Here is a 144179-nt window from a genome sequence, read left to right on the forward strand (position 1 = left end):
GAGTTCCACATGTGGATCTTGCAGAGAAGAGCATTGTGGGTAGAAGGCAAACAACAGGGGCATGAGAACTTTGTCATGTTGAGTTGACTTGACAGATGAAGACACATTATGCTGTTGAACATGTGGGCCTGGTACTTAAGACATACATTTAGGTTAGAGAGATTTGAGAATCATCAAAATATTGGTGTTAGTTAGAATCATGGCAGTGAATTCGATCTGATAGGAAAAGTGTGTAGCGTGACAATAGGGTGGGTGGAGGAGAGGACGATGGAATCTTTCACGAATCTGCTTTAAAGATGGTCAGAGGAAAAGATGCCAGCAAAGGAATCTGAGAAAGAACAGTCACAAATCAGGTTTGGGATTTAGGAGAGAGTAGAATCCTGGAATTAAAAGAGGAAAGAGTTTACGAAATAAGAGAGTGTCCCAAAGTATCAAGAACCTCAGGGAAATCAATATTGGAAACTGTCCATTAGAGTTGGTAACAATGAAATGTATGATGGCCTTTGCTTGGACACTTTCATGTAAGTGGTGAGGGCAGAAACCACATTACATAAAGTTAAGGGTATGTGCAAGGAGGATAAAAGGGGGAAAGACTGTTAATGACTCATTTAAGAAACCTGACTATAAAGAAAATGTGAAAGTAGAAGAGGAATGCAGTTTTAGAGAAGGAATTTTTAAAATGTAGGAGATAACGTGCACATTTGTAACCCATAGGGAAGGATCCATAAAAAAGGAGATGGTAAAATTAGAGAAAGGAGGAAATTATAATGAATGGGTCACATCCCACTCTTGGAGGAAGGGAGGGGATAGGTTGCAAAGCATAATAAAAGAAATTAGACTTAGATTAGAGAAACGATACCTTTTCTCTGAGACTGGAAACAACCACGGGGACAGATAAGTAAATTTATATCTGTGGAGCAAGAAAGTTGAAAATTTTCACATCTGGTGGCCTCTATTCTCTCTATAAAACAGAAATCAAGTTTTCTTTTGAGAGTGAAAGTAATGGGCCATAGGAAGTATTCTAGCCAGATTACCCAGAAAACAGAACCTAGGGCAAAAGCTTATTTTCTAACACTTTATGGTAGCAGTGTGTGGCACAATTCCAAGGAAGTAAGAGGGAGGGAAAAGGGAAATGAGACAGAGACAGAGGAAGAACAAGTCTGAGAAGGGACATTACTGAGACGACTCCTGCTTGCTATCGAGGGCAACTGATTATGCAACACCAGAGCTCCATCTGCAGAAGGCCATGTGAAATATTGTAGGACAGTCCAGGGAGGGGATGAGAATAAAGAGAGAAGAATTTTTCCAGTAGCGCCTATCTCCACTGGTCAAAGTTTTGCCCCAGAGAGTGTCAACTCCTCTGCACCAGTAGTTTAATACTTGAATTCCTGGCAGGTTTCCAGGGAAGCCCCAGGGTGGGAGATGAGTTACTGTGCCCATGTGAAGATGGTGGGTGAAACACTACTTGGAAAGAGTAAAAATAGAGCAGATCTTTGCGGTGGCATCTGTGACAAAACTAATAGCGGAAGGCCCATGAGAAAGGTAAGGCCAAGAGGTTCTGGCATTATGCCTAAGAGGCGTCTAAACCAAGAAATTAACTTGAAAATAACAGTAAGATTTCAAAAGTCAATTGCTTCCTAAGAATAAGAAGAAATTTTGAGTAGCACTGAAGGTACATTGGATACCAATCAATCATTTTGGCAATAATTTGCAAGGCTATGTTATTTTCTCCAACAACATTCAATGGCCCCAATGTAAGAGGGATGTAATTACATTGCAGAGTTTTGCTGAAGATTTCTGGGATAGGATTAGTGGAAGGTGAAAGGAGGTGAGGTTGTAGGTGAGGAATGAATTCAAGAGACCAATTATAAAACTTGTACATGGTAAAGAAGGAATCATATTCAAAGGTGGGCCAAAAAAGTCAGAGAAAGGGACTGGAAGTCCTAACATATTTAAAATCTGGTTTAGTGGGAATGAAAGAATAAAATTGGAAGGATACGAAATTGAAATCATAGAACAGTATATTTTGGAAGGGAAAGATTTTGGTGAAATGAAGAAACATTCTTGAGTCATGGGAGGGAATTCAGAAGCAGAATCAGGATGAAAATTCCATTTGAGTTCATGTCAAGGATGTGGAATGTATCGAACACGTGGAAGTCTCTCAGGATGATAGGAAGAGATCAGGAAGTGAAGTGAGGAAGAGATGCAATAAGCCAAAGTTATCAATGTCAGAAAGTGAACTGGAGGTTAGTAGACCCAGTGACAAGAAGGAATAGGAGGTGGCATTCTTAATTCTATTGTCTAGCAGTACTGAGTATCAACTGCTTGCCAGGCACTGCACTAGGTGCTGGGAACACAAAGATGAGCAAGATAGTCCCACAATCTAATAGGGAGACAAACAGGAAAACCAATATTATAACACAATAAGGTGTGTGTTTTAATGAAGTTTATACACCATGCTCAAGAAGCCATGCTGATCTTAAGTCTTGAAAATTGATTTAGAGTTTTGCAGGTGAAAAGACAAGGAAAGGAATTCTAAGCAGAAGGAAAAACATAGTCATAGCCACTCACTAAGAAAGAGATTCAGCAGAAAGACTAAGAACTATGAATGAACTTGATTAGTTTGAAGACTTTTAAAATAGATTTGGTATGTGTTATGTGTTGTTTAGAAATTCTTCCAAGCTTTTGTTTTTGTTGTAATGTACAAATTTACATATGAATATGTAATTTAATTATAAAAATAATTCACACCTTGTTCATTTTCTTGGCATTCAAATTCTTTAGCTCCCAGGAGCTCTGAAGAAGGACTACGGAACTAAGTCATTACAGCATCATACATCTTGCTTCAAACATGTGGGTGTGATAAGAGATCATAGGTCTCTTTAAGACAAGGACTGAGCACTCTGGTCCAGGATCAATAAATTACAAATGTCCATATTAGAGTGCTGAAGACTAGAAAACAAAGTCATAAATGAAAATCAAGAGTATTATCTTTAGAATTGTCTGCTTACTGTAAAGGATATATTCTGGTTGCTGCCCTCCTTCTTTTACTACTTTTTTTTTTTTTTAATAATTTTATTTATTTATTTTTTCCCCCAAAGCCCCAGTAGATAGTTGTATGTCATAGCTGCACATCCTTCCATTTGCTGTATGTGGGACGCGGCCCCAACATGGCCGGAGAAGCAGCGCGTCGGTGCGCGCCGGGGATCCGAACCCGGGCCGCCAGCAGCAGAGCGCGCGCACTTAACCGCCAAGCCATGGGACCGGCCCCTACTTTTGAAGGAAGATTAACTCATTTTATTTTTATGGCATTGGTTGAGCTTCCAATATTTAGAGAAGCAACAAAAAAGGGAAATAGCCTTGTAAACTATCATTAGCCTTTTAAGATCGTCCTGTGGATAAATGATCAAACGGTAAGGGCCTTGAAGACTTTTCCTCTGCCTATAAATGGTCACTAGCTGATGTGCTACCCAACATCATTCTCTTATATTTAATTTTAGAGCGAATAGTGGAGACAGCATGGGATGGGTGATAGAGGACAACAGACCTGGGTTAAACTCATGAGCTTCTTACCAGCTGTATGACTAAGCTACATGACTAAGCTAGGTACTGGCTACTGGCAGATTTTTGTCTTCCGAGAAATTTGGTTTCTTTTTCTATAAAGTTAGGCCTGGGAATAGTTCTGATGGGGTAGATCTGTACTCCCCAAGCTCAAAGGACTCAGTCAGCAAGGGCATCCTTACAGAGCTTTGACACTCTTAGAGTGCCCTCTGGAGCTGTAACCAGTCCTGCAAGGACCTTCCCAGCCTGTTCTCTGACTATGGTTTGCCTGATCCTGGATCCTTTGCTTTGCCATATCACCTGTCTTTGCGTCCCTCCATCCCCTTCCCCCAAGAGGCTCCATAGCTTTCATAAGATTCTCAAAGGGGCCTGTGATCCAGAAAAACGTGAGGGGAAAAAACATGTTGTGCTAGCTCTTCAAGATCAACGCAACCAGTTTCCAACCTAGAAGCATGGAAACGGGCAGGTGAGAAATAGGTCTGTTTAATCAGTCAGACACAGTTCCTTTGGAGGAACTCGAGGAGGCTTGAGGTCAAGTTAGAAACTAAGCATTCTCAATTATGAGAAGTTAAGACTCTTGTCCATTGCATTTCATCATGTACAAAAGCCCATGTATGAAAGAATGTTGAAGAGGTGTTTTGTTACTAAATCATAATCTGTCTCTCATTAAATATTTCTTAATTTAAGGAAAGACCTGACAATAATTTCCTGTAATCCAGAAGAAAATCCAAAGGATATTCATGCATTGGATCTCATGTCATTGGTCAAGTGAATTCAAAATAAGGAGAGTATTTTAACACATAATGTTAATGTGCCTCCTCAGGGACCCCACCTTTCATCACAAGAAGGTAGAGGAAAATTTAATGATTGATGAAAGCCTCTCCAAGGACGTAAGTTCCAATGACTTCTCGGTAATATTTCACTTCAGACAAGGCACTTACATTTACACCTCAGTTTCCTCATCTATGAAACAAGAAGTTTGGGCCAGATTAGTGCTTCTCAAAGTATGGTCATGAAACTCCCTGCACAGAACCATCTAGAGTTTCTACTTAAATTGCAAATTTCCCAGATGAATCTTAAAAACATTATATCTCTCTAAGGGAGAAAAGGCAAACACAAAAGGCTACACGATGCATGATTACACTTATATGAAATTCCAGAAATGCAAAATTACAGGAAAGGAAGCAGACTGGTAGTTGCCTGGGGGCTATAGGTGAGGGAGAGGAAAGGAGATGGATTGCAAAGGAGCACAAAAATATTTTGTGGGGTGATGCAACTGTTTTATATTGTGATTGCAGTGGAGGCTGCAAGACCGTATACAATTACCAAAATTCATCAAATTTTACATGGCGAGTGAGTGAATTTCACTGCATGTAAGTTATACCTCCTCCCAAAATTTTCAAATTCCTGGGCCTTAACAGAATCTGAATTTTTAACAAGCTCCCTCGGTGGATGTTTTATTCACTAAAATTTGGGAACTACTGAGTTTAATAATTTATTTGTCCCTTACGAATTTAGGATTCTATAAAGCTCTAATTTGGGTGACAGTGGCAAAGTGTTCCTTAATGTCAAAGATAGATGGCAAAGGATATTTTTAGCTGTTATGCAGACTATGAAAAATATGGAAGACTAAGAACTCTAGAAGTTAAAAAAATTATTTTTAAGCTTGGCAAACCTCTATCTAGGGAACAGATTTAGAAGGAGTTAGCATATGGGTTAGAAGGACTTCTAGGGCTGTTTGTTAACACCTGGCCCATGCCTGGGCAGACAGTTCCTTTGCCTCTGGCTACAACTGCTCACTTTTGCAATTCAGAAGAATGCAGATTTTGAGAGCAAGATGAGCCAAAACAGAAACTAGTATAATTTTGCTACACCTACCAGCATCGTTCTCATTCCTGTTAGTCTGAGTTTTAAGTAATTTTAATAAGCAAGTGAATTCTTTTCCAAATCTCCAAAGCCTATTTTATTGTTAGAGAAAAAACACAATGGCTTGCTGAAGGCCTTGGAACACTGCTAATCACCCTCAGAAGAGCTGAGCAAGGAAAGGGCTGGAATTCTAGCTCTTCTGCTGCTCATCTGGATTGTGACATCATTCAAGTTAATTGATGGCATTCCTATCTACCTTACCATTTGGGACCATGCATTATTCAGAATATTTTCTTGTTAATCCATAACAAAAAGTGCTCACCCTCTGGAGCAGTGCCCTGGTGTGTGAGATCACGTTATTGATGGCTAACTGCTGTCAACTACTGGGGAGGGACCACAAGCTGCCAGCTGTTGCCTGGAAACGGCCTCAAAGTGGGCAGAGGAGGCCATGAGAAGATCCAAAAACCAAAGAGGATTTCAACACTTGAAGTATAATAAATGAATGGTTCCTCAATAAACAAATAATATAAAAAGAAAGAATGCAGGAAGGCCAAAATGGGAAGCAATGAACTAGGCATGACCAGGCTCAAACGTATAAACATATCACAGGCCTCTTTGGTCAGCAGGGGAAAAATGGACCATGGAGTCATTCTATCCTGTCTCCTTTGCTGCCTCACTGCCTGCTTCTCTCCTCTTTCCCTCTCCGTTTGTTCCTCTCTCCCTGCCTCCCTCCCTCTCTTCTCTGATTCAACATTTAAATGAGCATCTTTTACACAGATCCAAAAGGGCATTGGAGAAATACAATGAGTACAAAAGACACAGTTCCTTTGGAGGAGCTTGTAATCTAGTGGGAGAGCCTGATAGCTAAACAATCACAATTAAGCATAAAAAGTGCTTTAATAAAACTAAGTGCCACAGGAGCCCAGACGAGCAAGTGTCCTGCTCTCCCTAGAGAAGTTGTCTAACCTTATACCAGTGTTCTCACCTAGAGGAGATTTGCCTCCCAGTGGACATTTGGCAATATCTGGAGACATGCATGGTGAAAGGACAGGACAGCAGTAGTAGAAAGAGAGCCTTCAGATGGTGATTTGGGTCTCACAACTGTGAAAGGAGAGAGGGAAGGAAGGCAGATCGAGTAGGCTGAGCCTCAGACTGCAGTGCCGCTCTGTAAAAGTCGTGGTCAGGCTGACGAGGAATCCCTGAGCACATATTGTCCACCAGAGGAGTCCTGTATCAGGCAGGAATGGTCCTTCTCTAGTATCCCCACCATGCTCACTGGCTGAGAGCTGTCTGAGAAGACGATAGCCTTGGCACAAACGCCACAGAGAATCCAGAGGTGTGGCAGCAGAAGCTGTCAGCTAACACTGCTCCTCTCAGGAGGTTCTCCCTAGAAGGGACTGAGTGATGAACCTCCCTGGCCACCACAAGTAGACGAAAGCAAGATTTATTAAAGGTCTCCGTCTTCCTTCCAAAAAGCTAGGCTGCACATCTGCACTGAATGAAGAGAAGGTACAACTACAAATTTTATTCCTAAAGACTTTTAGCTTATAAAGCTGCTGGCTTGATCTTTTGTTATGCGTGTCTATACAATACTAGAAGAGAGACTTGTCCTTTTGTGTCACAAATTAAGTGAAAAAAAGTTGTGATTATGTGCCACATAACTTCTGCCTCTGAAATGTTAATAACAGGGATAAGAACACACACACACATTCTTCTATAACAATTAACTATTATCTCCACAGGACATTGGCTATATGTTGCTGAAACTACCTTTCTGTGTACAGCCCATCACCAAAGGAGCAACTTCAACTCCAGGATCCAGGATCTTTCAGATGCTTGAAGAATATTCTCTTGGCAAATAATGGAAAGCAATATAGCACAATGATACTTTGTGTCATTTTATTTGGAAGAATACAATGAGGCAGTGAAACTCCTTGACTAGTTTCAGTCTCTCTTGGCATCTTGATTTGGCGGGTCTAAGACAACATCACAAGGGGAGCCATCTGCCTTGTGTGCTTGCCCCTTAAGAAGAAAACATGGTCTCCTATTATGTTATTGATTGTACAGGAGCCTTGTGGGTTCCTTAGGAAATGATGTGAACATACTCAAAACTGCAATCTGTGGTTCCCACACCCAGTCAAGCGTATGCTGTCCCTGGGATTAATGCAATCTGCACTCTCAGTCGCAAAGAAGATCCCTATTGTCAACAGCTGGTGTTTGGACCCGCTCACTGTTGGACCGTAAGGACCCATTCCAGTGTTGTAGATTTAAGAGTAAGATATGGAATATGATGCAGTTCTGGGTGGAATTTCTTAAAACCCCACTGCCAAGAGTAACTCCTCTGAAATGGAAGGGAGAAGGTAAAAGGAAGAAAGAGAGAGACACTGTGTTTATGTCAGCGGTTTGCTCACTTCTTTTCTTTTTTGTGACATTTTGAGGAAAGTAATTCTAGCATTAAACCTCACAGTGAGAGTGCTCTAGTTCACACCCAGCTTCAGGAAATGGGAGAAGAACAGAACACAGTTTTGCCAGCAAGCTCACAGCATTTATAAAATTCCATCACATTAATTCATGAAATCCCCACAGGGAAACGACCCCGTATCAGATGCTTTCCTTTGGGGAACATCACACATGGGGTAGTTTATAGGAAAAATCCTAAGTTTCCAGCTCTCACCATACCAGAAATAGCTAGAGAGCTGAGGAAGTGGGAGCTTCTTATATTATTATTTTTCCAGAGGATTTGGCACATTTATTTTGTCTGCAAATGATTTCAGAGAAAAGACAAGCTACCACACTATGCCTCATCAATGTCAGAGGACTTATCATACACAAACACTCAATAATGACTTTAAAAAGTGATTATGAATTAGTTCATTTCTCAATGCAGCGCACACTACAGTAATAATCCAAATTGCCTGTGACTTATGAGTATATTTGGCAACAACCACTAGTTCCCACTGTAGTGTGAAATTAACACCACAGACTGTAGCTGTGGCATTTATGGAGCACAAGGGAGCTGATTATAGCCTCATAAATTCAAAGGCAACCTCTGCTATTACTTAATTAGAATCAGTATTTACACATAAATTACAGTAGCAATAACTAGTAGTGTTATAGTTAAAGATTTGTCAGCTTCCTTATTATCCAACAATCCCTTATTTTTCCATGTAAACCTGTAATTTAGGAAGGTTGTAAATTGTCTGTAAAAATGGTTCAAAGGGGATAATTGGCACATGGTATCCTGGAGGCCACTAGTGTTTTGTTTCTAAGTAAATTTTAAAAATATTAATCTTGTGCTGTTTCTTTTTTTTTTTTTTAAAGAATAAAACCACTAGATCCCTAATCCATCCCTAGTAATAAATTGTTTTGGTGACATATGCATGTTTTTATACACAAAACTTTATTTTAAAACAAGTTCTGTCTTGGTACTTTTCCTTCTAGAATGCTTTTTATTGTTTTAATTATTATAAACCAAACTTTATACACACACACACATACTCTTAATGGACATTAGATTATTACCCTCCAAATCCATTTTTATTTTTTGCTAACATGTACAACACTTTTACATAGTTGTAATCAATGTGCACATTTTCTTTTGGGTCCAGCTTTTTAAATTTTTGGCTTAACATTTTTTGTTATGTACATGAGCCTCATGGATATAGTCCACATACGGCTCAGTAATCTATCAGATTAATCTTCTAGAATACTTCAGAAAGATAAAATCATCAGAGTCAAATAATATCTTTGTATCATGCAAGTATATATTCCAGTCTAAAAGATAATTTTTAGCCATAAGAAGAGCCAATTGTGATAAATCATCAGGGAAATAGTTGATCAAGACTGTGGAACAGGTCCATGAAATAAAATGAATCCATTAATTTTTTGGCACTATACTGTGTTTTTAAATATTATTTGGCTAAATTAACAATTTTTCAACTGGGTGTTTTTCTACTCTGTAGATGCTACCTATTTAATTTACAAAGTTAGAGCCACATCATTTATAACATAAGAAAATGCATATAAAGAGGCAGGGTAGCTTTCTTTCTGCCTTCAATTACAGTCAATAATCTTTTTATTCTCCAGATGGACATAGTCTAGCCTTTAGCAGTACAATATTTTTAAAAATCACATTTTCAAATTTGTGTACAATTGTTTTAAAATACATCAGGCTGATAATTTGAAATATGGGATATATTATTGCTAATATTAAATTATAATCACTATTGTTGCTATTATTATTGTTGTTGGTATCCATTCCAACAAATGCTTTTCCAGCTTGCTTTTCCTTGGTTGTTGTTGGGGTGTGGGTGTCTTAATGTTAGGAACATGAAGTAAGCAAACATTTTTTTCTCCACACCCAGAAATAATCATTATTTATTCTGGGCAAATGAAAAGGTAAACAGCTATTTTCAAGCCTGCACTTGACTGTCACCAGACATAGATTGTACAAAACTTTAAAAAAAATAAATTTCAGGGGCAGATTTAGCAAAGGAATTCAACTATTAATACCACAGTTCATCTGCTTTGTGATATAGGGTGTGTACCTGACTCTGAAACTTAAAATCAGGCTGACACACCCACACACCATACAGATGACAGCCAGCAAGAATGGGCTTCTGAACATTATATCACTATATATTGACGCCTGGTCTCATGAATTTGGCTGCTTAAATGACAGAATTGGGTTGGCTCTGTTTAATCCCATCAAATACTTATAAGCTGTTATGATGATGAGTGGGGGAAAATATTGCTGGACGATGGCAGCTGTAATAAGTGTGTGGGTATGGAAATACAGAGAAATTACTGTTGACAAGCTCAATTTATCCAGAGGGAGGGCAGAATATGAAATTCTGCCTGCATGGAATAATTTCTGGGCTTCTGGTATGACCTTGTTAGCTAAAAAGAAGGAAAAGAGCTTTCTTATTTTATATTTTATGTTAGAAGTCATTACTTAGATGTTGAAGCAAACGTGCTGAGGGGGGTATATTTTAAGAAATTTAGACCATCTTAGTTTTGGAAGAAAAATTAGAAGAAAGCTAAATTTAATCCAATTTCTCAGTCAATAAAATAATTACAAGTGTTTCACTTGTAGTAGTGTTTGGTGTATGTGGTAAAGGGTGAGAGAATAAGTCAATATAAACCTGCATCCACAGTGTCTCCTCCTTTTACCTCCTCCTTCCTTCAGATCTGCTGGGATATGTGTGAGGATGCAAATGGCAGCAGCCTGGAAAAGGTAAGATCATTAAACATAATGGGCCGTGGGAGTGGAGGGAGGAGTTTGGGGAGAAGTTGAAAGAAAAGAAAGCAAGATTAGGAAGAAACTCCTAACAGAGTAAGACTTTAAAGAGAGACAGGGAAAGAAGACATCTAAGATTTACAGTGTGATGTGCTATGTAACCTCAAGGGACTACGAGGAAAGATTTTCCTCCCTTAAAGGCTGGTTTTGAGTCAGATTTATGTTTCTACTGGGCACAGCAGCAAGCTAAGATGGGCCATAAGGGTTGCATACAGGTTTATATCGTAGAATGAATGAGTTTGGGATCCTTTGCCTTGTGCATATTTTAGCAAGAAGACACATTAAAAAAGAATATGAGGGCACACAGTTTTGGAAAGAAGAGTCAGGTTAATGCCCTTTAGGGTAGGGGTTCCCAGATTTAGCAAATAAAAATACAGGATATCCGGTTAAATTTGAATTTCAGATAAACAAAAAAATTTTAGTATAAGTATGTCCCGTGCAATATTTAGGACATACTTATGCCAAAAATTATTTATTTATCTTAAATTCAAATTTAATTGGACATCTTATATTTTTATTTGGTAAATCTGGTGATCCTACCACAGGCTGGAGTCAAAGATAGGCAAGAGGGGGGCCGGCCCCGTGGCTTAGCGGTTAAGTGCGCGCGCTCCACTGCTGGCGGCCTAGGTTCGGACCCCGGGGCCCATACGGACGCACCGCTTCTCCGGCCGTGCTGGGGCTGTGTCTCACATACAGCAACTAGAAGGATGTGCAACTGTGACATACAACTATCTACTGGGGCTTTGGGAGAAAAATAAATAAATAAAATTTAAAAAAAAAAGAATTAAAAGAAAAAAGACAGGCAAGAGGGGTATCTAATGAGCAATCTCTATCTTCTCTACTTCTCTCTAATTCTGGCAGTGTTACCAGCTCCCTCCGGTTTGAAAAAATTAGATTTTTTTTTAGTAGGAATATGAATGTTACTAAGTACTAGACGTCTGCTAAGAAGAATAGCATGTTAATATGAAATGATGAAGGCCCGAATGCATACAATTTAGAATAAAAATCTATTTCTTCAAAAGCTAATTTAATACAGTTTATCATCAAGAGCCATAAAAGCTCCAAATGACTTGCTCATTTATATAAAGTAAAAATTCTATGAGGTGCCTTTGTGAATTTGCCTAAGTGTACATCTGCATTTACTGAATTTCCAAACCCACAATATACTAGGAGGATTGGTTGTCATGTCAACTTTCATGTGCTATACTGAGAGACTATTTTATTTTTTATTATTTTTTAATAAAACCAGTTATATAGTAAAGCTAAATAAATATTGGTGCAGAAGATAGAGAAATAAAGATACTTTGTATGTCTTCTAACGTACATGGATGAATACTAACCAACCACAGCCAGAAATATCCCTTTTGGCATCTTATTACCAAAGATGTGACATATAGAAAATGAACTATTAAAAGATATTGCCTTTGCTCCCATGGTCAAGAATCATATTGAATTCATATTCATTAAGTAGCCACCAATTGCACCAGGCTGTGTTATATGGGATGTGAGAGAGTCTTTCAGATGAGGACACTGTTTCTAGGAGCACTTGGTCCCTGAAATTTCTGCATATCTAAAACGTTTTTTTCATGAAGTTTCAACGCCAACTAACACTAATATTTTTCAATGGATGATAACACTCAACATAAGTTAGAAATGATGGCTTTTTCCTCTTAAGAAGGAAATACCACCTATATATGCCTTTGCCAGAGATGGCAGGTCAATTTTTACTGTCAAAAGGGCCAAATGTCACTACTTTTCACCAAGCCTATCTCCCTTTGCTTTCAAGTGTCCCATGTCCTGAAAATCAGACTGACAGCCAATCACTGTTAAGTGTACTAGTCCTGCAAGAGTAACAACAGTGATGATGGTGGTGATTAATAATAATAATAATATGAGGATGAAGGTGATGATGATGATATCAATAGCAGATACTTAACTGTTTTTGGTCTACTCACGCATCCCTTCCCACCACTGTTTTGGTAATTGTACCCCCTTTCCTTTGGGAACTTCTGTCTCCCTCTCCATATGGTTTTAGTGAATGTGTCAATTACACTGTGCAACACACTCACACACACGTATATACACACACGTATCAAAGATTGGCTCAGCAATGATCAAGTGACTCAAGCCAGACCAACCTGAGTTTTAGGAACTTACGCTTTTGTGAATTTGTCTTCAAAGACACTGCAAGACTCTTCATAGACACTGAGAGAAAAAGATGTTGTCTGTTTCCTCTGGAGTTACTAAACCGGGATTATGAAGACCTAAAGTTGTCTCTGGTCATGTCCCTGTCCCCATTTAATAACTCATTTGCAGTAGGGATCATAAAGCCAATGGACATTAGGGAAGCAGAGATGATATTCTCAGACTTCCTGGAGTCTCTAAGGCCAGTTGTTCACCTCAATATCCCACCTTAGCCCCAGGACACATAAAATTATAAATTCCATTTTTTCTAATTTAAGGATGAACTAATATAGCTACCATTTATCAAGAACTAATTTAGTGCTCTAAATCATGTATAGATATGAAATATATATGTAGAGTTGGGGCTTTATATGCATACCAAAACTCTAGGTTACAAGTGACTCAAGTAACTTGGTAGTAAAGAAAAGTTACATTTGCTCAAGTATCTTGGGTACTAAAGAGAAGTTGGATTTCAAACCCACGTCTATCTGATCGAAGCACCCTCTCTCTTCACCCATGATACTGTCTGGGAGGGCAATGGCAGGAGGTGCTGGGCTTCACTGGTATCTGATTGCCTCTGGTGGCTGCAGCAGAGAGGTTGGCACATGACTGCATGGGAGTGTGGAATGAACATTCAGGAGGAATCTTCTCATTAGATTTGGAACCAACCAGTTCCTGTCCAGGAAAGTGACTGAGGTCCCAACATGAAGAGAAAGAGTTTAAAGTGGTGCCTCATGCTCCATGGAGGGACAGAGGGTCAGAAAAATTAGGTCATCAGATAGATAGTCAAATACCAAATTAGTGAAGCAAAAGGAATAGGATGAATCTGGGCAGCCCCTAAGGAATTTAACTCAGGGGCAAGTTACAAGCATAATGCTTCCTAAGATGATCTGAAAGATTATTTTCTTGCCTATTGGTTCCGAAAGAGGTTCTAAGCACTCAGTTCCTACCAGAATCAAGAGTGATCACCCAGGAATGATTTCCACAATATTTAACCAGGAACTGAGCCCAGGATCCACAAATCAAATCTTAAACTCTTAGTTGCTGGAGGCATGAGAAGAACCTGTGAAGGCAGTTGGGCCACCAAAGAGGAGGAGTGTGTGGGAAGGTGGGGCAACGGCTGTTTACCAATTAGTGGGGTAGTATTCCCATATTTCAACAACCAATAAGACCATCTTGGGTGTTTGCCTCCTGACTAGAAGCTTTGGTTTCACCCCTTTCCTCATGAGAGCCAAGAGCCAGCAGCTACTTTTCACTATAACCCCCTATTTCCTGCCGCTGGGCCTCTTGGGAGTCTGATGTACCTCAGGTAGACCAGAAAGAAAGAGGCTGGAATCCAGACACACAATTGTTTAAATGTGGCCAAAGCACGTTCTTAATGTTTTCTAGATATGAAGGCATTTCTCTGATGTTTGTTTTCATTAATCTTCCATTTTTCTCTTATGTTCAGAATATCTGTCTCAATATTTCACTAGGGGTTGAAGTTGAACAAAAGGCTCACACCAGATGCTCATGCATATCTCTGCACGTGTACTTGAAAGGAAACTCTTTCAAAGGAATCAGTTCCTACCTGGCCAAGCTGTGGGAGGAGAAAATGAAACCTGAAAGGTTGAAATGAAGGACAGAGGTATAGACAAGTACCAGGAGAAAGAGGACAAGCATTGGGAGAGAGTTGAGATGCAGGTATCAGTTAAAGCTGGTCACAAAATCAACAGGTCATGCCCAAATGGATTAGAAAAATCAATAATATAAAGAATCTGGGAATTACAGAGGAAGCACAATCCAGGATGCAAAAAAGTGTCTAGAAACCAGATTTCTAGGTCCTCAGTGGAAACAAATAGGTAAAGATATTGCACCAGAGTCAAGATATTTATGAGCTGACTTGTAGGCAACGTGGTATATCAGCCCCTAAGGCACGTAAATTCTTTATGTTCATATACGTCTCTCTCAATGAAAAGTGGATGAGGCCCAATTGGATTAGATTAGATTAGATTGGATTGGATTGGAATGGATTGGACTAGACTGGATTGAACTGAATTGAGTTGACCTCCAGTGGTGAAGAGACAGGCAGTTCCCAATAACCACAACCAGAGAGTCAGGGAAGAAAAATCATATAACTTTCCACACTCCGAGAACAGGTTGGAAGGGGAAAAAGAAAACATTTGATTTCTTAATCACAAGATTTGGCCCCAAGCATCGTGTGTTTAATGTTTGAAAAGACTATCTGGTCTGCCAACTTTCTGTTTTGCATGACTGCCCAAATGGGTTACAGCTGTTCAGTTTAAAAGTTCCTGATTCTGAACCAACTACATATCTTGTTCTTATGATTTGAATACCATACGAACCTTTATGTTCCTTTTTGGAGGAATTTCATATCTTACCTTCCAGAAGTTGATTCTTCTTCAGTGAGCCAGAGTTGCACATCTCACCAAATTCAGCCTATGATTACAGGAGTAAGTCATCGGAGAATCCTTTAAGGCTTCCACTTCCAGTGCCTGGAGAGACATTTTCCCCAGGATCTCAGAGTATGTCTACATAAGGACAATCCAACAACATGTCCAAGAATAAGGTGAGGTTCACCAGAAACATAACGAAAATCTTTTCTGGTTTAGTAAAAGTTATTTTTGCATTTCTTCTTTTACTTTTTGCTTCTTTGTCTCTATACACAGAAGCCTTCTGAGATTTCCTTACAAGTCTTATGAACCTGAGATGATTATACATCGACTATCTACCATATGAATAATGTTAGAGCTCAGCTAGGCATGAGACATGAAGTTTTGTGGGTCAAATACAACCAAATATGGCTAGAAAGAAAGTAAGACTAGAGCAGGGACTTTATAAAAAAGTCCAGTTCCAGAGCCAGGGACTGAAGAGTTTTTGCTGTAGGGGTCATCTGCAATAGAATATAGGAGGAATTCTATTCTAGAAGTTATTTTAACGGCTCTAAGTCCATTCCAGTAGCATGGTGGAAAAACAAAATCAAAAAGACATATGAAGCTCAGATATATTGAAAAGCCAGTACCAGCAGAATCCGTTGGGTAGCATCATCATCCAGTTCTGCGTATGGATTCAGAACTCCAGCCACCTTTTTGAGGGAGAAATGGCATAAGCAAGGAAGGCCAACTGCCCCCATAGCCACCCTTTTGGATTCAGAGTAGGGTTCTAATTAGAATTACCAATAGAAACCAAAAGAGAAAACTATGAGAGGGAGAAGGCAGGAGCAAGGTCTTAGTATTAATATTGATGCCTAATCCAAAGAATAAATAAATAGGATTAGCATACCAAAATTTGTCAGGATATGGTTGTTAGCAAAGGACACTGGATTCTACGTAGTATCCTAACAACATTCAGATCTCACTTGCACAGGGTCAGGGCTATTCATAATTAGGATCAAGCCAAGATTTGGCCCCACAGGTCTTAGGCATCAGGGCACCAACTCCGAGCAATTAAAGAAGTCAGTGAAACAAGACAGGTGCTGCCCCTTGGCTCATTCCAAGTACTGTGATGTTGATCAACAGTGAATAAGAAATAGTTAAATATTAAAGAAGCAGTAGACATCAGAATTTAATAGTGTGCGTCTTTTAAATCAGTGATTCTCAAAATTTAATATGTACAAGAATCATCTCAGGATCTTGTTAAATTGCAGATTCTGATTGAGTGGGGTCTAGGGAAGGGCTTGGGATTCTGTATTTCTAAGAAGTTCCCAGGGGATACTGTTGCTGCTGGTCCACAAACCACTCTGTGAGTACGAAGGGTCTAGAGCAACGGTTCTCAACTTTGGCTTTAAACAATGCTGATGCCTGGGTCCCATTCCTGGAAACTCTGATTTAATTGGTCAGGATGAAGCTTTGTTTTCTAGTGGTCTAAAAGCTCCTCCAGGTAATTCCATTTAGGACCACTTCAATTGGCTCTCCACTGGATTTTAGGACAATGTTTTTCTTTCTTTATTTTATTTTATTTATTTATTTATTTATTTTGTGAGGAGATCAGCCCTGTGCTAACATCTGCCAATCCTCCTCTTTTTTTGCTGAGGAAGACTGGCCCTGGGCTAACATCCGTGCCCATCTTCCTCCACTTTATATGGGACGCCGCCACAGCATGGCTTGACAAGCAGTGTGTCGGTGCGCGCCTGGGATCGGACCCGTTGAACCCCGGGCCGCCTCAGCGGAGCGCGTGCACTTAACCGCTTGCGCCACCAGGCCGGCCCCTATTTCTTTTATTTTTAATCCCGCCAATAAGTTCTCTATTGATAGTTCTGGGTGTTGTAAGTGTTCAGAGTGCTAGGCACTCTGGATATTTTTTTCAATCATGAAACATTTCAGGGTAATAAATCTTGTTTAATTTTTTGTTTTGTAATTTGATTTGGAAGTGATAACGTTGTGTAACTCAGAAATTTTTTGTTTCATTTGCCTTTAATTTTTTTTTTACCTATTGTAAGAAGAATCACTCAAAATATTCCTTAGAGTAATAGGTAGATTGGAAATTTATATTTTTCCTTTCTTTTAAAACCCATTTCTTGTCTTCAGCGGTCTTCCCACAGCCCCCTTCTATTGTGTTCATTTACTCGGGTTGCTTGGATCGCGCCCTAATGATGTGTTTGTTCGCTCATCACCCTTGTAGGCTGGAGCCAACTCCAATAGCACATTCTTAGGAAGTTGATGCCTTTGTTTAATTCGCATATTTCTCCTCCTAGAGAGAGAGGGCAAATGAGGACGGCTATCAGTTACAAGACGTGTGGAACACATAGATAATATAGCCCTCGATTGGGAAGATCATTTGTGTGAAGAAGATCCAGTAACTTTCCGCTTACATCATCCATCCTCTTAAATCTGCTCCTTCCCAACCTCCCTGCCTCCTCCACCCCCATTCCAACCCTACTTTCTATCATCCCAGAACAGAAGGTTTACATCAATTAAAAGGTTGGCTTATGAGGCCTTTGATCCTCTATTAGGCTGATTTGTTTCCTATTTACTGTCGTTCTGTAGCATTCTAGAGGCTATTTCATTTTAGGCAGTACACCTACAATTGGGGTGGGCTGCCACCAAAGGAATCTTGGTTTTGTCCTTGGGGTGTGAACAGCTTGGTTTCAGCTAAACAGGGGTGAGTTAAACGTAGGTATGCTTTTCTTTGCAAGATTTTTTAAAATAAATATTTAATACAAAGTTATAAGTTTGTTTCTCAGCGGATCTTTTGGCAATATTTTTCAGACTACAGATCATTACTCATTAGTGGGTTGTGAAACAAATTTGGTGATTCTTGACCAGCATTGTTTTTAATAGATGAGAATGGAGGAGAGAAGACAAAATATCAGAGAATATCTCACAGTGTCAGGGTAAGTATAATCTTTTTTTTTTTGACAGAACTCCCATTTCAGTTATATAGATGTAAATTGTATTTTAACTGTGAGTTGTGTTTAAAAAGATTGAAAGCCACTGTCCCAAACCAATCATCTGTCAGCCTACCTTTACTTAGAATCTTCCAAAAACTATTATAATTCAACGGTAATTTATGATTTTAAGATCTTCAGATAAGACATCAGCTGGCTGTTTTGGCCCAAAAAGATAATCTGCATTTACATATATTTCATGACCCCTCTCAGAGATTAAAACTCTAAGTTTCCATTTTTCATCCGATCAGAACATTGGATTTTATTTGGTTCACTTTTCTGCAGTCTCCTCATTGCCTACTGGGCTTCCTGACCACAGATCTTTTTTTCCTCCACAGTTTACATTTATTTTTTCCCCAATCACTTTGAAACCCTCTTTAAAGTTTTTTGAAACTGTTGTTTCCTTTTTAGGAGAAAAGAAACGTCAATGGTTCTTAAAATCAAAGGCTTGAAAGGAACTGAAATCCTATAGTTCCATAGTGTTCTGGAATGCTGCTACCTCTGGGAGTTCGCAAAGGCTTCCCAAGGGATAGAATGGTTTGAAGGGAATCAAACTGGATCCTCATCTTTCAGATATTTTCTTTCCTAAAATTGATTGGACTGGGAACATATTACAGTCAAGCAATCCTTTTCACAATTGCCCTCTTCCACTTTTCAAAAGAGTGCTATATGTTCCGCTGCATCTTAAGATGGTGCACTGCTCCAAGGCGTAAAAACCCATAAGACACCAAATGAATTCAAAACATTGGTGGAGGTTTGAAGAAATTAATGACCTTAATGACGGAGTAACAAATCTGTGTGTACGTCAGGTAGTTTCTAAGTCATGCTTTCAAAAAACTGAAAGAACAAACTTGTGTCGTCAAATTCTAGATCATTAAATATAATTTTTCAAAATATATGTTTTTGACAAACAGCTCAAAAGGAGTTTCAAAAAATGAGTGACATTATTGTAACAAAACTCTGTGCATTTTCATCTACTTACTAGGTAAGCCCTCATCGATGACATCTATAAAAGTAAAAAATTAGAATAGAAAAGTTGCTGAGCAATTCCTCTTTCTGAACACAAGTAATACTTATTCATAGTAATGTGCATTAATCAGGAAAAATGGCTATATTGGGCTGGCCTGGTAGTGTAGTGGTTAAAGTTTCATGCTCTGCCTCAGCGGCCCGGGCTCGCAGGTTCAGATCCTGGGTGCAGACCTACAGCCCTTGTCAGCCATGCTGGCAGCGACCCACGTACAAAACAGAAGATTTGCACGGATGTTAGCTCAGAGCTAATCTTCCTCAAGAAAAAAAAAGAGAAGAAGGGCTGGCCTGGTGGCATAGTGGTTAAGTTCACACACTCCGCTTCAGCAGCCCGGGGTTTGTGGGTTCTGATCTCGGGCACAGACCTATGCACTGCTTATCGAGCCATGAGTGGCAGGTGTCCCACATATAAAACAGGGGAAGATGGGCACAGATGTTAGCTCAAGGCCAATCTTCCTCACAAAACAGAGGAGAATTGGCAACAGATGTTAGCTGAGGGCTAATCTTCCTCACCAAAAATAAATAAATAAAAAAGAGAGAAAGATTGGCAACAGATGTTAGCTCAGGGCCAGTCTTCTACAGCCAAAAAAAAAAAGCTATTTTTATCTCATTAAAAGATTCATTTTCAATAGAATTTCACATTTTGTATGTAATACTTTTCAAAATTTATGATACATGTATAATGTTTTGAATAATTGGCAGCTACTAATGTTGTAATGATAAATCAATTTAAATAATTTAACCCTTAGAATCTTATAGTTACAGGAAATATATTGATATTTCCATTTCAACTTACTTTCATACATTTTTTTACATAGAATTAACCAATAAAGGCAATTAATTAAAGACTTTCCAGCCTAAATACATATAATATTAGGATAAAATTCAGAAGGGGAAATGCAACAAAACTGCACTACTAAAAATAGCTTGCTCATGTATTTTTTTAATGGATAATGATAGATATAACTTCATATGATATTTAGATTCCACTGGATAAAGTTTAAAAATGTGTTGTAATAGTTTAATTTTACATATCAATATTTCTGTCTTTTGCACAATTTAATCTTGACAAATAAAATTACAGACTTAAAATATAAAAGGGATATTTATTGAAAATAAGTTCTCAAAATTTTTTAGGAGGTACACAAACATCTAGCCCTCTCATACCCTATCATTGTCAGAAATCTGCAAAGCCATCCCATTATAAGAATATTTATTTCTTCTGCAAAGTCTTTTTATGAATTTTCTCTATAATTTTCTGAGGAGTAAGTGCAGCCTCTCATCACCCAGACTAGTCTTAGTTGGAATGCTTTATACTAGTTGGAGTACTAACTAGCAACATTGACCAGAATAAGCAGCACAGAATGAGCTCTACCTCAATTTCATAATTCAGGACGCAGTTCACAGATGGAGATTATTAACAGTATGGGACATGTGGTGTTATAATACTTTAATTAATAATTCTTGGTAATTAGGCAGTCTTTTGGGGGGAATATATGCACCATCAACTGGTTAATGAAATGAAAAATATTTCAGAAAAACTAAAAATCAGAATTTGTCCACTGTTCAGGATCTTGCACTAAACACATGTATTTATTGTCCTCTCTTAGAGATCCCTTAAAATGATGGCAAAGAAATACAGAAAGGTATTTTTCCTAATAACAAAGGAAATGGATGTGAGAACACCAGTGGATGAGATTTTTCAAAACTTTCTAAGAAACAAAAACCAATGGAAACAAATAGAGGAATTTATATTTTCAGAGGGTAAGTCAGCCAAAGAGGGAGCCAGGCTAAACCCTAAAGAGGTTATGGATTCAAAAGCAAAATATGGGGCAAAAAAGGGGGCCTACATTGAAAATCTATGCAAAGAACTGCTAACTTATTACCTTTCTCCAGGTAAAACGATATTGATAAATGATAGTTCTTTACGAAAGAAATTGATTAAACTTTCTAGTTTTTATTTTTGTTCTCTTTTGATCTTGGAATTATCTCTTTCTATTGAAGCCCAATTTTCTGATGGTTTACCCTAGTTAAACTTTATTTAGCTTATTTACATTTCATGTTGCAAGCTTTCTACAAATGCCTAATGATTGTTGGTTATCCGTTCTCATTTAAGAATGAGGCAACAGAAGGGCTGAATAGAAGCTCTGTGTATGTGAATGGGGTTTGCCAACTGGAAGATTTTTCTTTAGGCTGAACAGATAAGAAACCAGCTTGGATATCCCCAAATTTCAAAGTAAAGAGGACTTTGCTCTAGGGTCTTTATAGCCATGTTTGAAAGGTAAATCTGGGGAAACCTCTAAGAATACAGATCAAAGAGATATAAAGACAGAAAAATATGAGAGTAAAGAAAAATGACAATAAGGATTTATCTAGGAGGCCCACTACCTATGTGATGTAAATTCTAGAAAGACAGAATAGAGAAAGTGGAAAATGTCAAAACAAACAGAAGTCAATTTTCTAGAGCTAAACAAGAACATGGATATCTATAGTGAAGGGGCCTCTAGAATGCCAAGGTGAATAAATGGAAATGGCGCCACAGATACACCATCATGGTATTTCAAAAGATCAAGATTTGTAATAAGAGATATTTATTTGGTCTTTGTCTCATTCCTGGCACAGAGCTCCTAAAACCCTTGGAATTTCCTAAGTGATGAGAGCATAAAAGTATCTTTTGTTAGAATGAGATGACTTTTAGAAAGCACTTAAGGATGGGGGCTCTTTGCTGGGAGAATCAACCATGTGATTAGAGGGTTGGAATTTTCAGTCCTGCCCCCGACCTTCCACCAACCTTCAGGGAGGGAGAGGGGCTGGAAGTTGAATCAATCGCCAATGGCCAATGAATTAATCAATTATGCCCATGTAATGAAGCCTTCATAAAATCCCCAAAGGAGAGAGTTCAGAGAGCTTCCAGGTTGGTGAACATGTGGAGCTTTGGGGAGAGTGGCATGCCTGGAGAGGGCACAGAGGCTCTCTGACCTTTCCCCATACTTTGTCCTATGCATCGCTTCCATCTGGCTGGTTTCTGAATTGTATCCTTTTATAATAATCTGATAATCTAGTAAACAGAATGTTTCTCTGAGTTCTGTGAGCCACTCTAGCAAATTAATTGAACCCGAGGAGGAGGTCATTGGAACCTCTGATCTATAGCTAAGTGGTTAGAAGCAAAGGTAATGAATGGTGTCCGAAGTGGGAGGTGGGGTGGGGGATGGGGGGCGTCTTGTTGGAACTGAGCCCTTAACCTGTGAGATCTGAAGCTATCTCCTCAGAATTGAGTTGAATTGTAGGACATCCAGCTGGTGTCAGAGAATTGTTTGTTGGTGATGTGTGGGGAAATCCACACACACACACACACACATTGGAAAATGTCTCAGAACACTTTTCCACTCTAGGAAAATGACAGAGTAAACCCAGAAAGACGGGATCCAGGAAAATGATAAATCTAATCCAGGGAAGCAGGGAAGGGAAGTCCTGAGATTGTAACTTTGCAAGAGGAAACTTCAGATTCTGGGAGATCTCTGCGGGAAAAAAGGAGAGAAAGTTGAAAGGTTTCCAGTACCTCTCAATGTTTCTCATATCATTGCACAAATAAAATATGGTAATATACATATCAGGCACACTAAAGTAAATGGAGGAGGCTGCATGCCCCTGGAAGCCAAACTCGCTGTATGCTCTGAGAGCCTGGGTCCCCCTGGTTGACCTGAGGGCTGAGGGATCAAGAACCTAGCTGACCTGGAACTCATTCATGAAATCAGTTGTTGGGAAGCTCTTAATTACAAAGCATGGTTAAAAGCTTGGCATAACTTGATACTATGATAAGATAATTGGTGGCTTATTTAAAAAAGAGAAAGAGAGAGAGAGAATCCAATCAAACTCTTGACAGAAATAATTTCTTTGGAGTGACATGGAGGGAAAAAAATGTAATCTGGGCATACTATTTGACTCTGTAGCAGAAAATATGATTTTATTTCATAATATGATATTATTTATTATCATAAATGATATTATTATTTATTGATTTTCACCTTTTAGAATCAACAAGGGCAAATCAAGGGAAACAGTGTGAAACGTAAATATTCTTAATATTGACAACATTAAAAGAAAGATATAGCTAGAGGTTGAGAGGTAAAAGGAGGATGAGGATTGTGGAGGGAGGACTAATGACTTTATCTTAAGAATTTGGGAGCCAAGAGAAACTGTCTATAAAGTGAGAGCCTTCCCTCAGATTTCTGCTATCTGCCCTCAGATACTGAGTTCCCAAGGAAATGCAGTATCAAGTTTTTCACTCTTTGGATGTCCTTGATTGAGAGAGAAGCAATGTGAAAAGAAGCACCACCTCCAAGGCACCAAAGGGTGAAAATTAAAAGCAAGTGAAAATGGCATTAGAAAACTACCGAGAAAGGAAAAGACATAAGAAAGATTTCATGTTTCTGTTGCCAAATAAATTGCTATTAGGAATTCAACAAATGCTAAATGCTGAGACGTGGGAGAGGGAGAGAGAGATTGTCTGTGGTTTATTAAATAAGAAACAAGAAACAGAGGTTTAAAAATCCTATTTGAAGATGTAGGAAGGGACTATGCATAAGGAGAGAGGTAGGGGAGATGGGTAGTGATGTAAAATAGCTAAATCCTCCTGATACATGGCAGAAAGTCAATAGACAATGTCTAAATTTGATATATCAAGAAACTGCCCCATAAGCATATAAACATACAATTTAGACATAGGGAGCAGCCACCAGAGGAAGTCAAAATTGAAGACGTTTCCCATTGTGTCCCCAGTACCTAGAACAGTGACTGGCTGATTGTATATGCTCAATAAACATCTGCTGAAAGAATGAATTTGCTGAATAATGTGCAGGAATGGGGAAGGCAATGAGGGAACTGGACGCTGTTGCTTACATTCATTATAAACCTGCAGTAGTTCCATTTGCCCCTCTTTCCTTGCAAACAGAATTCCAATTTCTACTCCACGGGGAATGTGATCCCATCTCTAACCAAGGGATAAATCCTGATTAGTCTAATGAATCATAGTAATCCTACACCTGTAACCAGTGACTGGATTAGAGGATGTCACCTGGCCAGTTCTGTCCAATGAGATATGAAGGGAAGATTCTTGGGAGACTGCTTTACTCTTCTTTCTCTCAAAATTAACATGTCTGGGACTGGCCTGGTGGTGTAGTGGTTAAGTTCATGTGCTCCACTTGGGCAGCCTGGGGTTCATGGGTTTGGATCCTGGCACAGACCTACACATCGCTGATCAAGCCACACTATGGCGGCATCCCACATACAAAATAGAGGAAGACAGGCAACAGATGTTGGCTCAGGGCCAATCTTCCTCCCCCCCACCCCCCCCCACCCCCAAAAATTGACATGTCTGAATTTGATGCCTGGACTGGTATAACCATCTCACCACCAAGAAGAAGCTAGACTGAGAAAAAAAACGAATATCACAGAATGGTCTGGGCATAGAAAGAACCTGAGTCCTTGATGACGGCATTGAACTCTTAGTTGAACAACCCTATCTCAACATGTCTTGTAGGTGAGATAATAAATTTTCCGTTTTGTTCCAAGTAGTTGAGTTGGGGACTACTGTTATTTGTTCTCAAAGCATAAAACAGGTAAAGGTCTTTCTGTATTTTTTTGATATCAATAAATATATGCTCTGTTAATGTTTATGAAAATAAAAGTAAAATAAAACTGTACATAATTTCATCCTATTATAATAGAAAAGTATTTTTTAAAATCTTTGTTGAAATTGTTGTGTCCTCTAAATTTTGGTGGCCAGGTTTTAAGCCCAGTTATCCTCTATTTCTGCTCTGATTCTTGTCTTCCAAGACAAATTTTGCAGAAGCTCTTCCTCTCCCATCTGATAACCTCAGAAATTTTACCACAATAAACTCTAGTTGAAAGGGAACAATTCTTCTTGGAACCAAAAAGGAAAGTAGAAAATATGGTTACATTTGTCTACTTAGTTTCCTTATCATGATATTTATTCCTTCAACAAAGTGTGAGACAAAGTCAACAGCTGAGAGTGAATAGAAGAAAATGAGTGCAAACAATGTGAAGTGAAAGGAAAAGGAATAAAACAGTCATCTCAAGGACAAAAGGACATAAATTACAGATGTAAAAGGATTTTGAATGGGATATTTCCCATTATTCCAGAATTTCAGTTAGAGTTCAAAAGCTGAGAGAAATTGAGAGGTCTTCTAGACACTTGTATGAAGGATCCACAAAAAGATAGCAAATGGCCTAGTAAGTATCACTTCCTATAGCCTACATAACCAAGGTTTAAGAATTCATGGCGAATTGTTTGGAAGGGGATTTAGAGGAAAGATGGAGTTTTGGATGATTAATTTCACTGCCTTCCTCATAGACAGTAGGTAGAGCCGCAAGGGAGCCATTATGGGAGCCTCAAGAAAAAAAAATACATAGAGCTACAGATGCTTACTTCCTGCTTTCACCTGCTCATGGTGAGAGGGCAAGAAAAGAGCTCAGGAGGGGCCGGCCCTGTGGCATAGCGGTTAAGAGCACGCACTTCGCTGCTGGCGGCCCAGGTTCGGATCCTGGGTGCACGGCCATGCACTGCTTGTCAGGCCATGCTGTGGTGGCATCCCACATAAATTGGGCACAGATGTTAGCTCAGGACCAGTCTTCCTCAGCAAAAAGAGGAGGATTGCAAGTTAACTCGGGGCTGATGTTCCCCACCAAAAAAAAAAAAAAAAAAAAAGAAATGAGCTCAGGAGTGGAATCATCCTGAAATGTGTTGATCCAGCAGACCAAGAACGTGTACTGTAAATTGTACGATACAAGTGGTGGCTCGAGGGGGCAGTCAGATATGAACATTCTTATAGAATCTTTGTTTAAAGAATTCTTTGCCTTTAAGGCTGAGGGGACTCCAGGTTTAAAGGGCCGATGATGTACCTCTTGTCATGGTGATGGTGGAGGTAGTGGGGTGCAGAAACAGAGGTGGTGGGTCAGAAGAGTTTGCTAACTCTAATAGAGCAAAGATTCCCTCTGCTGGGGAGGGGGTCACTAAAGCCAACAGAAGAGCCAGCATTTGAATACCTGACCTGACAGAGGTCAACTGACAGACAAGAGAGAACTTCCATTAGTCTCAGCTAAGTGAAAAGGTCTTTCCCCATTTTCATTTCATTCATCTTTTCTCGATCTTGACCCTCCAGGAGCCAGAAGACACAGAACAAGCCAGTGGGAGTGGGACGGGGGAGGGGAACGGAAGAGAAAAGTGAAGAAACATTGAAAATACAGACCATGCTCTTCTTCCCCACTGAATATCCTCAAACCATGGGTCAGACCTGAGCTGGAGAACAGGAGAAAATTTGAATTGAGTGATAAGCTTGAGTTGTAATTTAGACTGATTTACACTTTTTTCTTTGATCTAAGAATGTGTCCGTTTATGGCTGAAAGTGGTCAGAAAGCATGAATATGCCTGAGATGCCATCACTGAGTGGGGAAGAAAACACCTACTCACTAGGTTGGAAAGCACTGGCTGGAGAAAAGTAAAGAAGTTTCCTGCTTTGTCCCTATGGAGGGAAGCCCACTCATTAAACTTGCCATACTTGGGGAAAGCACTGTAACAGGATTGTCAGACAGTACCCATTTTGGGTTTCTAGTTATGGATTTCAAGTGATGCCATTCAGCTGCACTGTGGCTTTCCCCCAAATTATTCTGCTTCTCCAGTATAAGCACAGAAGAAGTAAACGGTTGGGTTTAATGAAGGTTGGGATTTGGTATACGAACACATAGGAAGGTAGTGAAAAGAAGTGAGCTGAGGATATTTTCAAGGAAGTGACTACAGTGAGGGATTGTGAATGGAATCCAAGCTGAGTGAGGAGGAAAATAGAGACAGCAGGGGGATGGATGGTGAAAAGGGGGTGGAGTATGGAGCAGAGACATCGACAAGGCAAGAACTGTTACAGTTAGGAAACTACAGGACGTAACTGGAAGAAAAAGTTGTGGTGGTCCAAGAATGATTTACTTGAAATGGAAACTTCACAGGCGATGCAGCTTCTGATGATGGGCAAGATTTAGGGTGAGGTTAGTTGGACAAAAATGTTGTGGAAAGTGAGGCAGTTAAGTAACTGAGCAGGTTAAAAACTGTAATTTTGTGGACTGGTTAGAACTGGTTTGAGTTAGTTTTAACTTTAAAAGAGTTGGACCAGTTTTTCAGTTTAAACCAATTTGATCCATGCTGAACCAATAGATCTATCAGTTTCTAAATGTATACCTCATTCTATGAGGCCAACATTATCCTGACACCAAAACCAGACATGGACAACATAAAAAAAGGAAATTACAGGCCAATGTCACTGATGAACATAGGTGTAAAAATCCTCAACAAAACAATAACAAATCGAATACAACAACACATTAAAAGGATCATATACCACGATCAAGCGTGATTTATTCCAGGGATGCAGGGATGGTTCAACATCTGCAAATCAATCAACGTGATATACCACATTAGCAAAAGGAAGAATAAAAATCACATGATCATCTCAAGAGATACAGAGAAAGCATTCAACAAGATCCAACATCCATTTATGATAAAAACGCGCAATAAAATGGATACACAAGGAAAGCCTCAACATAATAAAAGCCATATACGACAATCCCACAGCCAACATCATACTCAACGGAAAAAAACTGAAAGCCATTCCTCTGAGAACAGGAACAAGACAAGGATGCCCACTCTTGCCACTCTTATTCAACATAGTACTGAAAATTTTAGCCAGCGCAATTAGGCAAGAAAAAGAGATAAAAGAGATCCAAGTGGGAAAGGAAGAGGTGAAACTCTCACTGTTTGCAGATGACATGATTCTATATAAAGAAAACCCTAAATGAATACCTCATTGGTTTTATCCACCATGAACTAAATCTAAATGTGTTTTACCTAATTCAAAATTAGTTACATTAAATTATGCAGTATATTACTTTTATTAGTATCTTAGAAGGTTAGATTAGATTCATAGTGACTTATATTTACATTGACTTTATTTAGAAAAACCACGCTAAAGTTAAGGAATATTCCTACCAATTAGAGAATCTTTTTGAAGAAGACACAAAAAGGTTTTACCAAGTGGATCAACTCATTATAAGGATAATAAAAATTATAGGAATCCATAGTGCTTTCTTCTCTTTCAAAATATGAAAATTGTCTTGTGCTTTGAATTTACCTCTGCAAGGTTTGACCACTTTTGTTAGTAGGGGATACCCTCTTTACTCAGACTTTTTATCTTATAAACCTTAAATCTCATTTCTGAGTACTCATTTTGTCCATTTGATGCTACTGTTTCACCATCATAGCCTATAAATTTGTGACTACCTTCACATAGACAAAAAAAGTCCTCCTTATAACTAGATAAACTTATTTGTAAATAGATTGAAGCCTTGTCTACCAATGAAAATATATTTCCATCAACTCTTTGAGAATCATTTAACATGTTAATGTTAAGTGAGCATGGGAAAGAGATTGAAAGGGATATAGTCTGAGTCTTCTTTTCCTCCCTTTCAGAGGAGGAGGGCCATGGCTCTCTGATCATCTCAACTCTGATTGGTTTTTCACACCCATTCAAGCATGAATACTATGTTTTAAGATTCACACACCCTTCCCTGTTAGTAATAGCCATATAGTACCAGAACACCCTCTGCTTTATTCTACCACATCCATGAATATAGGCCATCCAACAATCGTAAATTATAAAGACTAAAAATGAATTTGAAAACATATCAATTTGTTATAAAGATAGTTAATATCTGGATATTTCATTAACGCATTATTGGCAGTATTACACAAATCAATATTTTTTAAAGTATAGTTTTAGGATCCTACATCTGAATCACCTGGGATTATTTTCAAAGTGCAGAGTACAGGATCAAACCACAACCCAAGTGATTTAGACTCTCTGGCGGGGAGGCCTAAGAATTTGTAATTTAAAGAAATTCCCCAGATAGTCTTTACACACAGAACAATTTGAGAGCCATCTTTAGAAATCAAGATAAAGTATCTTCATCCCAATAAATCATGAAAACCAGGCATTTAAATTGCAGGATTTTTTAAAGTATATATATTTAAGCACACACATGAACTCAAAATGAGATAAACAAAGGCTATTCAACCAATTGTCCACTGAAGTAATGAAATGGGCTTATTTCTATAGGATTTATCAGTGACCTACCTTTATAGACAAATTCAAATGGGGAGTGGAGAAAAATTGGACAATTCAATCTCCTTCTCTCCCTTTCTCTGTTCTACACATCTGATCCCGTTCTTCTTACTCTCAGAAATTTTGGGTCTGAATCATCCAAAAAAATTTCCTTGATTCTGATTTTCCATTTCTCTATGCAAACTTCAGATGTTAAAGAAAAAGAAAAACTATTCTCGGTGAGAGGTAGAAGGTTGCATTGTAAGTTAGAATTCAAGTACATTTAAGGGCATTTTTTTTCTTCTAGATACTTCTGCTCAAACCATCCTCTTTATCTCCTGTCTCCTCAGCTTCCCCATTGCAGTGTCTTCCTTTCCTCTCCCCAGCCTCTGTACCTGACCCAGTGAAGTCATGAGTATTTCAGCTTTTTCTCAAGTTTTGGCTTTTACTAGCACTTATCTTCCTGCCCAGGGTCACTCACCTCATTTTTAATTTACACAAACCTATTCTACTAGCATAGATTAGAATTTTGCCAGCTCCTTGAAATCCACTTTCAGTACTCATAAGTATTTGTCTTTCAAGACTTTTTAGCCTCATTTGTTGTCCCTCCGAGCCTGAGCAAAGTGGATCATCTATTGAGGGAGCATTTGCAGTTGCTTTAGAGATTTTTAAGTTTGGTTTCCTATGCTTTTTAGAGAGGAGCCATTCAGCTTTTCAATCTTTTTATTTAGACTGTTGCTACTGGAAGAGATAGCTGAGTAATTAACTTTAGAACTTGGCTCATCAGAAAGTGGAAGGACTCAATGGCTATCTGTATCATCTAAAACAACTCATTTTCCCCCCAAATCTGTATGTGTATGTGTGTGTGTGTGTGAGTGTGTGTGTGTGTGTGAAAGCACACGTCTTTGTAAACAGAGAGAAGAGAGGGATAATAGTAAGAGACAGAAAGAACATCTACTTTGTGTAAAGCATCAGGATGACTGCCATGGGATACACAATGATAATTAAAAAACAATATGTACTTTCAGAGGTGTTTCCAATATAACTTTGGAGGCAGATACGTTCACAAACACTAAGAGGAAGCTGGAGAAGGTGGCTTAAGCAGAACTGCTGAGTGTAGGTTTCCACACACAGCAGCATGGAAAGAGCCAAGGGTTTAGGGGCCAATGGAGCTGATTTCAAATCCCAGCTCAGCTCTTCTGTGACCTTGGGGAAGTGGTTAACATTTGCTGATCCTCAGTTTCTATTTCTCTAGAGGATAGCAGCACCTAGCTTCTGGGGTAGCTATAAGGAGTAGAGATAAAGTAGGTAATGTGCCTGGTGCAGGCTAGGGGCTTAATAAATAGGAGTTATTATTATTTGAAAGAGCCAGCAGCTGCGCGTTTGCAAACTGAGCTCTCTGCAACTGTACCTGGAATGCAAAATCAACAGTCTCTGCACCCAGATGCAAACCGATTTCTATTTCAAGAAGTTGGCTCCAAATCAGAATTTGTTTTTAGGGCAGGGGTCAACTTTCAATGCTGCTTAAGCAGTGTGGGCCACGGTAGAGACTTTGAGGTCAGCAAAGAGTGTGACGACAAGCACGCTGAAAAGCAACTAAAAACCCTATAGTTTAAAATCAGCTAGTCCAATCAGATGAGAAGAAGCTTCAGGACGTTCCTTGTTCAGAAAGGTTTTAACATCTAGATACTTCATCCACACTCAGAAAACATTGAGCCTTTTTAAAGGATAGATATGTAGGTGCTGCCATAAGCGAATGTCCGTGACATACTGATGTGTGAAAAATTACAATGAGCACCTGAAGTTTTTGTTTTACAAATCCATTCCCTCAGCTTCTGGTAATAGAAATATACTTTGTCTGGAGACCATCCCCCGCTTTGTCAATCAAGGTGCCTTGGCCAAGAGGAAGGCTTGTAACTCAAGCTAAGCAAACTGACACTTTCCTGGGAGTTTGAATCTCAAAGGATATTTACACAAGCATGCAAAGGGACAGAGCTGATGCATGCTTCCACAGAGCCCTGAAGCGACTGCATGGGTTTCTGTTACCACAATGCCCAGAACTACTCTGATTCCTGTCTTTTTCAAAGATCTTTACCTAGCTCTTCAATCTTTCCTTCAATTCTTCCCTAAGGAAGAAATATGCTTTATTACATCAATGGGCATTCTTTCGTGTCCCCTACATACAGATCTAACCCCTTAAAATTTTTTCTAGAGCCAGCCCTGATGGCCTAGTGATTAAAGTTCAGCACGCTCTGCTTCAGCGGCCTGGGTTCAGTTCCTGGATGCAGAACCACACCACTCGTCTGTCAGTAGCCATGCTGTGGTGGCAGCTTACACAGAAGCAGCAGAACTTACAACTGTACACAACTATGTACTGGGGCTCTGGCGACTGGGGGGGGAAGGAAGAAAAAAGGAGAAAGATTGGCAACAGATGTTAGCTTAGGGCGAATCTTCTGCTGCTGCAAAAAAAAATTTCTTTCTAATAAATTATTTTCCTTTTAAGTTAGCCAGAGTAGACTTCTGTTGCTTTCACACAAAAACCCCCTAAAATATACTGATAAAGTAATAAACATTGTGTTTGTTTTTATATGTATATTTTTAATTCATTTACTTTGTAAATTTTTGTACTAAAATGTTCTTATAATGTGTTTTATTTTTGTAAGTAAAAACCACTAATAGGTTAAAAAGAAATCTAGATAACCAGAGTGTCCTCTGAGATGGAAATAAACCACTTGAATCCTCTTTGCAAGCTAGGAGCAGTTTTCACTGGGAAGTGGGGGGCGGCATTTAGAGCAAACTGTCACAAGGCACGTGAGGGAAGTGGGGAGCAGTACTGAGAGGGGAGAACGTACCGCAATGGGGAGGTTTGCAGGTATTAGCAACTCAATGTTTTATTATTATTTAGGTCTGATAAGGCCAACAGACCAAGAGACAACTGCCATTGAAAAGATAGCTGTTATACTCACAGATCCCAAAAGGAGAGGGCACACCACACCATGGGGGCCACATGAGGAAGAACTGGGGTGATCAGGAGGCAAAGGAAGAGGGGGACACTGTGGGTAAGAGCCCTTACTGTGGTTTGCATTGGAAAGGCATACTTATGGGTGAGTTGTTTACTATCTCTAGGAATTGGCCAACCCTGGGAGGGGCAGTCCCTTCAGCGTCGGCAAGGCCCCAGATGTCAAAGCATCAGAATTAAGAAAATAAGACATGGTTAATACACATCACAATCTAGACAACACTCTTGAACTCCTGCCCCTTCCACAATCCATGGAAGTTCAAAACCCTCCCTGGGAGTTCTATAAATTTTCAAGAAAGCTAACATTTCCTTCTCAGAGTAATCCTTATCTCTGGGATTCTGCATTTTTGCATGTTGCTTCTGTTCTATACCATATAATCCCAAGGTAAGAATGCAGTCCTTTCTTCAGTTTCTGGGTGTGTGTGTTGGGGGTAGGGGTGGGGAATCATATTAAACATGCTTTTGGAAACAGCAATCTTTACTCAGATGGTTGAAGGTGGGTGCAAAAATGGGTCACATCATCTTGCATCCACCATGTTGCTGGCTCCTTTCTTCTCTCCCCTTGCCAGATTGCCCTCCACAACTCCAAATGTTTCATCTTCTCTTGTACAAAGTAATTTTCTTTCCCTATGAGTTTTTGCTCTAGTCAGCACTGGATCCCATACACTTTCTTGTACAGAGCAAAGTAGATTTTCACGGTGTTTTTCCACAAGAAGACAGCTCCTCTTGCTAAGATGAATTCTGGTACCAGCTGTTAGGAATAAATTTTCTCCACCTCTCAGATTCATATGTAACATAGAGCAGGAAATTAAGCTTTATGAAGGAAATATATATGGCATCCACAGGGACTAAGCAAGAGGAAGAGACCCTGGGATTTTAAGAACAGAGAAAGGATCTACCAGAGAATTGCCTTAGCCAGAGAACTTCCATGACTGAATAATCCTTCATTGAATGATTCAACAAATATTTATTGGGTGCTGACTATGTGCCAAGAGGCAGCTACCTGGTGGGAAATTTAAAGATAAATAGGACATGATTTGAGGAGCAAAATGCCCAGGAGGAGAGAGAGATACAAAAATAGATAAGCAGAAGACAGTGCTACAATGGAGGACTACATAAAGTTGGAGTGTTTTGTACACATAAGCCCAGGCCTGTCCCAAATATTTGGGGCTTACGAAGAGTACAAATGGAGGCCCACATATGCTATGTGTAAATATTTAAAAGATACAAATCGAGCTAACAGACTGCTAAATAAAATGTGTTCTACTCTTCTACTGTAACAAATAGAACTTCACACAACCTGCAAGGCCAGGTCTGAGTTTGGAATTCTCAGAGTTCTGAAAGCATGGCAGTGCAGGTTCCTTTCCTCCCCCGATTCCTTTCCGTATTTGCTCACATGCATGTGAACACCCAGGCCATGTGCCTAAGTTCCAGCCACAGCCTCCACAAACACCTGTCCGTTGGTCACCACTTAATCTACAGCGTACCCCAGGGGTGCTATTTTTTCCTTAGGAGCAAAGACCAAGGGAACAGACCCACCCAGGCACTAAAAGTAGGGTCAAGGCCATTTAGACAGGAATTCTAGAAACCTAGATATCAGAGTATGGTCTAGAAGGGAAGTGCATCTTTGGATGGGCCCACCCCATTGGCTCCAGGGACTCTAGCCTGTAGTATAAGGCACAGCTAGACAAGGGTTACCGGGAGGCTTTCTGAAGCACGGTCACCCTCTTGCCTGGGTCAAAATGCAATATTTCTTAAGCTATTTCATCATATTTTTCTCGAGATGAATCATCCTATAATGCATGCAGCATTTCAGCTTTGGATGCACAGGTTTTGTGCAAGGGGAGGACAGGTGTGTTTATTTGATGTTCAGTCCCCACCTGATGGATCCTTGAAGCAATGTTATTTCTGGACTCATGAAGCATTACAATCCTATTTTCCAAAGGCTATATAGGCAAATAAGCTATCTCCAGGGAAGGGAAAATAGGAAGAAATTCTTTTTGGCTGCAAATCCCAATTTAGAGTCTAAGTATAACAGGGCCATCTTCAAAGACAAAAGACTGTGTTTTCAAGTATTTCTTTCAACCAGACATTTTCCTATCAACTGGCTGTTTTCATTTACTACTATCTGCAGGCCAGGCTTGTCCTGGATTGGTTTTCATCAGGGTCACAGGACATAACACAGCTCAGGCTGAGCCAAAGCAAGGTGATTCCTTCACTACAAGTGTGCCCCATCTGCCTATGTTGTCTTCACTTCAATGCCTGGTTTTGCTTGGCTTTCTGCGTATTTTTCAATCTCTCTTTTTATTCTTCTCTCTTTGTCTACAGATCTTCCAGTTGCTCATCATCTCCATCAACTCATGGCCATTTGCCATGCTTTGTTCTTTAGTATTTATGTCCTCCTGGCCTCCGTTGGCTCCCATGCCTGAGGCATTGCTGTCTTGACCCCTAAGTTTCTTGTGGTTTGTGATGATCTAAACCAGTATCATCATCCTACCCAGTTCCCTGACCTACAGCCACCCACATATTGACTAGTAGAGTAGAAGCAAACAAAGGTCATGCCGTGAAGCGAAATCCCCTCCTCCAGTCTTAATTCTCCGATATCACAGTAGTAGGAATGAGAGGATTTTATTGCTCACTTATTTGGCTGCCTCTTTTCCAATAACCTTTTCCTTCACAACCCCAAGAAACCCGTCTCCACGTCGTAATACTGTAGACATCAATGTTATGCAAGATTGCTCTATCTCCAAATCATGAATCTAGGCACATTACCTTCGACCATGATATTGTAGTTCCAACCATTCCCACTTTGGGCTTATCGGAACCTCTGGTCTATTGACCCCTCTATGCTAAGTAATCCTTCAGCCTGTTAACTTCTTCATTTCCCTTCTTTTCCAGTTTATATGCCATAATCCTTCATTTCAAAACCCCTCTCATTGATACCCCAAACTCCTTTATGCCTTTGTATTTTGTCACATCCAACCTGAGATCAACCCCGCTTTTGGGCTTTCTCTCTGGTAACACTTAATCATCTGATAATTGCTGGAGAAAAACATAGTAGAGCAAATTGTTATCACTATAAATCTACAATTACTAACCTCAGTGACCCCTCAACACTGACCACCAATCCTACCAATTTTTCCTCGCCAACTGACCCTCTCACTTCCCCATTTTCTTCAAAACTGTGATGATGCCTGTGCAACCTGCCCCTCCTATGTATGGCTAACCATTTTTCTTCTTCACAGAGAAAATTGAAGCTATAAGAAAAAATTCCCTCAATTTTAAGTTAACAATTCTACGAACCTACATATTGTTCTCAGAATAATGACCAACACACTGACACAGGTTGCCTCTCATGCCACAACCCCACAACCTTTATGCTTCAGCCACACTGGTCTTCTTTTAGGTCCTCTAATGTCGTGTCTGAAACTTCCTTGATGAAAAGAATCATTCAAGTTATTTGATAAATTAAAATTTCCAAGCCCATTAGATAATACTTTAAGGGGAAAGGCCTAGAAAGTGGTATACTTAACAAGAGCCTCAGGTCATTCTTACTAGCAGTAAAGATTGGGAAAAACACACCATGATCTCTCCTTCCACAGGGCTTTTCAAATGCTATTCACTCTCCTTGGAAACCTCTTCCTTCCTTTCTCCCTCTTTCCCTCTTCCCACCAGACCAGATTTACTCTTACTCATCTTCCAACTTTCTACTCAAGCATCACATCAGCAGGAAAGCCTTTGTTCACAAGCCCCCCTCCCCCCACTCCCACCAAGTTTAGGAAGTTTCCTTTGTCATATGCTCTCATAGGACCACATTCCTTCCCTTCATGACACTCATCCCAGTTTAATATCACACTCTCATGGTGTGATTATTTGGTCATTGTCTCTCACCCTACGAGACTATGATGTTAGGTGCCATATCTGCTGTCATTCATCATTGTTTCTACAATATCTAGGCAGTAACCTGGTACATAACAATTCCTCAATAATAATTAATACTTGAATGAATGAATGTGGAATGAATTAATGAGTTGGCCCTTAAAGTTGACAAGAGATATTGGAGATGAATAAATTATAAACTTGACAGAGAGTTATCTATTCTCTGCTTGGATATATTTTAGTGTTGGGCAATCTGTTCCATTGTTGGATAGCATTAGAAAATTAATTTTTCTGTTAAATTCAAACCTGCCCCCTTGTAACTTCCCACCAATGCTTACAGTTTAGCTTTCTGGAAACATGATCAGTCTGTTTCCTCTTAATGATATTCCCTTCCAATATCTGAATACTTTTAGCATGTGTCCCCTAAGTCTTTTCTCCTCCAACATAAATAAACACATTTGTTTCAACAGTTCTTGATTTGAGATAGTTCTCAGACATAACTATGCCCTCCCCAGGTTCAGCACACTGTAATGAACACAGAAACAAGATAGAAACAACAGAGCCATGAAGCCCTCACATCTTCAGAACAGTAGCTCTAAGTCATTACTTTGAGAAGATGAGGCTGGCTATTTCCTTCCTTCTACCGGTTACAGTTTAAATTACAAAGTCATTGAACCACCAACTGCAATATCTCCAGGAAGGATTGTGCCCACAAAGCGATGAATCCACAGGACACATGGGATTTATTGCAAGTACTTTTATTGGAGCAATTTGTTGACAAATGCCCAAGAAGGAGTACAGAGTGATCAGTAACAATAAAACCTTATGGAGATCCCTTCCCCAAATGCTGTCTGGGAGAGGAAGTTAGCCAGATTCCTTAACCAAAGGTAGGTTTTCTGTATCTTTCCACTAGTAGTTTTTATATGTCATTTCTGGAGAAATTTCAGATGTTTCAAATCTAAATCTAAATCAAAGCTGTGATTTATAAAAATAGCAAAGGGGTTCGATTTATCTCTATTCGCTAATCCTAGCCAGCAGCTGAAAAGAATTGGAGTTTATATCCTATTACTCTCTCATAGCCCCATCCCCCAGGCCACAATGTCAAGTTGATACAATTACTTCTGGGATGAGCAAGGAGGCTGTCACATTGACCAATGTTTCCAGTGCTCAGGAAAAGAAGACGGTTTGGTCTTCCAGATTAAGAGGACTACATGTCCCTCTAATAGCTGGAAATCTTTCCAAGGGTCACTCTTACGGGCTGCTCTGAAAACCGGAGGCAGAGGACCATGTCATTGCTTGGCTTTGGGCCCACAAGGCCAAGTGTCACTTAACAGAAAGTGTTGAGAGCTACTTAGTGTGTTTTAAGACAATGACGCTACTAATGTATAGTAAAATATGGCAATAAATGACAACCTGCAATTTGGACATAACCAAACTGTTCATTGGGTCAGGACAATACTGACCCAGTATTTTTAAATTGAGAAAGTTAGGGACAGAGCTGGGGCACTGGCTACAGGAATGAAAAGGAAAGGATTTATAAGAAAAAGAATCCACAATCAGAATTGACAAAAATTGGAATTGTATCACACTCTAACAAACATACCACCCCATGCCCAACATTTCTATCAATCTATCTATTTAGAAAATTTTAAACATTTACATAATTAAAAAACTAAATAAAAAGTTATTCCCAAAGAGATCTCACTTTTATCCCAATTCCATCTCTCTATGCTCATCCACCTCTCACAATCATTTTCATTTGTTTCTGGTTTATACTTCTTGTGTAACTTCTTACAAAAAAACCCCATATATATATGTGTAATTTATATTTCTATATCACTTATCAATATATCCTGGAAAGCACTCTTTATCAGTTCACAGAGATCTTCCTCATTCTTTTTCACAATTTCATAGTACTACATTGTGTGAATGTACTGTAGTTTATTCAATTAGTCTCTTAGGAATGGATATTTATATTGTTTCCAATATTTTGTTTATACAAATGCCACAGTGCTGAATCTTCTGCACGTGTTTTTGTTTTTCATGTTTGTGGAGTGCATTTTCTGGGTAAAATTCCCAGAGGAGAAAGTGCTCTGTAAAAGGGCAAATGCATATGAAGTTGTATTAGGTATTGCCAGATTTTTCTCCATGGGGTTGTACCACTTTGCACTCAAGAGAGGAGATGGTTTTGGGTGGCAGAGTGTGGTGGGGAGGCAGGGGAGGAGAGCTCTTTTCTAATGTCCCTACAAAACTCTTTGCCCTGTCCAGGCTTGCTCTGTGATTAAGTCTCTATTGTCAAGAATGTTTTCCCCTGTAAATAAATGTTTAAAATAAATGTTTAAATTTGCAGTTTTAATTCAGGAAGACACTGATAACTAGACCTAAAAAAATTGATGACTCCATGTCTGTTCCACACTCCCAGGATTCTTCTCTCCAACTGCAGCCTCTTCCCTGGCTAGGCCAATACAGAGATGAGGAAGAGCTCTTTAGAGCCATTGCCATCAACACCACCTACATTTACTGGCCAGTTACTATGTGCTACACACCGTGCTAAGCTACTGTTTGTGCTCCAGACTCCAACCTTTCTCACCTTCTCAAGGACTTTCTCTCAGTTCCTTCCTCTATGTTCTATAACATCACTTTCAACACCCGCCCAGGCCCCCGGCTATTTACCATCAGCATACCAACATTGTATAATACCTTCCATCTCTAAAAAGGAAAACGAACCCTCCTTGAGCCCTCATCTGTCTCAAGTTACTGCCTATTTTTTGCTCCCTTCTTAGCCCAATTTTTCAGAAGTGTTATCTCCATCTCCTCATCTCCCATTGCCTAACTCAATCCATTACAGAATGTCTTTCTCCTCCAATATTTCAATCTACTCTTGGTTAAAATGACCAGCAAACTATGTTGCCTATTCCAGTGGTTGTTCTTCTCTCATCTCCATTACCCTTCGGCAACTTTCAACACTGCTGACCCCCCTCATTCTTAAACTGTTCTTCGGTAGCTTCTAATATCATGTCTTTATTCCTTCTTCCCTCTTTGACTGTTTTTCCTACGGGACCTGCTCTTATGACTTCCAAATAATGTAGTTCCTTAGGAGTCAGAACCAAACCATCTTATTGTTTCTCCTCTCTCCAGTGATCTCATCTATTCTGGTGGCCTTTTCTGATGATGCCCATATGTACTTTTCTCCAGCCCAGCCCTCTTTCCTGAGCTTCAGACTCACATATCTTACTGATGACCTGACAGCTCCACTTTGTCACTTTACCAACATCTCAATCAACATAGCACGTCCAAAATGGAACTCCTGATTCCCCTCCATAAACATATGTCCCCAACACTAGGGGGCATTCCTAATTTTGCCATTTTCTTAAATTCCCACATCCAACTCATTAGCAAATTCTGATTGTTCTATCTTAAAAATGTTTCCTCATTTCCCCTGCCTCTACGTAGGCCATGGACCATGATCTTTTGGCTGAATTACTGCAATATGCTATTGACAGATCTTCCCTCTTTCACTCCTGCCCCTCAATCCACGGTGGTGAAAATGCTCCACCAAATAGCCTAAGAGATGTTCTAAACATAAACCAGGTCACGTTACTGTTCATATCCCACCATTCCTACCAAGAAGTCTTCAGTAGCTTTTAATTGAACTTGGAATAACCAAACTCTTAAGGCTCTTGCCTGTCTGGCCTTTGACTATTTCTCAAAAGGTCATCTCATCCTACTACTACCAGCTACGTTGACTTTCTTTCTGTTACTCAGATGCACTTAGGTTCTTCTCTTAAATTCCACAGTTAGTTTCTTTTTGTCCTTTAAGATTCAGCTTAAATGTCACTTTTATGAGGAAGTCTTCCCTGAGCTCCTTATAAAGGACATAGCTCCTACTTTATTATTCCCTCATTTTTATGTTTATTTCACTCATAATCCTTGCTGTTGTTTGCTGGGGCTTTTTGGTCACTTGCCTCCACTCTAGGAATATTTTCTCAAGTATCCCCAGCACCTACCACATTGCCTGACAAATGGTAGGCACTCAATAATACTTTTTGAATAAATGAGTGAATTAATGGATGAATATAAACTCCAGGAGAGCAGGGACCATTTTTGCTTGTCTACTCCAGTGTCCTCATTACCTGACATAAGGGTGAAACTCAATAAATGTGTGCTGAATTAATGATTTAACCCCTATCTTACAGCTGAGAAAACTGAGGTTTAGCAATTTCCCCTTAATCATGCAGGCAGTAAAGAGGCAGAGCCACCACTTAAACTTTCATATTTGACAACTCAATTCTTGAAATATTAGTGTTGAAAGGGGCTTCGGAGATTCTCTTATCTAATTTTACAAACGAAGAAAATGAAGCTCAGGATGATGAAATGACATACCGACTCATCCATTTTGGTCCATACTGTAGGGCCAGCTCTGTGACTAGCTAACCTGGTAAGCTTAGTTAAATTACCTTCTCTGTCCTTCATTTTCCTTACCTGTGAAAGGAGTCAGAAGGTCTCGATGGCATTATTTAAGCATTCCTTCCAGCTCAGAACGTCTGACCCTTCCTTCCTCAGGTTGCTCCTGCCTTCTCCCCTCACCATTTCTCTCTTATTTTAAGATTGGGGGAAAATTTAGTTGCATTACATGTGCTTTGTTCTGCACTCCAATAAAACTATTAGTAGAAAAAAAGTTTAAAAAATTGTAAAGTTGCCCCCTAAAGGAAAGACAAAAGTTATATTTTCAGCTCCCAGCCATAGTTGAAAAAAGTATGTCTATAATAGTCATTCTGAAGAAATATCATTATCAATCCCTGTAATGAGGCAATAAATTGGAAAAGGGTAAAATAATGTTCATAGCCATAACTGAATATAAAATTCCTTGGTGTGTATGCAAGAAAATGAATAACCCCACATTTCTGTAGTTTTCACTTTATTTTAACTGCTGAGAAGAGTGACTTATACTACAAGAAGACAAACCATTCTTATTTACACTCAAAATGTCAAATCTCATTTGCACTCAAAATGCCATCACCTTGCATAACTCTACCAATTTAACCTGCACAAAAAATAAAAGCTAAAAGCAGAATATGAGACCTGGAATATTAATCCACTCTCTTTTCTCTGCAGCCTTGATCAAACATCCTGATTTGCTGCAACCATTCCAAGAGGGAAGTGTTTTGAATTCTAAAATAGCTTAGCACCAAATGTGTCATAATTATCTGAAACTATATTTAGAATGATGAAATTTGCCATGAAATCTTAAATATGCTTCAAATTTCAGTCTTATTTTTAATTAATATGCCAATCCACCTTTGCAATAATCAAGTTTTACAGTCTCCCAGTGCTGGATAACTTGGACGTTGTTTGTGTGTGTGTTTTTTTAATCTCACAATTATGATAATGTAGTTCTCCCACAGATCCTTCCTTCTCCTACATATTGTCAAAGGACATCTGATTTCATCACAGTGGTATATTTGTCTATAAAACCCAATGATGTAAAGTGAAGTGTCTTGTCACACTGGTTACAAAATCATTTTAACACCATCACGTCTACCATCCTTATGATCTGATATGTGTGGTAAGAGGGCAATATGTTATAGTGCTTTAGTCAACCCGTTTCTTTTTACTTAAACTCTAGGGTAATGCAAATGGAAGCTCCAGACTTAAAAGAAATATGTCTTTTATTTTTTTAAGTGGATATGGAGTTTGAAAACATTGATCAAACATAAAATGCATCACTCATTTCACACTCCTTTTTAGGCCTCTTCTGTGTTTTCCATTGAATTTTTGAATATTTAATATTTGATAGAAAAATTTTAAGAAAGAGTCATGTTGAACCCTGAATTATAACAATCCTGTTCCTTCTCAAATTGCGCTGTGTGAACAGAAAGCTTATCTGCTGACATTGACTTTTCTACCTCTACAGACTCATTTGGTAAGAAAGAGAGACAACAACTGGCTGGCAGTCTCACACACATATGTGTGAATTGAACTGGTCCTTGAGACTTTTCTGCCACTGCAAATAGTAAGATGTCAGTTGTAGACCAAATAAGGTTGCTATGAAAAACAAGAAAAGTACACAATTCAGAGTATTTAAAACCTTTTCTTAGCAACTTGACAAACTTTACGTTTGTTTCCCCTAAAAACCTTAGGCTTGTATTTTGTATATTTTTGTTTATTTCTGTTTATTAGTAATTTATTTATTTATTTCTGCGTGTGTGTGAGAGGAACACACACACACACATCTGATGCCAATCATCCTCTTTTTTCTTGCTGAGGAAGACTGGCCCTGGGCTAACATCCAGGCTCATTTTCCTCTACTTTATATGGGACGCCGCCACAGCGTGGCCTGACAAGCGGTGCGTCAGTCTGTACCCGAGATCTGAACCTGTCAATCCTGAGCCACCGGAAGCCGAGCACACAAACTTAACCGCTACGCCACCTGGCCGGCTCTCTAGTAATTTATTTTTATTATTTATTTATTTATTTATTTATTATTTTTGGTGAGGAAGATGGGCCCCGAGCTAACAGCTGCCAATCCTCCTCTTTTTGCTGAGGAAGACTGGCCCTGGGCTAACATCCATGCCCATCTTCCTCCACTTTATATGGGATGCGGCCACAGCATGGCTTGCCAAGCAGTGCGACAGTGTGCGCCCGGGATCTGAACCGGTGAACCCCGGGCCGCTGCAGCAAGCGCGCACTTAACCGCTTGCGCCACCGGGCCAGCCCCAGTAATTTATTTTTATTGTTCTTTAAAAGGTATTCCTTGACAGTTTGGAAATTAAAAAACTGATACTTTCCCAGTGATGGTTTGAAAATCACTGTCGTAGATGAATGTCTTAATTTACTTGTAACAAAGAACCATGTCACTAGGAACAGAGATTATAAACAAATCCAAAAAGCCTTTAGTATGTGTGGGAAGCCATTGGTGTATGTTACTGGGTCAATGATACTCACTCGGTTCTTGCTCAACTGGATTGAAATGGAACTTGCAAACTTTGCACTCAAATCTGCCGAGGCATCATAGTGTTGCCAAGAACAGAAATTCCAAACAATCATTCAATAACCATTCTCAGGAGTATAAGGCTGGATGGCATCGTTCTGTTCCTGGGTCATGATGTAGGCTTCACATCTCTCCTTTGATGTGGCTGAATATCTGTCTGCCCTTTATTACCTTTAAGAAGAAGACAACGCAATCTTTATTAGAAGAGTATATTAGTGTTTGTTTTTTTTCTTTTTTTTTTGTGGGGAAGATCGGCCCTGAACTAATATCTGCCAATCCTCCTCTTTTTGCTGAGGAAGACTGGCCCTGGGCTAACATCCATGCCCATCTTCCTCCACTTTATATGGGACGTCTGCCACTGCATGGCCTAACAAGCGGTGCGCCGGTGCGCACCCGGGATCCGAACCGGTGAACCCCGGACCGCCGCAGCGGAGTGCGCGCACTTAACCGCTTGCACCACCTGGCCAGCGCTATAGTAGTGTTTAAAAGCACCCCAGTGGGGAGTTATTCTTATAAATTTATGTATCAATCAATATCCAAGGCATATCTTTTAAGTGCCACTAGGTGGGAAAACTTTACCCTCACGGAGCTTGCAGTCTAATAGAGAAGACAAATACTAAGCAAGCAATTACATAAATAAAGATTAAAACTGTGATAAATGCTATGCAAGAAAGGGAAACGATGCTATGAAATTTATAGCAGAGGGAATCTGACCTAGTTTAAAGGATTGGGAAAGACTTGCCCAGAAGACACGTTCTTCAGCTGGGACCCGAGGATGACTAGGAGAGTGGTGAAGAGTAGCAGGGAGAGCAGTCCAGGCAGAGGAAAGCTAGGTCACTTCATCTTGCTGCCAGAGCCTGTTTTATTGTGCATGTATGCACTTCTCAATAGAAAACACTGGCTCCACATAGTTATACTTTAATCATTAACATCTCGCCCTTGGATTCCACATATCTCCTGAACTTTTTTTTATATTTCCTCCATCAACATCCATCGAGCTCTAAAATTCTATTTTCCAGCAGTGCTATACAAAGCGCGGGCATGACTAGAATATTCCTTTAACCTATGCAGCTCCTAAACCTGTGCTCCCACAAACCCTCTTTACCCAGCGTTCAGTTGCTGCCTCTCAAATCCCCTCCAACAAGATTCATAAGGTGCAATGAACTTCAGCCTGGCAGTTCCCCTCTCCCCAGCTCTTGCTCCATTGGTCCTGGGTGGGACTCATTCCTAGATACAGGGGTGGACCATATGACCTAGGCTCGGCCAGCTAAACAAATGCGCTTTCCTGATCCATTGTGATAGGCTTTTATGAGAACCAACCAAAAAATGAACTCTTTCAAAACAGTAGAAAAAAGAATAAGTGATGGAGAGAAGCAATTTTTGATTATGTTGCTTCAATCCTCATTACAGACTGTTTTTTTAATTGAAATATATTTGACATATAACATTGTGAAAATTTAAGATGTACAACATGTTGATCTGGTACATTTATATATTGCAATATGATTGCCATTGTAGTGATAATTAGTACCTTTATCATGTCACATGAGTATCAGTTCTTTTTAGTGGTGGGAATAATTAAGGTCTAGTCTCTTAGCAAGTTTGTTGATTATAATACAGTATTGTTGTCTATATTCACTATACTGTGCATTAGATCTCTTGGACTTATTTACTACTCGTTGCAAGTTTGTACCCGTAAACATCATCTGTCCTATCTTCCCTCCCATCTCCTGGTAACCACCATTTTACTCTCTGCTTTTACGAGTTTGGCTTTTTTAGATTCCACACATAATTGATATCATACAGTATTTGTCTTTCTCTGACTCATCTCCCATAGCATAATGTCCTCAAGGTCCACCCGTGTTGTCACAAATGGCAGGATGTCCTTCCTTAATACAAACTTTCTTGAAGCCAGATGTATCCCTGGAATTTTCCATTAAATGAGATAATGACTCCCTCCACCTTTTTTTTTTCTTAATGAGTTTTTGGGTTGAGTTTTCTTTCATTTGCAAATCAGAGTCCTAACTTTTATATTTATATTTATATTTATATAGAACTTATATCAGTCTTCTATCTGATTAATGTATTGAGCATCAGCTGTGTGAAGAGCACTGCCCCAAATCCTGAAGTATACAACAGAAAGCAGGATTATCACACTTCAGGACCAGGGAGGTGTCAGTTCACTCTAGCCAAAGGCCACCAGGAACACACCTGTGGTTGAACAAGGTGGGGGTTTATTAGCAAGGGAGAACACACACCACGAGGAATTGTGGGTGTCTCAATAAAAGAGTGGTAGAAAGGACTTCTGGTAATTTGAGGGAGGGACAAAGGAAGCAGGAGCTCTCTCTGTACTGAAGCCTGTCTGAAAGACGCATCAATTCTACGATTGGCTATCTCAATAAATCTCATCTATAGGGAGGGCAGACTAGAGTGAGGATAAAGCTGTAATTGGGAAACACGTAGCAGTCCCTCATATTAGTCAAGAGAGGGGGAAATCTGGTATTTTGTGGGTGGCACAGTGACTTTATTTTTCTCTGTGCTTGACAAAATTATGAAGTGGTCTTGAGTTTTCTCCTTTTATCACGGGCTGAGAGTGATCTTGCATGATGTTGGTGTTCAGTGAGATTATGTCCAATAGGAGAACAACACAGTCCAGCTGTGAGCACCAGGCCAGCTTCTAACAACACTGAGGCCTGGCTGTGAGCATCAGACCCGTTCCTGGATGTCAGGGGCTGCTGTTTTTCTCTTTCTTGGAGGTTAAGAGATACAGAATCACACTGAGGGGACTCTAGACCCCTTTTAGGTTGAACTTGGCACTTCTGTTCCCAGCAGCCACTCCAAGCACAGGCAGACTACGAAGTTGCTCTCCTGATTTTGTTTGGAGAGGGCTAAGAAGGCTTTGATAAAACCCCTTAATTTTCCTGCACCTGAATAATGATGCCAGAAATCCCATTAACAAGGATCAAAGTATCTCACTTCCTAATGAAAGAAATGTCATAAAATTCAAATTCCTCCAGGAAAGGCAACATGTTTAACTTTCGCTTGTCCCAATAAAGAAATGGTGACCCACAAGACAGAGTGTATTTTGATCATTCCTCCAAAAGGAAGTACAAAGGAATTTCATTCCCTGACTCAGCACAGCAGTCATGGAGGAATCCTCAGTTCTTCTTTCCCACACAGGGGTGGCCTGGTTCCCCTTGATGATTCTCTGTTCTCTCCCACCCACCACAGAAATTACCACCAGGAAGTTAAAAACAGAGAGAAAGGGCAACTCTGGGTCCAAATTAGCTCACCCAGGATCCAGGAGACTGAGCTCCCACCTCAAGGACAGGTAGCTCCATGCTTCATTACCTGCACTGCAGAGCTGGCAGGAAATGCAACAGGCTTGCCAATCCCAGACTCTCTCTCTCCCACAAACTTTCGGGGCCTGTATTCTACTCCTGTGCACACTACAAACGTACCATTTTAATTTCCACTAGGTACCTTGACTGCTTTCCTTCCTGCTAAAGAACACATCATCATGCCGTAGAAATTTCCTTTCTGAATAGTCTTTTGCCCTCAATAATGACATCAGGCCAGAACAGGTGGGAAAGTACTGGAATAATTTGATTTCTCCCAGAAGGTTCTATCCCTCTCCTGTCACTTCTCAGTATTCTTCTGCTCCTGAAGCAGGTGTCAGCTCCTCTTAGCCACATTTCTCCCTGCTTGCCCTATGAAGAAAAGACTGGGGTTGGAAGACCCACACATCATTTATTTTCTTTTATTGCCAGATTTGTTCATACTGTATGACCTATTTCATCTTCTTTAATCTTTCTTTCTAATTAGTTTACCCAAACTGAAATGTAAATGATTCATTCAATCATTTATTCATTCAATAACAAATATTTATTGAGAGCCTACTATCAGCTAGGCACTCAGTGAATGAGACTGATATCAAATAGTTTCTTGATAAATAGAGGGAATAGAAAAGAGCCTTGGACATGAGAGGGGATGGGTAGAGGGGTCTCATAGAGGGAGACAAAGGGCAAAGAACGGAACACATCATTTTTCATCCCTTTCCCCATCATGTGAGGGTCCTATTGGAATGCTCAGTTCCAGCACTCTGGTTGCTCCACTGTAAGCTAATAAATGCAAAACTTTTAGGGAGAAGATCTGATTCACAATCCTTAGGCTATGAAGACCTTGGCTCCAGCCACTTAGCAGTGACTTGGAGAATTTCAACATTCTCATTTGAGAGTACAGGACAGTTAACGTGCTACTGTGAAAATAAAAGCTAAACCCTAAAAAATGTGGCTCTGAGACAGTGTGGTCCAAGAAATCGCTGAGGTTTGGAATGAAATATGTTTGTTGCAGGATAAGAATAGGTATGTTAATCTCATGCAATTTTATCTTTTGGGTTTCTCTGGCATTTTTAAGTGAAGTGATCTTATTTTCAAAAACTTTAATAAAATTTCAGTTTGAGAGAAGCGTAAAAAATCCATATTTCATCCCAGGTCAATGTTCTGCTCTGTCTATTTTAATTTTTAAGGCAATGTGAAAAAAGAAGTTCAGAAAATAACACAAAGAGAGTCTCTGCTAATGGTGAAAACCGATGTGCAGTAGGGTATGTATTTTGAAGCATATGAACATCTAACATGAACGAGATTTTTGTGGCTTGCCCCCAGGTGGGAAAAAGGTCAAAATTATGATATATTTATAAAGAAGAAAATGATTTTGTACTATAAACTATTGGGAGCTCAATGGGCATATTATCATATGCGTGCTTTTTTCAGTTTTATATTCCTTATTTACAAAGAAAATTTCAGCATTTTAGGTATCTGAGAGGGAGAAAACACAGAACGCTACAGTAAGTAATACCCCACTATGTAAATCTGTTTCAATCTGCCTTTTGCATATATCTGCCACATTTTATTCTGCCCATGTTTATGCTGTTCATCTACTGTTGAAGAAAACTCCCACTGGTATCACACACAATGTCCACAGGTATTATAAATATCCTTTCATTTTTCTCCACTGAGGGATAAAGCACAGGGTCAATTCAAAGTCAATCTTAAATTTTTAAGGCAGGCAAGCATATCATTTGCATACACATCAGCAAGCTGTCCTTTGCTTAGGGAAAGATTTACAGATACTTTAAAATCAGGCCTAATATATAAAACAAACAAGCACAAAGGTAAAGCCAAGCTGAGAGAGAGAGAGAGAGAACAGAACAAATAGTAATAGCTGTGAATGTTTGTTACAGAAGAAAATTCTTTCTGTAAATTGCTTTTGGTTAAGATTCTGAATGACCTAATGTGAACTATGTTGGGGACCCTGATCTGGGAGTGCTCATCAGTGGCTCCGAGGTGCGAGACATCATTTATTTGCCATTTAAGATACCACCTTAAAATGTAGGTTTCAGGCACTGATTGGTTTCAGCGATTTTGTTGTTGTTATTTAAATAAAACCTTCTTTTCAATTATCTCTGGCTTAATTAAGGCATGCTGGCAATTTGCTTTGGTCACACAGAACTTATCTGTAAATACCATCCTTTGAAAGTCATTCATCCTCCTCTGCCCACCCTGAGGAAAAAATGCAGGATCCTAGGAAAAGCCAGGGCAAATGACCAGGACACAGCAAGTGTCTCCCTCCTAGGACTTGATCATGGAGATCACTCTCTCAGATATCCTAAGTGGCTGCCTGCTTGGCCAGAAATTGGAAATTCAGGGACAAGAAGAATAAAAGGGCAGAGGAGAAACAGCCACAAAAATAAACTGTACTTTGTCAAAAGTGAGCTTCCGGCTGAGTGAATACAGGGAAGTTTGGGGGCCAGGCTAGACCCTGGACACACCAGAATTGGCTGTTGCTCTTGTCAGGATTTTCTCTACCTCCATCCTCCCCTCCTGTCCACAATATTGCCACATTGAGGTTGACCCTTTCGCTCTCCTCAGGACATTTCATGGCCTCTCAAACTAGTCCTGATTTAAACCCATTTTGCAGAAAGGATCAGCTCTTCACACTTTCTAAGGTGTCAGTGATGAACCTCAGCCTAAAGGGTAAATTCCTAGAAGCAAAGTATCAGTCTTCTAACAACTACAAAAAAATACCAAAAAAAATTTTTGTAATTACAAAAAATTACAGAATTATTTACAATTATGTACCAAAAATATCACATAATTACAAAAGATTACAAAAAAAGAAAAAGGAAAAGAGCCCTGACAGTTTAGTTTCATATGAGTAAGGAGTGGAGGGTCTTTCCTAACATCCTCCAAACACTGTTAGTGTTTCCCAAACATGCTCTGGAAGCGCTGTTTTCCTTGAGCTGTTAGTAGGTATTTCACACACATACACACAAAGAAGTTTGAAACTCTAGGGGAAAGACAATGCAGAACTGAGCTGTCAATATGCTTATGTGAACTCTGGGTTTCTAAAATACGAATAGTATATATACATCATTTTCCAAACCTATTTGTCCACAGAAATTTTTTTGAAGCATATGTCTAGTATAACCCTTTTCTCTTTGGCCACATCAACTCAACCAGGAGATAATTAGATACAAGTACTTTTTCAAGATCACTTCTTCAATTTTTCCAGACCCTTCCTTGAACACTGTATCACTTGCCCTTCCATTCCTACCTCTTTTCCATCTTCCTCCTATTCCCACACCTGAATCATTTCAGCTGGCTCACTCTAACACTGTCTTCAAGACTTCATTCAAGCATTATCTCTTCCAGAAGTGTTCCTTGACTTCTCACAGCTTCCACCCTGTATTAGTTTCTTAGGCTACTGTTAACAAGTTACCACCAACTGGGTGGCTTATAACAACAGAAAGTTATTCTCTCGCAGTTTTGGAGACCAGAAGTCTGAAATCAAGGTGTTGGTAGGGCCACACTGCCTCTGAAGGCTCCAGAGGAGAGTCCTTCCTTCCCTCTTTCAGCTTCTGGTAGCTGTAGGCATTCCTTGGCTTTTGGCAACAATACTCTAATCTCTGCCTCCATCTTCATATGGCCTTCTCCCCTGTGTCTATGTCTTCTCCTCTTCTGTCTGTTATAGGGACACTGTCATTGGATTAAGACCCACTTTAATCCAGGGTGATCTCACTTCAAGATCCTTAATTACATCTGTGAAGATCCTTTTTCCAAATAAGGTCTCATTTATAGGTTCTAGGTAGTCACACCTTTGGGGGAGCCACAATTCAACCCACTACACACCCTCAGGCTGAGCTCAGGCCCCTTCACTACCCTCCTTCACTTCCTCAGTACCTTTGGCAGGTGTTTATCACAACATTTACTCTACTGTGTTATAATGACTATGCTCCACTGCTCATCACACCATACCACCCTGTGAGAGCCTGGTGGGCAGCATCAAAGTCTTATTTGTCTTTGAATTTCCATCACCTAGTACATAGCTGAGTTCCCATAAATGTCTGAATGAACAATCCTTCCTCTAAACAGCGTCTTGCACTCTTAAGGCTGTTGCTATGTATCCTACTTCCTTGCCCTACGTGGTCGTTATATGATTACTCAAAGATCACTAAATCACAGTTGTTCTCAAATAGTTACCCCTTTTCAGGAAGACTAGCCCTGAGCTAACATCTGTTGCCAATCCTCCTCTTTTTTGCTAAGGAAGATTGGCCCTGGGCTAACACCCATGCCCACCTTCCTCTACTTTATATGGGACCCTGCCACAGCATGGCTTGATGACCAGCGCCTGGGTCCGCGCCAGGGATCCAAACCTGCGAACCCCGGGCTGCCAAAGCTGAGTGCGTGAACTTAACCACTATGCCAGTGAGTTGGCCCAAATAGTTACCTTTTTAAAAAATTTGCAAGGGATTGATTCATAATTTGGCCACTTGGTAGAAAATGTTTGCCCTGTCACAGAAAGCCTGGCATTGATGTACTGGCATTGCTTTGGTAATTGGCATCATTATTTTTGTTAATGTACTAAAAGGGCAGAGAAATGCCTTGAAATGAGCATTTTTGTCCAAAGAGCCAATTACCACAGTGTTCATCTACCATGATTATTATCCACCAATGGCATGGGAACAGCAGAATGTTGGAAAGGTTGGTGGTTGTCTTGTTTAGGAGTGACCAGGGCTTTTGCTTATGTGTTTTTGCCTGTGTTCTGGCTTCAACACAGCAACTCCCAATAGGTTATTTCCTATTGGGAAATACAGACATTTACAAAAACTGTTGTTTGCCCTTCAGAAACTGATCATTGATTTGGGGGGAACAGAAATGTAAACAAATCACTTCAGTGCCTTGAGTATCTGAGAGGGGCCATGTGTGGCGCATGGCCTCTCCTCCGTGGAATCCACATTATGCAGAAGTTCTAAAACTGTCCAGAGTGGAGCCTTGAGACTTTTTGATACAATTCAAACACCTTAGTGTGATTTACAAGGGTCTTCTTTTTCTTATCTCTTCAGCCTCATTTCTCCTCCTACCAGAACACGCATCAGCCATACTGCATTATTCGTTGGTTCCTAATGTGCTATGTTCTCTTTCTCCTCCAGGCCTCTGCTCACACTGTGAACTCTTCCAATCCCATCATCTGCTGCCTCCTCTCTGCTTCCCTGCCCCCTCTCCTGTCCACACTACTGGGGTGTCACCTGGCTTATCCATCCTTTGAGTATCAACCTACATGTCACGTCCCCGACACAGCCTCCCCTGAACCCACTGAGTCAGAAGTAAATGCCCTTCCTAAACATGCCCTCAAAGCTCTTATATGTGATACTTCAACACTGTGTTGCAGTTATTTGCTTGCTTATCTTGTCTTTTCTATTAGATTGTGAGCAACCTGAGAGCCCTACCACATTTTGCTCACCTTCTTATCCCCAGGGCTAATAAATGCCCCTGTACATTGAAGGCATTCAATACAGACTTGTGGGATGAAGGAAGGATGGAAGGAAGGAAGTGTCTTCCAGAACTAGCCCAGTGCTCGCCTGTCCTGCTTGGACAGTGAAGAACCCAGTTCTCAATCTCCTTTCCTCCTCCCTGCAAGTCTGAGCTCACATGCAGGGTGATGGATCTATGTTAGAGAAGCCCCCAGCAACACCCAGCAGAATGCACCCGTTCATCTGCTTCTGTATGCTTCCAGCCATGAGGAGAGATGATCTATTTTCTGCCTTTGATGCTTGTTGCATTTTAATGAAAATAAAAATACCATTTCCTTTTCTCACATTAACACTGAGAGGAGGCTTCCGGATAGGCAGAGTTGCCAAACTTTCTTTCCTTCTTTTTTTCTTTGCCTCCCATACGTCATTTAGATTGCATTGCTTGTTGCATCAGAATAAATCATCAGCGTCTGCCCAAATTTAAGCAGCTGCTAGCTTTCCTCGTTTTTCCTATTGGCTGGATAGGCTTTCTGCAAAGGTGCTCACATAAAAAAGTCTTCTTCAAGTCTGTTTTACATGTCTGCAGAATGTGGTTATGCCATCTAAATGGGGTTCCTTCATTTATTCAACAAAAACTTGTAGAATGAATGAATGAATGAATGAATGAAGTCTTCTAGAACTCACTGCCATCTGTTTATTTGGCCCTCCAGTAATTAGCAGTCTGGGTTGTACCCTGTTCTGGAAGAGGTGGAATGAAATATCTATTAATCTTTCTTCATGATCCACCATTTTTCAGACCTAAAACTTAATAATCACCCTCTTCTTTGATCCTAAGAGGACTAGGCAATATCTGTAGCTAGTATCCTTTTGTTTCATAATCAGACAAGTTTTTCATTCTCTGGGCCACAAATTAAATTATCATAGATTTTATTTTTGTAAATTTCTGGTTTTATTTATTTTTTTAAGACTTTATTTTTTAGAGCAGTTTGAGGGTCACAGAAAAATTAGGAAGAGTTATGGAGATTTCCTATATACCCCCTGCCCCCACACATGTATAGCTTCCCTCATCATCAACATCCCCCACCAGACTGGTACATTTGTTACAGCTGATGAACCTATATCGACACATAATCATTACTCAAAGTCCTTAGTTTACATTAGGGTTCACTCCTGGCATTGCACATTCTGGGGGTTTGGACAAATATATGATATGTATCCGTCATTATAGTGTCATACAGAGCAGTTTCACTGCCCTAAAAACCCTCTGTGCTCCCCCTATTCACCTGTCCATATCCAACCCCTGATGAACACTGATCTTTTCACTTAGTTTTGCCTTTTCCAAAATGTCATGTAGTTGGACTCGTACGTTATGTTGCCTTTTCAGATTGGCTTCTTTCACTTAGTAGTAGGCATTTAAGTTTCCTCCATGTCTTCACGGCTTGATAGCTCATTTCTTCTTAATGCTGAATATATTCCCTTGTCTGGATATATCACAGTTTATTTATCCATTCACCTACTAAAGGACATCTTGGTTGCTTTCAAATTTTGGCAATTATGAATAAAGCTGCTATAAATATCTGTGCACAGGTTTTTGTGTAGACATAAGTTCTCAACTCCTTTGGGCAAATACCAAGGAGTGTGATTGCCAGATCTTATGGTAAGAGTATATTTAGTTTTGCAAGAAACCACCAAACCATCTTCCAAAGTGGCTGTAACATTTTGCATTCCCACCAGCAATAAATGAGAATTCCTGTTGCTGCACATCCTTCCCAGCATTTGTTGTTGTCAGTGTTCCAGATTTTGACCATTTTAATAGGTGTGTAGTGGTATCTCATTGTTTTAATTTGCATTTTCCTGATGACATATGATGCTATCACAAATTTTTCAAGGAAGATAAGTCTTCCTCCCTCCATACCCTACTGGGAAACTCCAGAAGGAAGGTTACCTCTTCAGTTCTCAGTTGCCTGCTCTAAGGGTAAAAGAAAATGGTGATAATAGGGATTTTTTATTTTTTTTCAGGTTCGTATCCTGATTGATAACTCCCCCAGGAGCAAAATATCCTTTGATGACTCTAAGAAAGATTTGTCAGGTGATTCTTTCACATTAATAGAAAATTTTTGTTTTAAAATATAAACTTGAAAAAGAAATGTTTTGGTATGAGAGAATGACTACAAAACAAGGTAATTGCCCTCTTTATTGCTGTCTCTGGACAGCTGCCCAGAGAGGAATACATTCCAAGGGGCCAGAGCTTCAAATCAATTTATAGTCCCGGTGGTCTGGATGGCCGAATAGATTTCCTACTTGCTACTTGATCTGTGAAAGCCAGAAGGTCTTAATTTAAAGCCAGACTTTACTGAAAATCATTCCAATAGACTAACTCCTGTGATCCCAAGTGAAATGAATTTAGAAATCGTAGATAAAATGTTTTGTGAAGGACTAAAATAATTAAACATCTAATGAAAATGCAGTACGACCTACTGTTTTCTGTAGTATGTGGAAGAAGGACGTGTTTATCTAGGTCTTTTGCTAAATAGTACTTTGGGCACTGCTCTTAATTTTGGAGATCTTTGTCAGGCATCATTGAAACCTATAACTGCAATAAATAGAATCTGCATCTGCGAAGACGTGTTTTCAAGCTTTTAACATGCATTTAACTTAGGATGGGTAAGTTTAGACCACTTAATTTTACTGTATATTCTTCACCAAATTCTTACCAACTGGCCACTTTTAATGTGGGACTTGCTTTCTACAAAGACAGGAAGTCCAATTCCTCCAGTAGGATTTCTTTTGGGTGAAGATAAGATTGCTTCAGTTGGATATTACCAGATATCCCTAGCCTTGTCCCAGTGCCATTAGCTCAATGATGTCAAACTTCACACTATTAGAGGGAATTCCTCTGAGCACAGGAGCGAGATGGTACAATGAAGAGGTGACCTCACTAGCGAGAGTTCTTTAGAATATAATATTGGATATTTTCACAGGTTGGGTACAAATTTTTATCCTTATCAGGAATTTACTAACTGATGGGAAACAGGCTAAAAAAGAGATAATCCACAATATTGACTATATTATTCTGAACAGAGGGAGAAATGAATTCCACTTTCTGTCATGCATAAAATAAGAGTAGTCTTTTCCAGATAGAATGCTGAACTCTCCATATCGGAACCAGGTTTTCTCCTGGGGAGTGACGATCTCTAACTTGAAAAGGAAAGCTACTAACAATCCCTTAGCCACAATTCACCAGAAGCCAGACCAAAATCAGCTTTATTTTACTCCCATCCTCCACTAGACACACAACCATTTAAGACAAAAAGTTCATCTTACTTTGGCTGTGCTTGAAAAATTTCAGCCTTGTGGATTTAACCAGTCCATCATAAGTTGGCAGGAAACAACTGTCAGAAGGTTGCCAAATAAATAACACAGAAGTTACTTGCAGGGAGTTTTAATATATCTCTTCTTGACAGGCTATATGGATATAGCTATAGATATAGATATTAGAATCTTGCTATATCACCCATTATCAAGGATCTTCTGTATGCCAGGCACTTAAAGCTGCTGCAAATACAGACATTCTTCCTGCTCTCAACAAGTTGATAGACCAATAGGGAACAGAGAGAAGTAAACAAATGATTACAGTAGAATGTGACAAATGGTGTAATAAAAGCAGATTCCAATGTCTATGAGTGCCCAGAGGAAAGAAGGTTAATGCTTCCTTCTTAAGGAAAACATTTACCACCAAGTTAAAACTCTCTAAACTATACACATCAGCTGCAACAAGAACAATCAAAGCTTTGCTACTCAAAGTGTGGTGCCCAGGCCAGCAGTACTGGCATCATCTAGGAGCACGATAGAAATGCTTCTAGCCTCAGGCCCCTCTTACTCACTCTGTCTGTGTTTTAACCAGATCCCCAGGAGTTTTGTACACCCATTAATTCTGAGAAGCACTCCTCTAGAATAGCATTCCTCAAACTTTAGCATGCCTCAGAACTACCTGCAAGGCTTGTTAAAACACGGATTGCCTTGTGCCGACCCCAGTGTTTCTGATTCAATAAGTCTGGGTAGGGTTCTAGAATTTGCATGCCTAACAAGTTCCCAGGTGATGCTAATGCTGCTTGTCTGGGGACCGTTTTGAGAATCACAGGTGTAGATCATACTCATGAACCTGATTCCAGAAAAAGAAGTTAGTATGAAGACTCCACACGATTTTGGCTCAGAAATGTCTCATTGACCAAATTAAGAAAACTACTGTAAGACTTTGATATCTTGCATATTCAGGAGCAAACCTGTTCTTTAGTAGATGAAATTTCCATCCTATGTGCCCTGCCCAGATGAAAAAGATGTGTTTTCCACTTTATTCCCAGTCCCTAGAACAATATAGGTGCTTAATAATATTATGCTTTCTTTTTTCATGAGGTAAGCATGGAAGATCCTGTTCTTTGACAGAGTGTCCATCTTTGTCTACACCACTGGTTGGAAGAGTAGATTCTGAGTTTTCTGGAATCGGCCACATGCTGCAGCACAACTTGCCAGAAAAGCCATGCCATGAGAGGATACTGAACACTTATCCAGCTATCAATAAAACAACCCTAGGTTTCCCATTTGGCTGTTGCTTCTTTAGAATACACATCTAACACACACCAGAGAGAGTATGCTAGGAGTTAACCATGAAAAGCCATCTTAAATGCTTAATAGTGTGGACAAAACCTAGGTGAAACCATATTGCTCCATATTCACAGAGTTATTCAGAGTAAACGAACTGCCAAGGATTAGATTCCACTAATTAGAGTGGCCCCTCAAAAGTTCTAGTAATTGAAAATCTCTCATGTATGTTTAACTTGAATCTTCAGGTTAACCATCTTGTCTAGTGGCAGCTTAGAACGGTCCATATACATAGAGAGAAGCTAAGGGAGCTTTTCCCACATCTTCCATAGATTAAGGTCATGCCTTTTCAAGGGTAAAGCACCCTTTGTTAATTTGTTATACTGAAAATTTCATAAAGGATACAAATCATGAATCCTTGACTATGCCATTACCCCACTGATGCTTCTTCACTGATCCTACTTATCTTGACTATTTCTCCATTTCTGCTGCCTCTTCTAGTCCACACAAGCTCCAGGAAATAGAAAGCTGGGTTGGAAGGCATCTGCCTGGCATTCTGGAGGTGTCTACTTTGATTATTATTCAACAATTCCAACCATTCATGATAATGTAATGTGATTTATGGTATGTTAAGTGACAGTTCTTAAATATGCATTTACCTCAGCAGTTTAAAAATAGGTGAAACTACGAACACGAAAACAATATCCTCACTCACGGAAAGTAAACCCATTACTCTAAATACAATATGTATTTCCATATGCCCTGAAGATAGAATTCCTCTTCCTTATTTTGTTGAAGTGCAAAGGTATTATTTTTTCTCCTTATCAAACTATTCCAGAGTTGTCAGTTATAGTGCTAAGCCTCTAAAAGCTTAAGTAGTAAGGGAGCTGTGAACTCTGTAAACACTCATTTATTAAAAATAATTGGAAAAAGCAACTGACTTTTACTCACATACCTTATCAATCCTTTAGAATCGCCATATTTGAAGGAGGCACTGTTGTCTTAAACAATGTCATAGTGGGGATAAAAAGAAAAACTAAAACTGCTCCAGCTACAGCTCTAGAAAGTACTGCTGACAGAACATGTCACCACTGACTCCCTTTTTCCAATATTAGTAGGGAAATGAGTGAGATAAGTGGGAGGCTTATATATGATATGCTCAGCTTGGCCATTACAAATGTATGGACTATCCACCCTACACCTAAGATCATAGCAGCAACAGGACTAGGCACGCTCTGTCTTTATGAGAATATGTATACACACACACACACAAACATATATATAATGCTCAAGCAATATGGATCTTTGTGCAAAGGAAAAGTTAGGGACCAACTTTTCCTTTGTCTCCTAAGGGAAGAGAGCAGGGACAGAAGAGAGTTTTTACATTATCCATATAATTACCTAACTTGCCCTCTTCATTTTGCCTGAGCAGAACAAGTTGTGTAAGACTAAAGGATGAAACAGGCCCTTAAAGGCTTAATTAGTATCATATTGCCAGAAGTTGCTGCTAGTGGCTATGTGTTATTGCACTTTTCTTCTCCCAGGGATATTTCCTTTCCTACCACTAATTGCCAAGATAGGTTTTCCTAATGACACACCTTTGTCCTTCATCTTACTCAACAGTGTGAAGAAGATAAAGAGACCTACTGAAAACAGGTTAGACATGGTACACTAAAGTTTGTTAATATATAATAAATTACTGTCATTTCAATTCTCCCATGATCTTTGTGGTACATTTTATGCAAAGAACAATGAACAAAGAGATCTCAGAGAAATTTCCTGAACTTCTTGTTTTATATACATAGAAATTTTATTATAATATCATTAGGGGTGGTAGAAGGTGGGGAAGATCAAAAGAGGGCTAATTTCTAGGAAGTCTTCTTATAATGGAGTCCATTTGGCAACTTAGTAAATAAATCTCTTAACTCAGATCCATAAAGAATCTGGATTATGGTGAATTCTGTTCAATGGGTAGAGTATTAGAATAAGCTTTCAAAGTATGCTCTTTTTGCACAAATCTATGGACTTAAGCCAGCAAGAATCTGAGCAAATTCAAATCTTTCTTGCCCCTTTTGTCTTCAGAACTTTTCCTGGGAATTACATGTTTTCACTGACCATCATATTACCTGTTTGGCCACCTGCCTTCAGTTATACAAATACAGTGTTGAAAACTTGCTCATGAACTCAGTCTGCAGCCTTTATCTGCCTCCTGCTATCCCAATGTGGGTAGAAGAAGAAACTAGAAAGATTTAGAGTGATTGGGAACTGTCTGCAAAGGAATAGACTGAAGTTTGCAGGAGTTGACCCTGGACCCTGCTTCAAGGCAACAAGTGATGTGTGGAATGTAAAGAGGGATGGGTCTTAACCCTCTATTCCAAACTTGGTCTGTATTTTCAGACGCCTTTTTATTCCCAGTAGAGCCATGGTGATGCAGTGACAAGAACAAGGAACTGTGAATCTCAAGTCCTTCTACTATTTATTAACTGGATGACCCTGTTGCATCACTGAGGAATACTCTTCATCTGGAAAAGGAAATTAATATTACTTACCCCAACTAGGCAGTTGTAGGGTTCAAAATTCTTTATAGATGTGAACGTGCCATCCATGGTGCTATCATGGCACCGAAGGAAATTTTGGAATGCAGAGATTTGCAAAGATTTCCTTTTTGCTCTGAGACTTTCCTCAGAGAAAATAAAAGTAGATAATAAATGCATTATGTTCAGTAGCAATAAAGCAGGCCTTTAATAAAATCACCTTTTATTGCTGCAAAAGCTATTCTGGGTTAACTCTACCCTAAAAAACTACAACCTACAAACACAAGAATTCATATAGGGAAAAAAGTAAACTCTGGACCCTAGCATACATATTACTTTTGCAATGTAAAAGGTCTATGAAAATTGAAGGCAGTGAGTTACGGCACAACAGTGTTCTCAAAGCACTCAGATTCCCATGAATCTCTCTGGATCTTACGCTTTACTCATTAATTACAAAAATTATGGCATTTCACACCACAGTAACTGCTCTGGAGATGTCTTTATTTGATGTGTGAAGAAGAAAAATGATTCCTGATACAGGTTTCATCTGTCCATTTCCTTTCATGTAATGCAATTCCTAAGTGGGTCCTGCAATGTTCAGTGGGGTCATTTTACATCTTATTTATGCCCTATGAAGAAGGGAATTCAGGTAATGTGATGTGTGTGTTGAACAAAACGAGAAAACTATCAGCTTTATACAATAATTCCTGTCGTCTGAGGAGCATACATCAAGGCATTTCATCCCTGTGAATTATAAGCCCCACGTGTGGTCTTCTCTTTGTAGTGGGCTTGTTCATAAAGCCTAAGCTGTTTGTATTTGCAGAGGGGAGGAGATGAATAAGAATTAGAGCTGTATGGAAAAAGCCTCACTCTCAGCAAAAACTACCCTATTTATGGGACAATCTTAAAGGGCGAGGTATTTTTCATTCTGACCTTTAATGGCACAAGGAAAAAGAAACCAATGTAGACGGTTTTTCATGGAGGGAAGTGTAGGTTTTCACTTTGGTACCAATTTGGAGTTGTGTTTCCATCTTTTCTTATTAGAACGAGTTTCTAGTTTCACCTTTCTACCATGTTCTTACCCACTTCCTCAATTCCTTTTAACAGAGGACGCCACTCAATGTGCACTGAGGTCTTGGCAATGAAAACATAGTCCAGGTCCTGCGAGGGCATCAGGCCAAGGTTAACCAGGTCAGAACATAATGCCTCACTTTTTAACGACAGCAGAAAGCTAAGGAGTCTGTTTTCTCCCTGATACAACTCAGTACTCGCAGGACCTAGCTTAGGTGTTTAGGTTAGCAGGAAAAAAAGCCTCAATGATATAAGCTAGAAGACAAGTTTGTTTTTTGTTTAATGTATTCCTCGTTATTTCTAAAATGAATTATACTTCAACTTAGCAATGAAATAAAAATAAATAACTCACACTCAGACGGCATTGTAATATGCTAAATTAACCCAACTACTTCAAAATAGTTCATTGCCATGGCTGGTGAGGTTGTGAGGAAAATGACAGGCTCATTTGTTGCCATGGCAGCAGCAATTGGGCTGGTCATTTATGCTTTTTTATCCACTTCTAGAAACTCATCTGATGGAAGTAATTCAAATTGAGGCATAAAGCTATAAGCATTAAAATATTTATTGTCATATTACCTATGACTATAGAAGAATTTAAATGAACTTGTGAATCCAACAATAGGAGAACAGTTAAATCAATTTAGTAGGTTAACTGCATAGAATATTGTAAAGTCATTAAAAATAATTATGAATACTATGTAACAGCATGGAAAATATTTATGATATACTATTAATTGATAAAGTAGAATATAAAGTTACTATGATTGCTATAATTAAAACTACATAAAATATGTATGTGTTCAAAGACTAAAAGAAGACATAGAAAAGTGATAAATGTTTTATGGTGGTTGGATTAAAGGTAAAATTTTCAACATTGTATTTATTTTAGTGCTTTTAAATTATTAAATTTTGGGGGGTTGAGGGGAGAGATTTGAGTTAGTTAAATGAACCCTGGATGAACTCAAGCAGTTACTTGACTTAAAGAAATATGCTCTCTCTCTCTCTTTTTAACTTTCCAGCTTCTGGAGCAAGACTATCTGCATTCCAAACCAGACTCTACCCATCTAGGAAGAGATATTGGGTGAGGAATTTGACCCATTGGGTCCTCAGTTTCCTATCTTAAAATTGAAATGATAACCATACCTATCTCATAAAATTACTACGAGGATTAATAATGTTATGCAAGTAAATAGCCTGATAGTAACTGCTCAATACAGGTTAATTATTATTATAATTTCAATAGAGCTTGAATATCTTTGGGAACTTGGGACTAAGGTCCTGCAGGAAGCTGATTAATTTCATTTTAAATTATGAATGCTCCTTCATTTAGAGCGGTGGGATGCAGTAGGAAGTGGAGGATAACTAAATGGAGGTGTCATTTGTAAAATGTCACTAGTTTCTTACACATTTGTAAACCAAAGAAAGTGTTGATGGATCAAAATAGTCAAGAAAACTTTTTGCAAGGCTAATTTAACCAAAAGCATGATCTATGACAAGATAAACAAAAACAGAAATCTCTTTATACTCCATCTGGGAGTTGCTGAATAAAATTACAGATGCAAATTATGCTCACAGTCTAAAAAGGCACCAATCTGTTCTGGTTTGTCTTATTGCACTGCGTCTCTCTCCTCAAATCACCATAATGTGTGGCCTTTCTCAATGACATTGGTTAACCTCACCTTATCACTTATGGCTTTGCTGACAGAAACAGATTCACGTCGGACATTTATCATCAAAGCAGCTGGACGGTGCTGCAGAATTGAGTACTGGAGATGGCTCTTTCTCAGCAATTTATAACCTGGTACTTTCCAGTAGGTCCCACCACCAGATGAGTGTATTATTTCTTCCTGGATTTGAGGACAAAATGCTTATGTCTAAGTGGATCAAGTCATTTATCCCCCTGTCTCCAAAGAGTAGGCTTCAGACAATTAGATTTTTCTTTTCCCTTGAAGGAGCAAGACACTACACTCTTGGGCTGGTAACTTTGTTCACTTATTCACTTAACAGAAATCTTTAGTGACCAAGGTATGTAATTCGGGGGAGAGGAGGAGTATGACACTGATATATAAGCAATTACATAAATCCATATATAATTTTTTACCTCTTGGATTGGCAAAAATCTAAAATGTTTGATGACAGGCTGTGTGGGCAAGATTGTGGGGAAGCGGGCCTTTATATATTTCTGGTGTGAGTATAAATTTGTACAACCCATATGGAGGATTTTTGGCAATAACCAAAAAAATTATAAATTTATGTACCCTTTCAGTCAGTAATTCCATTTATGGGAATTTATTCTACAAAGAAACGTGTACCCTTATGACATGATGTATAGTCAGGTGTCACTTAACAACAGGGATATGTTCTGAGAAATTTGTTGTTAGGTGATTTCATAGTTGTGTGAACATCATAGAGTGTACTCACACAAACCTAGGTGATATAGCCTACTACACACCTAGGCTATATGGTACTAATCTTATGGGACCACTGTCATGTAGCAGTCCATTGTTGACCAAAATATCATTATGCAGCGCAGGACAGTATATGCAAAGTTATTCACTGTGGCATTGTTTATAATACATAAGATGGGGAAATATAAACAAATGTCCATCAGTACTATGCAGCTTGGTAAAAAAGAATGAGGACACAAATAATAAGGAAAGATTTCTAATACCTATTATCAAGTGGAAAAAGCAGCATGCAAAACAATAAATGTATGACATTCTTTCTCTAAAAGGAAAGGAGGATGAGAAAATATACTTGAATTTGCTTACCTTTGCATTAAAAACTCTGGAAAATACTTAAGAATCTAAATTAAAAAATTATTACTGGGGGAAGAATTGAATAGATGAAGGACAGAGGTGGGAAGCAGAACAATATAAATGGATTAGTGTTCAAAAGAAATTTTTTGTGTGTGTGTGTGAGGAAGATTGGCCCTGAGCTAACATTTGTTGCCAATCTTTCTTTTTTTGCTTGAGGAAGATTGTCCCTGAGCTAACGTCCGCATCAATCTTCCTCTACTTTGTATGTGGGACGCTGCCACAGTATGGCTTGATGAGTGGTGTGTAGGTCCGCTCCTGGGATCTGAATCCGCAAACTCCAGGCCACCAAAGCAGAGCATGTGAGCTTAACCACTACGCTATCAAGACAGCCTCTCAAAAAAAATTTTAATAGCACTGTTCAGAAAACAAATGTATATACGGAACTAGTATTTATTCTCAAGTAATGTAACGTTCCCCCAAAAAGTATCTTAAGCCACTATTCATTTGCTGTCCTAGATCATTTTTATGAGTTCAAGGATTTATCCCTTCACTGGTTTGTTCAGACATTCCTTATTAAGTGTCTCTTGTATGTTTGCATTGTGATCGGTACATAATATGGACCAGGAAATAATCGACATTCTCTTTCTAGACCCAAAGCACATTGAGACTACTACCTAACCAAACCTCACTTGGTCCCTGACCTGATCTCCGTATCTGACCCCACTCTGTCAGGATGTCGATCTCTTACCTAACTTGACCCACCCCATGAATCACCAATCCACCCAGCTGTCACCCGCACCCCCACCCTCTAGGCTCTAGCTCAGACAGAGTTCACTTTGACTTGGACTCGATTCCAATCCTACTGAGCCCTGTCCTGGGCGCTCCTCTGCAGATAGGCCCAGGTGGCTGGCCTCTTCTGCCCCTGCAATCTCAGGCACAGATCACTCAGGCTTCCCCTGGAGGCGGTATATCCCTTGGACGTGGTCCATCTCCTTCTCCTGCTGCCTCCTCCTGCGGGAGCTCATTTCTCTCCATTCACCAGAGGCCTCTCTCAGGGGAGGCCCTGCAAGCAGCACGTGGAGGCTGCTAGACTCTTTCCTCCTCCTTCATGTCCAGGAGCACCTGGAAACACCAGTCATCAATTTGGAGAGGACTTCCAAATTTGGGAGAATGAGAAGGGGGGGACCATTTCTAAAACTCCTGAGATCAGGCTACCAGGTCAAGTCTGAGAATACCTTATAGTCACTTGTGGACAAGCAAGACACCACAGTTGTCAAACCCTTTGTGAGCAAGGAAGGCAAACGAGAGCAGATGCACAGGCCATGGCAGCCCCACATCCCACCCATGGGCACTGGGTGCAGCAGACACCCAGCCAGCTCTTCTAGGGTATCTTTGTCCGCACAGCGAGCCTGGGTGGCAACTGTCCTTATCTCTGGTGATTCTTCCCCACTAGAGTCCCCTCAGTCTTACTCAGGGGGACATCTCATGGCCCCTCAGTCCTAATGCAGGCTAAGGGATCCCCACTCCTTCCCCTGCCCAGAGCCTGCCCTACCTCAAAGCCACACCACAGCTCCAGTGGCACCCTGCTAGTTACCACCCCACATCTGGCCGAGGTATGGCCATGGGCCCAGCTTCAATCCTCATTCTCACTTGTCCTAACTTCTTCTCCATCACAGATTAGGGCCTGTGGAGTTCCCTTCTCTAGAGCACTGAATGAGGTATGTCTACCACTCCCACCAAAATTGAACATCTTAAATGGTTCTTGTTGCAAAAGAAGATGCAAAGTTCATAGAGTTTACTCTCTTTATAAAAATCTCAGGATTCTTGAGTCCTCCCATTCCCAAGCTTCCCCACTACCACCTTGCCTCCCAGACCTGTTTGCCAGTTTCCATCCTACTGGACATTTTACAACTAGTAGGGTTGGGAAGCACCTAGAGCACCACCTTTGAAAAAGGCTCATCCCACAGCAGTGGGGCCTGGACCACAGAACTCGAGCATCTCTGGCCCTGGCACACCCTCAGGGTGAATTACCAGGGACATCCAGCCAAAGGGCACACATGGCCCCCACAGCCATCTAAGATTAAAGGCCAGAGCAGCAAAGATCTCGGGGAGACTGAATTGTCACTCAGGAAGCTTCCTTGTGAGGGGCCCAGCAAAGTTTCATCTAAGAAGAGACATGGGGAAGGGTCTCAGGCACAGCCTAGAGAAGAGCCCCAAAAATAACATAATAAGAGGTTCAATATTACCCAGTGAAGGGCCCAGGGGCTGTCCCTGAGAGGGAAACAAGTGACAGGGTGAGTCACTCAAGGAAAGACTCAGGGAATGAATTCTCAAGGAGCAGAGGTAGAACCTAGATCAGAAGCAACTGGATGATGCCCAAGAGTCCATGTGGCAAGAGGTTGGGCACATCCATCAGTGACAGGCCTCTGTGCTGAGCCTTGTTGTGGCTTGCTGCTCGCTCTATGTTGGCCTCCAGGGAACCTTGCCAGGAACCTCAGGATGCCATCTTCATCTTTGGGGATGTGTGTTTCATTGTCAATCAGAAAGTTCTCCAATCCCTTCTGAGAAGAAAATTTTGCTCAAAGAAATGTTTCCCTCCAGTTTTAGCAAGTCCATTAACTCTCTAACGAGGATAGTCTCTGCTTTTTGTCATCAATGATGTTTATCCTTCTCAGTTACATTTGTTTCACCTAATAGGAAAGTGGTGTCTTCAGTCTGTGTGTTGATTTGGGTTGAAGTCTGGGTTATCCCTGGAGCTTGGGCTTTGAGAAGGAAGGGTCAGCTTCCACTTTACCTGAATGCCTGCTCTGACTTCTAAAGCATGGCCAGGTGTGTGGAGGGAGGGTGAGAGGGGCTTTGCATACCCATCACAATCCAGGATCCCTTCACTTCTACCGGGTAATGTGACCTTTGAGAATTTTCATCTATAAATTCCATTAGCCCTGGAAGCCTGAGGTAAAATACGCCTGTTATTTTCTTGAGACCACAGGAATGAGTTTGGGTTTCTTTAGGGAAGCCAAGGGAAGTTGAGGGACTTGTGGCAGCTGCCTCCCCACCGCTCCCCTGAGCATCAGGATCTGTTCATTCCTTCTGTTGGAGAGGCTTGGGGTGGTGCTGATTATCATGAAGTTTAGGGGGCATGGCCATTCTTCAGTGTGGGATGGAGTTTAGGCTGACAGTGATAGACTGCAGTTGTTTCTCTCTGTAGGTATTTCTGATTTAGCTCAACCTGCTTTAGATAATTTACATTTGTCACAGGATAATTTACCAAGCTATTAATTGCTGTCCCGACTCCCCTCAGAGGGGACTCCAGAAGGATGAAGAGTTAACTTTTTCCTTTCAATTTCTAGAAAGTTGTGGGCCTCTGGCCTCAAGGCTTGTTCCTGGTTTTTATTTCTTCTGGTCCTAAACAAGTTGGTCCTAAACAGGCAGGGACTGTCTGTATTTTAGGTAAAGTAAGAAAAAGCAGGGTCAAAATAAGAAATGAAAGATTGAAATAAAAGGAGAAAACACTTTATTCTTGGATTTGAAAATACTAGATTGTTCGGTGCAAAATAACCAATAACTATTCTATAAATAAGAGAAATAAGGTGAGTTTTACTTGAGCCTGAGTGAGGATTATAACCCTGGAAGGCCTTCTCCAGAAAGGAAGAAAGTGTTCTGCAGAAGCATTTCAGTACAGTCTTATATCTTTTTAGAATAAGGAACATACATTAAACACACTCAGGATACATTTTCATCCAAGTTTCAAAGAGGTATTCATTTGCAAATTAGCAGGTCAACATGACCCTGATGTCAGGAAAGGGAATTTATTTTAGCAGTACTAATACGGGTGTTACCAATAGGGCATAGGAGGGGAAGGGTGCATTCTTATCTTAAGAGAGTGCATTCTTTAATGGTTAAAGCAGATGTACAATGTATGTTTTAGGGACTATAAGTCATGCTTCTTGAGTTCAATTCAAACCAATTTTGAACCCAAATAGTTATCCCATATACCTCAATGTGAAAATCGCCTGTCATCTGGTTTGTCAAAGGATGTGTGAGTGTGTGTGTGTGTATAGCATGCCCTGAAAGTCTTTATACAGTTTGAGCCTCACTAACTTCAGAAAAGTAAGTGCTACAGACTCACTTCCAAGATCATTTGAAGGTTTAATTATTCACATTTATTTTCTAAATATATTTTATTTATCTAGTTTTGTGAATGTTGAATAATGAATTATTCATTTAATTATTTGAGTTAGCCTCTCTGAAGATGCTAAAGGCTGACTGAAACAAAAACTAAAACTTGCTATTCAGTAGTCACAAAACTAAATAAATGTAGATGATCTTTAAGTTCTGTATCTGGGTTCATGTAAGGCAAAAACATTCTATAAAAAAGATGGATTTGAGCACGAATACAATCCTGAGTGTAAATGTCTGGGTACAAGCAAAAATTCCAGGCAGTATTTCAGATTTTCAAGGCAGCAGAATTCGTGAGACCCAAGTCAAGTTCTCCAAAGAGTAAATGGGGACCCAGGTAATATCTAGGGTACAGATAGAACAAGCAGAAAATTTCATTAAGTAAATATATGATATGATGAAAGGGTGGAGTTGGAAAATAGGATGACAGGCAGTGTAACTGCATGCCCTCCAGGACTAGTTCAACTGACCCTATCCCTTACCAACAGAGTGAATAAGAACTGTCTTTCAGAAAATCTGCAAAGTCACATAGCCAGAGCATGCACAAAAGAAGAAATCTTGACCTGAAATGATTTGGAACGAAGGATCCTCCTTCCCACAGAACCCAAAGACTGGGACACGACCAGAACTTGAAAGTCCGACTCTTATCAGAAGCAAGGGGTCCCTCATTCAAGAAGATTAGGTATTAAAATTCCTTCCTCACCTCAACAAAAATGTTTAGAACCCTATCATAAAAGTTTAGAACCTCATCATAAATGTTTAAAACCCTGTCATAAATGTTTAAAACCTTACCATAAATGCTTGAAGCCCACAAATCAAAACCTGTCCCATCAGCATTTCCACATGCCAGCCTATTCTCCCTGAACTCTTAAATTTCACCCCAAATCCTGAACAGAGGAGACAGATCTGAGGGCACGTGCCCCCTATTCTCCCTGCTGATCAATCTTGCAGAATAAAGCTGATCTCTTTTCCCAAAGGCTGATGCTGTAATTAATTGGCTGTTTTTGTATATCAGGCAAGAGAACCCCAATTTTGTGCAGTAACAGCAGGGCAGAGGGACCTAGAGGGCCCAGGAGAGGTACAGAGATCTGCTAGTCTGGTGGGTGGGGGAGGGGCTCAGGGAACACCCTCTTGGTGCTGTCCCCTCCCCCACCCTCTGAAACCCTTTGTGACTCTTCAATGCTCTGTGATGCAGGCCTGGGACTATAGTCCAGCCCCTGAACACTCAGAGCTCAGTTGCCTCAGGCAGCCTTGCGATTCAGACAATGGAGTTCAGTCAATGGAATGTTCTCTCATTTCTGAATAGCCCTATTGAGGTGTGTCCAAGCGTCTGCTCAATATTCTTAGATACTGACCCCAACCTCACCATTGTGTGTGGGTTGTGGTTGCTCCTTCTGTTCCTGTGCTTGCTGGTGGGGATTCCATCTGCACCAACCTGCTGGGAAACCAAAGTCTTCCAAAAGGTAAAGATCCCTGGGCAAGCCCCCAACGGAGATTCCTTATTGTTGTTTCCATTTCTAGTCCCACAAAATGAGTTTGGTTGGCTCAGAGAGACACCCAAGATGGGAAGTCTGAGTAGAGGATAGAACATTATCCTTCTAGAGAAACAGGCTGGGCAGGGCTAGGGGTTCAGCTGAGACTGTTTCTATTCGAAGCTCACAGACCATCTGGGTGTGGTGGAGGATTCCTGGATAAAATCCCAAAACAGTGATTTTGTGGCCCTGCACTGGGTTATTTAGAGAGTTTGGGATCTGTGCAGGGAAACACTGTTCCCAGCACTTGATCATGAGTCATATCCCGGTGTCAGGCGTCACTCGACCAAGGCTTCCTTTGTATTGGGCAGATCAGGAGAGCAGGGCTGAGCCTCTGAGCAGAGACCGGAGCCTGAGCTCTCTTCCAGTATACAGGGCTCTATCTGAGGAAGCATAGATGTGACTGTTGGCCTCAGATTCTACGCCCTCCTTGAGCAGAGAACTTCTGACTGAGAATATCAAGTGTGTAGTAGAAGATAAAAACAACAAAAAACAAACAGATAGAGACAGAGATTGGATTGGTGGTTACCAGAGGGGAAGTGGGGAGGGAGGAGGGTGAAAGGGATGATTAGATGCATCTGTGTGGGGATGGATTGTAATTAGTCTGTGGGTGGTGAACATGATGTAAACTATGCAGAAACAGAAATATAATGGTGTACACCTGAAATTCATATAATTTTATAAACCAATGTTACCACAATAAAAAAAATAGTAAAAAAAAAAAGAATATCAAGTGTGGACCTCATAGACAAAAATCCTTCTTCAAGTTTTTCAAACAAGGAAAAATTGAAAGTATTTTATCATCTTTAAAAATTGATAAAAGGAAGGAACACCAAGTTCTAGTAATTAAAATAGAGAGTCATATTATTCTCAAATAATGGATACCTGCGTTTCCTAGAGAGAGGAGCGAGAGAAATGAGGCCCAGCCCCTCATTCTTTTCTGTTTGTTCTCAGCGTCAGGGCAGAGCCAAGAGGAGAAGGAAAGGGGGAACATCGAGAGGTAAGGTTCTGCCTACTCCACCTGAGCTCTCCAAGGGTGACTCATCCTGTCCTTTCCATGAGCTCTCAGCTCCATGATCTCTGAGGATGTTAGTCGCTAGACCCAGTCCCTCTCAGAAAACAGAGCCCTCAGGGGAGAGGCTCACAGGAAGGCAGTCAGAACCTGAGACACTTCTCAGATTCCCTGCTTGGCCCACCCCTGGGCGTGAAGCAGTGATGGACCTGGACAATGGGTGTTGCCCAGTAGGTGGCCATGGGAGATGTTGAGAGTCAGAACTTCTGTCTCCTGACCTCGTGCAAGTACTTTGACTTCCGGGATGATCAGACTCCTCTTTGAGGCAACCACTGACCTACATTCCTCACAGCGTGGTTTGGAACATCACATAGGGTACTGTATGTGAAAGTACTTTATAAATGAAGCAACATATACATGTGAACCTTGTTAATATTACCACTAACCATTTGACCCCATCTGCTGATTCCTGGGGCTTTCAGAGTCTAATATCCCAAGGGTCTCCCATAAAGGGACTCCTGTATAACACCTATACTTCTACTCACTCCATTTTTAACCCACTCTGCTGGTTTCCCAGGTTGGAGCTACTACCAGAGGGACATAGAGGAGAAAAGGAAGCTGATTTCTATTCTGAAAAGGTGATTAGTCTTTCCCCTTCCTTCCTGAGCCCCCTTTAGCATGTTCTATGTAACTCCAGTGATTTGGTGCAGCCTGCAGTAGTCATGGGAGGGGGTAGCCATAGGAACGGCTTTCTGAATGAAGGCCTTGGGGTGAGGGCTACTGAGTGTATTGTGAAGTCACGGATGTGGGGGGATGTGAAGGGGCAGCAGGCTTCAGGTGGCCCCTCCCCTGCCAGGCCAGCAGGTCCTCCTTTCCTTGTTCTGGTCCTGGCTGCAGCTCTGTACCTCCTGTCTCCTGCAGCCCCTTGGGCCAGCATCACACCACCATCCGCGTTCGTCAACTCTTATGTCCAGACCCCTTCTGTGAGGCGTGTAATAACGCAACTGCTGAGGTCAATCGGCTGCTGTTCCTGGAGGACCTGGAAGACGATACTCCCTCTGTGTCCTCCATGGCTTCCACAGCTTCTGTGACTGAGTCATCGTTCACTGTGTCCTCTGCCTTCTCAGAAGTCCCTCTAGGAGACCTCATACCAGCCCCTCCACCTGAGCCTTCCCCACGGCCCCCCTCCTTAGCTGACTGTCTTTCACCCTCACCACCGGGTCACCATCTGCCACCAGAGCCTTTTCCTCCCTTGGATTCCAAATTCCCAGCAAGCCATTCCCCACCCCAACCCCTTGCCTTTCCCTCTCTCCCATCACAAGACACTCAGATGACAGATCCTGTTCTCCAACCAGAGGCCACTTTGTCTCTGCATACCATCTTCTCTCTTGACCCCACCCTTTCCCAAGATATCAACCCCTTACCAAATTTGTCCCAGACAATGAATCCCACTGATTCATTGGCTTCTCATCACGTACCACCGACCCTGTCTGTCTCACCACCACCAGACTGTGCTTTAACCGTGACTCAATCTAAATCGGTTTCCATCTTATTGAAGCCTATTCCAGAGAGCTCATCTCCAAATAGCCCTGGTTGGTTGTCCACTTGTGGCCCAACAATCAAAGGCACTGACCATTCAAGCCTGTCAATTTCAGAATTCTCCCGGTGGCAAGCTCATGCCAAAGACCTGTTCCCTTCCACCTTGCCACCATGTGATTTTCATCAGGAGTTTCTTGCCCTCCATTCTTCAGAGGCCTCTTTTGAGAGAGACCCTGCAGCCAACCTTATAGAGCCTGGTAACCTCTCGTTTCTCAGCCCTGATATCCGGGCACTCCTAGAGAGACAAGTCCAAAAGAGGAGTGACTTCCTGATGTGGAAGGAAAGGGACAAGGAAAACGGTTCTTTTCCAAAAGAACTTAGGCCAGATGACCAGCTAAATTCTTTGGGGAAAGTGTTAGAGTCAATTGCTGATAAGCATGACTCAGCAGTCTCCCTTCCTTTTTGGAGCGGCAAAGGCAAACCAAAGGAGCTGCACGTGCACCAGCAGCCATCATACCCTAAAACCTTGGAGGACTTAGAGCAAAAACGTATCCAGCTCTTCTGGGGTCTCCCATCTCTGCACAGCGAGTCCTTGCCCTCTGCTGTCCATGTTTTGGGTGACTCTGCCTCAATCTCCATTTTTAATACCATCTCGAATGCCTCCACAGACCATGAACCCCCAGTACCTCCCCATCCCCTACCTCTGTCCTTGCCTGAGATACAGCCTCAACCCTTGCCTCAACCCCTGCCCCAATCCCAGCCCCTACCTCTCAGTCAGGTCCAGCCCCAGGCCCACCTTCAATGCCCACTCCCAATCCTACCATCTGGTCCTCAATCCCAGATTAGGATCTGTGGAGTGTGTTTCCATAGACCCCAGAATGAACCAGAGTCTCTCATCACATCTGAAATTCAACACCTGGAATGGAACGTGTTGCAGAAGCAACAGGAAAGTTTGTGGGGTTTACCATCTGTGCTCCAAAGATCTCAGGAAGACTTTTGTCCCTCAGCTCCCAACTTTCCTAACTGTCGGGCCTCCCAGGCCCATGTCTCCATCTCCATCCTTCCTGCAGAGTTTCCTCTCAGTGATGAGCTGCGGAAGAAACTAGACCATCACCTTCGAAAGAGGCTCATCCAACACCGGTGGGGCCTACCCCGCAGGATCCATGAGTCTCTGTCACTGATGATGCCTCCGACCAATTTTGCAGAGACATCTGAGTCAGAGAGCAGTCACGGACTCTCACGGATCTCTGTGAACAAAAAGCTAAATGTTGGATTGAGCCAACCCGAAAGCTTCCATGAGAGGGGCTCAGAACTGCCTCAGCTAGAGAAGGATGTGGGGAAGGATCAGCAGCACAGCCCAGAGAATAGCCCCAAAGATCATCTACTGTGCGACCCAGAGACCTCTTCCCGTAAGGATCTGGGCTACGCCTCTGAGAAAGAGCTAAATAGTCACATGGCGAGTCTGTCAGGGAAAAACTCAAGGGCCTCAGCGGGGAATCTAGATCAGAAACAACTTCAAAATGTCCTGAAAGTACATTTGAGCAAGAAGTTTGAGGAAATCAGTGAGGGTCGGCGCCCTGGAACTGTGCATAGTTCATGGCACTCTATCAAGCAGACATTGCTGCTTTCTGACAAATCCCACACCCAAATAAAACAGAGAAGTCTGCCACCATCACTGGGTGGGGACCACTCCCTGAATACCTTCCAGGAGCTTTCCTTCATTGATTCCAGAGCACAACAGATGCTGGAAGCCCATATTAAAAGGTTTCATATGAGGATGCTGTGGGGCCTTCCCCGCAGGGTCCTTGAATCCATAGAGATCTTTAAACTGAAAGATGCCGCATCCCAGTCCCTGTCCCGTTCCCACTTTCCCTCCTCAACCAACCTGATTTCTGAGGTGGACTCCAAATCTGGGGGTTTCAAGCCCCTTAGTGGAAGCTCTAAATCTCTTCCTGGAGAAAAAGTGGGAACAACAATTTCAGCCCCGGTCCTGGGTCGTCCTCTCCCTGCCACCTCACCTGTGGGCAGGGAAGGACAGGGGGCCCTGAGACAATCACCTTCTGGTATCAACCAAGAGCTTGCAGAAGACATTCAGAGAAGTAACGGTGCCAGACAGACCCTTCTGCCTGTCACGCGTGGCATCACAGGCAAAGCAAGTCAGAGACAGACTCGACTGTGTGACAGACACCCCCCAAAGCTGCCCGCAAGGCAAGCCGAGGTCGGACATGTGCCAAAGGGTAACAGAGTGAGTTCCAGTGATAGAGCAGAAATGCGACAGGGCAAAAAGATGGAGAAGAAGTCAGAACCTCTCTCCGAGCCCACCGTGTCCAGGGAGATATTCAGGGCCAAGGAGCTCAATGCTCTTCAATCGAAAACTGGTAACGTCCTGACAACCAGCAAGCCAGGAAGCTCCCAAATGATAAATGCAAATGAGAAGGAAGTAGAAATTACTGTGACCACTGAAAGCCTCTTGCCAAAAACATCAGTTCCCCGAGATCCTACATCATCAGACCTTAAAGAACAGCTGTTGAGAGAATTAAAGTCTAAACTGGAGAAGAGGGAGCAGAGCCAGGCCCAAGGCCAACCCACTGACAGGCCCCTTGCCTCAGAGAGCTTGACTGACAAGGCCTCACTGACTCATGCCCAGGGTGTCTCCAGTGGGGACACGTGCGCTTCCCAGGTGCTGCATGTCCATCTGGAGGACAGAGGAATCAGCATGGAGCAGCGGCAGGAGTGCTGGGTCCCTAAACATGTCTTAAGGAGGTGCCACGATGAGAATTTCCCACCAGCTGCAGAGAGAGTGAGCCCTACAAGCTCCAAAGCAGAAGAGCGTGGTGGAGGGGATGCAGGGTTGGGGACATCCCAACCTAGAAGGAAGAGTTTGCCTACTCAGGACGTGCCACTAGAGGAGACGCTTGGGAGCAAGTCTTCCCAGAGCGCATCACAGAAGGGACAGCCTCCTCCTGAGAGCCTCTTCAGGAAAAAAATGAACCACTTTTTGCAATGGCTTCATCCCGGGATAAAAGGCAAAAGGCAAGAAAATTCCCAGGGAAACGGCAGTCCCATATCATCTGCAGAGAGCAGAGGCCTAGTCACAAGGAGAGCTGCTGTTACTGGGACAACCACAGCTCAGAAGACCATGACAGATGCTGGGAAGTTCCCAGAGGAGAAACTGGGGCGTAGGCATGTGATAGATACCACCTGCCCTCAAGGGCCCTTTCCCTCCCCGAGGAAGTCTGGGAAAACTCAGCAGAAGGCAGAAGCGCAGGGCAGGGCAGAGCCTGTCCAGGGGCATCCTTCCAACTACAGGGTTCCCTCCTGCAAAGCAACAAACACCAAGTCCTGCTGCCAGGAAGCTCTCACTGGCAGCCAGAGTTATCCTATAAGCGTTAGACGGAGCAGAGACGAGGACAGACACCCCCGGAAAACTGTGAAAGATCCGCAATGGGGTCAGAAACCTCCCTCATCCGTGCCCCCCAGGGAGCTTGTGCCCCACCCAAACCCCACCTGCAGGCGTCAAGCCGGCCAGGGGCCTCTGGTCGCTCTCACCTCTGATGAAGGCACTGTGTTCAGAGATCTGTCTCTGCTATTTCAACAGAAAATGCTTCTCCAGCATTTCCAGACAAGAAAATTTCCCACTCCAAAATAATTCCTTCCTTGGGGAGAATACTCATTCTCCCCAATAAATGATCCTCTAATAATAGTTAAGTCTTCTCTGTGTATTGTGTTGGGGGCATGGGTTTTGGATAGCTCAGGACTCATGCTTAGGGAAAGGAAAGAGTTAGTTCAGCTCTTACTAATTGCTTCCTTTGGCTTCTAAAAGGTGACCAGTCTCCTCGAGCTGTTGTGGAGAAATAGATATCATGTGCCCCCAAAAGCCCATTTCCTCCCTGATGAAGTCTGAGATGGGCTCTGTCTCCTGCATCTTAGCTTAGCCTTAATAAAAATGTAGGGCCCAAACCAGTGGCGCAGCGGTTAAGTCTGCGCATTTCGCTTCGGTGGCCCAGGGATTGCCCGTTTGGATCCTGGGCACAGACCTATTCACAGCTCATCAAGCCATGCTGAGGCAGTGTCCCACATACAAGAACTAGAAGGACCTACAACTAGGATATACAACTATGTACTGGGGGTTTCAGGGAGGAAAAAAAAAAGGAAGAAGATTGGTAACAGATGTTAGCTCAGGGCCAATCTTCCTCAAAAAAAAAAATTGTAGAGCAGCCCACACCTTCCCTTCACTGAGTGTCTTCTATCCTCAGAGCAGTAGGGAAGACAGGTCTTCTATATCTGAAGAGGGTCAAGGACAGGTAGATTTTTCAGAAAATAATGTGAAGAAGAAACTGGCTTCATCATGATTTAGAGGTCGGTGACCAGAGGACCCCAGAGGTGGGTGAACCCTGGATGGGAGTGTTTGGCGAGGGTGGGTATTGCTGCAGTGGATCCTGGGCTGGCAGGGCAGGGGCTAGGAACAGCACAGATGCTGCTTAAGAATCTGTCACGTGGGTCATGGCAATGTGTTGGGGAAGCACACTTGAGACTTGGCACTGAGGTTTCCCTGCTGGAAATGCACCTGGGGCAAGTGGTTCCCCTTGCCGGGTATTTCTTCAGGCTGCAGAGTGACAACATTTTGTTCCAGAGCAAAAGCATCACTCAGCTGCCAGTGGTAGCAATGTTGACCAGGCAGCCACCTACCTCCCACGGGAAAATAAAGCTGAGAGTAAGGAAAAGATGCCTTAGAGGGAGTGGGGAGGGAAGAACAAATGAAGAGGGGAAAGAACGACCCTGCTGGTGGAACAAAGGTTTATGCCACGTCATCCATATCGTGAGCCTGTCCTGCTCCCCCGCGTCCTCAGTCTGATCCAGGCTCCACCTGCTTGAGGCTGATCTGAGCACGCACAGCACATCGATGCCTTATACCAAAAGGCACAGGGCTGTTCTTTGGGTACTGAAACACTATCTGCAGGCATGGCATCCCCCTCTTAGGGAAAGGTGATCTTGGTGCTTTCCTTCCATCCATGCTGGATGCAAATACACAAGATCTTGCCCTTAGTGTGTACAGTTCACCTATCAGGATGGAGGTGCCACCTTTGACGTTCATGGCCTCGGTGGAGCCATGGTAGGTCTCCCACAGAACACCTGCAGCTCGTGAACCAGAGGTGAGTCCTAGACTATGCACCAGGTTACAGATATCTGGGGGGGGTCCCCATGGACTGCACACATACCCACCCTTTCAATAGGGGTCTGGAGGGAAGGCAACTCCACTGTACAGAACGGGACTCACATATGGGGTGAGTATCCTAGAGAGCACTTGAGGTCGTTTTTCCAGAAAGACTTGTAAACGCTGGGTGTTAAAACAAAAAACAAAAACAAAACCCATGTCCCCCACAGCCCTCTCTCACTCCCACACTTTATCTTCTTGCACAGAGTTATGCCATTGACCCTACAATATCTTCTTGTCCAGAGTTATGCCAATGACCCTACAATGTCTGAAGCTTGGGGTCAAAGAAAGAATGCAGATGCTGTGGAGGCCCTGGGAGGGACAATAGGTGGGATGGGGTCCAGGGCAGGGAACCTGAGGAGGTGGGGAGGCCGTGGAGGCTCTAACATCCACGTGGGTGGACCAGCCACTAGCCCAGCCTCTCAGTTTCTACATCATCTCATCTTAGGGTCCTCTACTTCCACTCCAGTGCAGTTACTGCAACACTCCAGAGCTTATCACCAGGATCGCTTCTGCCATCTGGATTAATACGGTCTGACATTCCACCCTTTGGCCTCATCCCCCAGTTCATATGCCCCTTGTTAATTTTTCAACTCCAAGCCATTCATTTTCCCACTTACTCCTCGTCTATCCACCAAGCTCTTGTCTTCATTTCCTCCCTCTCCAAGGCAGACTTGATGGTCTATTAGGTAAACAACATTTTAAAAGCTTCACCACAAATGGGCCCCATCTAATCCCCTTTAATCCTTCCTGTCTGCCAAAATCCCATCTCTCTGCCGTTTCCAGGAATGACTTCCTATAAGTAACTGATCAATACTGGATTAAATCTCACCATCGAGTCTACTGGTGCCACAAGAAATTCGGCCCCAGCACTACGAGGAAATCATTCACTTATTCGACAATTAATTACCCCATGCTTACTAACAGGTGAACAACAAAACACACAGAGCTTAGGTCACTGTTGTCTTAGGCCATTCTCTCTCTGATGCTACTAAATTTATTTCAAATCTCCTTCACTTTCCTCAAACTTAGGCTGTCCCCACTGCTCAGCACATGTCCTGGACCACCATTCACAGAGGAGCCAGAAGCCATGAGACGGGAACTTTCCATCAAAAAATCTTCACAAAAACACTTTCCCGTTCCTCCCTTCCTCCTCCTTTCCTGTTATACGAAAAGAGGTTTCCTCCTAACCTCAAAGGAATTGCACTTCCTGAAGTGTCCTTATTGAGAGAGAGCTAAACCCTGGTCTTGATGGACTGAGCCCCCTTGCCAGGTATCCCCTCGTCCCTTCCCTCTCCTTATAGGCACCCAACTTTTTCATTTTTTTAAGCTTTCTATTACAGAAATGTTTAAACATGCACAAGAACCGTATAACTTCCCACGTACCCCTCACCCAGCTTTCGGTTATCATCTGGCACCTGTGATACGTCCCTCTCCTACACCAGGTTAAAGGGCAAAAGCCCGTTGGGACATCCTGCCATCCGTCTCTCAGACGTATGCTTTGTGCCCATGTCACAGCTCTCACACCTCCTTGATATTCACCACCTGTGGAGCACACTGATCCACAGCACATGGCACAGCATCGGCGACGAAAAGCCTTAGAGGCTTCGGCCATCAGTTCTGCTCTGCCCTGTAGTCAAGCCTGAGGAGTCATCTGAGTGGATTCCTCCCTCAACCCCACACAGAAAGTAATCCTACTGAGCAAATGCAGTGCACAGCGTTGCAGTCCCTTAATCACACACTAACTACAGCACGCAACAAGTACAGAAGTAGACAACGGTACACGTTGAGAAGGACTTCACATCACTATGTGTTTTCAAATATTTAGAACACAATTGGCTTCCTGTCATACATTTAAAATGAGCTATTGTGTTTCGAGTTCAACACAGTAGATTAAAGACACTTTATTTCCTCTCCTTCCCCAAATGCCATCAACAAATTAGATGAAAAGATGCTCAACATCATTAGTCATCAGGAAATGCAAACCAAAACCACTATGAGATAGCGCTTCACACACACAGGGAGGGCTAGAATCAAAAAGTCAGATAATAAAGTGTTGGTGAGAACGTCGAGAAATTGGAACCCTCATACACCGCTGGTTGGAATGAAAAACGCTGCAGCAGTTTTGGAAAACAGTCTGGCAGTTCCTCAAAAGTTAAACATAGAGTTACCATAAGACCTAGCAATTCCACTTCTAGGTATATACTCAGGAGAAATGAAAACATATGCCCACACAAAAACTTGTACACGAATGTCCACGGCAGTATTATTTATAATAGTCAAAGGGTGGAAATAACCTAAACGTCCATCAACTGATCGATGAGTACCTAAAATACGGTATATCCACACAATGTAATAATTTTTGGCAATAAAAAGTACTGATCCATGCTACCACACGGATAAACCTTGAGAACATTACGCTAAGTCAAAGAGGCCAGTCACAAATAACCTCATATGATTCCATTCATACGAAATATCCAGAACAGGGAGAGACAAAAAGTAGACTAGTGGTTGCTTAGGGCTGGAGGGATGGGGGGAGGGGGGATGACAGCTAAAGGTTATGGGGCTTCTTTTTTTTTTTTTTTTAATTTTTTATTTTATTTTATTTTATTTATTTATTTTTTTTTGTGAGGAAGGTCAGCCCTGAGCTAACATCCATGCTGATCCTCCTCTTTTTGCTTAGGAAGACCGGCTCTGAGCTAACATCTATTGCCAATCCTTCTCCTTTTTTTCCCCAAAGCCCCAGTAGATAGTTGTATGTCATAGTTGCACATCCTTCTAGTTGCTGTATGTGGGATTCAGCCTCAGCATGGCCGGAGGAGCGGTGCCTCGGTGCGTGCCCGGGATCCGAACCCGGGCTGCCAGTAGTGGAGCGCGCGCACTTAACCACTAAACTACGGGGCCGGCCCCTGAGGCTTCTTTGTGAAGTCATGAAAATGTTTTAAAATTGACTGTGGTGACGGTTACGCATGTCTGTGAGTATTCTAAAAATCATGGAATTATACACTTTAAATGTGTGAATTGTATGGTATTCAAACTATATTTCAATAAAGCTGTTAAAACAAGTAAAGTATTTAAAAAGAATAAAGCACTTGAGGATGACAAGAAGGGGAAAGGCTATGACAAAGGATGTTATCACATTTTTGGAAGATGGAAATCCGGTGGAGGACTGGTAACTGACTAGCACAGCAGACAAAGTGCCGGCAAATCAATTCACACCTGAAAACTCCAGAAGACAAACGACCTGGCCGCACTAGATAAGAAAGAAATCAAGGGTTCCATGCTGTAAACATGTTGAATTTTTTGTTCTTTTCTTTGGTTTTTGTTTTATATTGTGTATAATTAAAAAAAAAATGGGGGGGGGCAGTGCTCTCTTCCAGTATTTTGCAAGACCCTCTTGAAATGTTAGCATGCTTCAAATGTGCAAAGAGGATCCCGGGTTTCTTGCCTGGGACAGAACCTGAGACAACTGTTTTAAAGTTGGCACTGCACAGTTCTGGGGTCTGGGCATGGTGGTGGTGGCAGCTGCAGGAATCAAAGCCAGAAATCTCAAAAGTTAAGTAAAATTCAGGACAGCAGCCAATGGTACATTTTAAAAATGTACTTAGAGGGAGAAGTCAAGATGGCGGCGTAGGCAGACTCTGAACTCACCTCCTCCCGCGGACACAGCCAATTTACAACTACTCGTGGAAAAATTACCCCTGAGATAGAACTGAAAACTGGATAAGAGGAACTTCTGCAACAACGGACAATCCTAACTGAGGTGGAAGAGGCAGAAACTCCCTTCTGGAGAGGAAAAACGCCGCCTTCACAAGCCACAGTGCCTCACGGCTGCCCGGGAGCAGCCCACAGGTACGCAGCCTCCCCGGAGGCGCAGGGCCCTGAGCGGGGGAGCGCCCCCGCTGTGGGCATTTTGTGGACCCAGCACAATCGAGGCGAGTGGCATAATATCTGACTTTGCCTGCTACTAAAACATTGGGGAATACCCCCAGAAAACCCGGTTCACAAAGACATTAAACTCGGCTCTTAAAGAGCCCATGTGCAAACTCACCCGTTTCAGAAAGCAACCTAAAATCACCAGAAAGAAAGGTGCACAGTGCTTTGGTGAAAAGAGACTCACCTAATAGGCCCTGCGTGCATCTTGGTGAGAGGTGACACCTCTCCAGGGACTGGGACATTGGCGGCGGCCATTGTTGTGGCCTGGTGTGGGCATGCTGACACAGACACCATTGGAGTTCTCCCTGGGCCTACTAGCCCAGGTCTGCCCCACCCACTAGAGCACCGATTTAATCCAGCTCAGCCGGGGCAGGCAGCCCACCCTAGAGACTGGCCCCACCCAACAACAAGCCCTCAGGCAACTTGTGGGCCTGCATAGATTGGTGACTGGATTCTCTGCAGCCTGGCAACTGAGCCGACTTCAGTGGGGCAGGGCGTGCACAAGGAGCCGGTGGAGAGGGTGGGGCTCCCGCCGTGGAGAGACTGGGTCCACTTCAGGAGGTCAGGGTGCGCACACGGAGCAGGAATGTGTTGACTGTGTATGTGGACCTGTGGGCGGCAGGGCTTGTCAGCTGCAGAAGACTTATGCTTCTCAAAGACCCACATAGGGGGTTTGCCCCACCTTCCAAAGCCTGAAACAATTGGGTGCTCCCGTGCCTGAGGCCAGACCCACCCAGCTGCAATCCTCAGAGAGCTGACAAGAGACTTAAAGGCTGGAGGCTTATAGCAATTGTAAGGCCCTGAGCCTAACAACCTGCCATGCTGGGGGCCTACTCACTTAAAAGAAATACTGCAACACAAATGCGGTATTAGAACTTGCAGCCAACTGTGCTGGGGCTCCCCACACCTGATAAAGAGACTGAAGGGCCCACAACAACTACAAGCAGCTGAGCATTACAACAGCTGGCCAGGAGTATAACTCGGCATCCCTGGGCACCTAGAGGGAGAGCAAACAGGCCACAACAGAAGGACACACGTAGCCCACATAGGGGTCACCCCTGGAACATTGAGAACTGAGGGAAGCACAGGGCAGGCCTCCTAAGCCATCACTTACATAAGGTCACCTATCCAAGAGCAGAAGACGTAGCTGACCTACCTAATACATAGTCACAAGCACAGGGAAAGAGGCAAAATGAGGAGGCAAAGGAATACATTCCAAGTAAGGGAACAGGACAAAACCCCAGAAAAGGAACTAAGTGAAACAGAAATGAGCAACCTACCTGACAGAGAATTCAAACTAAGAGTGTTAAGGATGCTCACTGATCTGGGGAGAAGAATAGATGAACTCAATGAGAATTTCAACAAAGAAATGGAAACTATAAAAAAGAACCAATCAGAAACGAAGAATACAATACTGGAAACGAAAAATTCACTAGAGGGACTCAAAAGCAGAGTAGAGGATACAGAAGAACGGATCTGTGAGCTGGACAAAAGACTAGAAGAAATTACCCAAGCTGAACAGGTAAAAGAGAAAAGAATTAAAAAGAGTGAGGACAGTCTAAGGGACCTCTGGGACAACATCAAGCACACTAACATCTGTGTTATAGGTGTCCTGGAAGGAGAAGAGTGAGACAAAGGGGCAGAGAATCTATTTCAAGAAATAATAGATGAAAACTTCCCTAACCTAAGGAAGGAAACAGACATCCAGGTACAGGAATCACAGAGAGCCCCAAACAAGATAAACCCAAAGAGGCCCACACCAAGACACATCATAATCAAAATGTCCAGAATTAAAGATAAAGAGACAATCCTAAAAGCTGCAAGAGAAAGTCAAGTTACATACAAAGGAAATCCCATAAGGCTATCAGCTGGCTTCTCAGCAGAAACCTTACAGGCTAGAAGAGAATGGCATTATATATTTAAAGTGCTAAAAGGAAAAAATTTACAGCCAAGAATACTCTACCCAGCAAGGTTATCATTCAAAATGGAAGGAGAGATCAAAAATTTCCCAGACAAGCAAAAATTAAAGGAGTTTGTCACCGAGAAACCAGTGCTACAAGAAATGTTAAAGGGACTGATTTAAGGGGAAAAGAGAAGACCACAAATAGGAAAAATTATCTATTTCCATGATAAGAGGGTAATGGATACAAATGCACAAAAAAGAGGTTAGATATGATATCAAAAACATAAAAGGAGGGAGGAGGGGAGTTAAAGAGTAGAGCTTTCAGACAGAGGTCAAACTAAAGAGACCATCAATTCTGTATAGAAGAAGGAAGGTACAGAGAAGAACTACTAAAACACTGAGGAAAAAAAAAAGTTAAAAAATGGCAGTAAGTACATACTTATCAATAGCTACTTTAAACATCAATGGACTAAATGCTCCAATTAAAAGGCATAGGGTGACTGATTGGATAAAAAGACAAGACCCATATATATGCTGCATATAGGAGACACACGTCAGACCTAAAGACACTCACAAACTGAAAGTGAAGGGATGGGAAAAGATACTCCATGCAAATGGCAATGAAAAGAAAGCTGGGGTAGCAGTACTCATATCAGACAAAATAGACTTTAAAACAAAAACTGTAAAAAGAGACAAGGGCATTACATAATGATCAAGGGAACAATCCAACAAGAGGATATAACACTTGTAAATATCTATGCACCCAATGTAGGTGCACCTAAATATATAAAGCAATTATTAACAGACATAAAAACAGAAATAGACAGTAACACAATAATACTAGGGGACTTTAACACTCCACTTACACCAATGGATAGATCATCCAAACAGAAGATCAATACGGAAACATTGGCCTTAAATGATACACTAGAACAGATGGACCTAGTAGATATATACAGAGCATTCCATCCAAAAACCAAAGAATACACGTTCTTTTCAAATGCACATGGAACATTCTCCAGGATTGATCACATATTAGGCCACAAAACAAGTCTCCATAAATTTAAGAAGATTGAAATAATACCAAGCATCTTTTCTGACCACAACGGTATGAAACTAGAAATCAACTATAGGAAGAAAATCAGAAAAGCCACAAATACATGGAGATTAAACAAAATGCTACTGAACAACGACTGGGTCAACGAAGAAATCAAATAATACCTGGAGACAAATGAAAATTAAAATACGACATGCCAGAATTTATGGGATACAGCAAAAGCAGTTCTAAGAGGGAAGTTTATAGCAATACAGGCCTATCTCAACAAACAAGAAAAATCTCAAATAAACAATCTAACAATGCACCTAAAGGAAATGGAAAAAGAAGAACAAACAAAGCCCCAAATCAGTAGAAGAAGGGAAATTATAAAAATCAGAGCAGAAATAAATGAAATAGAGACCAAAAAAACAATAGAAAAAATTAATAAAACCAAGAGCTGGTTCTTTGAAAAGACCAACAAAATTGACAAACCTTTAGCTAGACTCACACAGCAAAAAAGAGAGAAGGCACAAATAAGTAAAATCAGAAATGAAAGAGGAGAGGTTACAACAGACACCTCAGAAATATAAAAGATTATAAGAGAATACTATGAAAAGCTATATGCCAACCAATTCGACAACCTGGAAAAAATGGATAAATTCTTAGAATCATACAACCTTCCAAAACTGGATCATGAAGAAGTAGAGAATTTGAATAGACCAATCACCAGTAAGGAGATTGAAACAGTAATCAAAAACCTCCCCCAAAATAAAAGTCCAGGACCAGACGGCTTCCCTGGTGAATTCTACCAAACATTCAAAGAAGACTTAATATCTATCCTTCTCCAACTCTTCCAAAAAATTGAGGAGGGGGGAAGCTCCCTAACTCATTCTATGAAGCCAACATTACCCTGATACCAAAACCAGATAAGGACAACACACAAAAAAAAGAAAACTACAGGCCAAGATCACTGAGGAACATCAATGCAAAAATCCTCAACAAAATACTAGCAAATCACATACAACAATACGTTAAAAAGATTATACACCATGATCAAGTGGGATTTATTCCAGGTATGCAGGGATGGTTTAACATTCACAAATCAATCAACGTGATACACCACATTAATAAAATGAAGAATAAAAATCACATGATCATCTCAATAGATGCAGAGAAAGCATTTGACAAGATACAGCATCCATTTATGATAAAAACTCTGAATCAAATGGGTATAGAAGGAAAGTACCTCAACATAATAAAGACCATATATGAGAAACCCACAGCTAATATCATCCTCAATGGTGAAAAACTGAAAACTATCCCTCTAAGAACAGGAACCAGACAAGGATGCCCACTGTCACCACTCCTATTTAACTCCCTTGCCCCCTGAGCAAAAGAAACAATAGAAAAAATAAACAAATGGGACTACATCAAACTAAAAAGCTTCTGCCCAGGAAAGGAAACCATCAACAAAACGAAAAGACAACCTAACAATTGGGAGAAGATATTTGCAAACCATACATCTGATAAGGGCTTAATCTCCAAAATATACAAAGAACTGATGCATCTCAACAACAAAAAAACTAACAACCCAATTAAAAAATGGGCAAAAGACCTGAACAGACACTTCTCCAAAGAAGATATACAGATTGCCAACAGGAACATGAAAAGATGTTCAACATCATTAACTATCAGGGAAATGCAAATCAAAACTACAATGAGATATCACCTCACGCCCGTCAGAATGCCTATAATTAACAAGACAGGAAACCACATGTGTTGGAGAGGATGTGGAGAGAAGGGAACTCTCATACACTGCTGGTGGGAGTGCAAACTGGTGTAGCCACTATGGAAAACAGTATGGAGATTCCTCAAAAAGTCAAGGATAGAACTACCATATGATCCAGCTATTCCACTGCTGGGTATTTATCCAAAGAACTTGAAAACACCAATGCATCAAGATATGTGCACCCCTGTGTTCATTGCAGCATTATTCACAATAGCCAAGACTTGGAAGCAACCTAAGTGCCCATCAGGGGACGAATGGATAAAGAAGATGTGGTATATATACACAATGGAATACTACTCAGCCATAAGAAACGATGACATCCAGCCATTTGTGACAACATGGATGGACATTGAGGGTATTATGCAAAGTGAAATAAGTCAGAGGGAGAAGGTCAAATACCGTATGATTTCCTTCATTAAGTAGTAAATAACAACAACAATAAACAAACACATAGAGACAGAGATTGGATTGGTTGTTACCAGAGGGGAAGGGGGAAGGGAGGAGGGCGAAAGGGATAATTCAGCACATGTGTGTGGTGATGGGTTGTAATTAGTATTCGGGTGGTGAACATGATGTAATCTATGCACAAATAGAAGTATAATGATGGACACCTGAAATTTATACAATCTTATAAACCGATGTTACTGCAATAAACAAAAAATTAAAAAAAAAAAAGTACTTATTTGAAAATAAACTTGCAGAAAAGTTGTATGGATGGTAAAAAATCACATACTCTATCCAGATTTACCTGCTAATATTTTGACCCATTTGTGATCTCCTCTGTCTCTCTGTTTCTGTCTCCTTCCCTCCCTCCCTCCCCTTTCTCTCTACATGAACACACACACACACACACACACACGAAAAATATGCATACATTCCTGAATATTTGAGAATACATTTCATGCATCATGCATTTTCTCCTTGAATATTTCATTGTGTTTCCTGAGAAAAAGAATATTCTCTTACATACAGTACACTTATCCCCTTCAGTAAACTTAACATTGGCATAAAATTTTTAACCAATCTCCCATTCATGTTCTATTTTTGTCAATTTATTGATTAATGTCCTTTGTGCCTTTTTCTTAAGCTTCCTTTACAGGATTCAGTCTAGAATCACAATACCGCATTTAGTTGTCATGTGTTTTTAGTCTCCTTCAATCTGGATCAGTTTCTCAGTCTTTCTTTTTTATGACAAAGCCATTTTTGAAGAATATGTTCCATGTGCCATTCTTATAACCCCCTCACCTGCAAATTTTTTTGGTGGAGCTTATCTTGCTCAGACTTTAAAGGATGTTTTTACAATTGTGAGTCACAGGGACCTTAGAGACAGTCAGGACCAGACTTGCTACAAAAATCAATGCCAGAGATGCAAAGATTTGTGGAGGGATTTTTCTGAACAGAGACCATTTGCCTGCGGTTGAGGGAGGGCATTGGCGGGGGGGGCTTGAAGTGTCCCTTCCTTTTGGGGGGAGATGACGGTGAAGCTGTGGATGCAAGAGAAGACAGGGAAAGAAAGGAGCTGTCATTACTGGTAAACCCTCTCACATGGGAGGGAAAGGACCGGGTGTCTGCGGCCCAGACTGCTTCATCAGACTCAGCGAGGGAATGCAGGCAGGCAAAGGGAGGAAATGACACAGGGCTTCATTTCAGCAGTTAACCACTAAATAATGAAGCTGTAAGGGTTATAACTATTAAATGACTGCCAGCATGGAGATGAAATAAACACATAGACACCATCACCAAATATGGCATTATTGTTTAAAAAGGTACAGAGATGCCAATGGGAATTTTGGTGAAAAGATAGAACGTAGAAGGGAAAAAAAATCATAAAACCTTTAATGGAGGCAGCAATCATAGGTGTGATTAAAAAAAACCCAAAACAACAAAAGGTATTGCTAAGTATAATTACAATTATGCTCATTAGAAGTTATGCTAAAGAGAAGCCCACTCCCTAAATCAAGATGAGTTTGGTCCTGTGGGTTGTGGTCCAGCACAATTGCTCTGTAAAATAATGGAAAAACTAAAAATGTTGTGGGGAGAGAGGGGATTTGGCAGAGAGAAGAAAGAGGGAGCAGAAGGGTGAGACACTGTATGGGTGGAGGGGACTAGATTTGAGAAGCCTTAGGGGCTGAAGAGCCTAAGAGGGATTCTGGGAAAAAAAGAATTACTTAAGATTTTTAAGTTATTTGCCATGGGTCCATGGGTGTGCCATGCCCTTGTCTCCCTCTTTCTCATGCTTTCTGTTTGTTGGTACAGGCTACTCTGCTCTCTCATGCTTTCTGGTGAAAGTGGATTCTTTTGAGGAGATATGGGGGGTGGGGCTGCTGCTGAGTATATTTCTGGTTTCATACACTTAAAAACACATTATGTATGAGGGGAAGCTGTAGTTGAGGGCAGAGTAGACCTTGGGGGTGTAAACCCATGGCCAGAGCAGACTTTCAAAGATGATGTGGGGTCCAAAGGGAGATAACCAAGCAGTAAAAGGGTCTCAGGTAATATCTGGATAACAGGTGGAATAAATAGAAAATTTCACCAAAGTAAATAAATATATGGTATGGTGAATAGGTGGAGTTGGAAGGTAGGTTGGAGGTATCTAAAGGGCCCTGGAGGAATGGAGAGATCTGCTGGGCTAGATGGTGAAGGAAGAGCTGTAGGTTCATCTCTCCTGTGTTGGCCACCTCCCTCCACAAGAACCTTTGATGTCTGTGCTAAAGCTCCGTGATGTGGGCCTGGAACTCCAGAATGTACACTCTTAATGCCCAGCTGCCTGAGGCAGCAATGCACTTCTGATGATGTGGACCATCTTCTTTGTCTGAGGAGCCTTACTGCACCATGGCTGAGCTCCAGCTCCATTTCCTAGTTATTCCCATCCTTGCCTTCCCATGTGGGATAGAGCTCCTTCTTCTGTCACTGTGCTACCTAAAGAAGAATCCATGTTTCCCAATATTTTGGAAACAGAGAGACATCAATCAGGTAAGTAAACCAAAGTCCCTCAGAGATACTAGATCTTTCTTTTCATATAGATGCATTCAATGCTATTAATTTCCTTCTAAGTACTACTTTTGCTGCATCTCACAAATTTTGATGTTGTATTTTAATGTTCATTTAGTTTAAAATATTTCTCTTGAGACTTCTTCCTTGACCCATGTGTTAGTACTATGTTGTTTAATCTCCAAACATCTTGAGATTTCCAGTAATCTTTCTGTGATTGATTTCCATATTAACTCCATTATGGTCTGAAAACATACTTGGTAGGATTTCTATTTTATATTTGTTAAGGTTTGTTTTATGGCCCAAAATGTGCTCTATCTTGGTGCATTTTCCATGTGAGCTTGAGAAGAATGTGTATTCTGTTGTTGGATGAAGTATTCTATAAATGTCAATTAGGTCAAGTTGACTGATGGTGCTGTTCAGGTCAACTATACTCATACTGGTTTCCTGCCTGGTGAATCTGTCCATTTCTGACAGAGGAAATTGTTGAAGTCTCCAATAATAACAATGGATTCATCTATTTCTCCTTGCAGTTCTACCAGTTTTTACCTCACATATTTTGATACTCTGTTGTTAGATGTAGACATGTTGAGAGTTGTGTGTCTTCTTGGAGCATTGATCCTTTATTGTTATGTAATGCCCCTCTTTATCCCTGATAATTTTCCTTGTCCTGAAGTCTTTGAAATTAAATATAGTTACTCCTGTTTTCTTTTGGTTAGTGTTAGCATGGTACATTTTTCTCCAAACTTCTACCTTTAATATATCTATATCTTTAAATTTAAAGTGAGTGTTTTATAGACAACATACAATTGGATCTTGTTTTTTTAACTCACTGTGATAGTCTCTGTCTTTTAATTGGTGAATTTAGACCATTTACATTTAGTGATTTTTTTATATAGTTGAATTAATACCTACCATGTCTGTAACTGTTTACTATTTATATACCTATTCTTTTTTTCTTCCCCTCTTTTTCTGCCTTTTCTGGTTTTAAACAAGTATTTTATATGATCCCATTTCCTCTCTTCTCTTAGGATATCAATTATTCTTCTTTAAAAAATATTTTCATGGTCACCCTAGAGTTTGTAATATTCATTTACAACTAAGCTAAATCCACTTTCATATAACTCTATACCACTTTTTAGGTCGTGTAGGTACCTTATAACAAAGTCTCAATTCCTCCCTCCTATTCCATATAACATTGTTGTTTTTTACTTCACTTATCCATGTACTACAATCACCCAATACATTATCATAATTATTATTATTAGGTCAATTGAGAATAAGAAAAATAAAAGTTTTATTTTATCTTCATTTATTCCTTCTCTGCCTTTCTTGCATGTAGATCCAAGTTATCATTTTCCTTCTCCCTGAAGAGCTTCTTTTAACATTTACTGCAGGGCAGGTCTGCTGCTGCTAAATTTCCTCAGGTTTTTTTTTTGGTCTGAGAAAGTTTTTATTTATCTGGTGGCAGATTCCCCCTGCCCCCACCTGGGCAGGCAGGAGCTGTGTATTCTGAGCCCGCTGTGATCCTTGGCAGTTCTTTCATGTGCGTGATCCCACGTGCTCCTGCTCTGCACTCACTGTCTGCCCACCTTGGCTGCTCCGCTTGGAGCGCCCCTGTAACTGCTTAGCCACCTCGGTTTGGAGCGTTCCCACGGGCTGTGAGGCAACTCCGAGAGCAAATGCATTTCCGCAGAGGGCTGCCTTTTCCCCCTTCTCCTCTCAGAGTCGCGTGCCAGCTGCCTTGTGAGGTCCCACACCCTAAATCGCTGTTGCTTGGAAGGGAGAGGAGATCTGTTTACCTCCCTCCACTGCCTCCAGGGGGGTGCAGCACCCCTACCTTCAGATGTATGGCTGCATGGATCTCTCAGATGTCTACTGTGTTTTGTGAATGTCCTCTGTTGGTTTATGAATATCCTTTTCATTGTATCTCAGAGGGGAGCCACTAAGGGAAGAGCTCACTCTGCCATGATGCTGACATTATTCCTCTCATTGTTTTTTTCTTTATAAACTATTTGTAGAGTATCTATGGAGTGCCAGGCACTGCACCTGGTGCTGGGGTCAAGGCCAGTTACATACATTGGAGGGCCCCTTCAAAATGAGAATGTGGAGACCCTTATTCAAAAAGCAGGAAAAAGTGCTGCCCATGGTACTAAAACATGGCACTTTTCCTTTCTTTATGGTCTCTCAACTTCTATGGTGTCTTTAATTTTGATATTTAATGTGTTCTAAGAAAAGAAATATTAAAAATTTCAAGTTTTAGCATGAATTTTGCCATTTGTCTTTGTATTTTGCAATTCCTGTTTTAAATGCAGACACAAGAGCATTTAACTCATATGCAAAATCACAGAAATTACACAATTTGTATTCTTTAGCTCATACATGCATATGTATTTCATTCTTACCAGAACAGCGGAAATGCTTCACAAAAGTAATTTGACTATTTTTATTTTACTTCTTGATATGCTCACATTCTACCACCACTCTCCACATTCAGCTCATTGATGAGTAAGGAAGGACTGAAATGAGAGGAACTATGGGTTGTCTGACCTTTCTCTTTCCTTCTGTGTCATCATTTTTAGCACAAATAGTTGGCTAATGAAGGAAAATAATATGAGTAAGTTAAGCTATTATAGGATTTTATTCATATTTTATGTCTCCTGTAACAATGTAACTTATTGACTTAAAAGAACACAAACTTATTATCTTATAGTTCTGGAGGTCAGAATTTTGAAATGGGTCTCATTAGGTTAAACTCAAGTTGTCAGCAGGCTTGTGTTCCTTCTGGAGGCTCTAGGGAAGAATCTGTTCCTTTGCCTTTTCTAGCTTTTAGAGGCCACCCTCATTCCTTGGCTTGTGGCTCCTTCCATTTTCAAAGTCAGCAAGGTTGGGCCAAGTCCTTCTCATACTGCTATCTATCAGCTTCTTTCTCTTCTTCTTTCACTCATAAGAACTCTTGTGATTACATTGGGTGCAGTCAGATAATCCAGGATAATCTCCCCATCTCAAGGTCAGCTGATTTGCATCCTTAATTCTATCTGCAACCTTAATTCTCCCTTTGCCATGTAACCTAATATATTCAAGTTTACAGGAATTAGAATGTGGACATCTTTGGGGTGCAAGAGGCAACATTCTACCTACCACCTGGTGGCTCTTGTTTCTAGAATACCATTGCCTTCTTTCTACATTCAAAACAAGTTCTGGTTCCAATGGAAAGCAAAGAGCGGCCTCTTGGGGCTGTCCACGTTCCCACTTAGCCATAGATGTAACACATTTACCTTGTACTCACTTTTAGTCTTGCTGAACTCCCATGCATCATGGGTCCACTGCAATTCTGTGCTCATGGGGCATTGTAGACATTATACGTGAATGGGTCAGCTAGGAACTGTGGAACTACATGTTGCACATGTCTTGTCTCCTCACCTGTGTGCTCCATTGACCCATCAGACTTCACTCACAGAAAACAAGTTCAAAAATGAAATTATTAAGAATTTCAAGATGGTGATAGCAAAGCTTTAAACCAAATTCAGGGCCTTCTGAGTATGGAGCCTTGTGAGACTGCACAGGCCACCCACCCATGAAGCTGGCCCTACTCTCATGAACTCTAGCAACATTATTGGTCAACCAAAAGTAACTTTTAAAAAGTTGATGTTAAAAGAGTAAGACTTGAATACAATAACAGCAGAAACAGAATTATGATTTTCAGCAGATTTCTTAATCATAAATTTTCACTTGCAGACACAAACATACACATAACCTCCCATCCCAGTTATTCACATCTACCATGATTCACTCAAAAGTGCCATTTGTGGCTAAAGAGGAGAAATAGCGGTTTTCATGGTACCACATGAGGTCTCTTTTCAAGTACCGTTGGGAGAAGTTGTTAGTTGGTTAATAAAGAAGAGTTTTAAATTGGAAATGATTAAAAAATACATAAATACTACAAACTTCTTACTTTGAACTTAAAGTATATAAATCTACATTCATTAGGAATCATTTGATATAGGGTCATGGTATTTCCTTTGAGTATGGGAACTCTGATTGGAGTTCTAGATCTTTCTTCTATAAATCATACCCATGAGGCATAATCTCCTATTTCCAATCTACTACTTACTCTTTTGCATCAATTTCTTTAAAGTGATGCAAGTCACATCAATGAAAATACTTAAGGACGCTTACATGCAATTTTGGCACAATCTGAGTTCAGAATCCTTCCAGTTTTATAATCCCCTCCTCAAATTTTTATAGCTGTTGTCCACACATAATTCATCAGAATATTTTTATTTTGTGACTGGTCTTTATGGAATTTTTCCAAAGCATTCAACTGTGTTTTAAAAGGAATAATAACTTTTCTTTTTTTTAACTTACATTTCATTGATTTATTTAATATTTAATTAAAGTCCTAATTACATAAATACAATTGGCAAAAATATTTAATCAAATTATATCATTTGCTAAGTACAAAAACCATAGGAAGTTTAAGAACAAAGTGAACTGACTTTGATAGGCATGTGACTTAACTGGTGGGTGTGGAAGTGCAGGTTCCCAGAGATTACCTAAATAGTTATGAACCCTCAGCACTGAATGGACACTGGTCAGCATGTCTTATGTAAATAGATAATAGAGAACGTTATTGAATTGGAAATGCGGTTCAGGGGAAATTGGTTTCAAAATACTTCTGTTTCAAAGGAATGCCCCCAAGAGATTCCATTTCTTTAGTCTCTTTACACAAAATTCAAGGGGGCTAAAAAAGCCCCATTTATTCACTGTTCTCTCAGATGTCATGTCCTCTGTAAGGCTTTCCCTACCTCCACCATGTGTGGAATTAGTCACTTCCTCTGTTTTGTCCTCTGATACAGTCTGTCACAGCATTGATCACATTGTATTGAATTATTTGCCTATTTCACTCTCTACATAGAAGGTGCTCCATAAATATTACAGGACACATCCAGTTTCACAACATGTAGTTGTGCTCTAAGATTCTCCTTTCTTAGTTATGTAGCCTTGCTTTATTGAATAATTTGATTACATTATCCATCATTATTTGAATAGAATCTTTAATCTTTCACTAAATGAAATTTTTAAAACCTGTCAATGTATGTACAGTGCTTAGAACAGTGCCTGGCACATGGCAAGTTCTTTATGTGTTTGTTATTATTATCTTTTCACTGATAAATATAATTTCATCTTACATGTCTTTTTGGATATATTTTCACTTCTTATCAACCTTATCATATCTTTAGGAATTGATCTGTAAACATAAATTCAATTGTTAACTTGCTGGTACCCTAAGCACTTAACAGTTTCCATTGTCATTTATTGTTATAGTAGTCACTGTAAAATTTTGGTTATAACTTATCATTTCAATGATCACTTTTATATTTTGGTGAGAAAAGTAGAAAAGGTAGTATTATCAATTGGAGAAATTGAAAGTAGCATATGCAGCTTACCCCAAAGTACATGATGAATCAAAATAGGGAGCTGGAATAAGAATTCCAAGTAACCTTTTCATTATTAGGCTCAGATTTCCACAGGACCAAATCTTTCCTTTATATTAAGAGGCACATGGAAAAAGACACATAAACTCATTAATTTCAGTACCACTATTATGAGAAAAGCTAACAAATTGTAATTTGAGCTGTGACCCTAGTCTAGAAGTATCCATCTGACTACTTGCATTCCACAGCATTATTGCTCAGCATACTTCACCCTCACACACATCCTACGTATACTAAACTCTGAGTCACCCTCCAACCTGTGTTTGCACCTTACCCAGGCCAGTTCTTGACCCTCCTGGCACCACCCTCTGATTTGATGTACTCTTTCATCTTGACCACATTTCAGGTTCCTAAGCCTGGAAATACTTCCACAACAACTCCAAATTGATCCAGCTGATCAGAATGGTCCAGCTACTACAAATCCTCCAAGGACAAAATTTACCTCATAGTGTACAAGCTACAAGCTTGTACGGCAGCCCTGAATGCAGTGTCTGTAGCGCAACAGCCACACAATTCTTGTCTTTTCTGGTGGAACCCAGAAATCTTGATATTTGTTTTGTTTGTTTGTTTTTTACTTTTAGAGCCATTATTACCTGCAAGAACTGCAGGGTGGTTTTAAATCTTACCATCTGACAGTGACATTAGCTTGCATCAACAAGAAGTCGTGGAGGAAAGGAAAAAAGGGATGACTGTGACACAGGCTAGGCAAGTGGGAAGGAAGACATAAGAGTCAAAAGGGAGAACATGATCCAAAAAGTAGGAACCTGCTCCCAACACACTTTGTATGCTTCACAATTTTACGACCCATAGGTGCTACTTTAGCATTTCAGTTAGGCACAGTATCTATATTTTCAAACCCAAAACATGGAGCAGGCCAATGAAATCATGTAGACAGTAGGACAGAATATTTAAATCATGATTGGTCTAGAAAGATTGGGTGGCCATACATTTAGACCATTAACGATATTCTGTAGAGAAAATAAACACTGGATGGGAAAGAATTAATTCCTGATTTGCATGTTGGTGGCAACCTTCTCCTTTCTTTTGTCTACTTTGATCCACAATTATGTGAATTACTCTATGTTGCCTAGAGTAAGTACAACTTTTCCATAGTTTTAATGGGTTGAAGATGCAAAAATGATTATCTGTATGAGAGTCTTCTCTGGGTGCTATAGGTTTTGTATGTGCAAAAATGTTTTACGACTCTTGATATGATATCAGTAAAAGATATGTATGCTCTGATACATAACATGGCAACATTGTGGACCCAGAGCCAACTAGTAAAACACTCAAGTAGAGAGTATGATAGATGTGGGAGTGGGGTGGGGGCAATGGTAAACTGTATGTTTTTTCTCAGTAGTTTGAAGAGAAAGGAAACAGAAGATGTCCTTCTACTTTGATTGTCCAATATCAATAATTCTATCATAGCTGCTTTGAAACTCACAATATATTATCCTTCTTGGATATCTATACTCTTTCTAAATTTTTCCATTTCTCTTCCCCCAACCAAAGCCCAAAACCTTTTTACGACTCTTAGCACATTGGTTATCTGAACTGTCCTTTCGTGAGTGTATGGGAGAAGATACTATTGAAGCTGTCAGTTAGTTATAGAAAGTAAGTTAGAGTAAAGTAATTTTCCCATGGTCTCACAGAAATAGGGGGCCAACTGTTCCTATTTTCCAGGGACGGAGGGGTTTTCTGAGACAAAGGACTTTCAGTGCTATACCCAGAAAAGTCCTGGGCAAACACGGATAAATTAATCAGCCCACATCAAATGTTTAAACAGGACATTAAATCAAGATGACAGATGGATCCTTCCTCCTCACCTAAATCCCATGAAATGACAAAAAAGTATATTTTAAAGTGACAGAATAAATCTATAACTGCTCAGGAAAACAAAAAAAGAGGAAGAGGAAGGAACTCCTGAAAGATAGCCAAGATTAGATATAAAGATAAACAGAAATGGCTTAAAATGCTTTACAATAGCTTAGAAAGAAAAAACATGTGAGGGTAAGAGAGGTTTGGGGATGATCCAAATCTGAAATAAATGAAGATAAGAAAGTAGAGAAAATCCACAATAAATAGGGTAAATACCTGGGGATGTACACTCAAAAAAGTTAAGCCATTTTCCCCCTTCACACCTTTGCCAATTTATATTAAACATTCAACAGACTGCTATGACGCAGTCATAGCAACAGGCTAAAGCAGTAAATATAGTCACTGAGGCCTGAGAGAGAAGTAAGTGCTCCAAGAAGCAACTGAAGAAAATCTAACATCCTAAAGACAAATAACAAACTCAAATCTAAAATAATTAATTATATATACATATACACACACACACATATACCTATATCTATCTATCTATCCATCCACTACATACATGCATAGATATCCTAAATCAAGGATGTTACTTGATAGGAAAACAACAGAAGCATTCCTACTAAGGTCAGAGATAAGGCAAGAATGCACTCTAACTCCATGACTGTTTAACATGATATTAGAGTTATTAGTCAATGCAACTAGACAAGAGAAAACAATTAGAGCTATGACAGAAAATAAATTATCTACATTTGCAAATGGCATGATAATATACCTGGAAAACCCTAGAGTCAATGATAAAACGAATTCCAACAATAAAAGCAATATATAAAATTAATAGCTCACACATACAAATAAAATCTAGATAGAAGAACTAACAGAAGAGACACTCAATCTACAGTAGCAACAAAATGAACTTAAAAGATAAACCACAAAAAGCTTACAAATAAACCTAACAAATAATGTTCAATATTGATGTAAGGCAAACCATAAAACATCCTTCTTCCCACCTTGTTCTCTTTTGGATACCTCAACATCAACAAGATATCGGTTCTCTCTGAGTTAAAATACCAAGAAGCATTTTTCCAGCACTGAACAACTTGATAATTAAGTTCATACTGAAAAATAAACATGTATAAGAAATTATGGAATCCAGCCATTTGTGACAATATGGATGCACATTGAGGGTATTATGCTAAGCAAAATAAGTCAGAGGGAGAAAGTCAAATACCATATGGTCTCACTCATAAGTAGAATATAAAAACAACAACAACAAAACACATAGAGACGGAGATTGGATTGGTGGTTACCAGACAGAAAGTGGGGAGGGAGGAGGGTGAAAGGGATGATTAGGCACATGTGTGTGATGATGGATTGTAATTAGTCTTTGGGTGGTGAACATGATGTAAATCTATGCAGAAATAGAGGTATAATGATGTACACCTGAAATTTATACAATGTTATAAACCAATATTACTGCAATAAAAAAAAGAATTACCAAGAGAGAAAGAAATGCATTGGGAGGCCATCAAAGCATGTCTTAACTAATCTATAAAATTAAAATATGAAATTAAAAAAAAAAGAAAAATAAACATGGAAGAATATAACTAGGAAAACTCTGAAAAAGAAGAGCTATGAGAGAGGACTAGCCCTACCAGATATTAAAATGTTATAAAGCCACTATAATTAAAACAATGTAATGGTACATGGAGAGATGACCAGACTAATGGAATAGAAAAGAAAGTCTAGAAATAGACTCAACATTGCATGAAAATCTAGTGTGGACAAAGGTGACAGTTAACATCACTAAGGAAAACATAGACTTTTAAAAAATGGTGTTGGGACAATAGGGTAGCCATTTGAAAAAGATAAAATTTAAAATTAGATCCATTCCTCACATCATACGCAAAACCAGAATCCAAATCGACAAAAGATCTAAATGTAAAAACAAAACAAACAAAAAAACCACTCTTATAATGGAAGAAAACATAGGAAGATTTCTCTATAATTTTGGTGCAGGAAAAGTCTTTCTAACTATGACTCAAAATGCAAGTGTAATAAAAGATTGACAAATTCAACTGCATAATTTTTTTAATACGTGGCAAAAAAAAAAAAACTACAAGCAAAGTCAACAGTAAAGTGACAAATTTAGAGAAAATGTTTGAAATATACATCATAAAAAATGATACTACAGATATATAAAAATTAAGGGGAAAAAGACCAAAAATGATATAAATATGAACAAAAGACATATACAGACAATAAAATGGCTTTAAACATATGAAAAGATATTCATTTCCACTCATAATAAGAGAAATTCAAATTCAAACTATACTTAGATACCATTTCTCACCCACCAGATTGGCAAAAATTAAAAATATTGGAGAGGCTGTGGATAACAAGCATTTTCATGCATTGTTGGTAGAAATGACAAACGGCACAATTCTTATGGAGAGAATTTCAATATTTACAAAACTACATATGCATTTACCTTTTGGCCCAGAAATCATATTTCTTGGCATTTACTCTGAAGGTATACCTCAAACAGTATGAAAATACATATGCATGTGATTATTCATTGCAACATTATTTGTAATTGCAAAATACTGGCAAGTACCTAAATTTCCAAACAGGAGATGGGTTAAATAAATGATGATATATATACACATTGATAAACTATGCAGCTTTAAAAAAAGAATGAGGAAAATATCTACATATTGTTATGGAGTGTTTTCCAGGCTATATTATTACGTGAAAAAAGCAAAGTGGAAAAAAATCTTAAAGGAGGAAAAGTTTAGAAATATGTTTGGTTTTTGCAGAAAGCAACACAGGAAGATTAAACAGAAATACATAAAATTGGTTACCCACAGGGGTAATTGTTATGAGTTGAATTGTGTTCCCCCAAAATTCATATGTTTGAGTCCTAAACCCCATTACCTCAGAATGTGACTTTACTTGCAGATAAGGTCTTTACAGAGGTAATCAAGTTGAAATGAGATCATTATGATGGGCCCTAATCCAGTATAACTGGTATTCTTATAAGAAGGAGAATTTAGACAACAGAGACGCAGATAGAGGGAAGACAGTGTGAAGAGACATGCAGAGAACATGACCATCTACAAGCCGAGAAGAGAGGCCTGGAACAGATCCTTCTTTCACAGCCCTCAGAAGGAACTAACCCTGCCTACACCTTGATTTTGGATTTAGCCTCCAGAACTGTGAGAAAATAAGTTTGTTGTTTAAGCCACCCAGTTTGTGGTACTTTATCACAGCAGCCCTAGAAAATTAGTACAGTGATGGTGGTGGTGGTGGTAGGGAGGACAGGGTGTGTTTGTTATTACTTCTAACAAACAATCCCCAAATTAGTGGAGTAAAGCAACAACTATTTGATTTGACGAGTCAAGAATTCCTACAGGGAATAGTGGGCAACAGCTCATCCCTGTTCCACGGTATCTGTGGCCTCAGCTGGGGTGGCTTGAATAGTTGAAAGGCTGGGACAACTTAACTGAGACAATATATCTGGATTGTTCTTCCAGTGGCATCTGCTGAAGTTGGAGTATCCAAGAAGGCTTCTTCACTTACATATCTGGCACCTAGGAGGGGATGACTGGGTAACTGGGGATTGGAAGCATTGTTTTCTCTTTGTGTGGCTAGCTTGAGCATCCTCACAAGAGGGTGTCTCAAGCTACACATTTCATGTGCTGGATTCCCCCAGAATGAGCATTCCAAGAAGCAGGAAGTAGAAGCATCACTTCCACCATACTATTTTGGTCAAAGCAGTCACAGGGCCAAGCTAGATTTGAGGGGATAGAGAGTATATTAAACCTCTTGATGAATGAGTAGCAAAGTGACACTGCAGAAGAGCACGTGAGATGGAAGATACTGTTGTGACCATCTTCGGAAAATAGGAGAAGCCACTGGGTAGAAGAGATAGGAGAAGGAGTGACATTTCTCTGACTTTTTTAAAATAGTTTAACTTTGGAAAGCATTTTAGTGTTACAGAACAGGGTTGGCAAACAACAGCCCACAGGCCATATCCAGTCTGCTGCCTGTTTTTGTAAATAAAGTTTTATTGGAACTCAGCCATGAACATTGTTTATATATGGTGCTTTTGTGCTAAACCAGCAGATTTGAGTAGTTGCAACAGACTGTATGATCCACAAAGCCTAAAATATTTACTATCTGGCCTTTTACAGAAAAAGTTTGCTGACCCCTGTTCTAAAAAAGTACAAATAAATAAATTAAATTAAATCCACAGAGATAGGGAGGAAAACATTAAAACTGAACGCAAACAGCTCCAAAAGAACTCAGCTGTATTTCAAATGACTAACATATCCACACTGCAAAGAAGAAAAAAGAATCAAGGAAAGTACCTATTCAACTTAATAATACGACTGTATACCTGCAGCCTAGAGAGAAAAAAACATTGCAAACAGATCTTGAACTCTTTATGTAGGTTTGTGTTTTGTGGTGATATTGGTGCAGAAATTCTGAAACTAATTTATGTGTATTGTGGAACTGAGCAAAAGATGAACAAACAATTGAGAAAGTGTTGCTGATGTTGAAAGTGCCAGGTTATCTCTGTAGAAGGAGGAGGATACAAAATGGAATGGAGGAAGGCAAGGCAGAGCCCTGGGGGTTTGGATTGAAGCTGTAGGTAGCTATATGAATCTATATCTAATCTATATCTCCTAACTCTCTCTGAGGAAAGGGCCTGGAATCAATGACACTCCAGTATCAATACATTTAGTGCCCACGCATTAGTTCTAAATGCCATCTCTATTAAAAGGAACAAGGGCTTTTTGGGGAAATGGCAAATTCCAGCACAAGGGTGGGGAATTAACAAAATGAACCTGAAACATCTTGTGGCAAAAAGTAAGGAAATACTCCATAAAATAAACAATTGAGCATGTCAAAAGGACTCAGGACAATATTCTTCCAAACTGTCAAGTTTATCAAAAACAAGGAAAGTCTGAGAAACTGTCACAGAGCAGAAGAGGCTAAGGAGACAACACAACTAAATGTATAAGGTATCCTGCATGGGATTCTGGAACAGAAAAAGGACATTAGGAAAAAACTAATGAACTTTGAATAAAGTGTGGAGTTTGGTTAAAAGTAATGTACCAATGTTGGTTCCTTAGTTGTTACAAATAAACCATAGTAATATAAGATGTTAACAACAGGGGAAAATGGGTGAGGTATATGCAGGAATTCTTTGTGTTACCTTTGCGTCTTTTCTGTAAAATTATTCTAAAAGTAAAAGTTAAAAAATATACCTCAAAAAAACAAAACACATAAACCACAGGAGCTAGCTTGAAAAGCCTCCCACTGGCCAAAGATAGAAAAATTTGAGGATAAAAATTAAGGCTAGCAATGGATCATGACCCATCAAATAAAATAGGAATCCATGAGTCCATATTGATAATATATAAATATTCTTGTGGCAAAGGCAGGGCTCTTCCTTGCAGTAGAATGACAACAGACAAGTGTGCAGAGAGGGCCCAATTTGGAAACTCACTATTTTCCAACCATATGAGTCAAGATTGCTTCAGGTGAGAATCATCAATGGAAGCTAAATCTACTGGGGGGAAGTGGAAGTGGAGTTTGATGAAAATTGTCATATTTACATAATCTTAAGTATCTCCCTAGAGATTGCTTATTATTTCCAAGGGGGAAAATATTAATTTCACAATGGAAAAAAACAAGCAATATTTTAGCTGGGTGATCAAAATGAGCATCTCCAAGGAGGGACAGATGAACATACTATGCACTCAGATGTGATAGCCTAATAAGGATACAAGTACTTTTGTGGTATTTTGACCAGGGATATAGAGCTAAACCTAATCAGGAGGAAATATTAAAAAATAAACAAAAACCAAAACCCAAACTGAGGAATATTCTATAAAATAACTGACCTATATTCTTAAAATATGTCAAAGTCATGAAAGACAAAAAACAATCCTAAAGAACTGTTCCTAATAAAGGAGATGGAAGAGACAGCCTGGGCTGACAGAACAAAGATGCTAGAAAAGACATTATTTGGACCATTGATAAAAATGGGAATATGGACTGTAGATTCCATTAAAATATTGTATCAATGTCAAATTCCCTGAATATGATAACTATACTGTGGATATATGAGAATATCATTGTTTTTAGGAAAGACACATTGAAAGTTAACTATTGAAGATTAAACTACTGAAGGCTAAAGGAATATTAGGCATGTGACCCACTTTCAACTGGTTCATTAAAAAAATTTGAGAGTGAAAGAGAGAAAATTATAAAGCAAATTTGGTAAATTAGGTGAATCTGGGTGAAGGGTATTTATGAGTTTATACTATTCTTGTAACTTTTCTTTAGGCTTGAAATTATTTTAAAGTGGAAAGTTAAAACATATTTTCAAAAAGACATATATAAGCATACCTAGCACAAAGGAGGAATTCAACAAATGTTAGTTTGTTTTCTGTCTAATTAATTTGATTAATTGAATTAATTGTAAAATGCAACTGTACTGGAGAGAAAATAACTATCAAGATTTTCTGCATTTAGAAGTTAAGGAAAACAAAACACTTGATATCCCAGTTTTTCCCCCCAAAAAAGAATATAAATATTTGAGGATTTGGAGCATAAACCATGCCTATATTGGCTTCTTTTCCTTGGTAGCTACCAGCCTAAAAATCTTTGGAAGGAAATATAATAAGGAACATGTGGTTTCCTAAATAAATGGACTGAATAAATGGATTACTCAAAAAATGTACAGACTGATGGATTGATGGGTCAGTGGAACTAAATGCTGTTTTAGAACAACCCATGACTTTAGTCCAAAAAACACTTAATCTGCATTTCTAATACACAGTCTGCATTAGAATTCAGCTTTCTCTTTACACGCTGAGAAATACCAGGAAGAGACTGCTGCTAAATGTGTTAGGGAACCTTCCTTTCCCTACAGAAATCTGGGCAAAGTTTACAATGTTATTCCCTTTACATACACCAGTTTATCTGAACTCAGATTAGAAGATACAGCACAAATCCACTTCCATTTGACAAGTGGCACAGGATCTGTAAGGCAAAGTCAGCCAGAAAAAAATCTCAGACAAAAGTTTATAACCAGGTTGACACAGATCATATCTTCTGGATATGTGAGTCTTTAATAATCCCTGTACACCAAATTACTCTTCCAGCACAACCTTAAATGAAAATCAGCTTAATTACTTGCTGTTTTTCTTTTCCGGTCCTTTGCAAATTAATGGGAAATCCCCTTTAGCTCTAACCAAGTTGTTATGACTGTTATGACTGAGAAAAAAACACAAAAACTTGCTTTTTTCTATAAACATTAATTGGGTGACAAAATGCTAGGCTCTCGGTCTTCATTGCCACATCCATGTCACTATTCCTAGGTCTGGTATCTCCTTGAAAGCTATAGCCCTGGAGTTCTATTTTAATATCCTTATATTTTACATATACTGTGTCAGTAGTAAACATCACCTAAGAACCACACTTAGCATGTGATGAGGTTCAGGGCAGGCCACCCCAAGGTGTGCCACTCTGGTATATGGATTATTTCAAGCTGAAGACAATAAAAGCTCAGAAGAATCATGAAGGACATCTGACCTTCCCCCAAACTGCCTAAAAGAATTTAAGATAAGAGGCCTGTCCCCAAGACAGGCCATCACCACAGATAACTCTGGGTATCGATAGACTGGGAGGGTCCTCACTAAGCCCATTCTTATCAAAGTTCTGTTTACCAAACATTGACATTTGTAAGTGAAATCTCCATTTGTACAGGTATCTCTCTCTCTGTACTAGGAAGAGGGGAGAATGACCTCTAGAAACTTGTCAATGCGGAAGAGGAGGCCTTAAATCTGTCTAATAACCTTACTCTTGTTTACTGTGCTTTTCTGGTAATCTCCTACAGCTGACTCCTCCCACCCCCAACATCCTCCTTTGTCTACCTGAATATGCTATTTAAGGTGAAAGCCTTGGCCATTTTGTCGAGATACTCAGTTACGCAGTGGGTCTCTCCCATTTATACATGTTATAAAGCTTTGTTTGATTTTCTCATGCTATTAGGTCTCATGTCAATTTAATCGATAGCCCAGCCAGAAAGGACACAGAGTGGGTAGAGGACAGTTTTCCTCCCCTTCACATGGTTAAAGTTCATTTTTGAATAGCTTTATTTTACTCGCACTGGGCATATTCCAGTAGGATTTACATTTCTACGGATGCAGCACTACTCCAAACCACCGTGTTCTCTCACCTGGGCTAACACAACAGCCTCCAAACTCATCTCCTTGCTTCCATACTTCCTCTCTTATAGTTCATGCCTCACATAGTAGCAAGGGTTATTATTTGGAAATATAAATCACTTTCCTGCATAAGTGGCTTCTTATTTGAATAAAATCCAAACTCGTGGCCTCCCTACAAAGACCTAGAAACCCTGGCCCCTGCCTGCCTCCCCAACTTCTTCTCCTAAAACTCCCTCCCTCCTTCATGATAATCTAGTCACACACTGCTCTCCTTGCTGTCCTTCAAACATACCAAGCTTATTCTGACTCAGGGCCTTTGCACTAACTGCTCCTCCTACCTGGAATGCTACTCTGCTAAATCTCTGAATGGCTGCCTCATGTGCATCATTTAGCTCTCATCTTGAATATCACCTCCCCTCAGGGAGGTTTTCCCTGAACACATCACATAAAGTAGACCTCCTTCTAGTCAAGCTCATGCTCCTAGTTTTGTTTATTTCAAAACTTACCACGATCTAAAATTATTTATTGGCTTACTTGTTTATTTTCTTTCCTCATGCACCAGAATAGACAACTCCATGAGAGCAAGACTCTCATGTGAATGGTTACCATTGTATTCGCAGTACCGACAATTGGAAGCATTCGATAACTACTTGCTCAAAGAATATACAGTCGAATGGGCAATCACAAATAAAGCAATAATCTACTAACGCCGTTGCAGAGTTACGACTTACTCAAACTTTCTGATTTCTAGAAACTTTTGCTCAGTGATTGAAGTTGGGCCCATTCTTGTCTGGACATTTCTCAACCTGGGTGTCAAAAGTTTGTAATCACTTTAGGTTCTGCCCTATTTCTCCTCCTCAACTTAATAAAGCAGGGTTCCCAGAAGGCAGGTAGAGTGACTGAGTCCCTAGGACCTATTTCTTGACTCAGCCCAAACTGGCTAAGCTACAGAGCTCCTCCTTGGCTTCCATATTGAGTTTTGCCTTGGGTTTTTTCTTTTGTTTACCGTATCTTCATCTAAGCATTCATTTCTTCCTTTTCTTTCACCTTTTCTTTAAGCATCTTACTTTACATGTAATTACACAATAGATAGTTTTATATTTAACATCCAAGAAATAATAATATACCATTCGGGGTATACTCTTTGTGTGAATTAAATATCAGTATGACACTGATAGCTATAAGATTTGAGGCCCATACTGAGACACTCTCTTGCATTCCTCCAGTCAGCACTATTCGCACTGTATTCCAGAAAACTGTACCCCTTGGAATTATTATTCCACATGGTTTTGCTGTAGGATACCTTGATTGAGCAGAACACCTAAAGAAGAAGCAACTACTCTCAGATCTGAGAAGTCCCTGAGGCTGAACACACTGTCAGATACCTGCAGCTGTGTGGAAAGACAGCAGATCACCAGCCACAGCAGAAGAGGGGGGCAGGCCAGACTTTGAGATAGTGATATAATCAAGCCTCAGCTTTTCCCCACTGGCCAGCAAGATGGGAAGCCCAGCCAGGCTTTCAGAGACCCACCTGAATTCAGTGTGGCTGTCAACAACACTAACCTCTGCCACAAGGACTAACCAGCAAAGGGATGTTGTCCAGAGTTTCAAGGGTTTCAGAGTTTGACCTCAAATGGCTGGTCTGAGTTCTCATACCCAGCAAAGGCAGAAGGCATCTGTGGTATTGTGATTTATAATAAGAAATATATATTTGGTCTTCTTCCACTGTTCCTGGCACAGAGCTCCTAAAACCCTCAGAATTTCCTAAGTAATGAAAACAATAAAGTGTCTCTTACTATGTTAATGAAGTAACTTTTGGACCACACCTAAGGATGGGGGCTGGTTGCCAGGAGCACCAACCATGTGATTAGAGGGTTGGAACTTTCGGTCCCACCATGCTGACCTCCAGGGAGGGGAGAGGGGGTAGAGGTCAACTCAATCACCAAAGGCCAATGATTTAATCAATCATGCCTATGTAATGAAGCCTGCATAAAAACCCAAAAGGACATCATTTAGAGAGCTTCCGGGTTGGTGAACACACGGAGATTGGGGGAGAGTAGTGCCCTGGAGAGGGCATGGAAGCTCTATGCCCTTTTCCCATACCTTGCTCTATGCATCTCTTCCAGCTGCTTGTTCCTGAGTTATATCCTTTTATAATAAATCAGTAATCTAGCAAGTAAAATGTTTCTCTGAGTTCTGTGAGCCTCTCCAGCAAAGTAATTGAACTCAGGGAGGGGGGTCTTTGGAACCTCTGATCTATAGCCAGTTGGTCAGAAGCACAGGTGACAATCTGAGCTTGTGACTAGCATTTGAAGTGGTGAGGGTGGGTATCACCACTTCAAATGCTAGTCACAAGCTCAGATTGTGGGTAGTCTTGTAGGATTGAGCTTGTCGGGGGAAGAGGGAGAATCTCCCTCTGCCCTTTCCCTTAAGGTTCTTCTGGCTGGCCAAATAATCAACAAGACAGGTTAGCAGGAGAAAATAATATCAAGTTTAATAACATGTATACATGGGAGAAAGCAGGGACACTGCGTTTTTTAACACAATAGCAGAAATTTTCGTCTTAAATATCATTTTCAGCCAATGACAAAGGAGGATTTTGGGGGTGGGGGGAGTCAGTTACAGGAGATTATCACTAAAGCACAGTAAACAAGAGTAAGGTTTATTATACAGCCCCAAGGCCTCATCTTCCACATTGATAAGTTACTAGAAATGAGCTCACCCCCCCTTTTTCTCAATACAGAGAGGGAGATACCTTTACAAATGGAGACTTCCCTTGTAAATGATTGTCTGACAACTCCTCGCAGGGCCATCCAAAGAATGTGGCCAGAGAGACAGGACTCCCGATAAGATGGGCTTGTTGGTGCCTTTTTTATTGTAACCTCTATCCTAAATTATCTTTTATAGCAGTCATGATAATAACCCCTTCCTAAAACAGATTTTTTGGTTTTAAATTTTTTAGGCAGTTTGGGAGGGGAAACTCAAATATTTTTTTTGAGCTCTCTGAGTCCTTATTGTCTTCAGCTCGAAATAATCCACAGACCAGAGTGGTGCTTCCTGGGGCAGCTTGCCCTGAGCACCATCAAGCTCTTAAACTGTGGGATCTGATGCTATCTCCAGGTAGATAATGTCAGAATTGAGTTGAACTGTAGGACATCCAGCTGGTGTTGGAGAATTGCTTGGTGTAGGAACCTTGAATGGGAGGAAGACTATCCTCTACCCACTCTGGGTCCTTTCTGGCTGGGCTACAAATTAAATTGACATGAGACCAAGTAGCAAGAGAAAATCAAACAAAGCTTTGTAACAAGTATAAATGGGAGAGACCCATTGGGTAACTCGACAAAATGGCGGAGGATTTAGGTAAAGACAAAGGAGGATGTTGGGGGTGGGGGCGGTCAGTTATGGGAGATTACCAGAAAAGCACAGTAAGATTATTATGCAGCCTCGCTTTCCGTATTGATAAGTTTCTTTCCCGTATGGAGAGGGAGATACCTTTACAAATGGAGATTTCACTTACAAATGTAAAAGTTTGGTAGACAGAACTTTGATAAGAATGGGTTTACCAAGGACTGTCCCAGGCTATCAATACCCAGAGTTATCTATGGTGATGGCCTGTCCCCAGGACAGGCCTTCTATATTAAATCCTTTTAGGCAGTTAGTGGGGGGGAAGGTCAAAGTTTCTTTCTGAGTCTTTTGAGGCTTTATCGTCTTCAGGTCAAAATAATCCGCATACCAGAGTGGCACATCTTGGGGCAGCGTGCCCTGAACCCCATCAACCTCCACCACTCCTCACATCAAAATTGGTGACCAGAACCCTTAGCATGCAACAAGTATTGATACACAAATAGTCACCAACTAGTTGCCCTGAGGAACTCAAGAGGGGTTTTGGAAGCATTTAACTGTTTTTCCAAGTTGTTTTTTTCCCTTTTGTTATGTTACGGAGATGCACCACCAACCACCATGAAACAGACCAAGCCTCACCACAAGAGCTACACCCATGACCTTAGCCTTATTTTTAATGCGAAGATCACTCCAGGAGGAGCTTAGGCCTCATTACCGTAACCTGCAGTGTATGAGGAAGCATGTTTTCCAACAGAGCCTGCACAAGCGAATACTCACCTCTCCCTTTGGAATATTCATCCCCCATTCGAAAAACAAGGTCCCTGCTTCCCTTTGTTCAGGAACACCATGACTTTGGAAATGATTCCATGGCCTCCTATTTGCTGCAAATATACTTACTCTGTGAGACAACTCCACTGGTATAGAGTCTTATTTAACTCACCAGGAAACAAACCCACGTGGTTCAGTGACAAAATCACTCTAGGCGTCCTTAGAAAATGGGAAGGAAACTGGGAAAAAGATTCTGGACTCTCAGCTAAATTGGCACATAAGTTCTCTGAATCATTATAATGTGGGTATTAAATAAAATATTGCCTTCTTTGTAGTCACAGGCTGGTGAGACCAAGATTTGGGGACTTTTCTTATAAGAAAGAGTATATTTCTGATCAAAAACAAAGACATAGGAAAGATGACTCTAATTGAAAGCATGAATTACATTCCTGACAATTGCTGTATGTACTGAAAATGCATAAAACAAGAAATGTATGTAACATGTAATTATTTTTTAAATAGTGGAAATGTTTTTAAGTAGTGGAAACATCTCTTAGAAAGAAGACCATCCTCCTCCCTGTCGTCCCCTCCCTCCATTTACCTTTATTTAAGTCCTCATTTCCAAGTTCTCCACAGCCTTATGGTGATATTTCATAATTCTTGTAACTCATTAGAATGCACTAAGCACTCGTGAAAACTGAATTGCCACTGTCATGAATCGTTCTCTAGGAGATTCATTCACTCCTATTGTTTTTTAAATGCTCATTATCTCCTCTTTTATCAAAATGATTTAACTCTTCTAAACAGTGGAATTTTTAAGATCTTCCTAAATTTCACTTTCCATTCCTATTTCCATTTTAGATTCATTTATTTTTAAAATTTTAACTATATTTTTACATACGCAAATAACAAACTACGAACATGCAAAAAAATACAGGCACAGCTGCACTGGCTTCAACATACTCTGCAGTGAGCAAAATTTGGAATAAGAAACTGGCGTTGTATTTCCTCTCTTTTGAAATCAAGTTTTTGCAAACTTTATACCTAAATTTTCATATGTCGAACACAGAATTAAAACATCTTTTGTAAGAGTAAATTGCAAATAGATTGCTAACAAGTTGTGGAGGAGGTAGGAGTAAGCAGATTAGCACAGCTGCAGCAACAGGCCAAAATTATAGTAGAAGAGATGGGGTTAGATAGTGGTTAAATGATTATATTTTTATAACAAGCAACAGGTAGCTGTAAGATTTTCTTGAACTGGCAAAAAAAACCTGGTGAAATTGAGTTTAGCATGCATATAAGAAGAGATTACATTCCACTGCATAGAACAGAAGGTCCAAAGCAATGGTGGCTTAGAGACATATGAGTTTATTTTTCTCTCATGTGAAAGAACATGAAGGTGAGCACTCCAGGGCTATCACCAGCGACCCAAGTTCCATCTCTCTTTCTGATCTACCATACTTAGCACTGGTGTCTATCCTTAAGTTATCTCATGTTTCAAGACAACTGCTGGAACTCCAGTTATCATGACTACATTCTAGGCAGTTGCTAGGAAGAAAAGGGTAAGAGCAACAGGACAGGAGCCTTTAAAGACATTTTTCCAGAAGTCTTGAGCTTATATTTCATTGGCCAAAGTGAAGAAATAGCATTGCTGTTCTTGTTGTTTTCCCCAGCTGGGCACAGTGCCCAGGAAGAAGGGGAAAATGGATATTGGGTAAGCAATTAGCTATCTCTCAGTTAGAAATGGTAAATTTAGCTGAATAAATGACAAAATGCATTTACTATGATAGACCCATGGAACTGATTTTTATAGGCAGAAATGTAACTGACTTATCAGATGAATAGAAGTAAAGTATTACACATTCCCTGAATTATATATAAATAGGTTTTGATTTGCAGACAATTAGAAAATTTCATACTAAAGAAGACTCTCAAAGCTAATTATTGTAAATAAGCCAAGGAAATTGTTTGAACATTTCTTTAGATCTCTAACCCAGAATTGCTTACTAAGAATATTGTTAAAATTGTTTAAAATTATCGAAGAGAAAAATATTTTTTTTCTTTACTATTTTACAAAAGAAGAAAAGGGTTTTGTTTGTTTTAAGCTATGAGTTCTTGGTTGCACAATCGCCAAGCTACAGAAATCAGTGATGACAGGGGTATTTGCCCAACGTCCAAGGCCCTTCTCCTACACGAGATGAAACTCAAATAATGTCCCTAATTGAAGCAAGCAAATAATAAACACACATACACACTGGAACTTACACATGCAAATGAGAGTCATCTTTCAAAATAAACCTAGAAAGCTGAACATTTTCTTCTAGCAATATAGTTATTATTTTAAAGGTTTTTGCTATTCTCTTCTTCTAGAATTGGATGGTTGGGGCAGGGAGAAAAGGCAGGACAGGGAATTATCTCAGTGGCTGGTTTGAGCTTCATGAAAATTTTTGCCTCAAGACTATTATCTAACTTGATCAATGATACTTCCATCAGAACTTGCTCCAAACGACTTCATTGTTTCCAGTAACCATCTGCCACTGTGGGGGATCAGAATTGGCCACCCCAAAATGTGTCTCTTTGGTTAAGGACAAGAGACTCTGAAAGAAACTTTGACCTTCCCCCCTTCCTGCCTGAAAGAATTTAAGATAAAAGGCCTGTCCTGCCATCACTGTAGATAACTCTGAGTATCAGTAGACCCTGGGGGTCCTTTCTAAGCCCATTCTTATCAAAGCTCTGTCTACCAAACATTTGCTTTTCTATTTCCATGTGAATTGCCTTCCTCCCCTTTGAAGTCCCAAACCACTACCCCCAACATCCTCCTTTGTCTTTAGCTAAAGATGATATTTAAGGTGGAGGCTTTGGCCATTCTGGCGAGCTGCTCAGTTTTCCTGGGTTTATCCCATGTATACATGTTAAAGTTTTGTTTGATTTTCTCCTGTTATTCTGTCGCATGTCAATTTAATTCATAGACCAGCCTGAAGGACCTAGAGGGTAGAGGAATTGTCTTCCTCCCCTACGCCACCACTGACATGGACAAGTTAAGGAAAATCCATTCACCTTATTAGTCCTTGTTCCTTCATCTGAAAAATGATGAGGAGGAATTAGATAGACAGATGATCTCTAGGTCTCCTTTCAGAATGACATTCTGTGATTCTATAATCCCTTGTGCTAATCCTATACTTTATGTCCCACACCTAGAAAATTTAGAATTTATTATTTAAAAATCTTAATTTCTCTGATTTCAATTAAAAACATAGATTACCAAAACTCCACATTAACATATCAACACATACATACACACATATACACATACATACAATGCAATGTGTGTGTGTGTATAAAATAAGTGATTACACTGTGTATAAAATAAGTGATTACACACTTATATTAAAAATATATGGGAAATAGAAAAGATCTACTAGTCAAAATGCAAGTTAACTCAGTTAATTTAGGTTGCTTCCCTGCTGGCTTCTCTAAAATCAAGACCTCTAAGGTGAAGGGAAGTGGGGAAGAAAATTAACATGTATTAAAATAAAAGCCTACTGAGAGTCAGGCAATTGCTAACAACTGCTGTCTGTAAATCAGCACAGTTGACAAAGGCTCTGGAGTTATAAAGCCTACTAACTGCCCCACAAACAAATCAAAATTTTTTAAAGCAGCTTTTTTTTTTTTTTTTGTGAGGAAGATCAGCCCTGGGTTAACATCCATGCTAATCCTCCTCTTTTTGCTGAGGAAGACCGGCTCTGAGCTAACATCTATTGCCAATCCTCCTCCTTTTTTTTTTTTTACCCCCAAAGCCCCAGTAGATAGTTGTATGTCATAGCTGCACAGCCTTCTAGTTGCTGTACGTGGGATGTGGCCTCAGCATGGCCGGAGAAGCAGTGCGTTGGTGCGCGCCTGGGATCTGAACCCCGGCCGCCAGTAGCGGAGCGCGTGCACTTAACCGATAAGCCATGGGGCCAGCCCTAAAGCAACTTTTAAACACAACCTCGCTATTACCAACCTACTGCCCACTCTGTTCCACTTAACTTTCCCTCCTAATGTTCACTCTTAGTTTCAAGAGCTCAACAGACACACTTATCCCTAGGGTTTTGTGAGTATCAAGTACCAGGAAACACAGCCTCCACTCTGCTACATGACCCCCAACATGCCTTACCTGAAGAGGAATAAGTGTCTACAAAGACATGTGTTCTTTATAAATGCTAAGTTATTGTACTCCAAATATTTCTTTGCCCATTTCCACTGAATTATAAACTTCATAAGCACAGATATGTCAGCGAACCAGGTCTGTGCTACAGTGCGCTCCCTGTTACTCTAGCTCAAAGCTGTATATTTTGAACACAAAAATCTTTGATACTTGAGATAAGTATTAAATTTATCTGAGAGGTTTCAATTTTAAACCAAATCAGAGTTTCATTTCTCACTTGCTGGATTTTTCAAACTGTTTACCGATGAAAAGAACACTGTGTGCACTGAACCATGCAATCCACTTTGGTCGGATGTATGAAATTTTCCTTCCTAACAAAAGTGCCTGTAAATCCCAGGGTAGCTCCATGCTGCTTTTTCTTTAATGTAAATTACCCTCGTGGACAGCTACTTAAAAAGTTCAGTCAATAGATAAATTTCCTACGTCTCCTCCAGTCTTCCTGAGGGTAATTTCTCAGTCTAGCAAAACCAGCTAGCTGTGAACCAAATTTCTATGTTTAAAACAAAACAAAACATACAAACAAGCTAATTTACTCTGAAAACTATGAAACTCCTAGGGAACTATGGGCAGCTGAACTGACGGCTCTAGGGGGAAGGCGCTGTTGGCACAAAGCTGCACACATCCAGTTTTTTTATATCTCTGAATTCCTGCTGGTGATAATGGAAGAGGAACAGTGAGTAAAAAAAGGAGAAACATTGGGTTGCTATATAACTACACACCTGCAGATCAGAAGAAAAAAGGAAAGATGTCAATGAGTCTAATAAGATATAATTGAGCAAATATTTATGTGACCCTTGAGAAATGTGGGAAAAAAAGCACATGGAATCATCATAGGTTCATATAATCCTGGTGGAAGCAAACGCTAGCTTTCTGCAATACTAAGAGATCCGTTTGCTCTGTCTATGTCTCAGAAATTGTTAGGACAGTGGCATCCATGATAAAACTGAGAATGTTTAGAAATGTACTTGGCTCATCACTGACAACTATGACACCCATTTCTGCCTTAGGAGATACTATGAAAGTAAAGCAAAAGGAATTAACACTAATTAAAAGCCAAATAAGAGGCATTTTGTCAGCAATTTTTGTTTGTAAATCACATGGTCTGCAAAAGCTCTTTAAGTCAAAACGTAATTTCCCTTCACCAATAAAAGGAAGGGTTAAAAAGAAAAGGCACCTTTTGAACACCCCCATCTGGGACCTGCACGCTGTCCCTTGGGCTCAGTTAACTTTCCTTCTTAACGCATAGTACTAATCTGAAGCACTCAAGTACGGGCAATAGACATACTTATTTCTGGCTCTGAGGAAATATTTGTGAATCTACTCCCAAAGAATTTAGAATTAACGGAAGCAACAATTAAAAGGTGAAGTAGGGCAGGACAGAAAAAGAGAAGCAGAGACAGACGGTGTTATGGATTGAATTGTGTCTCCCCCACCCTCAAATTCTTGTGTTGAAGCCCTCACCCCAAGTGTGACTGTATTTTAGATGGGGCCTTTAAGGAGGTAATAAGGTTAAATGAGGCCATAAGAGTGGGGCCCTAATCCAATATGACCAGTGTCCTTATAGGAAGAGAGACACCAGTGATGTGCTCACACCGAGGAAAGGCTATGAGGACACAGCAACAAGTTGGCCATCCACAAGCCACGGTGAGGGGCATCAGAAGAAACCAACCCTGATGGCACCTTGATCTTGGACTTTCCAGCCTCCAGAACTGTGAGAAAATAAATTTCTGTTGTTTAAGCCAGTTTGTGGCGTTTTGTTATGGCAGCCCTAGCAGACTAACACAGATGGCCAAAAATGATGAACAAGGACAGGAAAAAAATAAGAGTGCATTTTTAAAAATTACTGAATATGCTACAATAAAGAGAAATGGATATAAATTGAAGGTCGATTTTGACCCTGCTCTGAAGAACTTGGCTTCTTATAAAAGATTGATCAGAAAGCCTGGGGATCGGAAGGCTTCCTTCTTCCTGTGCCTTTAATGAAAAAAAGTGGATAACTTCCTACTCCTAAACATGCCCTGAGTTGCAAGAATAGAACGTTCCAGGATATAATTCTCCTTTCACTGTCTTTCCTCTGTGAAACTCCTGCTGCAGCTTGGTAAGGCTTGGCAGTTGGTGCTCTTAGAAATGGCCTGAAACTTGTCAATTCATTTCTTTAAATCACTGAACACCTATTGGGAGGTAATAAAAATTGACAAATTGATGGACTCTAATAAAACCCCACTCTGGAAATAAAACTGATTTAATTATTGGTCAAGTGTGTATGGTTAAGATGAGATATGTTCAAGTCATCCTATAGGATATTAGCAGTATGTCAGAATTCATCTTCTCAGAGAAAAAAATGTTATTTATTTGGGTTATAGTAATTATTATAATTGTAATATTCTTGTGTATAACTTCATACACATTTTCAATGCGATGAAGCCATGTCATCTTTATCTTTACCCTATCCTCCCAAAGTCCAGTACATCACTTAGTACCAGGAGTCCCTCAATTAAAGTTTGTGAAATGAGTGGGTCAGTCTATCAATCAATCACATTTAACGAGAGCATCTTTGTGACAGTTTGTACACCTGAGCCTTCTCTTCTTCCTTCCAGCCAAAGGTGAATTGTTTGGCTGCTCTGGGATCACAGGTTAGCAAGCAAATCTTCAAGGTGGGATTCATATGTGGCTGAGGCTTATGGGCTAGGATATACTCATTAGCCCACCAATTAATTTCATATTGGTATTTTTTTCCTGCCATACATTTATAAAAACTTGTTCAAGTATTTCCTTTTATTTCTTTCACTTTTACTATGCAGATACAGATTTCCATTTGAGATGTTCTAGTATCAGATTATTTATAAACTTGTAATGATGTGTGGATTCCTGCAGTCAGGGTTGCTATAGATGGATATGTGGATTGTGCACTGCACAACCCTAGAGGATGTCCACTCACAAAATTGTCCATTTGACACTAAGGTGAAACAACTAGTTTTTAAAAATCTTAGTCGCTATTTCACGTTTTAACTGATGAACTTTTGGGATTGGTTTACATTGGGGACAAATAGTGATATTTAAGAAGATATATCGATCTCAATAATTTAAAAAAATGATTCACTTAATTCCTCTGGAGTGAATTAGTCTATTTCTCAAATTACTTTTTGTTTCCAACAATTAAAATAACTTTTCTGGTTTTTTTGTTTTTAGATTACATGCATATACTGATACTAAAAAAATAAATTTAATTTAAAGAGGTCAAATAGTACAGACAATGGAAATTTCCTGAAATGCTACCATTTGTTTAAGTTCCCACTTCCAAACATACTGTCATGTTCCCTACCAACAAGATCAACAATCTGTGTATATTCTTCCACAAATTTCTCCCTGCTCCTAAAATCATTAAATAATGTGGTGGTAATGAGGAGTGGCATTTTTTTGTTGTTTCATGAAAATCGGATCATATTATACATATATTTTCCTTCCCTTATTTTTCTTATTTAATGATATATCTTGAAAATATCTTCAAGTTGACTGTTAAAGATCTATTTCATTCCCTTTAGTGGTTGCATAATATTCTCCCATATGGATTACCAAATTTTGCTTCTTCTCCTACTGATGGATGTTTATTCTGTTTCCAATTTTGTTGACCATTACAAAAAAATGCAACACTAAATAATAATGTATACATATCCTTACATATATTCCTGTTTTTATTCCCAAGACTGGTGTTGTTGAATGTTTGTGTTTTTAATTTTAGTAGATATTGTTATGAATCCAATTCTCAAGCATACAAGGATCTATATCTAGGCTCTGTATCCCGTGTTAATGATCTACTCGTTTATATCTATGCCATTACCATAATGTTTTGATTCCATGAATTTATAGAATGTTTGAATATTTGATATTTAATCAAATATTTGGATAGTAAATAAAGCAAGCATTGCCTTACCATTCTTATTCATACATTTCTTGGCTAATTGGACATTTTTAACCTCCCAAATTATTTTCAAGGTACTGTTATCTAATTCCAACAAACTAAAAATCCATAGGTATTCTAATTAAATTTCATCTAATTCATTTATTTTATGAAAATATTTATTTTAAGAATTATTAAACCATCCCATGCAAGAACACAGAATTTCTTTCCAAGTGATCAGATCTTGTTTATGTCCTTCAATAAGATTTTATCACTTTCTCCATTTAGGTCTCATGCTTTTTTTTGTTAAGTTTTTATCTAAGTATTATATAGTTTTTGACAAACTTCCTACGCTTAGAATAGCATCTGTTTCCTATAGAGGTTGGTCGTCATCATTACGAACTTCTAAGAATTTTCAATTTCATGCACAAGTAAATTACTATGTAGCAAATTATCCCAAATTGTAGTGGCTTACAACAAGTACCATTCTATATTATCTCATGATTTTGTGGGTCAGAAATTCTGGAAGGGCTCAGTTGGCCAACTCTATTGTTGACATGGTGTTGACTAGCATCATGCAGTGATTTTCATTTTTCACCTGAAAAATGGACTCATTTTGAGGATCCATGAAGCTTGTCACCTTGACAAGGATGGCTGGAAGGCTGGGCTCAGCTGGGGTCTCTCCCTATCCCTGCATTCTCAGGGCCTTTCCACATGAACTAGAAGAATGGGTGGACTTCTTACATGATGGTTCAGGTCTCCAAGAGACCAGAATGGAAGCTTATAGTCTTCTTAGAAGGCTAGGCCCCAAACTGGCATAGCATCACTTCTGTGATACTCCATTGGTCAAGGAGTTGCAGGCCAGTCCAGATTTAACAGGAAGGTAAAAAAAATCTGACTTCTCAATATGAAAGGTGTCAAAGAATTTCTGACCATCTTTAATCCACCATGCCAACCCTTTATTTATCCAAATAAATTAAAAGCAAAAGCAAAAACTTACCTCCAATTTATTATCATGATCATTTTCTAAAGAAAATATATTTTAACATGCACACATAAAAGAAAAAAAGTAGATTCAGGAAAAAATATTTTAAATTGAAGAAGTTAGATTTAGGGAAAACACACTGTATTGTTCTTATTATTTACATTTTTCACAGTTTGGGGAAATCTGCCCAGTTTGGAGAATAACTGAGAGATCTGGAAGCCTTAATCTTGCTTTGAGAATATATTGATGAGATGAGGAAGAGATGTTTAGATTTCAAGTTCCAAATCTAAGTCCTTGCTCCTAGTTCCAAATTTCTCCTACTGTCTCAAGCCTGATGAAGCTGTTTGTAACCCATACGGAAATAAAACCAAAGTTAAGGTACCCACTTCAGCCTTCTTCTGAGGTAAGCACCTCTCTAGTTCTTGTGATAATCTGATCCTGTCCAAGCCTCCAACACCACATGTTAGCTCAATGCAAACTAAGAATTTAGTACAGGATGAAACGCTACGTCTAGACTCAACTTAATGGTGGTGTCTAGAGGAAGACATTTGTAGAGTTTACCACTACTGCCTCCCATTTTTACCTACTTAGCATAGCTACTGGGCCTGGTACAGGATGTAACTCTTGATCCAGCAGACACAAATTCTACAGAAATGAAACTCAACAATTACTGAAGTGTCACTAGGGTAAGTAATATCATGGTGTATATGACTACATGAGCATTACTAAAAATCACTGAAAATATGGATACACTGCCCTATCACTAAATCACAATATGAAAACAGATACATCTAAAAAAAATTCTGGGAACTATTATGGTTTTAGTGAGGCATATTTGGGTAAGCAGCTACTCTGTTGGTCACAAGTAAAAGAAAACCCAATTTAAACTGGCTTATATAGTAAAAAGAATTTATTGGCTGGCCTAATTGATAATTTGAAAGATAGGTTGGTGTATCAGGGCACTTTTGGTTACAGGTAATGAAAACCCCAATCCAACTGACTTAACAAAGAAAATATTCACCTTACATAACCAGAAATCTCAAGATAGGGTCTCTCTTTGTTGTTGTTAGTGCCCTTGAGTCAAGTACAACTCCTAGGGACCCTGTGTACAGCAGGCCGGAAACCATGCCCAGTTTTTTGCGCCATCCTTTCACCTTCCAGCGCCGTATCAGACAGTGCTGTGCTGCTATTCATAGGGTTTTCATGGCCAATTTTTTTGGAAGTGGGTGGCCAGGTCCTTATTCCTAGTCTGTCTTAGTACAGAAGCTACGCTGATACCTGTCCACCATGGTTGACCCTGCTGGTATTTGAAATACCAGTAGCATAGCTTTCAGCATCACAGCAACACACAGCCACCACAGTATGACAACCAACAGATGAGTGGTGTGGTTCCTTGAATGGGAAACGAACCCAGGCCATGGTGGTGAGAGCACCAAACCTTAACCACTAGACCACCAGGGCTGGCTAGGGTAGCTCTAGGGTTGGTTAATTCAGTAGGTCAATCCCATCATGAAAAATAGTGATTCCTGGGGCTGGCCCTGTAGCCTAATGGTTAAGTTTGGCGCGTTCGGCTTTGGTAGCCCATGTTCGCGGGTTCGGATCCCAGGCGTGGATCTACACCACTCATGAACCACACTGTGGCAGCGATCCAGATATAAAGTAGAAGAAGATTGGCACAGGTGTTAGCACAGGGTTTTTCTTCCTGAAGCAAAAAAGAGGAGGATTGGCAACAGATGTTAGCTCAGGGCTAATCTACCTCTGCAAAAAAAAAGAAAAATAGTGATTCCTTTTGTCTTTCCATGATGTCATCATCATGTCAGCATTCTTCTCAGCTCACTGCTTTTGTGGTCCCAAAATGGCAACCACAATATCCAACAGTTACATATAGACACAACAAGGTCCAGTCAATGAAGGAGATTTGTGCAAACCTTATGTGTCTCTTTGGAAAAGTGAAAAGACTCTTCCCAGAACTCCTGAGCACTTATTTGTGTTCAACGATATAATGATATATAGCTCTTTTGAAAGAATTTATTTATTTATTCATTCAACAAATAAGTATTGAGTGCCTTCTACACCCCAGGTACTGTTCTAGTGTCTGAAAAAACAACAGAGAGCAAAGAAAAAAAAAGTCCCTTTCTTCAAAGAGCTCATATTGGGCCCTAAAGTCCATTTTCAAATCTGGCTTTTATTTGAGTGAAATGGGACGCCATTTAAAGGTTTTAAGAAGAGGAGTGAAATATCTGACCACAGTATTAAAGAGGTCATTCTAGTTTCCATGTGGGAAATAAACCATAGGGAGTTGGAAGTGGAAGCAAGGAGACCAATTAAGAGACTTTGTCTGTGAGAGATGTGGTGGTTTGGACCAGCATGGTCAAGGCAAGGATGATGAGAAGTGGTCAGATTTTGCACATATGTTGGTAGGAGACTTGGCAGGATTTGATAATGGATTGAAGGTAGGATGCAAGAGAAACAGAACAGTCAAGAATGACATCAATTTTTCTGGCCTGGGCAATTGTAAGAACGGAGTTTCCATTTTCAGAGACTAGGGTGAGCACAGAAAGAGAAAGTTCATGGTAGAGGGGCTTGTGCATATCTAATCCAGTGGTTTGGTTCTATCAATGTTTGAGATGCTTTTAGTTATCCAAGTGAGGATATCCAGTGTAGAGCTCAGGAGAGATGTCTGGGTTTGAAACAAATTTGAGAATCCTTAGCAAACAAATACCATTTAAAGCCACAAAACTGGACGAGATTACCCAGGAGGATGGTGTAGGTGTAAAAGAGAAGTCTAGGGACTAAACTCAGGGACACTGTAATATAGTTACAGGTCAGTAAATGAGGAGAAACTAGCAAATGAGTTGAGAAAGAACATCCAGTGAGGTAGGAGGAGAATCCAAAGTGAGTGGTTTCGTAAGAGATAAATGAAGTTCTTCAAGGAGTAAGAAGTGATAAATTGGGCCAAATAAGATGACTGAGAATGGACCATTAGATTTGACAGTGCAGAGTGGTTAAGAGAAAAAGCTAACTAGTATGGAGAGGAGAACAAGAGGATGCTGCAGACAGAGACAATCCTTTTTGGAGGTTTGATGAAAAGGGAAGCAGAGAAACAGGGCAGTCCCTGGAAAGAATGAAGGTCAAGGAAAGTTTTTTTTTAAGATAGAAAATATTAACAACGTTTCTATGCTGATGTGAATAATTCAAGAGAGAAGAGAAATTTGACTACAAAGAGAGACACAGGAGAATTGCTACAATAATATCCTTGAGTAGGTAAGAACTACAATTCAGTGGAGGAGCTGGCTTTCCACAGAGAGTTGATCCATAGCAATGAGAGGGAAAGCAGACTACATGGGCAGAGATACAAGGGGTGGTAGATGGGATAGTGGAGAAAAGAGAAAGAAGGACAAGAAAGTTCTGGCAATTTGAGAAAAGAGGAAGTATAAAATAATCATCAGGGAGAGTGGAAGAGTTAATAGGCAGGGAAACACTGTGGAATTACCAAATAGCTGACGGCCACTGTGACATTATGGTCATGGTTTACAAATAAATCAATCGGCAATTTCAGCTGGTTTTCTCCAGCTATGTTCAGCTGCCTTAGTACAGTCAGGGAGTAGACAAAGTTGGGTTTCATCCATGTGGGGGTTTTGATAGGCAAATGCAACGGAGGGAGAAAGGGGCAAGGGAGTATATGGGAATATATATGAGGAAGTAATTTTAATGCTATATCATGAAATCTAAATGGACATGGAGAAGAGTTATGACATGTGTGCATAAGGTAGTGGTGAGGGGCAATAAGGTAGTGTGTTCAATTTTAGATCTGACTTTAATCATTAAATTTTCAAAATGAGTTTACAAGATGGATTAAGCTGGAATGACAACAATAGTCATCATAGAATGGGATGACTGAAAAAGATTATGAAGTGAGTACATTTATTGGTAATGACGAAGTCTATGGTCAGATCATGGAAGTGGGTATCCCATTTAGAGTGGAGGGGAAGAGATGAAAGAATTGAGAGTCCAGGGAATTAGATGGATCATCCATGTAGTTACTCAGTTTGCCAATTATTAAATAGGAGTAAGGTTGGAAAGAGTGACAGTGAACCAACTGCTAACAAGTTCATATCTTCAAGAAATGAGGAGGAATGACTTTAAGAATAAGTCTTTCCAAGTATTTCTTATTGATCAAATTAGGTGATAGTCCCAGTGCTAAACCAATCACTGTAGCAAAGGTGATGAGCTCCACAACTGGCTTAATCTAACTATGGCCTACTCCTAGAGTTGAGGAGTAGTTCAATACAAAGAGCATGACTAAGAAAGATAGAGGAACATTTCTTCAAAAGAAATTCAAGGTACTATTACTATAATGAAGGGGAAATGGATTCTGGATAGCAAATAGCAGGTATGTACAACAATTGCTAATACAATGCCTAGGATACTAAATCTTGGTTTACCAAGGTTTTGTTTTCTTGAAACTTCTAACTGATTAGATGGTAGATGATTGATAGATAGATAGATAGAGGATGATATGCTATGGCCAAAATCCTCCAAAACAGACCCAATGGTTACACTATCCATATATTTCCTACTTTGACCAACTTGACAAGAAAAGATGGAAATTTTTTTTTTAAGTTTGGAATTTAGTTGGTCAATCATAGTATTGCTAGGTTCTAATGGCCAAAGTAGTGGTTTGAATTTCTTTTTTCTGAGTGGTGATATTTGTTAGTATCACTGGGTTTAAAATTGTCTGTCTTTCTTCCTACAACAATCTTTCATCAATCTAAGCAAAAGGTCTTTCCTGTCTACTTCTATCCCCATTCTTCTACCCCAACTCTCAAAAAATAAAGTCACTGAAATGTAAAATTGCTTCCCCTATTAGTGTGGTTTACATTTCCCAGGCTCTCTTGCAGCTAGGTTGTATATGCAACTAAATTCCAGCCTTGAGAACATGGGTGGAAATGAGATATGCCACTTCCAGGCTTGGCCTTGAAAATTTCCCGCCTTATTGTAAGCACTCTCTCTCCCCCATCCATGTGATAGGAATCTGAGCATTCCCAGATGATACAGACAGACCACGGAAGAAGCCCAAATCCTTGAGTCAACACTTGGAGAAAGAGCTGCCCAGAAAAGCCATCCAACCTAATGCAGATGAAGACTTGAACAAGAAAAAAATTTTTACTGTGTGAAGGCACAGAGATTTCGGGGTTTGTTACTGCAGCTTTGATTAGCTTACACTTACTAAAAGAGAAAAGAAAGACAAATAATGCTATGCACTCTCTAACTATTGCTACATATTTTTCCAGTCTAGAATCCTATGGGTTGTTTTTATCCAGATGGCTTTACCAGGTCCTAATTACTTACCTAAAGGTGGTATGAAGAGCCCCAGCTTCACTACGGTTCCCCTGGAAAGTTCTATGGCAGCCAGTTTAGGAAAGGATCATCAATGTTTCTCTGAACATTTTAAGAGCTGCTTTAACCCAGAAGGCACATGGCACTATCTGATAAGATTTGACACTGATTTGTTGGTAATTAAGTCTAAAGAGAGAAATTTTTCTTGACATGAAGAAAAACTGAGGCCAAATAGATTATTTCCCTACGTGAGTAAAGTTAGAAACTCATAGGAAAGTACAGGGCTTCACATATGATATTCAGATATTTATAATTTTTACTAAATGAATCTTCAGCTGCCTCTCAGTTCCAAGGTTATATATCCTCGTTATTTCTTAGCTTGGGCTTTTTACTCCTTCATTACTTTTAAAGAAAGAACTCTCCTTTTACCCTTAGATATAAAACGGAAGTACCACTGGGGCCGGCCCAGAGGCATAGTGGTTAAGTTTGTGCCCTCCGCATTGGCAGCTCGGGTTTGTGGGTTAGGATTCCAGGCGCGGACCTACGCACCGCTCATCAAGCCATGCTGCAGTGCCGTCCCATGTATAAAGTAGGAGATGATTGACAGATGTTAGCTCAGTGACAATCTTCCTCAAGCAAAAAGAGGAGGATTGGTAACTGATGTTAGCTCAGAGCCAATGTTCCTCACAAAAGAAAAAGAAAAAAAAATGGAAGTACCATTAATTGCTTGCCTTGGGCACCTTACCCGATGCATGCAAAAATGCAGCTCCTTTAACTTCAGTCATAGAAGAATGTAAAGTAAAACCACAAGCCATGAATGGACAGATCATCACTTCTAGGTGGTACACCAATATATGATTCTTGCCCTTCAACTCATCAGGCTAGTTTCAGAAAAAGAGAGCACTGGAGGCAGCTTTTCTGCCAGTTCCTAGTAGGACACTGTCTGCTTTACAAAGAGTATCTGTGCAACAAGCCTACAGATCATCTGCCTAATCAATTATTTTTGAAGGTTCCCCGTGTTGACTTATTTTGAGACTGACATTAACACCTTCGAAAATAAATGGCCAATTTGGAAGTAGCTTGATGATAACCAGTTGTGAATAATAATAATAATAATAATAATCCTCAAGTCATTTTCAATCGAAACTCTCAGACATTTTTCTAAAAGTTTGACTTTGTTTTTCTCCAAATAATATGTTTTCTTACCTCTGCATGTTCTATTTCTGACCAGAATCTGACATTCAACACCATTTAGAAGTCTGCTTTGGTACAACCAAGCTACTGTGGCTGGATATAGATAATCTACTCCTGATTGCAAGGTGACCTTACAAATGATTTAACTTCCAGATTTTAGTATCCACAGCCAAAGAATGGTTAATAATGCCTACTGACAGCTTGCTGAAGTGAAGGCACTGGCCTTGTGTCACATGAAAGTAGGTTCACATTTCAGCTCTGCCATCTACCAGCTGTGTGGCCTTGAGCAAACTACTTAACCTCTCTGAATCTTGGGTTTCTCATAAGGTTACTGTGAAGTTTTGGACTTAGGTGATATATGAGGTCACTAACTCAATGCCTGGCACACTGCAGACACTCAACAAGTATTATTTCTCTATAAAGCACTGGGAACTCACTGGCCTAAGAGTACCATAAAACTACAAAGAAGAATCATTGAGAGTTCTCAGCAGACCATTTTTATCCAAAAAGTTTACAGAGGGAGCTGGGGTTACTAATGACCATGTCAGTTCTACCCTAGGGAGGGAGAGGCAGAGGGTACAGAAAACATGTTTATCCCTGGTTTTACAGCCTCTGAGGCATATCCAGCGATCAGCTTTGCTGTGAATCAAAACGGCTGCACATGTCTGTCAGATAGATGGAGGCCACTGTGCTGAGACGGGAAGATGCATCAGGCTCTGCTTTCAAAGAGCCTGGAAAGGGGAAAGGAGACTCCTAACACACAGAGTGCTTGATAGCAACACAATCCAGCCATTATCAGTCAAGTAAACTTCATCAGTCCAGGAAGCACATGTTCACTCCAAGCTCACAAACTTCCAGACCTGCTCAATCAAGACTGCTAAAATTTCTTGGCTTCAGTTCCTGTAAAATGAAATCCTTCCAGCTGTGAATCTTCAGAATTGCAGGTTAATTCCTTGCACTTGGCAGAATCATTAGTAAGGCAAGCTTGAAGAGGGGAAAGAGCTAGCATTAAAAGTATAAGATGCAGCTCAAGAGGGATTTCAATTGATGCTATCTCCTATTTTTATCCTTGCTCCAGTCTCAGTTGTAAGTATACTTAAAGCATGGATGTAGGATTGTGTAGAATTGTGTTTTCCACCCCATTGCATCCCATTACTACTTTTGAAAGCCCATATAAATGCCACCTTCTCCATTAAACTTCTCTAGATCCTTGCAAATGAATGTCCTCTCTGCCTTCTCTGAACATCTCTTTAAGTCCCACACATTTTTCCTTACATATAAAAAGTAGGGTATACTGAGCAAGTGCAAGGACCTAGAAGTCCAACAGTCCTGATTCAAATTCTGCCTCTATCGTTACTTGCTGTGTGGCTCAAGTTCATGGAGCCTTCATTAATTACATCATCTCCAAAATGTGAGAGGCGACATCGCACACATAGAGTTATTATGAGCATTAAAGAAAATCATGCATTTAAAACACTTAGCAGACCCACACTCAGTGCTCAAAACATTATGGTGGTTGTATTATCAAGGTTGTTGTTACCATTACCATTCTTCTCTCTCCTACCATGACAGAAGCTCATAGAGAACAGGGACAGGGTTTCATACTGCATTGCTTCCCTTGGAGAATTTGGCTCAAAATAACTACTCAGAAAGTGTTTGTTGAATTTAAATTGAATGTTTATAGCCATTTGTTTTAGTCAGGATGCTTTTGATTGTAACTGATAGAGACCATAATCACACTGACTAAGGCAAATGGGAAATTTATAAGAACAATGCTGAATATATATCACAGAATTGAAGATCTGAACAACCAAAATTTGAGAAAGGCAGAAATGCACCTGGAACAGCTGGAACCAAGGACTTCCAGGTGACAAGGACCCACTCTCACTCCCGTTTTTTCCTCTGTCTGGGTCTCCACTTTAGTTTCAACCACTGAAATCTGGCTTCCCTCACATGGAGGGAAAGCGGCCACCTAGGGAGCCCAAGTTTTACAAATTATGGTTCCCATCTCCAGAGAGGAACTGACTCTCTTCCTTTCTCCCTTGCACAAAAGTCCCAGGGGAGGATTCCTATTGGCTGAGCTTTGGCCATGATCACTGTCAGGCCTTGTGCTCAGAGCAAGGCAGAGGCCATGGAAGAATAAGGCAGCCCCTGAGTAACTATATGGTTGGAGCTGGGGAAGAACCAGTTTCCAGAGAAGGGGAACTCTGTTCCTGGAGGAGGGGAGGGTACAGGATGGAGACCACCTAGATGTGCACTAAACTGTGTTCACAGGGTGCCACAATGTTCTTGAAAGAAAATAAAGTTAATTCTAACATACTCTAATTATTTTCATGTCTGTACTCATGCAGTATTTGGAGGAGTGGAGTGGCAGTAAGGGTCCAAGACTAATGTGTCTCCAAAACGACTGGCGCACACAATATTAGTACTTTTAAAGAAATAACAGTATATGCTGAAACTTTTTACCTACGATATTATGATACAAATAAATCACATAAGCCAACTTAAATGAATCATTTGACTAGAACAATATGCCTATGTGTGGGCTGATCCACAAAACTCTGCCACCAAAAAATATAAAATATTCCAATGTTTTCATACTGATAAACATTGAAAAGTGGCTAAATTATTCTTTTCCTTCTTATTTTTTCAGAGTATGCATATTGACCTAAATCTGGTGTTCTGAACGATAGACACCTACTCTAGGTATGATCAATAGAAAAATTAATAAGGAAAGGAATGTACAAACAAGGAAAGAAGAGGGAAAATGGATTTTATTTTATTTTCTCATAATAACAAAAGTTGTACCTCATTTTTTATTCCATTCAAAATAAATATATCAAATAAACTATCCTATAAATTAAGCAATAGTACCCATGATCTACTTTCAATAAATGACTTGGACCTCACCACAAAATCAGGCATTTGGGATATGACATTTTACGATAGAACTAAGGGAAATCAACCCTTATCAAGAAACTAATGGAAACAGAGGAGCCCCTGTTGTCATTGTAATTGAATGACATTCTATCCAACAGCTATTTGGCATCTAAAGTTTGGGTTTGCAGCCAGTGGCAATCCCAGCTTGCCTGGTATCAGAGTCTTGGCAGGAAAAAGATGGTACTCTTAAATTGGGATATATGATGAGAATTTAATAAAGGGCTATTTCCTATTTATGAGGAGGGAATAAGGAAACCGCAAGGAAGAGTGTGGTAACTTCAAGCTGGTGAAGACGGTGTACCATCACTTTCCTAGGGAGGCCTGAAGGGATGAGGGAGAAGTGTGGCTATTGGAACCCAAGACAGAGAAGGCTGTGTGGGAGGTACACCTGATAGAGCTGTGGCCTCCCATTGGCCACCCTGCAAAGAGACAATCAGGGAAACACTTTGCCTCACTCTCTTCCCTCCATGGATCTCCTACTGGGGCTCCCATTGGACAATCCGACCCAAAGCCAGAGGGCAAGGGAGCCAGTTGATAGAGTTCTTACAGGTCAGCCTCCCAGGACTCAGAGCAGGGTAGAGGAGGATGGACAGTGGACCCCAGCACACCAGGGAACAGTCCCCATATACACACGGCCCTCTGACTCAGTCATATCAACACTTTAATTTTCACTCATTCTGATCACCCCAGCAACACAGTAAGAGATTTATAGGAAACTCAAAACCTCACATAACTTAATATCCTACAAGCTCTAGGAGAAAGCTAAGAACACTCCCTGCTTCAGTCCAGTGCTTTAGCAAGAGCTGTTTGGCTCTCTCCTTCCCTGGAGATCTGGGCTGTCCACTGAGCATCATTAGAGCAATATCAGCAGCCAGGATGTTGGGCAGCTGGCTGCTTCTGACAGCTCTTCAGGACAATGGCTTTTGTGGCATTAGGGCCAGATTCTACCAAGCCCACACGCTCTATCCCAGTGTTACAGCGCAAGTTTAACTGTGCGGCTTCCAGGGATCAAGTTCTAACCCCTGCTCCTGCGGTGTGAGGTGTTGACAGAATTACAGCCTCTTTGTTCAGGGTTTCTGAAAATTCCCACAAGGGAACCAGCAGGATTAAAAATCAGGGAGTAGAGACGGGCTGCCTTATGAGTCTCTTTACGCGGACTCCAGAGTGCCTTTCTGGAATATGAAATTGAAGCCGCAAGTGTGTCCAACGTAAATTTTCCTATCTTGTGGGGAAGGATTTAAATTGTTATACCAAAACTAAACACGTAGTACCAAATTATAGAACACTTTGCCTCAACCATCAGTATTTGCTTCATTCTATAAGAATCTAGAAGTTAGCTTTGCTTCCCTCCCTTCCAGTAGCCTTGTCCACTGAATTCACACTAAGTGTAAAGATCAGAATATTCATTTCCAAATGAATCTTATGGATAATTTAGTAACAAAGTCAGTTCACCATTGTGATCACAATTCACATAAAACACTCCCCTCAAAAAGAAAGGGAAGGAGGACAAGGAAACACGTCTATGATTTACAAAGTTGCTCATTGAATTCTTTCCTACTCAGTGATCGTGGGAGGTAGCAGCCAGGTGTTATTACTGTTCCTGTTTTAAGGCGAGATTAATTGATATTTGTCAACATCACGGAGTTTTCACATGGCAGTGCCTCACTTGGAGCTCAGGTGTTTGACTATGAATGTTATCCTCTCTCCACTGTTCTATGCTGCTTTTTGTGGAATTAGAACTACAGTCTACTAACACAGCATCTCCTTGGGGCAGCAGTGTCAGTGAAGCCAACTCATAAACAGACAAATGAAAGAGTTCAGCAAATTTGTGTCTTCATCATTTAGATCCATTCATATAATATCACCAAAACAAAATAAAAATTCTTTATATTATCCCAATGTTTTGTCTCTATCACACGGAACAGTCTGGTATTTGAGAACCAGGCATCTCCATGTGGACAATAGATTTGAAAAGTACAATGGAGTTCTTTTTATTCTTCACCTTTACCATAGCATGACTTAGTAAGAGAGAAGTTCAGTTTGATTGCAGTTAAGCAATTTTCCTCTATGATGTAAGTATTGAATTTTTTAACAGCCAGAACTTTCAACCCTTGAAAACTCTAACAAAGAATGCTAGGGAAACTTCAAGGTTTGCTCAGACTATGAGAAAATAATTCCAGTTCACATGACTGGATCAGACAATACGTACGGTAACACCTGCACTGTGCCTGCAACAAAGGAGGCCCTTAGTTAGAAGTGAATCTGAATAGTTTATTAGGGTTTTCTTGCTTGGTCAACATACCATTTTGCATTATATCTGGAGAAGAAAAATAATAGTGATTTATTCTTTTTCTCTCTACTTTAAAAGGCCATCATCTTCATTAAGATATAATGGATTGGGAAGGAAATCTATGTTTCAAAAATAATATAATAATAAAACGAATAATAATAGCAAAGAAATGTGTGTGCAAAGCATAAATTCAGTAGAGGTAGATTTATCTTTCAAGACTGCTTCTTACTCCTTATAAATTTATCAGACACTAAAGCAGTCTGAATTTATTAGTAAATGTGTGATTTAGTTTGCACATGATTTAAAGTGAAGAAAATGTTATTTTACAACTTTCCTCAATGATGAGGGTTTAGTAGGGGAACTGGCTCATTTTGTTACCTGATTCTATTTCTATAACGATGCAAATCATGCCTCTATGACCAATGCTAAATTCTCTTTCATAGTCTTCTGTTTTCCTGTGGGGTAAGGCACATGTACATATATATGCAATGCTGTAAGATTATCTGACTTAGGCACATGAGCCTAAGAATCATTGATCCTGTTTCACTCTAACTGTGAGAGGTTTAGGGAGCCCTGACAGTCCTTTTCTTCATAACCCTCTCCTTTCTTTTTGTTGAATAGGGCTGCACTGTTTTTTTTCCAGGAGCCTTTTTGGCACTGTGCTCTGTGAATGTGAAATATCCCTACATGTGTTTCAAAAAAATTCTTTTCCCAATAATTTCCCATTGAAATTGGTTGGCTCATTAAGTTGGCTTATTGCATTTTTCTCTCTAGATTTTTTTCAATTCAAGCTCTGTATTCTTTCACACTTTGTTTTCCATCTTATTTTTGGAACAGCTCCACTCAGTTTCCAATCTTTCTGCTTGCTAAATAGGCCTACCTTTTCTACTTGTAAGGAAAGAATACGAGGGAAAAAATTCAGTGTGAAATGGTATCCCTGAGAATAAACAGAAGCAACTAATTAAGGTAATCGATTATACTAGCATTCTAACCCTTGAAAAATAATGGGGTTTAACTGAGAGTCACTCACAGTGACCAAGCAGGCAGAGCACCATGCCTTCCCATGTCTGCCAGAACCAGTCTGCCTTCAGCTGTTATCCACTGCTTTAAAAAATTTAATAGATTTAGAAAATGTACACAAAAAATGACTAGTATATAGTATGTCATCACTATGACTTGGGCAAACGGACCCTTCATCCTTCTCCTCTTCCTCCTGCTTTTCCTTCTCCTCCCCCATGACATCCAGTACTCCACATCTCAGTAAATGGCACCATCATCCAGCCAGCCAGGATCCTGGGAGTCATCCTGTACCTCTCCTACCCCCCATTACCATCCAATCACCAAGCCCTATGCGTGCTGCTTCTTTAATATCTTTTGAATACGTCCAGTTTTCTCCATCCCCATTATTATCACCTATGTCTGAATAGACACCATCATCTGGTGACTGACTATGGTAATAAGTGCGTCCACAGTTGCCCCCTCATTTTCCACTCTGCAAACAGTGATAGTTTAAATCATAAATCCTAACACACTGCTCCCATGCTTAAAATCTTTCAACAGCCTTTTTACTCTCTTTCTCCATTGTCACTTGCAGTTTGAAACAAAAAACAAAGAGGGAGGATTGGTACTTATTTTAGGAATTGGAGGTTAACTGAGTGACTATAAATTGATGTGGTACGTATAATGGGCCAGGAGAGAAAGAAATCCTGTTCAGAAGAAGGAGGGTAAGGCAGCATAAAATGAATCAAGAAGTTAAATCCAAAGCAGAGAAGAAGAAGAAAAAGACATCAGTGAGAAGTCAGTCTGAACGTATAAGTTCAGATGAACACAGAAGAATGAAGAGTTCCAGAAAGTACTTTGCAAAGAAAGAAATGGAATAGACAGATTATCCAATATATATATGACCATGTTGAAAAGTCTGAGGAAGAAATAGTAACAGATTTTTTAAGAAAACAGCAAAAGGAAGCAGTTGTTGATACTGGAAAGAACAACATTATGCAAAGAAGTAAATGCCACTGTACAACACTATTATGTCTCAGACGTAAACAATACGAAATACTAATGAGATGAAAACTCTGAATAATGATTTAACCAAGAATTGTATCCATCCATAGTAGGAAGATTTGGGAGCAGATATGAGGCAATAGGTCTTCATATACCAAACTTGAAAATCAATAGATAATGCCTCAAATAGAAAAAAGTTAAAAATTATATATCAAATAAGGTATTTTAAAATCTGAAGGTAAGTATGGAACAGAAAACTAAAAATAATTTTAAATGTTTGCCTCTGGAGGATTGTAATTGAGGAATAGTGAGAAAGAAGACTTCAAGTTTTCATTAAACGTTGTAGCACAATTTGGCTTTTTAAATTATGGTCATATATTATGTTTAAGAAAATGTATATAAATATTTAAAAATGACAATACTTAAAATGACAAAACGGTAAAATAAACAGCTAAAATATTAACCAAAGAAAGCAATATAAATATCAGGCAAGCTGGAGTTTTAAGCAAAAATGTTATTAGAGAAATGAAAGTTTTATTCAATGATGAAAAGAACAACGCACCAGGAATTTATTACAATTCTGTACCTGTAGCCCTCTAACAACATTGATTCAGCATGTAGACAGTGAAATCTGACAGAATTACATGAAGAAATAAAAAAATCCACAAGCAATTTGGAAGAGGAAAGGGGCAGAGAAACGTGTACACTTAGCTTATGACCCAGTAGTTTCAGTCCAGGGTATTTATCCATGAGAAATGTTTTGTACATGATAATTCTTAGCATACTTATTCATATTAGCCAAAAACTGGAAAAACATCAATGCCCATCCATCAACAAGTGAGTGGATAAACAAATTGTGGCATATTCATAAATGAAAAGCTACTGCAAAATTAAAAGGAAGTAACTACTGACCCCTTTACGTTAATAAACCAAAACATCATTCTGAGTAAAAAAGTCAAACACAAAGGGCCACACACTTTATGATTCATTTAGTTGAGATTACAGAATGAACAAAATTAATCTATAGTGACAGAAAGCAAATCATTGGTTTCCTGGAAATGCAGTAGAGATCGGAGGAGGGGCACACTGACAACAAAAGGGCACAAGGGAATTTTGGGGGTGACAGAATTTGGTATTTTCTATGCCTTGATGGGATGATTACACAGATACACACATTTGTCAAGATTCATTCATATACCTAGATGCCTTATTGTATGTAAATTATAATTCAATAAATTTGGCTTTAACTTTTTAAAGGAAAGGCATGTGTCTTTCTATAGCAGTTCAGCTGCTACAACAAAATACCACACACTGGATGGCTTAAACATCAAAAATATATTTGTCACAGTTTTGGTGGCTGGGAAGTACAAGATGGAGATGCTGGCAGATTTGGTGTCTGGTGATCGCCATCTTCCTGGTTTGTAGACAGGCGCCAGCCATCTTCTTGCTATAATATCCACATTTGGTGGGAGGGTAAATGGAGGGTGGGAGACAGGGAGAGAGATAAAGCTCTCTGGTCTCTTCTTATAAAGGTATTAATCCCATCATGGGGGGTCCACCCTCATGACTTCATCTAAACTTAACTACCTCCCAAATGCTCCACCTCCAAATAACCATCACATTAAAGATTAGGGCTTCAACATATGAATTTTGGGAGGGCACAAACATTCAGTCCATAGCAACATGGGGCCTTTCAAAGGGCCTCCAATAAATGTACCACATTTATTGGCAGTGGGGATTGTAACTTGACAGATCCAATGAAACAGGTGTAAGTGCCGCTGGAAAGAGAAAGAACACTTTCCTCTTGGGGGAGGGCGGAGGGATAGGGAGTGGCAACATGAGAGTGGTGACGGCATAAAACCCACCTCAGTGGTCATGTGAGATGGGAGAAGTAGCATGAGCCAATCCAGGCCACCTAGCAGTGCATTTTGGTACCAGCCGCAAGAGCAAAATTTAATTCGCTTCTGAAGATGTTGCTAGAGGCTTCACTGTATTAGTTATGTTTTATTACCATAATTAATATGATATAAACCTTTAATATTCTCTTCTTCATCCTAAAGCTGATGTGTTCTGGGAAAAGTGAAATGTACACCTATTTTATGGTGGTGTAACAGGACCTGGAAAAACACATGATAAGACTGTGAGACTTAAGTGCTCTTAACCTCAGTTCTTCTTTTTACAAAATGAAAACATTAGTCTAGGTGATTTCTAGGGTCTCTTTAATTTTTTATCCTAAGGCATAATCCCTTTCCTTAAAGACCATGGGAGGGAATGACATTCACACTTATAATAATAAACAAAATTTTTTTAATTTTTAATAATCAGTACTTACACAAAAAACTCAAGATAATCCATTATAACTATAATAATAATATAATATTATTAATTATTCATGTTATTATACAAAATGAGATTTCAATAAAGTGGATAGAAATAAGATAATTATATCTATCTATCTCATCTCTCTATTTATCTATGAAATTAATATGATTCTTGTGTACCAGCAATAGCTGGCTAGTAACTATAAAGTAACAAGAATGAAAAGATTACATTTAAAATAAGAGAAAAAAGCAGCAGTTAACCAGAACAACCATAATAAAAAATATGCAAAATCCACAGAACTATAAACTTTCCAGAGAGCTATACAAAATTTGAGTAAATAAAAGGATAGCCATAAAATATTCCTGGATAGAAAGTCTGAATTACATTGACCTCACATCTCCTTTTAGCTATCACTCTCTTCTGTTCTTCCCTTCAAAGTCAAAACTTTTAGAGTTATCACCACTGCCCATTCTCCATTTCCTTACTTCCCATTTACTCTCCAATTGACTACAATCTGTCTCATGCCCTCTCTCTAGGCCACCAAAACTGTTCTCTTCAACGTCACTAACACCATACTTGTTGCTAAAGCCAATGCAACTTTGCAGTCATTATCTTTCCTGATATCCCAGGAGTATTTGACAATGTCATCATTCCTCCTTTCCAAGAAACCAAATTCTCTCGATTTCCAAGATATCACTCTCCTGTTTTTCTGCCCTCCCTCTGGCTGCTTGTTCTGTCTTATTTCATGGCTCCCTATCCTCTTCCTGCACCTTAAATATTGGTGTTCCTTAGACCCTCTGCTATTTTGACTCTGTAGATCCTGCCTAGGAGATCACATCCACTCATATAGCTTAAGCCACCCTTTAAATACTGAAGACAACCATATTTGTGATCCAGATCATCTTACTCTCATTCAGACTTCAGTAGCCAATTGGATGTGTAGTTTTGGGTGTACCATACACATCTCAAACTTGACACACACAAAAAATTAGCATCTTCTCACCTCATACTCACCTTTCCTGCATTCCCTCTCAGTGAATGGAATCAACATGTACCCAATTGCTCTGTGCTGTCAGCTCTTATTCCTCCCTTTCCCTTATATTACACATCCAATCAATCACCAATTTCTGTCAATTTTACCTCCTAAATATCTTCCAAATATACCACCTCTGTCAAATCCATCCATATCTCTCCATTCCTGGTACCACTACCCACGCCCAGGCTAGCATCAGTTTTCCTTTGATTTATTAGAACAACTAATTTCCCTGAGAAAATTTTTGACTTCATTCCAATTGATGCTCCATATTGCAGCCAGAACTTTCTTGAATGTGAATCTGGTCAAGTCACTCTCTTATTTAAAATAACTCTTTCAATGATTCCCCATGGTCCTCAGGGTAAAGGCCATGATCCTTAACGTGGTTTGGTCCCTCCTGAACCAACCCTCCACGCTATGCTTCAGCCACACAGAATTATTTTCAATTTCTCAAATGCATCAGGCTCTCTATTGACTCTTGGATTTTCTGGATGCTGCTCCATCTGTCTTCAACTTCTTCTCTCTCATCTCTTTGCCTGCCTACCACAACCCTCAGGACTAAATTAGATATCACTCATCTAGGAAGCCTCATTGACTCCAAACCTGGGAATAGATCCTTACCATATGTTCCCCTAACACCCTGTGCCTCTCTTCTCATTGCTCATGTTTCATTAGGTTGTAGATGTCAATTATTCTCCTGTTTCCTGCACTAGAAACCATGAATGTGAGGGCAGGAACTATGTCCACCTGATATACTGCTGTATCCCCATGCCAATCACAGTTTCTAACACATACTAGGTGCTCAATAATTACGGGATGAAATAATTTATTAATTGTAGACCTATAATAATGAAAGCAGTAACACTGGTAAAAAAACAGACAGATCAGGGAGTAACGTCAACATCATGGTGGTATGAGATTCTCCTTTTATCTCTTCCCCTTAATCCACACTAGTAGGACATGACTCAACAAAGGTTCCTCGGCTCTGTACACCAGGACACTGGAGTGATCTTCACATCTGTACATTTGAAGGTGGGTGAACTGGAATGCACAAAGGAGGCAAGACCTGGGAAATAGCAGAGGCGGGGGCCACGACCCCAGCTCCCCAGCTATAGCAGCTGAGCCCGCAGCCCCAGTGATCCTGGTAGCAGTGGCAGAGGCGAGGCCCATGATCCTGGCCCCCTCTCCAGCTGCAGTGGTGACCGCACCCCTGGAGAACCTGATAGCATCAGTGGTGGCAGCGCACATGACTCCAGCCCCATGGCCACAGTAATGCTCATGGCCACAGGGAATTGGGCAGCAGCAACGGTGGGGCCCACGACTCTGGCTCCCTGAGCAGCAGCAGCTCCTGCAACCCTAGCCCTCCTGCCTGTGGTGGCGGTGCCTCTGGAGTGGAGGCGCTAGCAGTGGAGGAGCTAGCAACCTCGGCTACCCTCCACCCTTCCCCTTTCTCCACCACAGCAACAATGTGACCCAGGCAACCCTGGATGCAGCAGAAGCGTCCGCCATCCCAGTGACCCTCATGGTGACACATGTGACCACAGCGACACTAGCAGCAGCAAGGTACCTACAACCCTAGAGGCACAAGCAGAAATGAAGAAGGCACTGGCAACACCTCTGATGGAGACGGTGGAGGGAAATGCCAGCTGTCAAATATAGCCAGATGCCAGATGCGGCTCAGGTAAGAGAAACCAAAAACTTATGCTACACTGCCGCCTACAGGAAAACAAAAGAAAGGCTTCTAATTACTAATATATTGAACTGTTAGAATCAAAGTAAACAAAGCTTGACCCAAATAAGAAAGGTGTTCACTACTTCAAATGTGCTGGCAGAGAGACAACTCATCAAGCACCATGAAAAATCATGGTAACATGGTATCACAAAAAGAAAATGACAATTCTCCAGAAACCAAACTTAAAGTCATGGAAGATTATAATCTAAGTGATAGAGAATTCAAAATAGCTGTCATGAGGAAACTCAATAAGCTACAAGGAAACTCAGAAAGGCAGTTCAAAGAGCTCGGGAATAAAATTAATGAACTGAAGGAGTACTTACCAAAGAGATTGAAACTCTAAAAATAAACCAAAGAAAAATTCTGGAGTTGAAGAATTCAATAAATGAGATGAAGAATGCATTAGAAAGCACTGAAACTAGAGCAGATCATACGGAAGAGAGAATTAGCAAACTCGAAGATAGATATCTAGAAATGATTCAGGTGGAATAGGAGAAAGAACTAAGATTTTTAAAAAATGAAGAAACTCTAAGAGAAATATCGGGCTCCATTAGAAAAGGCAACCTAAGGATAATGGGTATTCCAGAAGGAGAAGAGAGAGAGAAGAGAGCAGAGAGCTTATTTAAATAAATAATAGATGAAGACTTCCCAAATCTGGGGAGGGAACTGGATAAACAAGTCCACAAAGCTAATAGAACACCTAATTATCTCAATGCAAAAACACCTTCTCCAAGACACATTATATTAAAACTGTCAAAAGTCAGTGATAAAGAAAAAATTTTGGCAGCCGAGGAGTGGGGGGGTGGGGTGGGGTGGCGGTGGTGGCCAGTAACCTACAAAGGTATCCTCATTAGGCTATCAGAAGATTTCTCAGCAGAAACACTACAGGCCAGGAGAGAGTGGAAAGACGTATTCAAAATATTGAAAGATAAAAACTGCCAGCCAAGAATACTCTATCCAACAAAGTCATCCTTCAGATATGAAGGAGAAATAAAGACTTTCCCAGGCAAACAAAACCTGAGGGAGCTCACCACCACTAGACCTGCCTTACAAGAAATGTTGAAAGGAGATCTTCTACCTGAAACAAAAAGGCAAAAGTACACAAAACTTTGAGTAAAATGTTAAATAGATAGAATCAGAAAATTGCAACTCTATTTCAGAATAGGGTGTTAAATACTTAACTATAGCATAAAGGTGAAAGAGGAAAAAAATTAAAAATAACTATAGCTGCTTCAATTTGGTAACAAACTCACAAGGGAAAATGGGATAATTCGTGACAACAAAAGACATAAAAGGGGAGGAGGAAAAGGATGGAATCTATATAGGCAAATGAAGATAAGATGCTCTCAGCAGAAAAAGGATTATTTTATCTTTGAGATATTTTATACAAACCTCATAGTAACCACAAAACAAAAATCTAGAACAGAGACATGAAACATAAAAAAAGAGGAAATTGAGAAAAACATCATAAAACACTACCAAAGTAAAATAGCAGACAGAAACACAAGAGAAGAGAAACAATGGAGATATAGAGCAATCAGAAAACATAAAATAGCAGAAAAAATGGCAGTAGTAAGTCCTCATATATCAATAATCACCCTAAATGTAAATAGATTGAACTCACCAATCAAAAGGCATAGAGTGGCTGGATGGATTAAAAAACAAGACCCAACTATACGCTACTTTTAGGAGACTTATCTCAGTGTGAACGACAAGCATAGGCTCAAAGTGAAGGGGTGGAAGACGACACTCCAAGCAAATGGTAGCCAAAAGAAAGCAGGCGTAGCCATACTTATATAAGAGAAAATAGACTTCAAGTCAAAAGGTAACAAGAGACAAAGATGGACATTATATAATGATAAAGAGAACAATTCATCAAGAGGACATAACAGTTACTAATATATATGCACCCATTATAGGAGCACCAAAATATATAAAGCAATTATTAACAGACCTAAAGGGAGAAACTGACAGTGACACAATAATAACAGAGGACTTTAACACCCCACTTACATCAATGGATAGATCATCCAGACAGAAAGTCAACAAGGAAACAGTGGCCTTAAATGACACATTAGACCAGATGGACTTAATAGATTTACATAGAACATTCCATCCAAAAGCAGTAGAATACACATTCTTCTCAAGTGCATATGGAACACTCTCCAGGATAGACTACATGTTGGGTCACAAAACAAGTCTCAATAAATTTAGAAGACTGAAATCATATCAAGCATCTTTTCTGACCACAACAGTATGAAACTAGAAATCAACTATAAGAAGAAAGCTGTAAAATTAAACAACATGCTACTGAACAACTATTGGGTCAATGAAGAAATCAAAGGAGAAATCAAAAAATACCTAGAGACAAATGAAAATGAAAGTACAACATACCAAAATCTATGGGATGCAGCAAATGCAGTATTAAGAGGGAAATTAATAGCATAACACATGCCTATCTCAAGAAACAAAAAAAATTCCAAATAAATAATCTAAGCTTACACCTAAAAGAACAAAAAGAAGAAGAACAAATCAAACCCAAAGTCATTAGAAGGAAGGAAATAATAAAAATCAGAGTGGAAATAAATGAAATAGAGACTAAAAAGACAAGAGAGAAGATAAAAGAAACTAACAGCTGATTCTTTTATTTATTTATTTATTTATTTATATTTTGTTATTACAATAACATTGGTTTATAACAGTGTGTAAATTTCAGGTGTACATCATTATACTTCTATTTCTACATAGATTACATCATCTTCTCATGTTCACCCCCCAAATCCTAACTACAATCCATTACTACACACATGTGCCTAATTATCCCTTTCACCGTCCTCCCTCCTCCTTCCCTTCTGGTAACCACCAATCCAATCTCTGTCTCTATGTGTTTGTTTGTTGCTGTTTTTATCTACTACTTAATGAGTGAGATCATATGGTATTTGACTTTCTCACTCTGACTTATTTCACTTTGCATAATACCCTCAATGTCCATCCATGTTGTCACAAATGGCTGGATTTCATCATTTCTTATGGCTGAGTAGTATTGCATCGTGTATATATACCACATCTTCTTCATCCATTCGTCCCTTGATGGGCACTTAGGTTGCTTCCAAGTCTTGGCTATTGTGAATAATGCTGCAATGAACACGGGTGCACGTATCTTTATGCACTGGTGTTTTCACGTTCTTTGGATAAATACCCAGCAGTAGAATAGCTGGATCGTATGGTAGTTCTATCCTTAATTTTTTGAGGACTCTCCATACTGTTTTCCATAGTGGCTGCACCAATTTGCACTCCCACCAGCAGTGTATGAGAGTTCCCTTCTCTCCACAACCTCTCCAACACTTGTTGTTTCTTGTGTTGTTAATTGCAGCCATTCTGATGGTGTGGGATGATATATCACTGTAGTTTTGATTTGCACTTCCCTGATAGTTAATGATGTTGAACATCTTTTCATGTGTCTGTTGGCCATCTGTATATCTTCTTTGAAGAAATGTCTGTTCAGGTCTTTTGCCCATTTTTTAATTGGGTTGTTAGTGTTTTTGTTGTTGAGATTCACGAGTTCTTTTTATATTTTGGAGATTAACTCCTTATCAGATGTATGGTTTGCAAATATCTTCTCCCAATTGTTAGGTTGTCTTTTCACTTTGTTGATGGTTTCCTTTGCTGTGCAGAAGCTTTTTAGTTTGATATAGTCCCATCTGCTTATTTTTTCTATTGTTTCCCTTGCCCGGTCAGACATAGTGCTCGAAAATATGTTGCTAAAACCGATGTCGAAGAGCATACTGCCTATGTTTTCTTCTAGAAGTTTCACAGTTTCAGGTCTTACATTCAAGTCTTTAATCCATTTTGAGTTAATTTTGGGGTATGGTGCAAGATAATGGTCTACTTCCATTTTTTTGCATTCTTTGCTGTCCAGTTTTCCCAACACCATTTGTTGAAGAGACTTTCCTTTCTCCATTGTATGTTCTTGGCTCCTTTGTCAAAGATTAGCTGTCCACAGATGTGTGGGTTTATTTCTGGGCTTTCGATGCTATCCCATTGATCTGTGTGTCTGTTTTTGTGCCAGTACTATACTGTTTTGGTTACTATAGCTTTGTAGTATATTTTAAAATCAGGGAGTGTGATACCTCCAGCTTTGTTCTTTTTTCTCAGGATTCCTTTAGCTATTCGGGGTCTTCTGTTGTTCCATATAAATTTAGGATTCTTTGTTCTATTTCTATGAAAGTGTTGTTGGAACTTTGACAGGGATTGCGTTGAATCTATAGATTGCTTTAGGAAGCATGGACATCTTAACTATGTGAATTCTTCCAATCCAAGAGCACGGGATATATTTCCATTTCTTTCTGTCTTCTTCAATTTCTTTCAGTAATGTTTTATAGTTTTCAGTGTACAGATATTTCACCACTTTGGTTAAGTTTATTCCTAGGTATTTTATTCTTTTTGTTGCAATTGTAAATGGGATTGTATTCTTAATTTCTCTTTCTGCTACTTCGTTGTTAGTGTACAGAAACACAACTGATTTTTGTATGTTGATTTTGTATCCTGCAACTTTACCATATCTATTTATTACTTCTAAAAGTTTTTGGTGGATTCTTTACGGTTTTCTATATATAAAATCATGTCATCTGCAAATAGTGACAGTTTTACTTCTTCTTTTTCAATTTGGATGGGTTTTATTTTTTTTTCTTGCTTAAATGCTCTGACTAGGACTTCCAATACTATGTTAAATAAGAGTAGTGAGAGTGAGCATCCTTGTCTGGTTCCTGTTCTTAGACGGACAGCTTTCAGTTTTTCACAATTGGGGATGATATTAGCTGTGGGTTTGTCATATATGGCCTTTATTATGTTGAAGTACTTTCCTTCTATACCCATTTTATTCAGAGTTTTTATCATAAATGGATATTGCATCTTGTCAAATGCTTTCTCTGCATCTATTAAGATGATCATGTGATTTTTATTCACATATTGTGTTGTATTATGTTGTATTAATGTGGTGTACCACGGTGATTGATTTGCAAATGTTGAACCATCCCTGCATCCTTGGAATAAATCCCACCTGATCATGGTGTATAATATTTTTAATGTATTGTTGTATGCGATTTGCTAGTATTTTGTTGAGTACTTTTGCATTGATGTTCATCAGTGATGTTGGCCTGTAATTCTCTTTTTTTGTGTTGTCCTTGTCTGGTTTTCGTATCAGGGCAATGTTGGCTTCGTAGAATGAGTTAGGGAGCTTCCCCTTCTCTTCAATTTTTTGGAAGAGTTTGAGAAGGATAAGTATTAAGTCTTCTTTGAATGTTGGGCAGAATTCACCAGGGAAGCCATCTGGTCCTGGACTTTTATTTTGGGGGAGGTTTTTGATTACTGTTTTGCTCTCCTTACTGGTATTTGGTCTATCCAAATTCTCTATTTCTTCTTGATTCAGTTTTGGAAGGTTGTACCATTCTAAGAATTCATCCATTTCTTCTCGGTTGTCCAATTTGTTTGCATATAGCTGTTCATACTAGTCTCTTGTAATACTTTGTATTTCTATGGTATTTGTTGTAATTTCTCCTCTTTCGTTTCTGATTTTATTTATTGGAGCCTTTTCTCTTTTTTTCCTTAGTAAGTCTGGCTAAGGGTTTGTCAGTTTTGTTTATCTTTTCGAAGAACCAGCTCTTGGTTTTATTAATTTTTTCTATTGTTTTTAGTCTCTATTTCATTAACTTCTGCTCTGAGTTTTATTATTTCCCCTCTTCTACTGATTTGGGGCTTTGTTTGTTCTTTTTCCAGTTCCTTTAGGTGCATTGTTAGATTATTTATTTGAGATTTTTCCTGTTCGTTGAGATAGGCCTGTACTGCTATAAACGTCCCTCTTAGAACTGCTTTTGCTGTATCCCATAAATTCTGGCATGTCATATTTTCGTTTTCATTTGTCTCCAGGTATTTTTTGATTTCTCTGTTGACTCAATCTTGGTTCAGTAGCATTTTGTTTAATCTCCACGTATTTGTGGCTTTTCTGATTTTCTTGCTATAATTGATTTCTAGTTTCATACTGTTGTGGTCAGAAAAGATGCTTGGTATTATTTCAATCTACTTAAATTTATGGAGACTTGTTTTGTGGCCTAATATGTGATCAATCCTGGAGAATGTTCCATGTGCATTTGAAAAGAACGTGTATTCTTTGGTTCAGGATGAAATGTTCTATATATATCTACTGGTTCCATCTGTTCTAGTGTGTCATTTAAGGTCAATGTTTCCTTATTGATCTTCTGTTTGGATGAGCTATCCATTGGTGTTAAGTGGAGTGTTAAAGTTCCCTACTATTATTGTGTTACTGTCTATTTCTCCTTTTATGTCTGTTAATAATTGCTTTATAAATTTAGGTGCTCCTACGTTGGGTGCATAGATTACAAGATATCCTCTTGTTTGATTGTTCTCTTGATCATTACGTAGTGCCCTTCTTTGTCTCTTGTTATAGTTTTTGTTTTAAAGTCTATTTTGCCTGATGTGAGTATTGCTACTCCAGCTTTCTTTTCATTGCCATTTGCATGGAGTATCTTTTCCCATCCCTTCACTTTCAGTTTGTGAGTGTCTTTAGGTCTGAAGTGTGTCTCTTGTATGCAGCATATATATGGGTCTTGTTTTTTTATCCAATCAGCCACCCTATGCCTTTTAATTGGAGCATTTAGTCCACTGATGTTTACAGTTAAGAGCTGGTTCTTTGAAAAGATAAACAAAACTGACAAACCTTTAGTTAGACTCATAAGAAAAAAGAGAGAAGGCTCAAATAAATAAAATCAGAAATGAAAGAGGAGAAATTACAACAAATACCATAGAAATACAAAGTATTACAAGAGAGTACTATGAACAGCTGTATGCCAACAAATTGGACAACCTAAAAGAAATGGATAAATTCTTAGAATTATACAACATTCCAAGACTGAATCACAAAGAAATAGAAAATCTGAATAGACAAATCATTAGTAAGGAGATTGAAATGGTAATCAAAAACCTTCCAAAAAACCAAAGTCCAGGACCAGATGGCTTCCCTGGTGAATTCTACCAAACATTCCAAGAATATTCAATACCTATCCTTCTCAAACTCTTCCAAAAAATTGAAGAGGCAGGAATGCTTCCTAACTCATTTTACTAGGCCAATATTACCCTGATACCAGAACCAGATAATGACAACAAAAAAAAGAGAAAATTGCAGGCCAATATCTCTGAGAAACACTGATGCAAAAATACTCAACAAAATATTAGAAAACCAAATACAACAATAATTAAATTATTGTCCAATTAAAAGGACCATACATCATGATCAAGTGGGATTTATTTCAGGGATGGAAGGATGGTTCAACATCTACAAATCAGTCAACGTGATACACAACACTAACAAAATGAAGGATAAAAACCATGTGATCGGGGCCGGCCACGTGGCTTAGCGGTTAAGTGCGCACGCTCCACTGCTGGTGGCCCGGGTTTGGATCCCGGGCGCGCACCGACGCACCGCTTCTCTGGCCATGCTGAGGCCACGTTCCACATACAGCAACTAGAAGGCTGTGCAACTATGACATACAACTGTCTACTGGGGCTTTGGGGGAAAAAAATAAATTAATAAAAATTATAAAAAAAAAACCATATGATCATCTCAATAGATGCAGAAAAAGCATTTGACAAGACTCAACTGCCATTTATGATAAAAATTCTCAATAAAATGGGTATAGAAAGAAAGTACCTTAACATAATAAAAGCCATATATGACAAACCCACAGTTAACATCACGCTCAATGATAACAAACTGAACACTTTTCCTCTAAGATCAGGAACAAGACAAGGATGCTCACTCTTGCCACTTTTATTCAACAGAGTATTGGAAGTCCTAGTCAGAGCATTTAAGCAAGAAAAAGAAATAAAAGCCATTCAAATTGAAAAGGAAGAAGTAAAACTGTCACTATTTGTGGGTGACATGACTTTATATAGAGAAAACCCTAAAGACTCCACCAAAAAACTATTAGAAATAACAAATGAATACAGTAAAGTTGCAGGGTATGAAATCACTATACAGAAATCTGTTCTGTTTCTCTGTACACTAACAACAAACTATCAAAAAAAGAAATTATGAAAAAAATCCCATTTACAATGGCAATAAAAATAATAAAATACAGTCATGCACAACATTTTGGTCAATGACAGACTGCATATATGACAGAGGTGCCATAATATTAGTACCATATAGTCTAGGTATGTAGTAGACTATACCATCTAGGTTTGTGTAAGTACACTCTACGAT

General features: G+C 39.9%; 1 protein-coding gene and 1 long non-coding RNA gene across 2 annotated transcripts; one reads left to right on the plus strand and one right to left on the minus strand.

Annotated features, from left to right (window-relative positions):
• Positions 1–15252: 15252 nt before the first annotated feature.
• On the minus strand, positions 15253–80879 carry LOC131419988 (uncharacterized). The gene is made up of 3 exons (XR_009223423.1): positions 80750–80879; positions 43329–43545; positions 15253–15405 (listed from the first exon to the last, which is right to left on the minus strand). It is a non-coding gene; the product is annotated as an uncharacterized LOC131419988 (long non-coding RNA).
• On the plus strand, positions 68533–75063 carry LOC131419987 (spermatogenesis-associated protein 31D3-like). Its single transcript, XM_058565633.1, has 4 exons — positions 68533–68794; positions 69818–69863; positions 70453–70513; positions 70797–75063. The coding sequence occupies exons 1-4, from the start codon at positions 68597–68599 to the stop codon at positions 75061–75063; spliced, it is 4572 nt and encodes a 1523-aa protein (XP_058421616.1). The 5' UTR covers positions 68533–68596.
• Positions 80880–144179: the final 63300 nt, after the last annotated feature.

The sequence above is a fragment of the Diceros bicornis genome, chromosome 22 (genome assembly GCF_020826845.1).
Source record: "Diceros bicornis minor isolate mBicDic1 chromosome 22, mDicBic1.mat.cur, whole genome shotgun sequence".
Classification (NCBI taxonomy): Eukaryota; Metazoa; Chordata; class Mammalia; order Perissodactyla; family Rhinocerotidae; genus Diceros; species Diceros bicornis.

Coding starts and splice junctions, on each gene's coding strand:
- LOC131419987 (XM_058565633.1), top strand. CDS start 68,597: ATGGAGTTCAGTCAATGGAATGTTCTCTCATTTCTGAATAGCCCTATT. Junction 68,795..69,817: donor AAACCAAAGTCTTCCAAAAG/GTAAAGATCCCT, acceptor GTTTGTTCTCAG/CGTCAGGGCAGAGCCAAGAG. Junction 69,864..70,452: donor GAAAGGGGGAACATCGAGAG/GTAAGGTTCTGC, acceptor CTGGTTTCCCAG/GTTGGAGCTACTACCAGAGG.